This window comes from Cygnus olor, chromosome 7 (assembly GCF_009769625.2).
Source record: "Cygnus olor isolate bCygOlo1 chromosome 7, bCygOlo1.pri.v2, whole genome shotgun sequence".
Taxonomy (NCBI): Eukaryota; Metazoa; Chordata; class Aves; order Anseriformes; family Anatidae; genus Cygnus; species Cygnus olor.
The window spans coordinates 18,411,957-18,523,910 of NC_049175.1; the positions used below are offsets into that span (position 1 = coordinate 18,411,957).

The 111,954-nt window shown below is 42.0% G+C and overlaps 1 protein-coding gene across 8 annotated transcripts; it reads right to left on the bottom strand.

Moving 5' to 3' along the window:
- Positions 1-5,372: 5,372 nt before the first annotated feature.
- On the bottom strand, positions 5,373-100,705 carry MARCHF8 (membrane associated ring-CH-type finger 8). Of its 8 annotated transcripts, XM_040563214.1 has the most exons (9): positions 84,772-84,996; positions 84,567-84,674; positions 78,405-78,583; positions 30,744-30,794; positions 19,813-19,892; positions 18,665-19,510; positions 16,544-16,724; positions 12,473-12,620; positions 5,373-9,975 (listed from the first exon to the last, which is right to left on the bottom strand). In XM_040563214.1, the coding sequence occupies exons 3-9, from the start codon at positions 78,498-78,500 to the stop codon at positions 9,671-9,673; spliced, it is 1,707 nt and encodes a 568-aa protein (XP_040419148.1). In that variant the 5' UTR covers positions 78,501-78,583; positions 84,567-84,674; positions 84,772-84,996; the 3' UTR covers positions 5,373-9,670. The 8 variants fall into 8 exon arrangements, with proteins under 8 accessions (XP_040419148.1, XP_040419146.1, XP_040419147.1 ...); XM_040563212.1 differs by lacking the exons at positions 84,567-84,674; positions 84,772-84,996 and adding an exon at positions 100,488-100,705; XM_040563213.1 differs by lacking the exons at positions 84,567-84,674; positions 84,772-84,996 and adding an exon at positions 99,287-99,899.
- Between the last annotated feature and the right edge of the window lie 11,249 nt (positions 100,706-111,954).

A 111,954-nucleotide genomic window follows, 5' to 3' on the forward strand; every position in this document is an offset into this window, starting at 1 on the left:
CCCAAGCAGCGTTTGAACCCATCCCATTCCCCTGGGTGTTAGGTTTTGTTTTCAGACTGTTCTGGCTTCTTCTGCACAGATATGCCTGGAGAGTCTCCCTACAGTGCTGCAACTTCCCTTATCAACACAGTAAAGAAAATATTTGATAAGCTTGGTCCTGTACCTGAAATCCATATGAGCACGTTGTTCTCTCCCTCCAGCCCCTTCACAACTCTTTTTGGTCTGTTCTTTTAGAACCTTTCAATTTTATCTCGATTTCCACCTGCAATGATTTCTTGATGATAGTGTTTACTATTGGTAGAATTGCACATGCTTCATATCAAGATCCTGCCAAACAAACTAGATCATTATTCTGTGTGCAAAAAGCAAAACCAGCCCTTTTATCAAGAGACTACCTTATTTCACCCCTGAGGAGACCACACCATATGAGACCCCTGCATGGTTCTCTTTTGCGTTTTATCTGATGGTTGCTTGACGTTGGACAAGGAAACCATACTTGGAAAAGGCAGTTGGATCACCTGGCTGCATCCAAGGCGAGTGTCCTAAAGACGAGGACAAGGGACGAGCAAGCCTGCTGCTCAGGCACGCAGACAGAGGCAGCCTGCTTTCCTCTGGCCAGGCCTGGGAAGGATGCGCTGCCTCTGCCTGGTAGCCTTGTTCCTGCAGCAGGGGAAAACACCCAGAATGGTGAAATAAAACTCCCTGCCCCTTTTTGGAAGCAGGGCACGAGCCCGCTGCAGGGACAGGAGGGTTATTCATGGGTCCTGTTCCTCTAAGTACTGCTCAGATTCACTGTGTCAAACTTTCCAGCAGAAGGCAGTTGCTGTCCCTCTCAATCTCCTTGCAATGCCAATGAGAAACAGGGTTGTACTGTGAAGATGTCACATCTCTTATAGCTCCCCTGAGGCTACAGATAATTTGGATCAGCAGATGGCTCCTGAAGTATGCTAATAAAGGACTGGGGATGGGGAGGAATGATGCAACATGGTAATTACCAAATGATGGAGGTTATCAGCAGAGCCTGCAGAAATTTACAAGCTACATAAGTAATCTAGGGGGCATTGGCTTAGTAGCTGAGAACACACGGGTGCTAAATCTGCACTGCTCCACCAGACCAGAAAGCAGCAGCTCCTTGTTCACAGGCCTGCTTCTGTCCCAGCTCAGAGGGGCCAGAGATCAACTCTAAGAGAGCAAGGCTCAGCACAGGGTGTCCTTGCTCTGCTATCCAGGTGGTGGCGACGCTGACACCAGTTGAGCCCATCACAAACCCGAAGCAGGGTTGCTATACCAACGCTTACCACAATATCCTTAAACAGTCTGTGTATCCTTAAACACTTACCCAAAATCTGCAAATCCTCTCGCTGCCCCTGCAGATGTAGCCGTGCTGCTCTGGCATTTTGCAAGAAGAGAGAGGAAAGGAGGCAGACAGACAAGGAATGCAGCAGCATTTGGGGCCACCCTTTTGGGATCTGAGAATCACAAAACTGGAATAGCAGTGGGGGACTGAAGTCTGGTGCAAATGTCCCAAGCCCTGGCGACAGTCCCAATAGAGGCACGTGCAATATCAGCTCTAATTTGAAGGCAGGCAGGTCCAAATTCATCCCTCAAATAATACCTTTGACTTCTGCCTCCACTTACTTTGGCCCAGCGCTACCAGAAAGCTCAACAGTTGGATTTAATTTTCATGAGAAAGTGCTCTGTTGGGATAAAATTAACCATCATCTTGCTGGCAGGAGAATGACTTAGGTAATTCTGTGGTCCTGGAAAAAAAATCAATCCTCCTGTAACAGCACTTTCAAGACGAAGAAGTAAAGCATGAGAACAAGACAAGTGGCAAGACAGACTCCAGAAAGACCTCTGTTCATCCTCAGGAAGGGAGCAATGGTACTTCATGAGTTAATTTAGGATGCAGAGGGGTAAAAAGCCCATATGAAGTACTACATATGTTGCCTAAGACAGCTGTTTTCTTAGTTGGAATCAAGCCTTCAGTCAGAGACATTTCCTATTCTCTCCAAACCACAAGGATAACCATTTCTCTTGACAAAGGAACACGCTGTCCCCAGTACCAGACCCTACAGCTCTGATAGTGATGAATTCTCCTAAGTTTGCATGGTCTGCCCTATTTGCAGGTGGCCTTGGAGGAAGAGAGCATCAGAGCAAACCAGCACGCCAACAGGCTCCCAGCAAAAATGGTTGGGAGGTTAATTTTAGTGAAGTCTTAAAATGTCAGGAATTGCAAGCCAGATTCCTTGAAGTTTGGGGATTTAACAAGCACACCCTCAGTGGTGATCTCCCTCCTCTGCTCTGTGCAGCCTCGGGGTTGTTTTATTCAGTTACTTCAAACCCTCCTCTGATGTTAAAGCCTTTGAGACAACTTCATTCAGCCTCTTAACACTGCCAGCCAAGGTCTCCTCTCTATTTTCAGCTACCAATTCCTCTGTCACCAATCTTGCCTTTTCTCTAGAACACACTTTAAAAGAGTATTCTTAAAGTTTGCCATCACTTGACCCTTTCTGAGCAATATTACTTTTTCAATTATTCTATCCTGAGTAATACACTGAACTTGCTCCCTATTTCCTTTACTCAGGGCTCTATGATTTTATATATATATATATATATATATATATATATATATATATATATATTTTTAATGTTTAAAACCTTCCCTGCCTCCCTTCTGAATTACTTTCTCCTCTCTGTGTGGCCAGGATGATTTTTTTTAAAACCTCTGTTTCTTATTCTATGAGATATTTTTGCCTGATTTTCTGATATCATTCATCCATCCTAAGGCTGTGAAAAAGCATCCTCTTCTCACTGTCTGGATTGTGGTAACACCATACCCCATCAATCCCAAAACATCAGAGAGCATCCTACACATCAGAGAAAGGAGCCAAATACATGATTTACAGGAAAAACTGGGAAGGCAGGCTGACATTGAGCTTTATATGCACAGTGCCAGTTTTGAGTACTTCCACAGTCATCTTTATGAATCACATGCTGATGTAATTTGGCTCTTCCTGACACAACCCTCTCTGCCCTACTTCACCAAGAGGTGAGCTGAATACTGAGAAAATAATGACAGCAGTGAAAGAGGAAGAGCTGGAGGGAAGACAAAGGAAATTTGGGTTGCATGAATAGAATGAATCGGAAGGGCAAACACACTATGATATGGGTAAACAGGCTGAGGATGGGGAAATCTGGACAGTGGCCCACATGGCAGCTGTGTGGAGACATGCTGGAGGACGTACAGCCCCTGCATGTTGGGCAGAACAGCAGTGCATGGCCCTTCTCCTGCTACTGGCTATGTGTGTCCTGTGCCTGCAGCAGGCGTCAGCTCAGCCTCCCAGCCCGCTCTGCTGTGTTATCAGCCTCTCCAAGAGCCCACCTGCTTCCTCCTCAGACATTGTGGGCCCAAAACTCCTGGCCACAGCCACCACAGCTGTTTTCCCTCCCCTAGCTTCCTGACAAAACCCTTGCAGAGAGGTGATCTCCTCTCCAGCCAGGGCGTCCTGTGAACCCCATTTCTGCACCTCATCCCTCTGCTTCCTCCAGCCCTCTTTCCAAGGGGTCCCACCAGAGCAGGTTAGCAGGCACAAGTCCGGCTCTCAAGGCCCTTCGGACTTCTTTTTTTGAGGAGCTGGGAGACAGCAGCTGCAGTCTCCATTTGACACCTCCACAGCCTCCAGAAGACACTCAGGTGGATCTTCCCAACCCCTGCTGCTGCCCTCCTGCCTCACACGGCCTCGCTCTGTCCTGGTGCAAGAGGCAGGTCACACTGATACTGCCCACCAGCTGACAGTAACTACTCACCACATGGCTTCAGCTCCTGAGGTCAGCTGAAAAATTCAGTACCTGGAGTCACAGCTGTGCCACTGTTCTGCTCTGCCTTGGAGATGGGCACGCTTCACACAGTGACAGCAAGAATCTCAGATCAAAGCAAGGTTTGCAAGAGGGAAGAAGTCATTTTGTAATTAATTTGAGGTGTCTGACCCCAAGATGAAGAACACTTTTAAACCAGAGTCCAAACAGCTCTACAGGCTCTGCTCCTTAAAAAAGCCCATCAGCTTTTCAGCCCAGAGACTGTCAATCAAATGGCAGGCCCTGTGTCTTACTTACCATCTCTCCAGCAAGGTATTTTTGCATATAAGACTTGCTGGTGCATTTTAGTAAGCTTTATACAAATAGTTTCATGTACCATAACCCGACTTGCTTCACTAAGGAATACAGGACATAGACACTTTTGCTTCGCATGGAGAAAAAAAAAAAAAAAAAAAAATCCTCTGCAGTATTAAGATGGATGCCCTCCCATTTCTTACCTTAAATAAAATTCAAAACTTATCTTTCTTTTTAAGGGGTAATTAACTAAGAGTCTCTTTGAGACCCCCACATCTGTTACTGACAATTTTCCAGATCTTATTTCCTCTTTGGCATTTACGCTTTTGTTACAAGCTGTCTCACAGTGGCACAGATAGCAGTTTTCCTTGATCTACCGGTGCTAGAAACCTATTCTAGAAAAACTGCTGAAGACTTTGTGTCTGAGGCGTGGTCTTGCAATGAAAGGACATACAGCACTGCAGTTGTGCTTCATGCAATGAAAGGCTATTGCAGTTGTCCACCACTCCATGCTTATGCAAACTTATTTTCTTCTTAGACATGAATCAGTGTAATGAGCATCACCTGTTCAGCACCAATGCACGTGAGAATGCCGACATCAGACATCAAGCACTCATAGCAACACTCAGCGCTGACTCAAGAAGCTCCACAGATTTTACTGCCCACAGGAATCCTCTCTCCACTTCCTGCATGGCACAAGCCAGAAAACTCTTTCCACAATTCCTGCGCCTGACCCCAAAGCACCTATACAAAGTTTTATCTTCTCACTACAATGAAGGGGTCACCCACTTACTCTGACAATTAACCAACCTTTTATGATCCACAACATCATACAGTATATTGTCATGGATCTTACTGCGTGTTGGCCTCCTACGCTGAAGAGCTATGAGGTCCTGGGTTCACTCTGGTGAAATTAACTCACTTTTTTTGATCATCTCATTACTGGGAAGCTCAACTTTTCTCCAGGCTGGGCTGCTAATGCTGTTTGAAACAAAACGGATACTATGCTGATTTTGTTTTGTTCTGTTTCTTTTTTTTTTTTTATAGAAACACTTTATTGTTGCAGTCAATAACCCTGTGTATCACACAACAATAACCAATTACAGTTTAAGAAACTAAAAATAATTCTGCAAGTGTCAATACTGAGAAAATGAACATACATGAAAGGATACAAAACTATACATTTAAGTTACTAGAAATTTACTAACTAAAAAATTCTGCTGAACTGTGAAGTGTCTTGTATAAACTATACAACACATGCCAGTGTAAAGTTGTTTAATGTTATACAATTACCTATCTACAAATGTTTTACCTAAGTACAAGATCAGCTGCAATTTTTAAACAGTTATCTTCTATACAAAGACAAGTGCTTTCAGTACTTCATTGGAATATACAGACACTGCAATATCTCAAAACTAGAAAATAATCACAAAAAAGGTCCTGTTTAGAAGTTTTCTTTGCATATCTAATATAATGCTGTGAAAATCCAGCCAGCAATATCCTTGCTTTTGTATTTGCCCTGTTTCACCCATATTTGAGAGGGACCCAACCAGAAACACAGACCTCCCTTTCATTGCTGGCCACAACCTCCACAGCAGACTACACTGGAAATCTGTATCTTAACACGCCTCAGCTTTAGGTGATCCGAGTCCCAGTTTGTAATAGATACTTACCCAGCCAAACACAGGGCAGAAGGAATCTGCTCCTGATACAGCACCAGCACAAGTAGGCTGGATGCCCTGATCAGTACAGGGGACACAGTAGAAGGGCTGGACAGGGAGTTACTATTGATTCCCAGGACTTCTCAGGCAGTGGGACAGAGGCCCAGCACTTGTCTAGCTCCTTGCAGGCTTGGTGTAACCTTTGTTGAATCCCTCCTGCTGAAGCAAAGCCAACCTCAATGACATTCACCAGGTAATGGTGGCAGGACTGGCCACATCATCAGAGCCCAGGGAAACATTTTAAACATTGACCCCCTCCCCAAAATACTGGATTACGATTGAAGAAACTCCTGAGAAATCATAGGAATGAATTTAACATCTCATGATCTCACAAAGTGAAGCAATCTTCTGCAGCATATGCCTGTATTTCTAACATAATGCATGTTCATGACCTGGCAGATGCACCAAACACGATGTAGCAGGGAGATTTCCTTGGCATAGCCAGTGATTTTTTGGACAGGACTTAAGAGTCAATAGCATGGGAGTCTGGTCAGATGTCTAAGCCATATCAGTAAAGGCTCTGGCAATTTAGTGAAGGGGCTGTGGTAGATGGTATTAAACCTTTATTCCCTCCTATTTAAATCTCATCTCAGGGAAGTCACAGGTAATCTGAACTAATGTTGGCGAAAGGACAAGGACCAGAAAAGACTTTATTTGTCATTTCAAAAGCTGCCAAAAGGAAGTTTTGGAATGCCTGGTGTGATGGGGGTGTGATTGTTTCCCTTACCAACATCCGGGCAGAAAGGACGGTGCTCGCCTGAGCTAGTATCAGTGCCTCACAGCTAGAAGCTGAAAACAAGTCAACAGAATCTCCTTAAGGAGAAAGAAAGAAAAAGCACCATTCAGCCTTCTTATACCACTTGATAGCACCATGCAGAAGCAGAAGACTGCAGCTCCAGAAGCCCCCTGTTAACATCAGGCAAGAATTAGCACAAGTGTGATTGGCATAAACAAAAAATCCTGACAGATGGATCTCTTCTGGTTCAAACCAGCTCAAACCAGCCCCTGCTGGTTTAAGCAATCCTCAGTAGCATAGAGAATTAAATACTATGTCTTTCTTTCAGAAAAAAGCTACTGTGGAAAGGGAACAGTAAGCAGCAACACTGGCTAAAACAATTTTATCTGCAATTATTTTTCTCCAGATGATTTTACTGGGGATGGTTTTTCTTCCCAAGTTGAAGATACATAGGGTTACAGCAAAAACAAACAAACAAAACAAAACAAAACTTCAGCATCCTGAATACACTGAACACCAACTGGCATATGTTGCATGGAGCTTCCAAAACGCCAAATGAGATTTCACAATGCTTCACCAAGAATCATTTATGACAGTGATTGAAACAGGACCAGCATTTTACAGTATGCCATACTGGTGCTTGTCAGAACATCAGTCAGACACTTTTACCTCAGATGTGAGCTGGAGCACACACAGGTTTCATACCAGAACTTGTCCATTTTCATTTCCCCTACTGGCCACAGATCAGATGAGAACACACACAGCATTAGTCTGCATCTGATTCTGTGCATCTTGCAGACATGAAAGCCATGTGCACTTGGGCATTTCAGAAGAAAATGATGAAGGTGTGTAAGACGTTATTAACCCACCTGAGTTTATCCAGTAAACCTTTTCACAGAACAAAAAACAAACCAAACCAAGACTGAATGTTATCTATCTGGGTTCTCAGAGCAGGATCATCCACAGCAGAGTTCGGGAAAGAGTCCAAGTAATTGCACTTTAAAATATGGCAGGTGTAGGCAACAAACTCTACATGCACATGGCCATGAAGATTGCTCCCCAGGTACTGGCAGGGCTTGTCTGCCTTTATCACATAAGCATGGGACATCCTGACACCTTGCACAGTATGCAAACCCATGCCAGTGCAGCTTTGCTAGAACTGTCTAGAAGTCTGTCTATTTTAAAACATCAAGAACAAAGAACCGTGTTGTTCATGAAGATCACAGGCAGTAAGCTTCAAGCATGAGATCATACAGAGGCACACACACACACTTTTCTTCTAACAGCTCTTAGTGTGTGTTCTCTTACCACAGACCCCTCTCAGGCATTATTTTTTTTAAAGATTAATTTAGAAATAAATTAATATTACATTTTAAGAAAAAAAAAATCACTGATCTCTTATTCTTTGGGATATGTTAATGCAACTAATTTTAATATGAAAAGATTATGCCCAATGAAAGTTGTACTTGAAAAGGACAAAGTAAAACCTGAACTGGACCTCAGGATTTAATTCAGTATCTCAATAAGTAAACAGAAGCTTTTACCTAACTGAGAAGTCCAGGCAACTCCTAATAACACCAGTCAGAAAATTATCATTGACTTTACAGAGATTTAGACTGGGCTCTGGTAGAGAAAGCTTTCAGATGTAGAAGCCTCATGTGCTGAGTTTGAGAGGGGCTTCGGGCCTGCCCCAGTCACACTGATGCGAGACTTTGGTTAAATGACTTGAAGATGGACAGTGGTTCAGTGAAGCAGAATGGTCAAGTAAGTGGGTAAGTCTGTCTAAAGCTCTGCAAATAGATTTTAACACTGTCCCTCTTTTCATTAAAGCTGACTGATTAAGAAGAAGTCCCAAATTCAAAGCAATAGCCAAAGCAATTCTCTGACCATGTAATTTATCACATCAGGACTAAAACCATTTTTAAACTCATACACTTAATGCAATATTTACTTCCTCAACTTTGAACTTAGTACCTCCTCTCACAATGCCAAATTCTCGGGTAATTCACACATGACACAGCACTAAAGAAGGAAAACCAATTTCAGCTGTATTGACTAAGTATCTTTTTTCCATAACAGCTCACATTTTTACCAATACACTAACAAAACCTTAACCAATGGTTTGGAATGAAAGTTGCATCAGGTATATAAGTGCAGGTCCGTTGATGACCTGACCTGTTTAAAAAAAAAAAAAAAGCAAAACCAATCCCCAGAGCACTGAAACCATTACGCATTGAAAACAAACACTGTACACATCCACTACTCCCCAAACACAAGTCACAAGTGCAACATCCTTTGAAAAAAAAAATTGTTCCTCAAAGGAAACCCAAAGAGGCAGTTTTTTAGTGTTATGTTTAGTAAGATAATGTGTGCATGTGTTGGAAATCACAGGTTGGAATTTTAATTTTTTTTTTTAAATAAGGCAAGAGGTTTACGTTTCAGTAGAATGAGTGGGGTAGAGAATGAAGAAATGTTCTGAAAATGACACATTCTTTCAAGTTTCATTCTCATTGGACATACATATTACAAAATAAAGATTTTTAAAAGTGCTATATGCTTTATGAGTCTCATCACAATATGCAAAGCATAATTTTACACCTGCTGCCTAAGACAAAATGTTAGTGGCAGTGTTAGCAGTAGATTAGACTCTAGCTTTCTCATTTCCCTCAGTGTCTGGGACAGCCTCCTTCATCCTGCTGAGAAAAAAACCACAAGACAGGAAAAAAAAGACAACAACCAACACTCTACACATCTTCCAGAATCATTTAGAGTCATCTTCTAAAGTAACAGACTCCATGAAGTTGATGACAGTTCACTAGTGGCTTGCTTAATACCACAACCAAGGCTCATTCTACTCAGTAACCTGTGGCTCTTTGATCAGCCCAGTACATGAGACGAAATGTTGAGAGGTATGCAACCATGATAACATTGACGGATACGCCAAAGGGATTTTAAAAAATTCCCACAAAACGCAAATGTAAAAAACTTCATCTGCCAGCCCTCGGCCGTTAGCCAATTTTAAAAAGGTAGAGCAGTTTGCAGTAAACAATGATATTTTAAATCTTCAAGGACATACAGAAACACCCCTCCCACCCAGCAGTCAGACGTGAAGGATTTCTGCAGCACAGTCTTCTGGCTCTGTGTAATGTGAAGAGTTTGTATCTGAATGGTGAACCCCAAGCATTTCTTTACTTTCAAAGTTTGGCTCCATTAGTGCAGGTTTTTCAAAAATATTCTTTTTGCTAGTTTCTGGACAGTTTTGTACATATATTACTCGGTTATAAGCTTTAAGTCTCTTCCATAACTGTACGTACACTTTGCATTGTACATACATGAACAGAAGTCCTCCAGTGAAACCAATAGCCACAACCACCAACTTAGTCCAAAATGGCCATTCTAGAATCCCTGGAAGAAAGGAAAAAAAACAAAAAGGAATAAATAAAAAGGACCAGGTCAATATTGGGTAGACTACATTGCATCTCTCAAAAACATTCCTTAAGGAGACTGTCACAGAGTTCCTATTTTGCCTTTTTTGTTGTTGTTTTGTTTTGCCTTTTTTCTCCCTTTAAGTTAAAGGCATGCAGGCTTCTAAGCTTGTTGAGTTCACATAACATGTTTATTCTCACCCACCAGAGGAAAAAAAGAAAAACAACAACAGAACAATTGATCCTCTGTGACTGAGCTCTTGTACAGCACTATCAGGGCAACAGCCAGTAATAACTTCAGGTCCTTTTACACCTGTTTTTACAAGAAAATTGGAACAGATTATGAAAAGAATTCTATGACATGCTTTCCTCTTGATAGCAAGATACTCAGTGACTTAAGAAGTCTGTTCCACTGTCATCACATAGTATACAGAGTCATAGTTTTTGAACTCAAAATTGAACCACTGATACCATTTAGCTTGACGTGTTCTTTATGCACAGCAGACAATTTTATCCTCATCAGACCCAGTAACTTCTAGTTGAACTAAAGCATCTCTTCTGGTGCAAAATGGGAAGCGTTGAAGATACTGAAGCGTTCTAGCAAGCTTATCTGCCATATTAAGAACAACCACCTGCACTTTTCCTGAATCTGTCTGGCTTGAACACTCAGCCATTGGATCTTGTTACATCTCTATCACCTACTTTTAAATAACAGATTACTTATTTTATACATCATCTGCTTTTACAGGTCCTGCATCCACTCAGTCTCTCTCCTCTTGAAAGATAAGCATCACAAGATGGATATGAAACCATACTGAATCGCACACTTCCAGGTTTCTCACAGAATTAGCAGCAGCACAGCAAAATCACAGCCAAGCCTTCAAAGTTTTTAACTGAAATACAGGCCACTGTTCTTCTGGAAATGCATGGTAGTGTGGGAAGAAAGAAAATATTTTAGTCCCCAAACCCAAAGGGCACTGCAACATGACTACTGATGAAATCCCACCAGTGATTAATATCTGAACCTCTGACTCACAGGTGAGCTATCTGATGCTATCTGTGGGCAGCAATAGCCTACACCTGCCACCGTGCAGACATGAATTCATAAATGTATGCACACTCTCCACACGCACCCCAGCTCCTCTGAGCACTCCCCAGATTTAGAATCCAAATGAAGGGAGCGAAGAAAGCACTGTAACAAGTACTAAATACTCCACTATTCTTCCTAGTCATGTTCATCTAATATATTTTTTTACTAAAATAACCTGGAGACTATAAATCTTTGACAGCATATGCTTTTCATTATTATATGGAAACCTTACATTGAAAGAACAACAATTTTCACCATACACAGAAAAGAGTGTTGGATAGAACAAAATCTACAAGCTTTCATTCAAAGCAGCTTCCTGACTGAAGCTATGAACAATCAAACTACAGCTAAAATGAAAAATTACTGCAAAACAGTTCTGTTTGAAGTGTGATTCTGCTCTGAAGAGAATAACAGCTCTGTGGATTTGCAGGTTTATTGATGCTCAGCTACCTCCACAGGTGATGCTCTTCAACCACAAGCTAAACATTCTCCAGCTGCTTATCAAGTTGGCATCCAATGCTCTGCAAGCCAGTACAGCTTACTTTGAAACAGCCACAATGGCTCCCAGCCTTGTTACACACCCTGTCCCTCCTATCCCCGCCTTCAGGGGGAGCTCAGCTGCCTGAGAAACCGTTCTACAACAGATGGAAATCATAGCCCAGCACACCAAACTAAATAGATTTCAATTTGGTAAGTTTACAGCTGGCATTCTGAAGAAAACCTTCTATTCAAGAAGTTAAGACATCCTTGCAGTGGGGTGGCAACCTCTAGATGAATTGCAGTGTGTCTCATCTCAGTTGCATGAATTGGAGTCCTAAGAATCAACCTGAATTTCTTCTGCTTCACGTACAACCACTAATTACAATTTCTCCAGCTGAACATGTCTCTCACAGGAAACCTGTGCTAACCCACCTCACAGATGGCTGAACAGAAAGAATAATCCTGTTAGTTTGGCTCAAAGATTTGGATTTAGGTTCCTCTTTCTTCTTCTCTTTTTTAAACTGTTCTCATTTTGCTCAGCTAAAGGTAGCCATAGCAGCAAACAAATGTTTACATCCCTATCTGCTCAGTAAGTGTTGCAGTTGAAAACTAAATCAGCTAAGCCAATGCAATTTTGTGTCTGCCACAGTGGATTGGTTCCCTTATCTGTGCATTTCATAAGTGCAAAATAAATTGCTATGAAATAGACTTAAAAGCACCCACAGACAAATTTACACCAATTTAACTAAATCATTTAAAAACTGCTTTTAGCCCAACCCAACCTCAGGCTAAAGCTGCCTGGTCTAAGTAAAAGCAGTACCTGCACACTCATGTTCTGCACCCTCTCTGCATTCAGGATCAATAATTATTCCAAGGGAATAAGTGGGAAGATAATCAGGTAACTTACCAGTAGTCTGTCCCTGTTTAATCTCTTCAGCAGTCCTGTCTATGAGGACATACAGAGACCACACAACGCAGGTGATGGCAATGATATGGAATGTTACAGAGCACATGATCTTCCTCCTCTCGCTGGCTGTCATCTGTAACTTCTCCCACTGTCAAGAAATCCAGAAGCAGAGCAAAAGATTAAGTGTTTATCACAGTTAACAGAGAGTATAAAAACCAAACACTGATAAGAACAAAAACCAGACAGCAGACCAGTTTTAGAAGTCACACAACGACTGCCCTGACCACAACACGCGCGTGATGCCTGGCAGCTTGCTCTGCTGTGACATGAACAATCGGTTCAGTACGGGAACATCAGGGCTCAGCTCTCACCTCGAGCCTCAGCACAAAGTCGTCGCACCCTGCTCACCCACACAGGCTCCAGCACAGAGGGATCCACGAGTAAGGCTGCTTCTTAGTGCGTTCATAACTGAGCAGCTGGCACCCACACTCAGAAATGAACATCTTGAAGGACAAAAGGGCTGCCTTGCTCAGGCAGGCATTCAATAACACACTGCAGTAAGAGTAGTACATGATCCAATCGTCCAGTACGTGTAAGATATCTCACTTTGTGCTGTTAGAGTCCCCCGGTGCGCAGTCAAGGCTGTTTAGCTCTCAGCTCGAGGCTGTTTAGTTCTCACCTCCTACCTCTGGAGGCTTCATTCAATCTTCACATATATTTAACGCTACTTACAGTAGCAACACCCATATTTTATTTTCAGTGTTTCAAGTGCACTTAAACACGTGCCCTAAGAATATACAGCAGAACTGGGACAACAGCTTTAGAAAGTGAGATTATGCATTAAGTTAAACCCCCAGACCTGCATCTTTCAGCAATGTCTTTACAGCCACAATAGAAACCACAAAGTCAGGTCACTGACACTGAGGAAGGATGGAAAGAATGTAGACAATTATTATAGATGCTTCTAACATAAAATATACGGAAATTTTCAAAAACAGCTTTTATTTATTTATTAACCAATGGCACCTGGAAGTTTTTGTTTGTTTGTTTGTTTTTGTTTTTAAATGCATTTTCTCTATATGATGAAAGCTTTTGCAGGTTTATTACGCATCCGTCAGTGTATTTGCTTGGAACAAAGTGTTAAGGTGTTTTGTTTTTTTTTCCCCTCACACTTCCATAAAATATATACCAGGGCACTTAAGCTTCTCATACATACCCATGTGTTATAGAGAGCTGCATTTGATGTCTCCTGAAATAACTCATAGAAAAAGTTGACTTTGAAAAAGAGGGAAAGTGTGGAAGATAATGAGGATGACCTTACTGGTATGACTGAAATCACCCATCATGTTGAATTATTGTTACCACTGCTTCAAATACAAGAATGGTTGAACCACAAAACAGAGACTTTGTGATCCTTTGTCTTACCAATAAATAATGTCTTTGGCCAGTTCAAGCCATATTTCTAAATCAGTGGGCATCCAAGTCTCATCGTGGCACAAGAACTGAAGACTTCTAGCAATGACATTAAAGATTTGGGTCATGCTAGGAAATTATATTCTTTCAACTTCCCTGAAAAAGACTAGAGAAAACATTCCCTTTGGATGCTATGTTTTAAATAAGAACTGGATTTTGTATCTAAACAAAGATGTTTAGTTTCTACAGACTCTTACAGAGTCACAAGGTCTTGCGTTTTGACTAGCTAATGCTCCTCTTTTCGGTTCTGCAGCTAGAGCTCCTCTGCTGGACTATATCTCCTGTGAACTGCTGCCATCAGAGCCACCAAACCAACCCACATCACTTCATCTCTTCCATCGATACAAGTCCACATCAGAGAAGCTGTTCTGCAAATTATTTATTCTGCCCCATCCCCAACTGAAAACTAGAATCTGGAGGCCCCTGGTGCACTGTTCTGATGACAGAGCAAATGGCATTTCACAATTACAACACTCAACATTTCTGACTTTTTTTTTTTTAAGTGTTGCTGGAACAAACAAAATAAAAAAAAAATCCACAGAAAAATCAAGTCTAGTTGTCTTCTTTTTTTTTCATTTAAATTTAAAAATGAAGCTTCCCTCTCTCTCCCCTCACTTTCACTTGTACCATGACGTGGTTTGTTCCTCATTCTCTTCCCTTTGTAACTTGCTGTTTGAACACGTCACAGGTCAATATACAGTGATGCAATACAGCCTTAAGATGGTGAGGATGTTAGATACCATTTCTACCCTACAAATAAGCACAAGCCCTATTATTTGCCCCATCCTGTTCATAATCACCAGTTCCAGACTGTTTTCTCCCCACTGATAGAATACCACAGAGGGTGAGTTGAAGATACAGAGGCAGCTTGTCTTCTGGCTGCAGCTGAACCTCTAAAGGACTCTTTAGACATATTTGAAAGGTAAATTCCTTCTTATCCTTCTACTTATCCTTCTGGCATCTGGTCTCTCTTCCATGGATGACCTGTTCAGATATAACTAATGATGCCAAATGACTCATTTCTGAAGGTGCCCAACAGATTTTTCTCACAAATACGCAGAAAATGCTTCCCCTGCCCACTCCAGGCAGAGTGAGCATAGAAGAATGAGCAGCTAATTGGCACCTATAGCACCTCTTTTTACTTGGGCTTCTCTAGAATAATTTCTTTCACATCCTATGAATGGGCAGCGCAAATAATCGTCTGTTGAAATAACAGAACCTATGGCAGCCAGTACTGGCAGCTCAGAGCTACAATGCTCTGTGCTAAGGGGCTACCAAGGAAAAAGCTACAGTTCTTCAAAGGCAATGATTTGCTGCAGTCATAAGGAGAGGTCGTCCTATCAACAGGAGATGCTATGCTATATATATTGCAAACTGCACATCTCCATTTAAAAAACAACAACAAAAAAGTGTTTGAATTATGCTCCATTTTCTGTTAGGAGTTAGTTGTGGAAACCAGACAAGTTCTCACAGTAGCTTTCAGTTGGCTGCAGTCTAGACTGCAGACCCTACATGATTTAAGATCATCATATTTGATTGTAACGTTTCTCATTTATTTGAGCTCCAGACTAAGGTTATTTCTATTAACCTCTTTCACTTTGGTAGATGTGGCAAGATTTGTCTGTGCTAAGAATACCAGTGACTTCCACCTCAAAATCCCGATGGGAAGGATTAACTGAATTTGAAAGCTTGGCGGATGTGGGAGAACAAAAAGAATTCAAGCACAAAACTGGTCTTACAACACAAGTAGTGTTTAAGTACCTATACTTTAAATCACCGGATTTATTAAAGGTATTCCTATTTTATAAAACAAAAACAGAGGTTCTAGCAACCTGAAGTACTAAAACTTAGTCACACACAAAGAAAAGATAAAACATTTATCAGTGAACCTTCTTCTACTTACACTGAAATAGGTTTTCTTGATAAAAAATGCTACAGATTTCAACCGAATTATATTCGGAACTTATGATTTAAAACAAGTTTAAACTGAGATCTTCATATTTTCAAAAGAATTTAAAAGCCATGTAGACCTCAGTACAGCAAACCAAAGCAGGTAACAGTAATATAAAGCTCAGTCTTTTTTTTAAAAAAAAAAAAAAAAAAAGCCACCAAAACCCAATACGGATAACTGCAAAGCAAATGCCTTTGTGCATTAGCTCAGAAATGCAAATGTGAAGTGAAAAAACAGGTTGCTGCATGCACATATGCATGAGCAAGCATGTATGTATGTACACTTACACAGAGAGAGCTGCAGGGCTATAATAAATCTCAACTATTTTTTCCTGTTAGACATGGGGCAATGCGACGAGAGAAAGGACTGGAACTCATCTTCAGGTTGGGCAGTTGAACAGGATTCCCACCTTGAACTCTCAAAGCAGAATTATTATGACAAAGGTTAAAGCAGAAAAAAGCTGCCTCTCAGAGCTGGATTCCATCGATGTTGAATTTGCGAGGCTGAGTGTTAAGCAATTCAAATTCTTCTGCAACTATACACAACTGACTGGACTTACTAAGGAGCCATAGCCATAAATACGTTGGTTCTGTGAGACTGTGGGCAAGGACAGCTTTCAGCATGGATGCATGTGTAACAAAGCCTACCTTTCGCAAAGGCTTCAGTTTTGTCTCCATGATGAACTCGTACTTGCACAGTTCACAGCATCGCGTATCTGAGCTCTTGATCCATTGCTGCAGGCAGGCTTGGTGCACAAAATGAAGACTTCCCGTGCAGTGACAGGGGGTAATCAAAGGGCTCTCGTCATCTCCTTCACAGTGACATATCCTGAATCAGAAGCAAAGCTGCTCATTAGAAGAGGAACCAGAAAGGATGTGAAAGAGGCATGTAATATCTATGATCACACACGGCTGTCCATTGAGGATCCGAAGACATACATATCAAAGGAATGTCTTTCGTAAAGGAGCTAAAACTAGAGAACTCCCTTGCTGCACAAGCACACACATACACGCAAAATAATTGAGTGCAGACACTGCTAACTAATAGATGAGGTGGACACACAGAGCCTAACAGAAATTTGGTATCCTTAAGAAAAAAAAAAAGTGTACAAAACGACAACCTTTCATCTACTAGAACAATAGCACTTAACTGAAAATAGCATTTAAACAAATCAGACAGCACTGCCCAAGACAAAATATGCAGAGGTACAGCTACTCACGGATTATGATCTAACACAGAGAATAAAACAAAATTTCCAAATGGATTATGAAACAGCCCACGGCAGTAACATGAAGAGTTAATTTAGCCTGGATTTTGCACAAGGGAAATGATTATTTCTGGTGCCAATTGCTAAGAAACAGAACCATGCTGCAAAGCTATAGCATCGATTTTCCTCAAATACACCTACTCTAAAAGGACTAATGGCTTTGCTCTTCAATTCCTACCTTGCAAGAGCTGCTAAGGAACAGCTCTGCAAAATTCCCAGTTTCCCTTACTGCCTAACTGTGCAGACAGAAGGGGCACCTGATACAGTGCTACTGCCAGGTGATGGCATTTGATTTCCAGCTTTAATTTATACACAGCACTTGGGCTGCATCAAACACCACTAACTCCTTCTAGCCATGTGGAAGAGGTCATGAATTGAAAGGGGGATGGTAAGAAGCTCGCTCAGGGAATGAAAATAAGTTACTAGGCATATGCGAAGTACATCCTGGCATGCTGCCATCCCTGTCTATTACTGAAATCTCTTACTGATGCGTAGCATCTTGCCTCTCACGACCTTGCTGATAGCTAGCAAGTGGGACTGAAGGAGTGGGTGGATTACAAGAGCATCTTGTTGATGACAAGCCAGTAAGGAACTAGATATTGCTGGTAACGGGGTGTAGTGGGGGAGAACCAAAAACTGGCAGGTAGTAACACAACCAGCTCCAGAAAGTGGTGTCAGGGAGGAGAAAGATTAGGACAGTAAAATACTAGGTAGAAGGACCTGACAGTTACTCCTGTACTTGGTGTCTCCTGCTCCTCAGACACATCTTGGAACTGAGATGGGGCAGACCTGCAGACAATTCACCATGAAGACAGTCCAGAGCAGCATGCTCCTACCACCTGTGTATATGACTAATCCTTTGTAGCTGGAACAAGGACACCCCATCCTTTTTGGACCCCATATTACAGACACCACATGAACTCATCACTAACACCCAGTGCTTAGGTCTCCCCTTCCACTAAGGCAACCAGAAAGCTCTTCACGAATAAAACAGCATGGTGGGATAACAAACTGGGATGTAAACGTTAAAAAACAATCCTAAGATATATGGACCAGATCTCAGAACCAATGTTCAAGCAGCCTCTTTTCCTCCTTATTCCCCACCCTCTGACACAAACCAGCAGTGGCTGTCAGGAAAACACATCGCTCATTAAAAGCCAACGAATTTTCAGCTTGGCTTTTAGTATGTGTAGCTGATTCTCTCATGATATTCCCAGTTTGGGCACTGATGAGAGAAAAATACAGCCTCAGAACCCTGAACCTGAAACAAATTGAAGACAATTTATTTGACTCCCAAGGAAATTCTTTTGTTTAGTAGACTTGTTAAGTGCATCAGAGGGGTTAAGGGAAGCAGAGAGAAGGTTGCATGCTTCAAAATGCACAAATTAAAGCAAGGTGACAGGGTGAAGGAAGAGACAAACAACACAAAGGCAGGGAAAGCAGAATGGTCACCACCGCACACAGTAGGGCTCGAAGGTAGGCGGTTCTCCAATAAACCAACCTGCAGGTATCCCCCGATGTAGACACAGGGGAGAGAGGGGGGAATTTTTCTGAGAGAGGGGAAGGGCAGTCAAGGTCACTGTCCTTCTCAACCGAACAGAGCGGCGCCCGCTGCTCTTTTGTTTTCAATTTCACTGAGGTGTTGTCCTCAAAGACGTCATCATCTCCCATATCATCAGAGCAGAAGTCCGTGCTTTCCACCAGCATGCTGGAGGATTTCTCAGCTTGAAAGTGACTGGAATAGCTCTCCAGTTCATGGAACTTATGCAGGCTGCTGGTGCTGGAGTTGTGGGAGAAGGAAAAAAGGTAACGCAACAGTTTTTTGCTTCTTGAAGTGTCATGGTCCACTTTGTCCTCCAGCAAGGGGATGTGTACAGTGCTGCGGTTCTCTGCTCCTCCCGATGCACTCGAATAGTTGGAAAGGGAAGGGATGTAGGAGTGCTTATAATTGCTAAAAGAAAGAGGCCTGAGATTCAGCGATTTCCTCTCTTTAAGATGAAATTTGTTAATCCTCAAATACTGCTCTTGAGTCGGGGTCAATTTGCCTTCTGAGCATGTTCGCTCCACATAGTCAAAGCACTCGCTGGTGCTCTGTGCCTTCTGGTCCACGTCATTGAGGGACTTGGAGAATTTCAGAGTGCAGGTGGGCTTTACATTCTTAGCAGACCTGAGTGCCTGGTCCCGATCCTGCCCACGGGAGTTTCTCTTTGCTGCATGTAACGTGTCCTGACAGATTACTGTCACAGTGACCCCTTGTGTCAGAGAGCTCTGGCAGTGAGGATTTTTCAAGACAACAGCAGACTGCACTGGACTGTGATGACAACATTCAGAAAACACTGCACTGGAACTGCATGCAGAACAGTGGAATAAAAGCACAGAAAGTAAAACACAATTACATAAGAGAACATGTAATTAAAAGTGAAGAAATGAGAATTACAGCTAGGGTGGGAATGTCATACACAGCGGGCCAAACAGTCAGTGGGATTCAATGAAGCAGTGTTAGAAAGCAGCTGAGTCAAACAAATGGGACGCTTCAGATCAGAACCCCGTGTTGCTTACTTCCCCATACACATGCTTTTTCAGTTTTGTTTTTTCTCAACTTGAATCTTGCACGAGCCTCGCTGTAGCCATGCAAATATCACACTTTACCTGCAGATGTCCTGATTGGATGGTGTAACAGAAGTCCGAGAGAAGCTATGAGGAGCTGAGATAGAGGTTGGACTTCCAGCCTGCAGTGAAATAAATCAAAGGAAAAAAAAAAAAGTCAGAAGCTGGAAGAGTTTGGTAGGCACAGCAGTCGCCTTCAGGGTTAAACACAGCATATAGAGCCAGATATCACTCTACATCCCATTCAAGGGCGAGCTGCAAGAAAGTGAGGCTTCATTGTCAAGTGCTAAGAAGGGAGGTCACACAGCCTCATCCTTGGGAGAACAGAAATCAGAACAGAAACATTTCTCCCCAAGGTCAAATTCAGCCATCTCTGGAGCAGAACCTGCCAGCTGTCAGACATTGCACAGAACAATAGCTCAGGAAATGAGCAATGCTACAGTAATTAGCATAATTAGACGGAGGTGTGTATATAGACTAGTCGTAATTGAGCTACCACATAATAGCTAATCCTTCCACTCACAATGAATACAAGAGATTAGTGACTTGTTATTTTTTTTTCTCCCCACAAGACGTCACCATCAGTAATTCAACAACCCAGGCACTATTTGGGGACGTATTTTCAGTACTAGCATATGTACACGAGCACCATCTGCCAAAACGGACCATTCCCTGAAGTACTCTTTGTACTTCACGAGGCCTTTCATCCTGCTCCTACTCTGACAGGGTCTTCCACCTACTTGCAGAAAAAAGGTGTGTCAGCAGCCACGCTCAGGGGACCTGACAAGATCACAGTGTGAAACAGAATAAGCAAAGAATTCAGAGTAAGAAGCATCCTGTCTCAGAGTTGGAACTTGATGGCCTCTTATTACAGGCCTTTTTTGCTGCTATATGCTGTGGGTCACTAGCTTCCCAAAGGTTTTGGTGAGAACGAGACCAGTGTTGATAACTGCCTTAATGGGCAGAGAATCTCTGAAGCAGTTTTTCCCATGTTCCACAGCTGCTGGATATGCTGTGCAGCTTACCCACTGCTGCAAAACTGTGCTCTCATATCCCAATTCAAACAACGGTTTATAGCTCTCTTGATCTGCCCAAGCAAAGCCTGAAAACCACGACAGAGGAATGCATTCAGCACAACAAAACTGTTTAGACCACACCACTGCATTGCATCTGTTCTTGGTACACAAGCATACACTATTACCTCTCTCGGGTCTCTTCAATTCTGTATTTAACTCATTAAAAGACCCCATGGTGTATTTAAACAGGACCACTGCGCGCTTCTACAATATACAAAGCTTGTCGAACAATATTTTCTTCTTTCTTTCTGTGAGAAGGTGGGTATGCTGGGAGACTTATGCTACTTTATAAATACAAACACAACCATCATCTTCCGTGTTACATGACTCATCTGTTAAAGTTTTGTTTCTCTAGCCCACAGCAGTGAAGAGAGCAATGTGCCTGGCATCGCATCAGGATGTCTCAGGTGCACAAGGCCTGAAAAAACGGGTATCCATTTACAGCTGGGTCTGCAAGAATCAGGAGCAAGGCTCAAACACACATCTCTTGATCTGTAGCGAGACACCTCAACTTGTTTCCCATCCTACCCAGATAGGTATGTATAGAGAAAAATAATTAAAAAGGGGATAACCTTGTTCTAGAAGGCAAACTGAACAATGTCATGACTTTGACAAAACAAATTAAACATGTAAAGATCAGTCTGCGCTTTAACCTGGAAACTATGGTTCTTATATTTTACACCACTTGCACATGCTAATGATATAGGATGTTGATCATACAGGGAAGTGAATTCAGCTATTATTTGGAATTTTTCTAGTTAGTGTCTAACCTATTCTACAAATAGTCAACTCCTACCTCTTAAAAAGAGTGCAGTAATTACTTTTTTTTTTTTTTTTATGAAAGACGAGTTAGCAAAAGAGCCGACACTCTATAATCTGGTGCGATAATTATGCAAATGAAAATTAATATGACTTAAGTAATGAATTATTTAAAAAGACATATTTAGCAATCTTCTAAAAACAAAATATTGAACCAGTAAAACAGCACATTGCATTCTGCCATGGAAACAGAGTCATATATTGCTGGAACTGCAGTGACAAATCAATTAATAAATTTGTCTGGTTTTTTGTTATGAATGTATCATGGAAGGTAACCTGCTTATAAAGAATCCACTCTCTTTACTCCTTCATTTTAGAAATGAAGCATTAAAAAAACCAACAAACACAACAGGTGTGTATGCAATGTGACAGTCTAATGGCAGATGACTAGACTGAGTGATCCAAAATTTCACTTCTGAACCCATCTTATCAGTTTCTTGATCCAAACGCCTGGTACCAAGATAGAGTGTCAAAGTCACATTGCTTGGGAAATCAAAAGGCTGGGACAAGCAAGAAATTATGAAATTTTGTTTGCATTTCAAGATTATTATTTTGTGTCTACATGCCAGCACTGCTCACAATAGCTTGCAAATAAACAAAAGCTAAAACCACAAATCCACACCAAAACAACAACAAACATACCAGAAAACCACCCATACACACACACACGTGTGAAGCAACTTTCCTTTTCCTCTTATCTTCCTGCTTCTCTTATACAGGAGGTCTTTTACTCCATCTTCAGACAAAATGCAAATGCAACCAAAAAACAAACGTAAGATAACACTCATGGAAAGGCACCACAAATTGGAACAAAATACTGGAGGAAGTTATACCCCACCCTCAGCTGAAGCTGATGTAAGCTGTGGCTACCGCTAACAGCCACGGTTCAGTGCACCTCCAGTCTCTCATACCTCCCACCTTCCTTTCCTCCCATACTTTTTGCTTGTGAAACTATTTACACAGCTGCACTGCAGATCAGATTAGGATACTGAGGTAAGGCCAAACTAACCACTTATTTTGCTGAGCTTGTTTAACATCAGTGACTTCCCCAGCTTCATTTGCCAGAGGAACATTAGTTGGTTACAGCAATGAGTCTCTAACGGTGAGAAGAACACAGAAAAATACAAGCTGCTGCCCAAGAAGTAAGAAAGCCACAGCAAAGAATAAAGGAAGAAATACCAGCAGCCCTGGATCAGAACAGGACAAAGAAGAGGTGATGTTATGGGAGAATGCAGCAGAGGTGGATCCAGCTAGCTTGTAGTACTGACAGTTCTCCCATGCAAGGCTTAGCTCTAAAGAGGTTGAGAAAATAAGCAGTCAAAGCCTTTACCATCATCCTTTATGCATCAGAAGCATCCTCCCAAGTGGTAGCACCTTTGGGTAAACTAGCTACTTATATGTGGACAGCAGTAATAGGTTTTAAAGCACTCCTTATGATAGGGGGTTTCTGCCATGCTCATTATCTGACAGGTATCCTAAGCCTGAATTCCACCCGTCTAACCCCAGAATCACTTGCTGAATCACTGTGGACTTTCATGCCCTTCACTCTGGGTGAATATCACCTCCAACAACAAGCCCTAGGAGCTATGTGCTAGAGAGTTATCCAGTACAGCCAGACTGGTGGCCTAAAATAGCTCAGAAATAAAGGTCAATAGATAGTTAATTGTGTATATTGACATTCCCATCTAATGCAATTCAGTGAGGTCACAGTGTGGTCCTCTGCACTGGTATTTGGATAACCACAATAATTCTGAAGGCAGCAATCCCTGGAAGGCAACAGCTCTCTATACTGTTGCCATCAAGAAGATATATACATACATCTTACGTATCTTATATAAATATTTATATCTTACATGTATAAGATACATAATATATGTGTGTATATACATATATATATATACACATATATATATAAATACATATGCATGTGTGTGTGTGCAGCCATAGCTGGTTGTTCTCATTCTCACCCTATTCCACAAACTGTGATTTCTTGGTGAAATAACTTGGTCTTTTCTGATTACCTGCTTGTGACCCCAAGCAGCACACCAAAAACAAGAAACACACCCCACCCTGCCTCAGAAAAATTGTCATCTTTGAAGTGAGCCACAGTGAACATGTCAAGGGCTTGGGTACATTCCCAAACAACCTGCTTACCTGAGATGCCACTTCTGGGTATAGTTGCTGTCATCTCACTCTGAGCTGCGCTTTTGTACTAGTAGTTATACCTCATTTTAAAGAGCAGGGTCTGACACAATTTAACAACATAATTACATTATTTATTGATGATAGAAAGTTAAAAAACAACTTCAGTCCATTTTTCTCCACTGAGGGGAAATCTGAAGGAAGCAAAGAAAGGGTTTCCCCCATACCTGCAAACCTTATCATTTCTTGCTGCTACATGAATAGGAATAACATTGTGCCCCTAGTATTTGTGCTACAAAATCATCTAGAAGGCTTAGCTAAGGACCTGGCAATTAACATACTAAGCACTACACACATTTTAAAATGGATCATACCTCTCCTGCGGTGTACGGATGATGTTAAGGCAGACAAAGAGTTAGAGAAAAGCAGCACAATCTTAAATCTTTTGCTCACGAGGAACTGCAGCACAAGAAGCTTCAGAAAAATATAAATGTAACAATAGAGCAAGCAGCCCAACACTCCGCAACCCAAATCTCAACCTGGCGTTTTGATTATAGGTTTGCCTTTATTTTACACTGCGATTAACCCATTTCTAAACTACTCTCTTTTGCCGAGTTAAAAAAAAAAAAAGGGAATAAAAAGCTTAAAAAGGTAGCTTGCACCTGCTGTCAAAAAGACTGATGCTACAAGATGTGTCAAGTGCCACCAGACCATTGCAGCTGTTTCTGTCTGCCTCTTCCCTGTAAAAAACCAGGAGCACAGCAATAGTTATCTCCACTGATACAACTCCCATGACCACCAGGTCCTCTGGGGGCTTAAGGAGACACAGATAATCAGGGTAGGCGCTGGCTAAGGGGAGACATGACCACTGCATTGGAGTTGTCAGTGCCCCAGGTACAACAGAGACCTAGCCCCACCATATTACTCCCCACCACACACAGCCTCTGCACTGTGATGCTTTTTCAGCCCGGACATCACAGTGCTGCAGTGAGCCACCAGGACTGTTGTTTGAATCAGATTCATCTCTGCTGGCATTAACACGTCACAGTGATCAATGTGGTAGAAACACACAAGAAAGACAGAATCAGAGGGATGGTCATCATGCGCTGTATTTTAGAAGAACTCATTACCGAAGAGCTGTTTTATCTCTCTTGCACAGATCCCATTTAAACATGTATTAAAAAGGCAAGGCTGCTGCTAGACATGGACATGACAGACATTTATCTCGCATTGTACATATCCAGAGGCAGTGAAAGCCCCAGGCTCTGCTGCCTCCTTAACTTTGACCATGGAAACCAGAAAAAACCACCCCATCTCTGTTCCCTGGCAGGATCTAGGTACAGTCAGTACACAGTGATGGGGACCTTGTGAAAAGAGGCCCCAAGTGCCACTGGAACACACTTCATAGCTAACACTTCATAGCTAACCTGGCTATTCTGCAGGTACTTGAAGGACATCTATGAAAAGACGCAGGGACAAGACTGTTGTTCTTCAGGAAGGGGACGCCAGTTTGTACATTACACAACTGTACCATATGCCAAGAAAGACTGTAGCTACCTATGATCTAGACTCTGCAATACAGCCATTGCTCAAACACCCAGCTCTCACCTCTGCATTAACCTGTCAGCTACGTTTCTTTTGTTTTTTTTTTTTCCTGTGTTAACAGGGAAACAGCAGGAGCAACCAGTCTAACCTTTCCTCCACCACACCCTCCCAACCCTCCATGTTTGTGGGCCACTTCTGTACCATTCTCTGCTTGTTCCTTTGCCCCAGCCCCATCTCAACCAAAGCAGCAAAATTCAGCTTTGCCTGAGAAGTCCTGAGTGTGGGCTGAGGGCAGGCAGGAAGGTCTCAATTAAACCCAAAGGATGCATCTATTGTTACATCAGAGTCACTGCAGAAATAATTGCTTTGCTGGAGCCATTCGCCTTCACAAGGATGCAATACATTTGTGTTTGTACATTTTCAGCAAGTGTTGCATTCCCTGTACACACTGGCTGAGGGCTCCTGCAGAAGTGCACTGCAGCTGTAGTCTCCGACATGTATTTGTGGAACAGATGTGGCAGCTTTGCTGCACATGTGATAAAGGAGGCCTCCAGCTGAACCAGCACACCCATGCAGCAGTGCAACAGGGCAGAGACAACTAGTTGTGCAACCAACTTGGCACTTGAGGTGGCCAGAACAGGCCACCTACATGCAGGCTGGGCATTGTGGAGGGTGGGCAGCCCTAGATGGCATGTTGTTTTTGAAAGCTTTTTCTAAATACCAGCATGTCAGGATCAAACATCAGTAACTTCTGGTCTACACAAGCTAAAATTACATCTAGAAACTAGGAGTAAAGGTGCAGTCAGCTTCTCCTCACATTTCCCCAAGAACTCTAAAGGTGAATTCTGGCAGGAACTTTTCCTAGAGATATCAGAGCTGTAGGAAACACAAAGCAGGCTATTTATCCTTTCAAAATCTCCCCAGGCATAATTCACCCTGCCTATAGCACAGGATTAAAGTTGACTGAAAACAGTAACAACTACACAGATTCTGCAGAGAGAAAAAAAAAATAGCCCATCAATTATAAAATCTTCCTCAAAATACCTTGAATAGACTGGGGAAAGAAATCTCCTGCAGGTTTCTCCTTCACAGGGTTCCCTCCACACCTATATGAAGTAAGAACCCGGATTCAGGACGGGCATCACAGCAGAGGGAGACTGTTACATCCCTACCAACACTACTGCACTGTGCCCCAGCAGAAGCTTACTTCTCTTCTGAGTGGGGAAAAGAGCATACATACCTTTACCTTCACATCAGGCATTTTTTCCTCTCTTATCCTATCTCTAGTAGCTCAGAAGAATCAGGATTTCTTTTGTTTAAGCAACTTCTTTTTTCCCTATTCCTCCTTCCCCCCAAATTGACATACCTGAACAAAACACCTCTGGAGCAGCAGACCTTTCAGCTAGCCCTGGTCATCTGATAGACTACAGGACGGCTAAGCCCAGTTACTGAAAAACCTGGACTGCTTTTCTACGGGCAAACGCTCACTGAATCCATCTACGCTGCAGGCAACGGTGGACGTGTGTATTCATATGCTTTCCTAAATCTGTTCCAAGCTGATGAACAGCCTAAATGGATTTTAAATTTCATAGCAAGCTTAGGCTACCACTTTGCATCTGCACTGGCTGCCATTCAGCCCAAGAATAATTTAATACTTTACAGCATGCTTCTGCTCAAAAGATAAAGCTGTGCAGGCCTTCAGAAAAGACAAAATCATTTACATTTTTTAAGGAGTGTACTTTTGATTCCTTTGCTGTGATCCCAGTATTAGTATTTTCAAAGTTTACCTCTCAGAGGGCTATGAAAATAAGACTACAAAGTGCTTCCCCACTATGCTAAAATCAGCCCTCCACAGCAATCAGGTGACAGGAACAGTACGCAGATGACCTAAAGACATTTCCCTATATCACGTCATCAGTTTCGGGGTCTATCAGACACTTTAAAGGTAAATAATATCACTAATATCAGGATAACTGTTTGCAGACCAGCTTTGTTATTGACCCCAGTTGTGCTCGTTAGCACAGTTTCTTTATTTAAGAGCACAGGATGTGAATTACCAACGCTGTGCAAATCCTTTTTTTAGCTACTCTGTGACTAGCTGTCTTTTACAGTCAATTTTATCTATATTTAGAGGATGAAGCTTCTATTACACTTAATTATTTCTGTGTGGCTTGTGTGATGAAGGTACTTCCTAATGAATGGTGGCTTCTCGACAAAAATGCTGGCTTAGGGTACGCAGCTGAGATTTGAACCTGGCCTGTGTAGTTGCGTGCCAACCAGCAATGTTTCAATCAGTCACTGCTCCTGAACAGGGCAAGTTTGGAATTGCGCCTTGCCTGAGTCCCATGACTGAACCAATTCAACCTCCCTCTAACACTTTTTTTTTTTTTTTAATTTCAAAACAAACATAGAAGAGATTCCACAAATTCAAACATTTCTTGTGGAGCAGATTTAAAAAGAATGTTTGAAATATACACACCAGAAAAGCAAAGAAGGGCCTGGAGGAACGCCACATCCCCCAGCGTGCAACAGACTGCATAAAACCTAATAGCACCATATGAAGATCCTCCTACATCTTATCCCCTACTTCTTTTTCTGCTTCTTCTGGCCTCCATCCCCAGCCAAACGTTCAGGTTCTTCTTTTCTCTTGGCCTGGACACATGTACCAGCGTCTCTTCAGCCTCTCTTTGCATCTGCCCCTTGGAGGACTGCCCTTTGCCCCTTCCTCCCAAGGGAGGGCTCCACCTGGCCCCAACACTAGAGGTCTATCTTCGGAGAGGTCCTGCTACCTTCACCAGCTGATCTTATTTTCAGTGGCACCATCTGTCTGCCTCCCTCCTTGATCACTTTTAGCCCAAGGTCACTGACTCCCTTCCTTGGTCACACTGAGTAACACAGCATCCTCTCTTGGCTAGAGGCTGAGTTCTGACTCAATCCTTTCCACTCAGGTTGTACCGTGCAACTGAGAACAGTGGAAAGACACACAGTAATAATCACAGCAGGTTCATAATGACATAGCAGCACCAGAAAGGGCTTTGAATCAAGTGCCAGCACCAAGCATTTGTAGCAGCTGTGCTATACTGTATGCTAGATTTGGATGGAAGAAATAACAGCTGAAACAGTCATTTGCAGAAAGTGTGATCATTATTTCTGTACACACATAAATACACACACCCCAACATATCTGGTAAAGCAGCATATAATTGATGAAACTCAACTTTAGTTAAATAGCTCTTCTTAAAATAGTGCAGTGTCAGCAAGCTCAGAGGATTCTAGAAAGGGCTATATAGGCAGCCAAGCATTGCCTGACGTTTTCCTCTACATGTATTCAACCTGCATTACTAGCGAGGTTGTTACACTATTCTAAACAAAAATAAAAGGCGCTTTCATATTAAACCTTGGAACTAATGAAAAATGTTTCATGCACTCAAGATTCCCCATAGCATCCCGCTACTATAATCCTTCCTGGTTTGCCCCACAAATTGCTTGTGACAGCCATCCCAGTGGTGAGCTGCAAAATAAATTACTGCAGCTTAGCACTGAATTGTCTGGATGCACAAGGCAGCATTCAGATGAAAGAGGCAAATCAGGTGACTGATTTCAGCAGCGGGACTTCCAACTCTTGCCCTTGCTAGGAGCTACCTCCAGAGTGAAGTGGTTGTGGATCAGACACAGGCAACAGAGGGTCAGTAAGAATGTTTGTACCTCTGGGAAACTCATGTTTGGAAACAAAAATTCTCACAAGTTGAACTGGCAAAGCTGACTTTAGATCCCCTTGAGAACTTTAGCTTTTGCAACACGCAGCAATCACTTTGAACGTTTTAGTGTTCCAAGAAGAATGCAAACATTGGTGTCTCATTCGCCAGGGAGAGCTTTGCCAGAGTGCAAGGTCCTTCCCATCGCACTACCACACCATCAGCTCTTGATGAATTAAGAACGAACTGTGCAGCCAGCTTTGCGTATGCTGCTTCTGCTGGGACTAGCCACCTCTGTGAGAACAACTTAATGGGAATGAAACTGCTGCTGCCAAAAGGCCTCTTGTGCTGAATTTCACACACACCAAGAAAAGTATAGTGATACTTGATAAAAACTGCCATTTCTGATGAAAAATGCCTGGAAAAAAAAAACCAACAGTAAGGATCCCTAAGAAGAGAACAGCAAGGGCAAGGAGGAATAGCAACAGTGCCGTTTCAGAAAAGTACAAATCACAAGTTATACTCACCTGATATTTACTTCAAAATCCTGTGAATACACATTTTCTGAAGCTGAATGCAAAACACAGTCCTACATCACTCCACAATAACAACACCTTCGGCTTGGTCAATGTTATGCACTTGGCCAGTTGCCCTGCTTGTTATTTAAGACATCCAGTAATCCTGCCTTTCTATTCCAAAGTGAAAATTGTCTGTGCCCATATAAACCATAAATTAAGTACAGCCACTGTTTCCTTTGCTGCAGATAGGCAAGAATAGCTTCATATATCCCAAAGTACCCAAAATGGCATAAAGTGACTTGAGTCTGTCATTAGAAGTCACTACTACCAGCAACAACAATGGTGAAACAGAGGGGTTAAGGTTTATGCACCCTGTGAAAAATACTGGTCAGCCAGGACAATGTTGCTTGCATGAAGGCTTTAAACAATTGTATTCACGCAAGCAAAAAGGTAAACTGAAAGCAAATTAGATTTCAGCTAATTAAAAATCCTCTTATTTGTAAAGCAGAAGTGGGAATAGGGTGTGTTATTGCCATAGGTTGTCTTGGACAGAAGATTTTTTTTTTCCTGATGAAAACACAAAACAACTGTGCTTTTGAGGCCTCCATTTGTTATATTGAAGTTTGACTACAAGGGGTAGCGCATCACGTTTCCCTCACAAGACCAAGGTTGTAATAGCAAACAATTTAAAATACTTACATAGCCATGACCTGATAGCAATGCACATCATGACACTAGCAATATAATTCAATGTTGAAGTGACAATAAAATAATTCTTAAGAATGTATCCAATACATATTATGGGGTATATGGCTATATGCATCTTACACTGGACAGCTTATGGCAAAATAGAGAACATACTCGAGTGATGGTTTTGGAGCATTTTTTCCCCAAGATAAAGTCTCAGGCATGTGTCATCTATCTTGCTCCTGCTGAGCTAAGCAGGCTGACAGTGTGAAAGAGAAAACCTACTGTAGCTTCCATTTCATTTGACCTGTAAAGACAATCTGCACAACACCAGAGAATTCTAATGTTTCAAGAGAGTGACTGTCAACTACAGATAGTCATGAGCAACATTTTCTACTGGTCACACTCTAAAATATACCACCCCAATTTTGAAATGAAAGAAAACCCAGTATCCCCAAATTTATCAAAGACAGTTATATCGAGGAACGTACCTTAGAGATGTTACTGGAACGGCTCACAGAATGGCCCAAAGCTTTCTCATTCTGAAAGAGGAAGAAGATGATCATTACAGGAACAAATTACAGTTATGAGGATATTTTAAAACTGGTATTAGAAACCAAGTATCTTGGAGAAAGTCTTACAGCTGTGACTTTTAAGGATGTTGCTTCTATTGACATCAGCCTGATTTGCTGCATTTACTAAGCTGTTTTGTTTGCTTAACAAGCTCCTATGCTGCTGAAAATCAAATAGGCAAGACAAATACAAACTGAGAAACACTAGAACAATGACCTCTTCTATCTGTACTGCAGAGCCCCTTCCCCAGATGCCACCTGATTTGGAAAGGATATTTTTCAGCCCTGCCTCATCGAGATCTAAAGGCAAACATCCAACCACTAAAACTGAAAGCTCTTGCTTAAAGAAAACATTCCAGTGATGTAAACAGAAGTATCCCAGTGGTGCCTGGAAACAATTCTGAATAACCACATGCATGTCATTTCAGGAGACGAAGCAGAATTACTGAGGAACTTCTTATCTACCACAGAACTCAGAATTAAACTGGAAACGTTATACAAGATGGAAATCAAAAGCCGCAATTCTTAAAACTGAAGTCGGTGACGAATGTATCTGTTACTTTTCAGCATGTAAGCCCTGACGGATATGGATGACAAACATCTCCTACCAAAATAAACTGCAGGTTTCACCAAGATATTTCATCCTTTACGGCTTCCTGCTTTCTGACCATCAATTTACCATCAGTGTAAATGGATGTGATTGTTCCACAGGTACGAACCTAGAAACTGATCTGCAAAGGCTTGTTGCTTGATTTTCTGAATAAAATCCAACAACAAAGGCATTCTCCTAAAAATATTACAAACAGAGCCAGTCATAACATTTCATTACTGATCTGTATCAACGCTTCTCTAATTCTGGGAAGCTGGGAGGCAAAGCTGTTTAAGACTTAAACCTCCCAAAACAGGGCATATTTACTACTTTCTCCTATGGGCTCTGTGCTGGCTAAGAGCTTCTAGAAGTGCACCCTTCCATCTGGTATTTCAGGAACCTAAAAGAGATGCTTTGACAGCACCCTCTTCCAGTTCTCTCTGGCACCAACTGATCAGACAGAGACTGAGAACAGAAGTCCTGCATACATAACAAATGGGGGCATTAAAAAAAAAAAAAGCAGCCAACCACACTTGCTTCTAGGTCAGCTCAGATATAATGCACTTGGTTTCAGATCTTATGCCTGTAATTTGTCACAATTCAAGTGACCTTCAGTGACTAAAGCCTGCATCAAGCCCACCTGGGTGGCTGGGCACCCAGATGCTACCCCCACGCTTTGGGATCTTTGCACTCCCAGACATTTCTCCTAACAGCGCACTCCCTGAGCAGCTTGAGAGCTCTGCGCTGAGAAACAAGAAAGCAAAGCAAAAATTTCAGCATATGCTTACAAAAGCAGGAAGGCTCCATCTTACAACACTGGTTGCCTCTCCACACGGTCATGGGCACTGCCTTGGTTGACAGATATAAATTGCACTTCCTCCTTTAAAAATTTGAGGAAGCAGACAAGGTGTTCTGAAATCCTCTATCTGTAGGAGTTTGAGTACCTAAATGGCAGTGAAATGGTCTTTCAGAAGAACAGAGAAGTGACAAATTATGACTGATAGCCAAATCAAAAATCAGCAAGGACCAATGTAAGGTCTGGAGTAGCTGTGGCCTAAATTACCATCAACCTGAATGCCAGATCTGCATCCTGCAAGGCTGAGCTTGATTTGAGAGATGACTATGAGCTTATATTATGTGGATATCAGTATCCCTGGAACAGAAACAAACAGCTAAAGACCCCCAAAGAATACAGACATGATGCTTCTGTGATGACTAACGCTGGACTGGGCTCCTGCCAGAAGAAGCATGGCTAGGAACTGACTCCAACTGTAAGGGAAGGACCCAGCTAATTTCATCAAAGACATTGTAACTATAGCAACAGAAAAAAAGTTCATTGAAGCTACAGAATGCAGGAGAAAGAAAGGGGGCAGGGACATCTTCTCAAGCTATGACGATGAGAGAGCAACGCAAGTTGGCAAGCACGGAGATTTGTCACTGCCTGCGTGTGAGGTGCGGAGGGAAGCAGGCCATGCTTGGCCTTGCAGGGATGTGTGGGAGGTAAACAAAGCTCAGCTATGTGGGACAAGACGAAATGGTAATGAAGAGTGAGACCTGCGGCCAAGAAGTCTCTGCCTGAAGCAACGCACAGAGCCCTACGCAGATGACAGTCTCAAATCCAGCCCTAGACATCAAAGACTTGCAGGTGAAATTCCTGGAGACAAAATCAAACAGAGCCGAGCTCTTCGCATTAACTCAACACTCCCCAAATACTGCTGTCTAGCTGAAGAAAATGCCTGCAAGGGAGCACGGCTGAGCTTACACAGGCACCTGTGTTGAAAAGGATGTGCTAAAACTCAATAACTCTGAAGAGGCTGGAGGACAAGAGCTGTATTTGCACAACACAGTGAGTGATGCAGAGCAAACATACTCTTAGCCGTGCCACAGAAACTAGTCTTTCTGCTCTGCTCCCAGGACTGTGATTTTATCTGATGGATGCCAGCAGCGTGAGAGAGAGATGCTCCTATCATCTTTATTGATCTACTGTTGGAAATGTACCTATCAGAGGTTCCAGTCAGTACATGATTGTGAACAGCTGGTATTGTTATTGCATGCGTAATCATTTCTAAACAAAAAGTGGGCTTATAAAATATTCCTCTATAAAGAGAGTACACATACACATATTTAAGTATCTGTGATATTTCTAAAGGACTCAGCTACATAAATGCTTTTTTATGGTTCTGTTCCTTTACCACATAAAACTGGTATGTCCATAAAGTCAACAGGAAATTCACTGAATCTTAGCCCAGATTGGCCAAATTCTGTCCTCTTAAAGGCTGCTTGTACTGACAAACAGGAGGAGCACCAACTCAGGCATATGCTCAAGGAGTGACAACTGACACGACAGCCACTACCACATCCAACACGGATTTGCAAATACCCACCCGCAATTTTTTCCATTAGGTTGGCCTATCAATGACCAAGCAACTCCCTCACCTGGTTAAAATTGCTTCAGCCTTCGGTCACCAATTAACCCTGCTTTCTCCCACCTTCTAATCAGAGACATTTTTTTGAAACAGCTGCTCCAGCTCTCCCAGTTTACATGCACACAGACTTTAAAATGTGGTGAGCTGAAAACAGATAAATATCTGAGTTTCATTGTGTAACAGCAATTTCCAGTTTACTATGACCACTCAAATAGCATCTCCACTGAATGCACTGTTTTTTTTCCAACTTCTGCAAAGAACCAAAAAGATTATTTTTTAATAAAAAAACAGCAACAGAAACACCTCTAAGTAATATATTTCATGAGGTCTAGCTATACCATTTAATTCTCTTTTACAAATAAAATAATAAAAATCTATCCTTAAGGAAAAAAAATGCTGTGGAAGACATTACATAGACACAGCACTTGATGGTGTTTTTCAGGCTGCAATACATTAAGGATACAGTATACGCTTTCCAGTCATTAAGCTAGAAAAGAGCTGAAAAGCCATGGAAGGAGCTTTTGGAATAGATGGATTTTAATGGCAGGCACAATGCAAACAAACAAAAGCTCACTTTTCACACTATAACCATCACCAGTACATTCATCCTGGGATCTTTTAGATTATTCACAAATTAACATTGACTTAGGAATGGAAAAGGCAAAGCCTCCATGACATTACTCCTCTCACTATCCAACAAATAAAGGTGCTCAGAGGCTATTTCTAGTATGTTCTCATTGCACAGTAAGACACATTCTAGTCCAGTAATTACAGCTCCAAACAGGCTCTCCTTCCCTCTTGCAGAAACACTAGTCTTTGCACTTGAATGGAAAGGTCAGGACCAATGCAACATCTGCCAGCATGGACCACACAATTATCACCACTTAAAGCAAGTGTGGTTCTCCTTTAGCAGATCAGTCTTTCTGCATGGGATAATGGGAAACCTGCCTTTCAAAATTCATCCTACTCAAATAGAATTACCTGGCAGGCACTTAAAAAAATCATCATCCAGATAGTGCAGCAAGGACTTAACTTCTTACAAGTCACTCACTGCCCACTGCTGCGCTGAGGTCCCCATCACAGCCAGGCTTTAGGGAAACAAAGAAGAAGGCAGAAGGGGAGGACAAGACTTAAAAACAGGAAAACTGCTACCAGTTCCTACTGTGGCACATGATTTTCTAAATTCTGGATAGAGTTGCTTGCCATTGCTTGAATTCCCCTCCCAACTTTCCTTTCTTTCTCTCTTCCTTGAATCTGCTCCCTACTGTGGCGGCAGAGCTGTCTCCTTCCTCCCGCAGCTGCTTCAGCTCACATCTGTCCCCCTGTAGGACTCTTCACCTTGCCTTCTCCACCTGGATGGCTCCTTTTCCCTTCTGCCACCACTCCTCAGTTACTCTCGCATAAATGGCTCGCCTCTCTTCAGAGATCTCAAAGCTGCCACTCCCCTCCTATCCACCTGTCTCCCATACTTGTCACTTCAAGTTATTTTACCCTTGCTTCCCAACTATAATGCACCCATTTTCCAATAAGAGCAACAGCTATGTAACTCACACAGCCATGTGAACCCCAAAGCACTCGTTCCTATTGCCTGAGCCAGGAGGGTTGTCCACTCCTTCACAGCAGTTAAGCACCCAGAGGTGCTCTTGTGCACTCACAACACCCACGTTACACCATCCTTTCTCCAAACTCAGCTGTAGACTCAATGCAGCCTTAGCAAGTGGGTACCCTGAAGAAAAATGCTTTGGATGTCCCTTGCCAGGATAGAAGGAGAAAATGCTGAAATGGTTTGGATTTTGTGTTCCAAAACTACTCAGGACTGGGCTGCTGAATGACCCTTCCACAGTCAAGCTGCAAGTCAGCCAGGAGTGAAACTCAGTTCTTCTGTCAAGCCCCGTGACAAGAACATGAATGCTCAGCTGTCCTGGAAGCACGCAGCTATACACACCCAAGTATTGTTTCAGGTTTCATAACTGTGACCAGATTTCTAAGCAACCTCTTCCAGTGTTTATGCAATCTTGCACTGCAATCCTATACCTGGGATATAGGAAGTACAAAGAACATGTGCTTTTAGTTCATGCAGGGGGGTGTTATTGTTGTCGACTGTATCAGCACATGCACTTAATTGTCCGAAGTGCCTATGATGAGAGGAAAGAAATGGGAGACGGCTTTACGAATTACTTTCTTCGTTTGTCAGAGCTGATGGATTGTTAAATGACAAAAGATCTGTCAGCACTAGATCTTGTGACTGACAGAATCTAACATTTAATTATTTCTGCAGGAAATGGTATTTTGCATCATATCAAATGAATGTGGCTTTTATTTCTTTGGCAGTCACCAGGCCAACATGGAAAAGCAATAAACTTAATAACAGTTTATATAAAGCCAGTGCTTGACAAACTTCTTAGGCCTTGCTCCTTTCAATTTTTTTTTATCTATAAAATACAATCAGATATCATCAAGGTTCATCAATGATTTTGCATGCAGCTATTAAAATAATGGCACCTGAGCCTTGCATCTCTGCTCCTGTGTAGTATTTACCTCTGGACATTACCTCTGCTGAGCTGAGGCTGTCTGGCCTGGAAGCACAAATTTTCATTTCTGCACGAGACCATCAGCCTGGTACGTTTCACTAACATCGCATCCATTTGCGCATTCATATGCCATGTGCCCCATTTGTAACAAAAAGTAAACTGCAAAGTGTTTGGCATCCAAGATGTTTATGGATGTTCTTATCTTGCTGTTGCCAGACAACCTGTCTAAAATGGATGCATGTCTATGGGATACAAAGCATAAAAATGAATCCTTCCCTCAGGGAACAAGTTATATGAACTACAAAAGACCTGACCCAAAAATATATACCTTTCGTGGTAATGGAAACAATACGCATTAAACTTACCTGTGTGAAAATGCCATTTCAAACAATTTCATGTATTTAACAGCAGAAAGAGGGATACAAACACAAGAAGCCAGCAATTACAAACAGATTAAAAGGGATAACATACTGTCTTTTGTAGAGTAAATGCACTTAATGCAACTACTGGAATTCTCATGGTACACTAAACATGTCAATATGCCAAAGCAATCGACAATTTTAAACATTCACAAATTAAAAAACCCTCTAGGCAACTGATAATTTGTAATTTCTTAAGCTGCCAACAGACATAGGAAGACTGCAGCCCACATCAACTCTCAGAAGAGCTGGACTTTCTTAGTGTCTATTTAACTTTGCACGTTCAGTTGTTTACGTGTGTGATACCATACGTTCCCCATGCTCAGTTGCACAGTTTGCTAATCCTGTGGAACCTCCCAAATATGACATTGAGAAAGCATTTACGATATTTTTGGTAACATTTAACATGATATGGCCAAAAACATGCAACAAAAAGCTCTTGAAAGAGAACTTGTAGGTATCAGCCCTATTTAGTAATACCTACTCATTACATACCAGCTTGGTTTTGCCTGAAATTTCATCTTCCCATTTTTATCAGTGCAGTTTGCAAAATATTCTGAACCACAGCATTTCAAACTCAGCGTTAAACAACCACACAAATTTAGCTAAATGAGGAACTAGGCCCTACAGAGCCCACTAAAGTTATTTAGCCAAACACTGGTACAGTGAGATCCTTGTAAAAATCTGACCTGTGATGTTTTGGAGAGTTTTAAGCAAATTGTTTTTAACAGTAGTTTGTAAGGTGAAAGAGTACACGTATATCTAAGAGAAAACAAACAAACAAACACATTTAACCATCCTTATATAAATAAATCACAACTAGTTAAGGAAAACGACTCTCTGGAAGGAAAGATGTCTAGACTAAGCTGAGAGAAAAGGTATGCTCATCATTGAAATGGTAGCACATTCAAACTGCAGAACAATAACCTCAAAACAAAATTGTGCTAATAAAAGTTGTATCGAGCGACCAGTTCGGAGCTCCTAGCTAATCACGCCAGAAATTGAGGTGCAACTGATTATTTACCCCCAATCATTTTAAGAACATACACATGCACCTGTGAATGCACACACACATTATGGTTTTCATGTTAAAACTTAATAATAACTAAAAAGACCTACACCAAGCACACACACACAGCCAACTATCCTCTCCCTCCTGAAAGCACAGCCCCTGTATACAAGGAACAAAGCAAAGAACTCTTTAGGTGCAGCAGACTACTTCAGCCAGTAACCCAAGAGCACTTCATACCCATCACATTGTCAGGCAATCACAGTTGGTCTCGCTTGGGACTAGCCTGATGCTTTGGGATGCAGGCAAGCAGTACATGCCCAGAGAAAGCTACACAGCAGCCTCTCCCTAAACCCAGAAGATATAACATGCTGTAAATTTACTTACTCCTTCTGTAGCCTAAAAATCTGTACTCATTTACTTCAGAACAACAGTTAGGGTGCTGCACTTGAAAGATCAACATATTTAGCAACATTAAGGGAATTCAGAGTGCTGAGTTCCCAGGAGTCACAAATAAACAAGCTTCAGAAACTGGTAAACGTGGGTTGCGCTGAGAAATACTTCATTGTTCATCTGCAAGCAGATATTCTGGCATTTTGTCATGCAAAGGATGCTCAGGACCTGTTATTCATAGGAGAAAATCCGGCCGATTCTGGTTACCTTCCAATCATACAGCAGGGATAGGCAAAGTACATCACCACACATCCAAGATATCAAGGGGAAAAATAACAAAAACGAAGGGAAAGAAAAGGACAGAAGCAGAATTTTGATGTGTTCTGTTTTTCTTTCCTATATATAACACTCATTAAACTGGTCCCTGATATAGGAGCAGGACAAGAATTCAGCATCTATCTGCAGATCAGTTAACATCACCTAGATCCGTGCCTACCTAACAGCCGATGCTATCCAGTTTCCTGGTATTGATCACTGGGATATGCATACGTCATGTTCCCACTTTTTCTCCTACGTCTGTCTCAATAGCTTATGCCCGCAAATGAAAATTGATTACAGAAGTCTTTTGGGAGGAAGACGAGCACTCAGGAGATTTGGATTCTCTAAATTCTTGATACTTTGCCTCCGAGTTATGCTTATCATTTCTGAGTAGGAAAACAGGATGAAAAAAATCCTACAGAAGACTTATGTTTGCTTAGGAAGGTCAACTTTTTATTTAAAGGTGTTACTGAAGAAAAAAGAGATGGTATTGCCATACAGAATAAAATGACATTCTTCCATGAAGGCATGGAAAGCAAAATGATCAGCCCCATTCTGTCAGGGACATCTTTTTTTCGTTCTGTATTCAGCAGTAGTGCTTCTTGAAAAAGGAGACCTTACCAGATCATTCCTCTCTTCAAAATGTAGCAGCAGTCAACACAGCCAACAAAATGCCAGCACAGAGAAAGAATGAGTGGAAATGAATATTAAAACCAGTATAAAAAACAAGGCAAGCCAACTTGTGTATGGTCACTAGAGATTAAATCATGGCTTTATGGAAGTTGATGGAAATTCCACCAATAATGCGATCAGGTCTGGAGATCAGCCTCTGTTGATATGAGCAGATATCAACAGAGATACATTATGGCAGAAACGCAGAATTCATAGCAACAAACAATTGGGGTGAACAACAATATAGACAAGCCTTTATATGAGGACAACTGAAGCAATATATTATTGAAAGCGAAAATAAATAAATAAGATGAAGAAAATACATGCCGCTAAGTAACTAGACATCACAGCTGTGTCCCACACCTTCAGAAGAACACGAGAAAGCAGGTGATGCAAGCCAGTTATTGCAGACTAAGACACATACACTTGTTGTGGCTTATCAAGCACTATTTCCTGGAAGACGCAACAAACCAACTCTCCATGTAGATGTAGTGGTCCCACTGAAGCCAGCAAGAAATCCCGCTGGTTTCAGGGAGACTTGGACTGAGCCATGACCAACATCCTGATCCGAAACAAAGTATTTCAGAAACTGCAACTGGCCTCAGGCACACCCTAGCACATAGGGACCTAGAGTACTTTATAAATACTGACTTGCCTTACAGCATGAGAAACAAAGAAAGAAACTGCAGCGGGAGCTAGCTAGAAAAACATGTGTTTACCTTGCACATGGAAATCTACATTTGCTTGACGTTCAGCTGGTAGAAACAGGAACCCCACACAGGAACGTACGCCTGTGCACTGCTAACACTGAGTAGTGCTGCAGCCAACGGAGCTAAATAAAGCAGGGACAAGCCCAGTGACCCAGCACAGCAGAGCAGATAACCTAAAGGCCAGCAAACAGGAAGCAAAGGAATGAAGTTTTATGAGCAGGTGGTGTGAACAGGCAGCATGGTGCTCAGAGCATCTCTAAGTACCACTCCTGTGCAGGGCTGTCGTAACTGAGAAAGGGACGCTCCGTGTAGGCGTCCTCGTTTCCCATCACTGTCATCCTAAAATCATCGTGTCAGATTACAGCGGAAGACTGTCTGAGGCAATCAGACGAGAGATGAACAAAACTTGCCGGCTGCAGAGGAAGCCCTCCAAAAGAGCACTGCTCTTCACCCAGTTGGGAAACTTCAGAGCCGTCACAGACTAATGAGGAGGGCTGAGGTTTTTGTGTGCCTGCTGAATGAGCTGAATGCCAGCAGCTGCGTAAGAACTAAATTTATCACCGCAGTCCCAGGAACGCCTGCATTTTCTGCTAAAATAAAATCTCAGGGCCATTAGCCTATTGAAATAGAAGCTTTTCCACTTAACTGAAGACATTTACTCATTCTTATTCCTCAGCTCTCATGCTCCAGTTCCAGTAAAATCCTGCTTGGTTTCAAAATTTATTTTATGGAAACACATGTGCATCAGCTCAAAAATCCTGATGTTATGTGAGCAGTATTAAACAATTCACTTCACTGGGCTCCTCTGCCTCTCGCATTTATTCACATGAAACAGAAAATGAGCTGCAGCTGTCAGAGTGCTGCCTGACCTATCGGGGACCGTACTGCATTCTTGCACACACGCTGACAGAGCGTTTTCTAAAGTTTATTTCCTAAGGGGAAAGGGTTATAAATAAGTCTCATATTCATAGTAAATCTCCTGTCCTTCATTCCCGAGAGCTTTGAGCTAGGGCAGTTTTTGTCACAGGAAATTGCAGCAAAGTTTTCAGAAAAAGCGTATTAGCTTATATGATTTGCTTTTGTCAAGCTGCCTTTAAATTTACCCCCACCAAAGCTAGGTTTTAAAAACTAGTTTCAATCTCTCTTTGTTCACTGCTGTACACATTCGTTATCTGTGGAAATCATATTGTACATCTATGAAATCTGCAGTTGCTGTAGAAGATAATAGATTTTATTAAAATACATTTTGTAGTTTTTAGAAGTAACTTCTTTGTAAGGGTACAAAGGACTGCTAAATGGCTAAAGGCATTTCTGTATGCCTTCTGAAAATACATGAAGTCCAACTGCTAAGGATGTAAAGTTTTCTGTTAGGCTCTACACTTGTAATTGAGCTAATGAGAAACTGAAACAATAAAAGAAGGGGCTCACCATGGGCTCTAGAATCCAACAGAGAGGATTCACACTTGGGGTAGGATCCTCAGATTGTAAGCTTTTATGCCCCAGGGATCACATTGACAGTGTTTGCTCATTCCATTACAACAAAGTTTTGATTGAAAACTTTTATATATATATATATATATAAAAAACATCTCTTTTTGATTCCTCTTACTTTTAAAGATACAAAAGATAAAATCCCAGAATGAGAATACTATCCTTCCAGTTTGCAATGAAGTATTTTCCAGGAGGTCGAAGAATAAGTAACTGCTGATTTGGAAATTTATGTTCCTTAAAGGCCAAAACACAGACAAACAATATTGCCTATCTAGACATCAACAAGATGTCAAAATTCTTCCCGAGATTTTAGTTTTAAATGGGTCTTTCAGCAGACACACAGTGAAAAAGAGAAATTAGATCATGTACAGTCATTCTTTAAAAGATGAAATAGACGATTTGGCCAGATTACCACCTCAGGGAGAGGCGAAAGAGCAGGGGGAAGTATTAGATGCTGCTGAGCTGCATCTTGCAGTGCAGGCAGTAAGACTGATGAAACAGCAGCATGGGGATGTGGATGCAACCTGCAAGAACAACTGGACTTTGTTCCAAAATACAAAGACCTAAAAGCATGAAGACTCAAGAACATCCTGATCCAAATTCAGGCTTCCATACTGGAGATTCCCAGTTCTGTGTTTCCAAACACAGACAGTTAGAAAAGGTGAACAAGACTGATCTAAATTTACATGGAAAGACTAAGGGTTAGATATTGTTTATGCTGGGTCCTTTGCATTTTAACCCTCTACTTCTCTATCACAATCCTATATATAAGCATTTGTTTTGAAGAAATTGTTTTCTCACAGGCATCCAGGAGGAAATTCATTAATTAAATTAAATTATTTGTTAGGTCAGGCAAGGCCTGAGACTAGCGAGCAGGGATTCCAGGAACAAAACAAGCAGCACAAACAACTGAAACCTACTCTGAGACAAAGGCAGGAAGGATGGGCACCTTGAAAGGGAACCCACTGAAAAACATATCAGAGGAAGGTCACAAGGTACAGCTTAGCCTTGTAGTTATGACATCTATCTGCAAAACTTAACCGATTAATTTTTAATAAGCCTCAAATTAGGGAGATGGGGATATATAAATACAAGGTCTGGAAAAAGCCTGTGGCTCCTTTGAAATGCTCCCTGTAGGCTCTAAATAAGCCTCCCGTGTGAGCTCTCATTCAGCACATGGAAGGGAAGAAAACAGCTGGACAAAACTCAAAGCTCCTAAAAGCAGCGAAACAGGCAGTGTTGTCCTTCAGCTAAGAACGAAGTAGTAGAGCAGAACGGTAAATTACAAAAGCAAGAGTTCAAAGGGACAAATGGCTTTTCCTTTAAGAACAGGATCAGGAAAAAACAAACAACTTAATACTTTTCTTGTGGGGTTTGTCAATAACAGCTGCTGCTAGCACCATGGAGGACAAAATGGATGATACCAAGAAGAGGATGTAAAATTGGAAGAACCTCTCATAATACAAGTATGCATTGAAGTAACACACCCAAATCCTCAACAAAAATCAGGCTGGACCACCGGGCTGAAACTTCAGCACAGAATGAATGTGCTTCTTGTTTACAGAATCACAGAATCATCTAGGTTGGAAGAGACCTCCAAGATCACCTAGTCCAACCTCTGACCTAACACTAACAACTCCTCCACTAAACTGTATGTTTAACACCTTTCTTACGAAATACTATTGTCCAAAGTGAAATACTGCAGTTGGTTAGTGCTGAACAGCAGTAGGGAGCAGCTCAAAATAAGAACTGAACAACTTGATAAACTGTAAGAGGGAAATTGAAGCCAGTTTGCAATTTACAGCCCCTTGCACTCTACACAACTATCTTGAAGAAGGCAAATGTGATGGTCACTTGGCAGATGAGAAACCTGAGACACAGGGAAATTTTGCTGCCCTCTGAAATTTGCCCTTCCTTGTCCTATACCCCCACACAATGATTCTTAGTATCACAGGCAGCAGCTGTATCCTGTCATAGGTGTGGGGCTCAACACTGCATGTATTTTGCATAGTACTTTTGCACGGGGTGAGTTTTACATATACTGAAACTGTGCCAAAGCAAGAAGACTGTCACTGAGACCTCTCTTTCATTTTTCTCAGTAGCAGAACACAAGTCTCCAACCTGGAACTCGTCAGGGCATTGATTTTCACATGGAGTATCAGACTTCGGGATTTACCCAAAGAGCTGCCACCTGGTAAAGAACAACTACACTTTACTAAGCTCTTCCTTGAAGTCAGAAGAATGGTCTCAATCATCCCACCAGTCTTCCTCCATGAAACTTTACACTGCTTGTCCCATTCACTTGTAAATGTGATCCCAAATTCTCCTTGCACTTCCCTTGCCGAACAATGGCCTTCGGATCTCTAAGCATGGTAGCTCTTGAGAATGCAGGTGGTGGTACTCCATGCCCTCATTCCCATGCATAGAAGCAAGCAAACTGAGGTTAATACAGATAGATAAAAAACTAACATTCAAAAGATGCCTTCTTTTTGTTAAAGGTGTAAAACTATCATGGCACCACAACACAAGGTATCTACAGGCTTTTCCAAAAAAAGATGGAATTTGGGATCTTGGGATTCAAGACAGTACGTTGGACAACAGCTCTATTGGAAATCCTCATCTAGGTGTACTGTTTTTTTGTTTTTTTTCAGCCTTTGGCAAACAGAAGCCTTGCTGCCCACACTCCCACGCACGCATATATAACCAGTGTAACTGTGGAACTGAAGTAAGAGGATTACATTCCAGGGGGGACATGTTTTGGTGAGAGCCTAGAGGCTTAAGGGGATTAAAAGATAGGAGCTGCTTCTGAGAGTGACAGCAAAGCCCACACAAACACTGCCTGAAAGTAAGCATTGCTTTGTATTCTTCAGCAGCAATGAGATATACCAAGCAGAAAAGCAAATGAACCTGTGACCACATCAGTTGCATCTTCAGCCACCTCCACTGGCCCCAGCACCATCTTAGCTCATATCACACTTGAATTTTCTCTGTTTCTTTGTGCCTTTTATTACCCTTATTTCTGCTTAGCTGCAGCTCCAACCACATGAACCAGACATTTTCTCCTATCTCTGTATTACCTACATTGGTTTATCCTGCGTCATTTCCTGTCACCACTGGTAAACAAATTGGAAATACTTTTCAATCCCACGCAAGAAAAGGGTATAGGAATACTATATAAAGGAGTGCAACTTTTATAACAAGTAATGGACAGAAATGTAGCTGTCTTCATAAGATCTAATCCTGGGTACAAGGGAACTCCTGTAAGCTTTAGCAAAAAGGACTATAATCATTTTTAAATCCAAGAGGATTTTATTTTTATGCTAGCTAACACTCCTCAGAGGTGAAGCATTAGAATTGGCTTCCAGTTAAATATGCTTTTCTAACAAATACTTACAGAAGCAGGAGTTTTGCTCTCTGAATGATATGGAATTAAAATCACTAACAAGAGTTACAAATGCCAGAGGGCCTAGCAGGACTGGAACACCCTATCTGAATGCAATTTAGAAATCAGAAGACAGTGCCAAATTCAACTGATGCTTTCAAGAAAGAACAGAATTCAAGAGCAGAACTCTGTGGTGCTAGGTATTATAAAACATGGCAAAAGGTTCAATTGCTTCAGAAAGCTTATAAGCCAATACAAGAAAATATAAAGATGACTACAACACCCAGACAACAAACATTAAGAGGGATGGACACTGGTGTATTAGGTATGAGGAAAAGCAGCCAGGCATATTTAATGTCAAGTACATTAAAATAAATACATATATATGAATATACACATGTACATGTATTTGTTTATATGTATATTGCATGTATAAACTTACAAACTACATTTTTGTTTCATTTAATGGAAAAAAATGCTCTAAACCAGGCCAAATCCCAATGGATACAGTAAAATATAAGTCAAAGAAACTATCTCAAAAGAGAAGTTCTGAATTGTCTGCTGATTTACAATGACAGGGCAGTTGATCTCATTTGATCGCATCCCAGACAGCATCCTAGAATAAGAGCAAGGCTTAGGATGACCACTGAGCAAGCCACAGGCTTTGGAACCAGGAGATGCACTTTCTGTGGTCAGACCTTTATGACCTTGGATACTAAACCTTCCTGAATCTCAGTTTTGCCATTTGAAAAGAATGGCACAGAACATTCGGACCTCACCTCAGAAAAGTGCTGACAGTAAAACTAGTTATTGCCTATAAATGGTAAAGAAGCCTCTCTTATGGAGGACAACCTGCAAAAATGCTAGCGTTACAATAAGTGTACTTAAATTCTCTTTCCACTGCTGTTCATGACCTCACAATTTCCTCCTTGTTAAATTCACACTTCTTGATATTGCAGATGTTCTGTTTTCATTTCAAATAATCTGTGTTCACCTTTCTTTTCCTCTCAGTGAAAAGTATGTTAACATCCTCCCTGCAGTCAGACATGTGAGAAGGTTTCCGCTTGTGCTTCCACAAATCAAAAGCAGCTGCTACATGGCACGGCATGGCAGAAGTGAAATCTCTTAAATAAAAAAAAGAAAAGCAAAAGGTGAAAGGAGGATGCAGCAAGCAATATAGCCTACAATACAATTGAGGAGTAGTAAAACAAACAAAATCTCCTTCTCTCTTTTTTTTTTTTTAAATGGCAAGGTAACTCTTACATTTATTTGTTGAATTCAGGATGAGAAATGGACATCTTCTGATGAAAGTCAAGTTGCAGAAACTTAATGGTTTGAAGCATCAAGAAAAAGTAGACTGAAGAGCATGCTTCATACTATTCTTCATGGCATAGGGGGAAATATCTAATAAAGATCAATGAGGATTTCCCTTTCCAGCTGTTCCCATCCAAGAAATGGCCTTATCCCTGTTGTACCTTGCCTACTTTCAAGTTAATGGGCTACAGAAATGAGAACATTAACATCCATCCTACAGCTGCTGCTTCTCAGGAATACTTTGGGAAACCAACACCAGCTCCCACCACTCTTCCAGGTTGAGTTTGCAGAATACGCAAAGTTCCTCAAAATGCCTTTAAAATGCCTTTTGGGGAAGGATGGACAGAGGGAGAGAAAGAGGCAGGTCTGCTTTTGGGTTAGAATATCACTGCATGTACTTAGCTTGATTTTTCTATGGCATTATATGAACTTGGTCTTTGTTCTATTTGTTTTGTATAAATGCAGGTATGCCAGGAAAAAAACGTGGTGCAACAGGAACTTACACCCACACAAAACTCCCTGTCCTGTGCAGCCAGTGTTAGTTCTCCAATCAAAATAAGGTTTATGGACAGACTTTTTATTTCTTGCCATTTTTCTTGTGTATTTGCCACTTGTCTGCAGGTATTGTGCTAAATTGTGAACCTTAGAAGTACAAATTTTTATCTGTTACCCTTGCAGCTATAAGAAAAAATTGATAATAAGCCTTTTCATTGCAAAAATGCTTCCAGTTGAAATACACAGGCAGCCTGAACCAGCTAGTCAAATGGGAGCAAGCCCCCTTTTGCTAAATGCTTATGTAGCAAGGACAGGGTATAGTAACAATTGCACATCACCAAAAGTTCATACTTCAGGGTTGATGAATATCAACAGGCACAGTTGCAAACTGTTTCACCATTGAGGCCAGTGGCTTCCAAGCTTTTCCATTCAATAAGTCATTTCAGGGATGATGACTGCAGTTAGGCTCACCATTTCTATATTTAAGAGCTTCTGTCCAACTGTGATACCTACATCAGGCTACAAGACAGACAATCAGCTAGTCAACTCCTACTATGGACTCTGACCATAACCCTGGAAACGGGGATTCAACAGAAGTCAGGATATTAACTTGACTTCAAACAGATGATATTTTTAGGGAGAACAATGCATAGTCAGTGCTCTCATGGAGACTAGAGCGGGTGCAGGGCCACAATTACATGAGGAGAAAGTATTACAAAAAAAAATTAGCAGAAACATTAGTTCCTTGACAAAGCAGACAGAGAAAATACATGGATTATTACCCTAACCACAACGGCCCAGCCTGGATTTGAAAGCAGAGCTGGTGCCTCAAATAGCCTAAGGTATTACATCTGGTTCTTCAAACTAGTCTGACCCCTCTGAGACAGACAAACGCTTCCTTGGGGAAGAGCATCGTTCTTTCAAAGTCATAATGCTAACTAACCAGTGAATGGCAATCAAGATAAAACAAGCACCCCAATGAGTCATAAAACATTAATTTTCCATTAGACAGCAAGAGAGAATCTGATGACAAGAAACAACAACAAAATTAGCTATTAACAGAAACCAGATGGAATGGCAAAAAACTATTCAAAGAAAACTATTAACCTAATATCAAGAGAAAGAAGTAACAGGGTGTAGTAACCACAAAACGTCTCAATACAAAGACCAACCAACCATCAAGGTCAACACAAGGGAGCTTAAATTGGTTGGTTCTGAGATAGCTTCCTGTTACGCTAGGTTAAGCTGACATTAAATTATCCAGAGGGAAAACAAAGAAAACACTCAAACAAGAGAAACGCAAAACACCATGTTGACAGCAACCTAGCTGCCCAACAGAAAGTACAGGAATCAGGCCCTGGAAGAACATTTTAATGACATTTCTTCCTCTTCCCAGCAATTCCCTGCTACCTCAGTGCCTTCTCTTTTGAACTACAAATCTATCACTGACAAGCTTCAGATTCACTAAAATAAAGTGAAAGCATCTTCACTTCATTATGGCATCTTCACCGTCCAGACTAGGACCTAGGATAAGGTTGGTCTAGTAATATGCCAATTCAAGCCACCCAAGTGCCATTGAAGCACTACTGGATATATTACTCAGAAGCTAAACTGTTCCCCACTTTTTTTTTAAACAACTACAATTCAACGTTGTCAACCTCTGATACACACAAAACATGACTCAAGTTTCAAAATGATGAGATTAGCTCTAAACTCATAAAAACCAAGTATGAGTGTGCACATCCCCAATTACAGAGACCGAGTACACCAAAATACACATGATAAAAATAAGTCTGCAACACTGCCTAGTAACTGCAAAAGACATGAAAAAATGCAAGTTTTAAGCATCTGATGGAAAAAAAAAAAAGAATTTGAATAAGGTTAAAAAAAATGTACTTTTAGCTTCAGCGCCTTTCTTTCAGTTACATGCAGGACAGATGCATAGCTATGGTGTTTCCATGCTCCTGAAATATTTTATTTTTTTAATATTTCAGTAACCCTGTTTAGGCTATACTTTCAAAAGTGTTGAATCTCAGAAGCAAGAATATATATGGTTTTTGGTTTTAGGCAAATATCACCATTTTCTTTTCTAGGACTCAAATTCTGGATTTTTTTTTTTTTTTTTTTTTTGCCAAATAAGGCTGCCATTCACAGAGGCAAGGCTGTCTGTTTAAAGTTACTACATAGCAAATGGGTTCAAGTCATTATGTCCTTTGCATGCAGTCCCTCAACAATGGAATATGGAGACATGAGGGATAAGACAGAGGAAAAAAAAATGAACAAACCTGTGTAGTCTTTCAGTCCTGAACTGCTTAACTGAAGAAATGGAAAAATCACCCTCTTGGAAAACTCTTCTTCATTATCTCACCTTCACTGAGACAATAAGCTCATTGGAGTGCATCCTATGTCTTTAGGCCCATCTGTACAGCACCCTTCTGCTGTCTGCAGACAATAACAAAAAAGAAAACTTGGAAGAAACATCTGGGGATATGCATGTCTGGCTGTATGACAAAAGGCTTGAGCTGGGCTCTTCCGATTTCCTCACAGGTATCCTCACAAAAAAAGCACCGTGAAGCCATACTGGGAGAGACAAGTGCTACTTCTTTCAAGCCCATTGTGGAACCGGTCTTGTATGAAACTAAATGACTAAAACGAGAGTAAAAGGTGATATGAATCTCACAGGTTTTGCTCCTAAGGGCAGTAGAGGAACTTCAGAACAAATGTCTTTAGACTGCTACTTGAGCTCCTCTGACTCATTAAATCCTAGTTTCTAAGAACACTGGCGAGACGTTGATGGCTTCGCTGTTCTTGATTATCCGTGCTTCAGGCGTGTAAGGTTTCTACGCACCCGTAAGTCACCAAGCATATTTATCTAGCAACATTAGTTAACTGGTGAGATTGTAATCAAGGTAATAAAGCAGAAGCAGAAAAGCCCCTAATCATAATCTTTGTCCTTCATCCATATATAGCAGACAGATGAGAAAGGGATGTTGCTAACTAAGAAATGCATGGATTCTAAGAAACATTACAAAAGACTAGTTTTAGCAAATGCAACTGTAGGAAAGAAGTGTATAGTTTAGCAACAAGTGAAAAAAATCCATAAGTGAAAACAACAAATCTAGAAGAAGTGATGCTTAACAAAAATTCAATGCTGATGTCAAAAGCATATCAATAAAAGACATGAAAGGGAAGGAGAGCAAGCCACAAAAAGACATCAAAAAGGAGAGGTGGCAGCAAGAACAACATAATCTGAAATTCTCTGTTCCTTACAGATTTATGATTGTTAAAGACCAGAAAGAAGTTGTTTTTCTTTCCCCTGGTCTTGTTTTTCTCAGCAAATCAACACTATAGTAACTTTGCAAAGTTTAGGCCTGTTCTGTAGCTTCAACTGAATAGTTTTGACTATCTTTGTTCTTCTCCAAATGCTCTTCTAACTTTGTCAAGTAGGGTTTCCCCACTGGGGCTGACTGATTTCTATTGTAGTTGATAGGATTTCTACTCTTCTAAAACCTCTGTAGTCCTTTTGATACATCTCAGAAGGAAAGATTCAATGTGGCCCTCAAAGCATTATCAACAAGCACAAAAGATATGGCTTGGTAGTTACAAAACTTATGGTCATGATGTGTATGAGAGAGAAAGACAACTCTGTCACACCACACATATCGCAAAAGCTCTATTATCTTTAAAAAAGGATACTGCTAGACACCCTTCTTTCAAACCAGGGAGACAAATCTAACTCTTGAAAAAAAAGTGTTGCCAGAAGGCAGTATAGCTGAGTAATCGTCATGAAGAGACGACAATTTACACTGATCGGAATCACCAATACTAGTTAGTGCCAGGCTGCCTTTACCAGGTGCAGTTAAAATCCACTGATGCCACTAAGAAATCAACATACTGCCTGTACGTAAGCTTTGAGAATTATAGTAATCACATATGACCATTTAACAGAAAGCTTTTAACAGAAGAACAAAAACAAACCCGGAGATAAGCCTTTCCCTCCATTTCCAGGTACTCCTAGCATCTCCTCTGCTGAAAGAGTTTAGGCCTCAGAAGGAAATGGCCCAACTGAAAACATTCTGAAGTTTCCGTGAAAGAAGCAGTCACAGATATATTGCTGATTTTTGAGTCGGGAGGTGCACTTTCACTTCATGGTTTCGTCACTGTTTTTGTATGCTCCTTGGGTAAGCCATTTCAACTTATAATTTAGTTCCTTAAATGTAAAACGGAGCAAGCAAAACTTTCTTCTCTTGCCCTGTGGACTCACTTTTTTAGATTGAACATTTTGAGAACAAAGGTGGTCTTTACCTACATATCTACAATACCTAGTAAAACAAGACATGTGAGTGATCTTCAGTGCCAATATCACACCACAGTACCAAAAAATAATGCTTTAAGAGTGAAAGTACATGTTCCCAAAAGCTACTTTAACTGAAGTCTTGCTGTAAACACCATAGAGACTCTAAATGCCACCAGAAACTGGAGGTGACACGAGCAAGGACCATACTGACAGCCAAGTTCAGCTCTCAGAAGTCCAAAGGAATATCTGGAAAAGTTAAAAACATATAGGGTAAAAAAAATATTTCTTGATAAATCAACAGCAATATGAATTACCTTGCCACGACTGATGCCAAGGTTTAATATTTATAAAGAAGCACAGTGTTAGGTAGCTCTACAGTGATACCCCAACAAAAACAACCTTAGTATAAGAAGGAAAGGCACTTGTACAGAAAAGACAAGTTTTGTACCAAGTCAGAATATTCCTCAAGCCTCCTGACTAAAACTGTTTTAGCCACACTAGTTTCTAACAAAGGTCCCAGGAGGTACTGGAGTACAGAGTAGGAAAGCCAACCTCTATACTGCACAAGATCAGTGAATAAAGCACCAGCAACCTAGCGAATAAATCTTATACATTACTGCTTTTGTAAAAGAAAGTTATTTTCACAGATTAAATAGTTTGGGATCCTTCCCCACTTCCTTTGAAAGCACCTCAATAAACACATAGACTTCAAGATATTTAGGGTTGAAATTTTGTCAAATTCTTTCTATAATCCAGGTAACGTAGGTTGACTAGTTCTGGGTTTTCTATGCTACCACAGGCAAGAGGAAAGGCTTTTACATGGCAAATAATGGACTAAAGTAAAAGGAGAGGTGTTGGTTGTTGTGGTTGTTGTTGTTTTACTACAAATAAAGAAAACAAAGTTTTCACAGCAAAAGGGGGTCACCAAGTAGAGTGTCACAGGTATCCATGCCAGGGCCCGTGCTACCTAATACAAAACAGTCTGAAAAGCAAGATACTGGGGTTGCAAAGTTGTCTTCCTGTAGAGCTTCCCGTCTTTAACAAAGACAAGGTGCAGAAAAAAACAATTTTACCAGTTGCTAAAACAGCAGATGAAATGCAGGATGGATAAATGTGAAGTGACAATTTGAATTTTACATATTCAAGGCTGGGGTCCAGGAACTTAGGAATACAATTTTCAGGTTCTAGAATAAATTTTAGAGAAACATCAGCTGAGTGCTTAGTAGTGGACAAATCAACAACAACAAAAAAAACCAATAACCAAAAAAAAAACTCCGCAAGTATTTGAAATTATTAAGGAAAGGATGGAAAATAAAACAGGGAATCCCCATGTTCTTCAGAAATATCACCTTAAATACCACGTGCCGTTCTAATCCCACAGAAATCAAACAAGAGTTAGTAAGACTGAAAAGGATACAAAATGGGTAATGGGGTGACTAAATGTCTGCGTGACTGTTTTCCACTGAAGAAATGACTAGAGAGACTGGGGCTCTTCAACATGGAAAAGTGATAACTGAAAGGCTGTATGTGATAGAGCACACAGAGAATCATGACAGTCATGGAGAAAACAACTAGGAAACTACCACGCCTTTCTCCCATAAAAGAACCAGGAGGCAGCCAATGAAATGAGCTATTCAGAACAAAAGAGAGAATTTTTTGCACAATCCATATTTAATGGTGGGACCCTTTGCCCCATGTGGCTGTGGATGCTCAGCATTTTATTTGGGTTCAAAAACCTGTTGGAGAGATTAGTGGAAGAGGAATCTAGTAAGAACTATTAAATACGAATACAGAAAAGTCCTTGAGCTATAAATCAGTGGAGGCCGGGAGAACTTTCTGGGGAAAAGCATATGCTTTATGATATAACTACTTTTAGACATATTACATAATTATATGCCTGTTTTTATTCTAGTCCCCAAGCACCTACTTTGCATACTGACAAAAAGTGCTTTGGTCCAACCCGGTACAGCAGTTATGTTCTCAATTCTATCTGTGATTTCAACTTTGTTGACAACTTCAGGATTCCTGATATTGTGAACGTAAGGCACAATTTTGTTCTTTGTGTCGGTTCTCTGGAATAATCATCATTCATGAGATATGCATTGAGTCCTGAAGGATTCAAGAGAACACTACTCTCTACTCCCATATGGGAGACAAATCTGACCAGCAATGGAATTTAGGACCTTAGGAGAAAAAACAAAACAAACAAACAAAAAAAAACAATACAGAAATCAGAAAACCAACAATGCATAACAGGAAGCAAGTAGGAAAATAAATGCCACCAGCAGTGACTTAGATACATGTGGTCCAGGTACCCCCTTAGATAAAAATACCCTGGGACAATCCTATAAAGAGGACTGTGCTCTCCACTGCAGGAAGATAAAACAAAAATGGATTCCCCAAATCCCAAACCTCAATAGCTGCTGTCAGTTCCTTCCTGACCTCCATTTTCTCAGCGCCTTTCAAGCCAGCGTTCACTAGCTTCACACAAACTCCTCCAGAAACACAGGAAAGGCACAATGGCCAAAGCTCCCAAAGTTCGACATGGAGGTGGTCCAATTTGGAGAGGTTTGCAGCTCCAACTGGCCTGCCTTCATGATTTTGGATCTAAACCCAAGGTCGTAAACATCCCTATACCAACATTTGCCAACCGTGTTGCAACGTCTTTCTGTTAGCTTTCAGCATAGATGCTGTGCTGGTATACAGTCACCTCACCACAAGATTGGTCTCCTAACTTCACTGAGAGGCATATGCAAGACTGGGGAGCTCCAAAGCACAACTGCAATGCCACATTACCATTTATTGTACACAAAACCTTGCAAAGCATCAAAACGCTACTTTACCTCCAACCTCTTAATTCTGCCTTACTTTAATAGGAATGCACAAATATGTCAGACCAAACCAGAGCTGTGCAGCCAAGATAGCATATCACTGTGCACTGTGCCCAGGACTTGCTCAGAGAGACTACGTGGCTAGGCAAAGCTCTGCACTGATATGCTTCCACAGCTTTTGGATTGGAGTTTGCTTGCATCAGCAGTCAAGCCCTGACTTGCCTGACTTGCAGTCAGTCCACAGAGGTGCACATGGTTGTCTCACCACACCTTACACATGGTCAGTATCCTACTGTAACCTCTGTATTTGTGCCCACATTGCAGTCATTCCCATCCTGCTGTGGCAATCAATGACATCTTGCTCTACTGTTCATCAAGTTCTTCTACCACTGTATACTACCATTAGATCACAAGCAAGTGGTGTATTTACTATAAAAATCTTCTCCACCCAGGACCTCTAGTCCCATCACTGTCATGCCACGTGCCCACCTTTCCCTCAGCTGATATCGATTCTTCCTGAGAACACTGAGTAATATTTTGCTGTTATTGAAACCACTCCTCACAACAGTAACCATATTAAGACATCAGCATCCTTCTACTGATGTCTTAGACTAAATCCATTGCACCAGTAACAAGAGGAGAGCTGGTCTGGGTTGAGTATGATTTATTTTCCTAGCGGTCATGGGGATGGCCAGAACACAACACCCTTTGGCCTTAGGACAAAACCTGCTACTCTGAACCAGAAACATACACTCATGTCGTTCACAAACGAGAAACACAGATTCACAGTTCCTAACAAATCTCCAAGGCTTTCAGGGTTGGAAAGGAGTAAAAGGATTGACAACATGGTTTCATTCCTTACTGCTCTGTTTTCATGGTATCAGCACATCCTGTGGTTGTAGTAAGCATTTAGGACAATGAGACACAGAGGTCTGGGGAAGTGTTGTTTGGGACAAACAGCCTCTGTCCCTACTCTTACTAACCCTCTGCAAATGAGCCTCCCTTCTGCAGCCCCCCTGAGGAGCAGCTCCAGCACTTCAGAGGGAAGAAGCTGTTATATTCTGCGCTACTGAAAACTTGATTTTCAATCTAAGCTTATTCTTCATGTCTTTTAAAATTAAGAAACAATGAAACAACAACAAAACAAATGTACATCTGTTCATCTACCTTTAAGATTCCTTGTCAGCTGAGAAATATAAAACCAAAGTTTCTCCACTGCTTGATAGGTCCAACAAAGAGGCCACTCCACACTTGTCCTCATCTTTTTTCCCTCTTTTCCCAAGGACATCATAGTTGCAACTGTTTCATTTAGGTGCTGTTACAATAAGATGTTGCCCTTGTATGACAGAATTGGTTAATAACACCTCTTACAGTCACTACTTTACTACCGACATAAGCATACTGTTCATTTTAGTTTGTGTTGTTTCTTGCTGCTGCCAAATTTTGTATATTTTCACTGTATTTCTTACTGTAGCATTAGGAATTGTTATATTCTATTACAGAGATAGTGCTGAGGTTGGAGATAAAACTGGTAAGGAATTTTATCAAGTAAGTATTAGTCTCCTCACCTCAGTCTGAACACAGAGTATCATGTTTCCCTTTCTGGTTTGATTCCAACTCTTTACTCTGATCCATGAAAGAATTAGCAAAAACTGGAGTCGTACCCTTTTTCCCCCTTATTAGTTAACTTTTTTGTTCAGTGCAAGCTCTCACTTTCCTGGATTGTAAGTAATGCCTGAAGTACTCTTCCTCAGTCTGAATATTTTCCTCATTCTTAGATGATGGAGCAAATCTTTGTGAACTTTTGCAGATATTTTGATCCAGACATGGGAAAATTCCTTTTTTTTTTTTTTTTTTTGTTATTACTGATAACAAGTGAATTACAAGCACCTAAATAAAGCAACCTCCTCTCCCCAGGAGTGAGATTTTATGATCTGCAGTGTCATAGTCCGCCCAGATTCCTTATGCCTCAGCTGCACAAGGATTTTGAGAAATTTCTGCAGCACAGGCATAAGCCTGAGCACCTTCAGATGGCATGTCAAAGACGACTCTCCTGTCTGGGCCCAAACTGGTTTACACCAGAAATGGGCATGCTTGACTCCTCTCTGTACTGGTAAGTCTGTAATTGCCGTTTTGTTCTACAGTGACGGTATTAAATCAGTATCTGATTATTAAAAAAATAAAAAATATGCAAAACCTGGATGTTGATAGTTGAAAAAGAACAACACAGAGATGCTTTTAGAAACTATCAACAAACACATCAACACAGTGCATTAAATATGAAAGTGCAGAAATAACTTCCTTCTCTATCCCCTGATGACAGACAACAGGGCTCTAGACTACAGGTGTAACCAAGTAGTGCAGCAGAAAAATATGCTAGTAACGTAAAAACAAAACAAAACCTTAAAGTTTAAATAACAGAATCCCAAACCTACCTCTTCATTCCACTGACTTCAATCAAGTAATTGAATGCCTGGAACCTCCTAAGTCTCAGGAAATCAGAGAAAGAGCCCTGGTAGTGAGTTTCCATGAAACAAGGACCTTACACATTGAAAGTTTTCACAGTCTATTTTCAAAAGAGCATTAGACTGTCCTCTCCTTACCTTACAAAAATAATGAAACATCTGCATAATTCAAGTGACAGATCAATTCTTACTGTATGTACAGCATATAATTTAAGGAACTTTAACATACTAAGTGCAAAGGAGCTGAAAGTTTTTAAAAAGTAAAGATTTCAAGTTATTTAGGACTCCCAAAAGTACTGATGTGCCCCACCCCACAAAACCACAGGTGGTAGTGTGTGACAAAATACAGTCACTCCTAGTTGCTAGCAAAAGGAAAACAGAAAAATCACTAAATATCATGCTCTTGTGTACATGCAAGCTCTATTTAGGTGATCAAGTAATCTTGAAAGAAAACATACTGCCAGGCAGTGTACATTTAAGCTTCACCAAAAGCATGTGATCATTAATCTCCTCCTGGGGGATTTCACTTAAAGCTGACAATTTCTGCTTCCACTAGTAATGCTTATTTACTAAACACTGAATCAGACTTAAAGCTACCATTTTTAAAAGAAAGCAACTTGTCTGCACTGCACAGCACAGCACACCGTTTCACTCTAGTTGTCCAGCAAGGACTCAATCTTTGCACTCTCAAGTTTGGACTTTTCAGCAGCCCACCCCTCTCTCTCTCAAAAAACAAAACAAAACAAAAACCAAAACAACATGAACAACAAAAACAATGAAAAGCCCCTCCGCAAAGCAAACCACCTCCCCTAAACAGGGAAGGCAGGCAGGCAGGACACACACATGCACCCGTGCAGTTAGCAGCCAGAAGCAGCATCCATACTTAAGACACACAAAACAAAAAACATTTGAACATTCTTGCCAAATGACATTACGCGTTTGCATTCTTCCCTTTCTCACACATGCACAAACCCACACGTTACAGAGCAAATAATGCTCACAGAACCGAACAAAGACCCTTTGTTATTGTTCCATAAGGTTTTGCAAAATCCCCCTCTTTGTCTAAACTGAACTAGTGGTGTTGCTTGAGCCATGATGATCTAAATACACAAAGCATGTACGGAAAAGGAATACAGACTACTTTTAGAACTGATATCATTAGAAAATATAGACAAGCTTTTGAGAACGCAAGCCCAAATCTCCGAGCATCTTTATTCAGGAAAATTAAAAAAAAAATAGTAGTAAATACTGCAGCCATTCAAATGCACACACACTGAAAGGACACAATTGAAGCTTAAGGCTTATCACACCCAGCTGTGTTTTAGCAGAACCTCTTATGTTTACCTCTCCCCAAATAAAAGTGCTAATACCAGTACAATTAAAAAGCGAGTTTAAAAGAAAATTAAAAAAAAAAAAAAAAGACCAAAACCAGCAAGAGAAAAAAAACAACAAAACCCAGCAAGCTACCTCTCTACTTTTAATAACCAGCACCTTCAAAAGAATGTTAGTGTGCATGAAAGAAAGGTGCTTAATAACAACAACAAAATGCAGCTTTACAATTAGGACTGAACAAAGTACCACACAACAAGGGATCGCTCATGTAGCACCCTAATGAGGAGCCTCTACAGCAGTCTCTCCACCGGCTGCCCTAACATACATATTTATTCTGCAAGGTTTAACAGCATCCCTACAACAAACTGCAAGCCACAATACTCTGCTGACAAGGCATTCGCCTACCTGAAGCTTCATTTTGCAGCACGAATGCATGTGTGCATCCTCAGTGTTGCATCCCCTGATTGCATGACTCCTGTTAGGCAGACTAAAGAGATGGAGCTGTGTAAGCAAAGCTGCTGACTGCCCTACATTTGCCTGCAGATGAAGAGAAAGAGTTGGTACTGTACTTGCCCGGGCTTGTTTAAGCCCCCTAAATATAATACTAGTGGAGCTCAAACTAGACTAACTACATCCTCCAGCTGATCAAGTGAAAGGAGCTTGTGATGAATAATGCATGAGAGCTCCCATGAACACGCTCCATTCCTTGCCGCAGCTGATGTCCACCTCTTCCCCCTTCCCAAAAGCAATCCCTAACATTTTTGTGCTATGAAGCACAGCAGTTTTCCCTGTGTTCAAAGAGCAAGGAGGACGCCCCTCCCAGCTCCAGTTTCTTTCCTTTACTTAGTGAAACCAATAAATCTGGTGATTTCTTTTCTTTTTAAATATTACATGTCCATGCAGGTAGAAGTGAAAGGAAGATTGATAAGCACAGGGCCATATCTCTGGACTGTACAATATCAGCAAGTTCAGCCAGTTCCTTTGAAATTATTTTTTTCTTATTCCTAAGGGAATAAGAGAAGCCATATAAAGATGAACATTGAAGACAGAAAAAGTGGGACAAGTCAGAAAACAATACAACAAAAAGAAGGTGGAAAATAAATACTTGCTCTAGCTGGCGAGTTCAGTTGACTGTTTACAGAGAAGAGAGATTAGGGGAATTTAGTGGGTGGAAGAATATGGGGTATAAATTCACATGGTTCTTCTCTTGAGCAATCAATTCCACTATCTACTACAACTTTGCAAACTGACTACAAAAATAACTTACTTTTGGATATTCTTCCAAAGAGTGAACAAATACAGGACTAATTTGCAAGTACTTTATTCGCGAGTGCAGTTACTGCAACAGACAAATATCAATAAATGCCACTTGCAGGTTCTGTACTATTTCTCAGAACTGTTTTGTTTTGATTTCTGTTAGATACACAATTTATCTGGCATCTGTTTATCAGTTACCTGCTGCAATCCAAACGACAGAGCCATCCAAACACAACCGTCAAGGCTCTCACAAATGTTTAGCTTCCTGGAAAGGAAATGCAGCTTTAATGCATTATTTACAGCGAGAGAGTACTTGCAACTTCCTAACCCCTGCACCATGGCTCTTCATTTGGGACGTAACTCACAGGTCACAGACATCTCTCAGGTCATACTAAAACTCAAGGCAGTCCTTGCTTTCTCTCAGCGCCCCAGGAACAAGTTAGGCAGAAAGTGAGAGACCAAAGTTGAAGACAACTGAGAAGGACCAAAGAGAAAATGATACTCAACGCATTCAAGAGTCACCCAGTGCTCAGTTGTGACTGGTTATTCACTTTAAAGGGACTCTTCTTTCACCTCCTCTAACAGCGAGGTGAGGATTTTTCCCTTTAACTCTCTCTTTCTTCCTCCCCCCAGGTAGAGGAAGCTGAAGCATCTCTTCAGCTTTTCCTTTTTAAAAAGGAAAAGTCCAATGCAAAATCAAACCCACGTAAAAATTTACCAAATCCATAACAAAGGTTATGAAAATACTTATCAAAATTCTACACATAAACCTCAAGGAGGCTAAGGTTTTAAACACTTAAAAACTGGGGCCATAACTGTCTCCTCCAGGTCCTCCGTCACTATTTTAAAAAAGGGAACCAAGAAGCTTCCAGAGAATTAGCAGGGCTGCCCAAGCCAGAAGGCAGTGTCTGTGCATGAGTCCAGACCTGTACATTATGTCCTACCAGGTAAGCAATTGTGCTGAATATGACAGGTACAGGAAAAGTACTTTATAGAGAGATCTTCTGTTCCTGCAAAGGAAGCCAAAAAGAATACACCTTGCTAGGGAAAACACAATCATATGGCATTCTCAGAGCCCGCACTACAAACAAACAGTGAAATTAATCAAGACAAACAAACAGTGAAACAAACAACTGAAATTAATCATTCTGAGTGCAATACGCTTCCTAGTTTTGAAACAGGGTATGTTATGTTTGTTTCTATATATCTGACTTGATTTCATATACTTCAGCAAGCAGTAAACATAAACGGCAAGACTGCTCTATCAATGGCAGGGTTCAAAACCCATCTATTTTCATACCACGTTTCAGTTAAACAACAGAAACCTCCTCCCACTCAGGGCCAGCCTTGCAGACTCCTGCGTGCATGCAGAGCAATACCTGGATTTGGTCCTTGCAGCACCAGTGCTAACAAGAACTTTGCAAACAAAATTTCTGCCTTGGCTAAGCCTGGACATCTGCACTGTCATCATTTCACTCTCTAGATGTTTTCTTTAATATCTGTGCTTACGATATGGAAACTAGAGTTGAGCTCTGAGATTGTTTTCCATTGAGTTCTGAGATTGTTTTTCAGAGGCTCTGACTTACTGGGGCTAATGGGATTACTGGAGGGGAGGGAAAAAAATCTGTCATAAACATACAGTTGTCAGGCTTTGTATAGAGGGAAGTATACATCATCCAGGCTTAGTTAAGAATTTGCCATTTTTTTTTCCACATAATCCATTGGATATTTGCCCTCTTCCTCTAAGTACTCCAGGAGGTAAGGTCAAAGGTTGTGAAGGTCAGTTTCTAAACTTAATTGGTATCTTACTACCATTACGAAGAATTGTGCAAACATGGCAAGCTGGAAGAGAAATGCAGTTTAATCACCCAATGCACCAGCGTTATGCCAAAGGACTATCCCAGAGCTGTCTGCACGTGTCCCACAGGGCTGCTCCCACGGCACTGGCTGCTAGGAGTACAATTCTGGGAGAGATAAACCAGAACGCAGACAGATGAACGTAAGAGTAATTAAATGCTGTTTATTATTCCAGACAGTTCTCTCAGTTGGGTATTTCAATTTAAAATGTAGCATGAGAGAATTCTACCCTATCTTCCTGCTCAAAAGGGTACTTCATCACAGAGATTTAAATTAAAAAAATATAATTTTCCTAACCTTCTAAAGAATAATGAACACTTTTTTTTTTTCCTGAACCCATCATTTCATTTAACTAAAAATCTCATCTTCCATTTAAGAACACACACCCATACACAAACCCCCTAATTTCTATATGTCACCCATGTACCACAGCACTGGGGGGAGAATAAAAAAAACTGGAAACATGAACACTGAAAGTCTAAGGCCACATGGCAAGCAACTTCAAAGTGACGGGAGCTCATGGATTTTTGAAGTGACTTGTGATTTCCGACTGGTTAGAGTTCACATATTCTTGAGTCATGCCCCCAAAATAAAGCAATTTATTTTTTAATCAGGTATTACTAGGCTTCAAATTGGAACTTAACCAGTATATTCATTCTTATGTTTATGAGGCTAGAAAGGGCAGTTTAAAAAGTAAATGGGTTCAGTTGAGCAGTTTTACATTTCATTTAAACTGAGGAGCATTTCGTAGCATTCTCCTGCATGCCTGAACAGTGATGTTGCCACCGTGAGAAGAAGAGATGCAGGAGAGGCCTCACCCCAACAAGAGCTGTGCAGAGCACAATCATCCCTCATTCATGTGCACTTAGTAGGTGAAACTTGAAATAACGTGTGCAGTGTCAGCTCAGAGACACATCACTTCATTATATGCTTATGCTAGGGGCCAAGTTGAATCATTTCGGTTAAGTACTTAGCTACTGGCTGGACAGTTAATTTTACAGTCAAATTTTGTACAGTCTATTTAGTTTCTCCCATTTTTAAATAACTGCAACCTCCTGGGGAAATTCTCTCGTAGACCATCTGCTCGTTTCCTATAAATCTCCTTTTCAGACCTTACGCAAATTTCCAAGCTGCCAATCAGAACTTCTTTGATGTTTCGGTGGTAGTGAGGAAATAAGAAAAAAATTAAAAAGTACTGTGAACTGAAGCCTGCAGTACAAAAAGTTATCACCTGATCAGTAAAATAACGACAGCAGGTCCGGTCATTTCTCTGCAGCAGATATGTCCTCAGTAAGACAAACATTTCTGGTCCTTCCCGGCCACAGGCTAGGAGAGGACAGTCATGATCCAGGGGAAACATACCTTGCATCTTTATCTGAGTATATTTTAACCTGAGAGTCTGCACAGCCTTGCAGGGCAGTGCAGGGGTTGCCCACAAGCATCTATTCAGCTTTTTGGCTGCTGCCACACATGATCTGACCCCAGACTACCCCAGTGCAGTGGGAGAGGGGCTTACAGCTGATGGATGTAATGTTACCTACATCCAAACCCAAAGCGGGGTAGAGGGAAGGAAGAAACGATTTGGATGGCACAAGGGTAAGGAAGGAAAGAGGAGAAAAGGAGATGGCAAATATCACAGTTTCTTATCTGTGAATTTGCATGACCATGCTTGTGCAAGGCCGCCTGCTTCCCTGCTTCGTGCGGCGCTGCAGGCCAGGGCAGGGGCCATGCTACCTGAGACCATTTCCAAACAAACACGGCAGGAGGGAGCTGCAGCAGCCACTGAAGGAGCTAATACACTTTGATCCAGCAGATGTTTCTCCCAGTCTGTGTGTGTTTCACAGTGTTAAAAAGTGAGGGGTTTGTATCTATTTTTAATGAAATTAGCACCAGTGTTCAAACTCTCTACCGAGCATTAACAAACACCACATAAAACCCCACACTTCCATGCAGCAGGCAGAAAGATAGCAGCACCTGCGGGTAGGAGCTAACTTTTGGCTGCTGCCTGTGCCCAGTTCAAGTGCTTGTCACTGCCACAGTAAAATTACACTTCTGCAGAGCAATTTAATGCTGCTTTCCAAGGGCTGTGGGTGTCACTAATGCACCTACCAAACAAGAGTGGGATGCAACAATACAGTCTGCAGATTTTTTTTTCCCCAAAAAGTGTTAGAAGATTGAAGGAAAAAAAAATACACACACAAAAAGCACTTCACACTAGAGAAAAGCTGGTGATTGAACATGAAATGAAAAGGCCAAACAACTAAAGGGCATATTGAGCTTCCTGAATGGTTTTATTTCCCCTCACATCTACAGTTTTGGCTCCTTGTTCTGCTTCTTGGCCTCAGAAAACTGTGCTGAGTTCAGAATAACGGATTGCACACAAGTTCTGCCCAACGTAACTACACATGCAGGAACTAGTTAAAACACTTTCACAAACATTTGAGAAATCTAAGGAAAAAGTAAAAAACAGAACTTTATTATAAAGAGGAACTGTAAGAGCTTCCTCAGAACTTCTTCCAAAAATAAATAAATAAATGAGATCAGATTGAAACCTAGCAACAGCTGAAACCCACCTAAATGTTGCACAAGATTTTAATGGAGAAGATGCAACAGACTTGGGGTCAGGGCTCTGCACTGAACACCTCCTAAAAGTTCTGGTTATAAACCAGAACTTCAGACTTCAAGTTATTTGTCTTAATAACTGAACTGAAAAACAGCAGGGCGGTGAAATCAGTTGATCTCATCTGCTTTCCTTCACCCTGTAATCCATGGAGACTTGTGTGCATGCCTCAGCCAGGTTTACTGCAGGCAGCAAGACTGAAGCAAGTCTTCAGGCCCTTCAGCGATCGACTTTTTGTGTTCCAGTTGGTTACCCCACACCATCGTGGTGGGCTTTGCAGGGTCACCAGAGCCTGCAGCCGACTCATCGGTGGTGGACACGAGTAGAAAGGCATGGCAAGACCTTTGCTGGAAGAAGATGAACAGTAAGAGTGCATTTCAGAGGCAGGCACAGAAAACACATCTGGGTTTGGCTGGGTTAGGGCTTGGGGAACGGCACTTTTAAAGCAATTCCTTTAAAGTAGCAGCTGTAGCACTAGAGTTAGGGAGAGGTCAAAGGGAAGTCTTTAAGGGCTTTTCCTAATGGATAGCTATCTTCTATCTGTTTTTACAGATGGGCTTATATTGCAAGGGTCACACCGAAACCAACAAAGTTGCCAAAACACTCAGACCCAGATATCGGAGCTCTTGAAAGCAAATATTTGGATCTGGAGAGCATGCCTAGCACATTCAATACATACTTCTGCTCTCTCCACATTAGTCAGTGACCCAAAACAGATCAGACCAGAGCCAAGCAAAAACACCGGGCGCTTTGATGATGGCACAGCACGCTTTGAGCCCCTTCCCCAGCAGCTGACTGCATCTGTGCTGCTCCCAGAGGGTGCTGGGGCCACGGTTTGGTCCTCATCTTGCAATGCCAGACAACTTGCCTGAGCATTTCACTCTCACCAGTTCTACTCACCTCACAGCAGGACAAGCTTCCAGCGGCTTCACTACATTTTTATTTTATTTATTTAAGTATTTAACGTCATGGTAGCCTTAGGGTCTCAGTGAACTCAGGGTTACACCACGCAAACACAAGCAAGAGTTATAGTCATGCAGTAACTTGGAGACACATATGAGGAAAGCTTCCCTGGCATCCTGAAAGCCTGAATAATGCCAGAGACCTAAATACAGCTCTGGCAGGAGGGTGGGGACAGCAGGAGGACTGCTGGCAGTTCAGGGGCAGAACTGAGGACTACAACAAGGAATGCCTTCTGCCAATAAACAGCCGATACCAATCCTGACACAGAGGGGGCTGTGAAAATGTTCACAGGCCCAGGAGCAACAGCACTGATTCATGATCTTTGCTGTATCTGCATTCAGAAGGAAACAGGTTTATAGATAAAGGGTTAAAAAAAAGAACAAAACAGCAGGGCATGGACATTAAAGAGTGGGAACCAAAACCTGGAGTGGGACAACACAGCCCAACCACACAGGACATGTAGCAATTTCCCATGGAAACTCCGTGGACACTTTAAGGGAGGGAGGGCTGTCTTGATGGAAACGTGCTCTCCCCATCTGTTTTTTTTGCTAACCTATCATCTCCTATTAATATTTCCCTGGTAGCATACTTTAGTCCACCGAAACTCCCACCTTTACTATGCCTGCAACGATAGAGTGCTCCCTCTCCATCACACTCCACAAGTTACAGCAGTCTAAGATCAGATGCTGCCCAGTGTACAGCAAAGCATCATTTTTTTGCAGTCTTTGCATTAACGAGTTGCTATCCCTAGAAACATGCAAATATTAGGAGATAGGAACAGAACAGTGCCTTTTCCAATTACCAGCATGAACTAACAAGATTCCATTTGACAAAAGCTGTAAGGAAGCCATATGTTATTAGAAGTATTTTCCATGGTAGATTAATAGAAACAATGAGGATTTGATTTGCTGTGTTCAACAGAAAAAATATCTCCTTAAGAAGAGGAGCAATTCTGTCCAAGGTGTTTATGAAACTATTAACTTACCTGTAAGTCTGCCTGGATTTGTATTCATTAAAACTGTTCAGTCCAGATCAGGATTTTGTGAGAGACTTTGACTTGATTTCCTAGAAGCCTTCTGTGGTGCCCGATGACCCTTTGTAAAGGGCACAAGACAGCAAAGCTCTGACTTAGCATAAGATGTCATTCTGCATCCGAGTGACAGAAAGGGACACTCGCTATTCACAGGCTTATCTGTTGTCAGAGAAGGAACGTGAGGGGAAATATGCTAAATGGTTAAGAGATGGCTGCTGGCAAATCTGAAGTTGGCCTTGGTAATATACAATAATAAAGATATTCCTACTGGCTCCACAAGATCAGTGCCAAGCCAGACATCAGTCAATATTTTCAATAATCATGTGGAAATTAAGAAAAAATGTAGAAAAGTCACTGCCAACTACATTTACAGGTGACACAAACCTTCGCAGGATGGTAAAAATGATGAGGATGAGTCTACCTCCCACTTCAGAGACACTGACCAACTGAAATTGATTTGGGGAGGGAAGAAAAGGACTCAAAACTGTGTTTTACTTTCAGCAAGTCAGTGACACCAAACTGCAACTGCAACTACACAGGCTTCAACCCATAAAGCTCCTGTACAGTGAAGGATTTAGGAAGTTGCAGTGAAGTAAGAACTGGAGATGAGAACCGGAATTGAGTTTAAGGACAATGCGATTCGCCACTGCGTTAGAGCAAGGAGGGATCAGTTTTCCCTCTGAAACACAGCACTGCCAAAGAAAGGTGCTCAAGAACAAAGGGAGGACAGCACCAGCAACAAAGCACTAACAGCAAAGAAGTGTGGCTTGCCTTGTAGTTGAGACTCTTGCATATACAACTCCAGCATCCCAATCTTTCCTTTCAAATAGGAGAGGGGACAAGAAAAGGATTTCTTTTCCTGCCCCCAAGCATTTTCAAGGCTGTAGGAAACACCCAACTATGAGAGATTTAAGAACTTTATCTGTAAGTTTCTCTAAAAAGAGGATGACCTAACTTGTTTGCAACAACCAATAGGTCCAAGAGCACAATTTAAAGCCTGTTTCAATTAATGGAGAAAGAGGCACCAACAACTAGCTAGAGCTAGAGACAGATAAAACCAGAATTAAAAACATAGAAAATACAAGTCAAGTATGGTTTCTGTAAACTGTGATGGTGGCTGGCATGGAAACAAACTACCAACTAAACTAGATCTACCACTTGTCTTCAACTCAAGGCTGGAGGCTTGGCTAAAGTGCATCTTCTCACCAAGAGTTAATGGCTTAATGTACATTGCATCTGGTTAGTGCTGTAACAGAGGTCATTGCAAGTCAGATGTGACCACCCCTGCTGGCCTTCAACATCAAAAACTTCAAAGAAGTCATTAAAATAAAACAAGGCATTCTCAACCTGACTATGGGAAAGGGTTTGGTGGTGGAAGGTGCTGCTTCTGTGCTGCAGACTTCAGTTTAGAGGACAATCAGTCCTTTATTACCAATGCCTAGAAGGACATAAATATATTTTTATATTCTACTTTACATCATAAAAAATTCACCTAAAATAGATTTTAAAATAAAAATCTGTACTCCAGCATGCCTCTCTCTTCTGTGTAAGTCAGCATCTATTATTATTGTATGATAATAAAGATTTTTTACTTGGTGACTTGACACAATGTAAGCCCAATAAACAAGGTTTTCATATTAATCACAGAAGAGAACCGGTTCTGTTCTGTTCCCAACTGTAATGGGAGAGGGTACCTTGTATTAGTTTAAGCACAACATAACACTGCAAGTACCCAGTGGCCCTAATTTGCAAATGTTTCTGTGATGTACCCTAATGCTCCCCTTTTAAGTGCTTAACTTAAAACAGCTTTGGTTTAAAGCTTACAGGTACTCGGTAGCTGTGCTTCTCTTTTCCCAAGTATCCTAACCTGGGTATCTGAAAACAGAGCATCCTATTTAGGGGGTCACTTCAACATTTCTGCCTGTGGATGTTTCAGTAACTCCAGTGGCTCTACAGTACCTGATGCTCATCTGCAGCCAAAAGGGAAGTTGCACAGGATTTCATGTGTTATGATGTCTCAGGATTTCATGTGTTATTTCATGTGTTATCTATTTAACTGCTGTTATATTCATCAGCTCACAGAAATTAAGATGCAAAAATTAGTGAACATTTCACTTGGTTGACTACAAGCCTGCCTTGCAATCTTTACCCAAATAATGTGCTTTCTGCCATCCATATTACAGTAAACACAGCTAAAGAGGACTGGAAACTGGGAGGGAGGGGGGAGCTCCCGTATTTCCTATTCTCTGGAGTCAGTCAAAAGTTTCCACTGTTGTGCATAAAAACTGAAACCAAAAACCATCAATGTAGCTACTTGCTGAGGAAAAATGTAGTGATTTTTCAAACTGATCAATCCAGAAACCTATTGCTCTGGCATCTACTGGTTGGGAATAGTTATCAGAAATAGGCAGGCAGACAATTGCCAGTAAAAAACTTTACAACTGGTGTGGGTTTTGTGCATCCAGTCAGAACTGACTAATAAGTTTCCTGCTCTGAAACTTTCCATTATGGAAAAGCTATCAATGTTAAAAGGCTGCTCCCTTGAGCACTTTAAAGGTAAAAATAATAATAATAATCAATTGACTTTTTGGGGGGCTCCTGTCTCCAATTCCTAGGAAAAGGATGATCTTGTATTTCCTTTAAGAATTCAGTGCCAATCCCTAATTCTGAACAACAAGGTTGTGGGATTTAAACTATAATTTAGGAAGAAGAAAGAAAAGCTAAACAAAACATTGCAGACTGATAATTTCCATGGGCTGTATAGTCAAATCTGATATCAACATTCCCGTGGGGCCTCAGAGGACTTACAGACATGCCTGCTTACATCTGCCCTGGAAAGACAGCACTGAACTGTGGGAATTACAACTTTTTATTCTATACAACCTCTCCTCAAATGCTAGAAGATACACTTAAGATATGTATCTGCCTCTGGTTTCTGGTAAGCATCTTTGTCTCTCTTTAAGAGAGGTCAACATCCCCCACAGGGAAGCGAAAGTCAAACTTGGTGGCCACCTCTGAAAGGAGTCCTGGTACTGGCTGAAAAGCTATCCTGAAATAGCATGAAAATAAAAAGGGACAGCATGGCACGTCATTCATTTAAGTCACTTCTTATTTTCCTAGTAACTAAGTACAGAAGAAACTGAGGCCTAGTGCTCAAGGCCAGGCTGGATGGGGCTTGGAGCAGCCTGACCTGGTGGGAGGTGTCCCTGCCCATGGCAGGGGGTTGGAACCAGATGGTCTTTAAGGTCCCTTCCAGCCCAAACCATTCTGTGATTCTATGAAAGACTAATACGTTGGCTCAGAAAACTGCTGTTCAAAAAAATAACCAGCTTCTACACAGATTTGTGGTATAATGTGGGGCAAGCTCTTAACGTCCACATTTGCCAGCTCTACAGAAACTTATCTATTAATATAATAGCTCATATAAAACTCCACCAGCAGAAAGGTCAATTACTTCGTTGCAAAAAGATTTCCATGACTAACAGAAGGTCAAGGAAAAAACATCCACACCTGCCTGCCAGTGAGCGTACATCGTTCTACCGCACACGACCTCTCCTTCCCAGACTCGTTTCCTCACCCGCCTCATGAATCAGGTCAGCTTTAACCATGCTCACGGGGATCAGCATCCCCAGAAGCCGTGATCTCAAGTATGCGGAGGTGTTTCTAATGTTCATCCTGCATTCTCACTTCCCCTTATGATCAAGCCTGCTACTTCTGTTGCTGAAATGCCTCCTGGACTGGCCTTGCCACTTGAGATCACCTCTCTCCTGAGCTAGCCTTGAGGCTGTGCGGCACTCAGAACTCAGCCCTCAGCATCTGCTCAGTTCAATACTGTGACTCCAAAACTATACAATAAAAAGTGCACCTAAGCTAAGAATAGCATCTCAAGGATTTTTTCCCAATATCACCCGTTCTGCAAGCTTCCTGTCTACTGGCTGTCACCCACCTCTGTTTGCATCCTCAGGCAGGCCAGAAATCTGGTACATCCCAGAGCAGCAGAAAATCCTGGGGATAAATTAAGTGCGTGTGTGAGGGGGAGGTATTTAATTATGTGTTGCCTGGCTTCCTGGCTGTACAGAAGCTTATCCAAGAAGGTTGCAATGAAGGATAAACACAGCACTGCTACAAACAAACCCAGAGAAATATGGTTAAGATAACTGTAATTAGCTAACATGCCAAGTGATGCACATTTTCCTTCCGGGTAGCTGGGCACACTGGAAATCTGCATCTCCAAACCCACCTTTGATATATACTCAAGTAAGTTATACAAAAATTAAGATGTATGTCACATTTCTTTGCTACAAGCTCCCTGAAAAACCTGAAACGTAAGATAGAAACTTAATACTGAAAATGTTCTAATGTTAACGCTATACCCAAACCTGCTTCCAGATGCTCTCAGAATCTAAGGACGTGAATATCTAAGCTAAATGCACACACTTGTGGTTACACTGACAGGTGCATAACGTGTTTGCAGTGTGTTTAGTCACACAGTCTCCAACTATTGCCTCCAGGAACACCACGCACATGCTGCACCCTTGAAGAACGTGCCAGGAGCACACAGCATGCACGTAGCACAAAGGCTACGCCAAATTCTGCAGGCATGAGGACAATCCCCTCCCTGATCCACAAAGCCACCTGTCGTCAGGTCCATGAGGAAACTGATACATCCTACATTCAAGAAGATGAAAAAAAATATAAAAAGGCTACTTCCACTCATTTGCATTAACATCAAAGTAGTGCTCATTTCCAAAAAGAGAGAACTGGATTGTAAATTAATTTAAACCTCCACAAGTACATGATCCCATTCTTCCCTTGTCTCTAAAGAAATCAGAATTCAGTTCTCAACTGACAGAGAATGAAATTCTGAATTTCAGCCACTAACCTCATAAAAATACATTTGGGATTGCTCAGTAATAATAATAAAAAAATTCCATTGACTTGTGGCTGTCATGAAAAATCTCCTTAGGTGACTTCCTAAAACAGCAGCAAGGTAAACTAGCAAAGAGAAACGTGGTTTTAGTGGCAGATGAGAGACCATCACTTCTGGGACATGAGAAGCTGAATGGATCCCAAAGGTGGATTTTGTTTCCAGGTGTGAGGACTACTGACTCAGAAGACTGTAGTCCTCACAGGTTAGATTTCTGCAAAGAGCAGAGCAGCAATTTCTATAGAATGAAATGGATTTTTTTGTCCCTCTCTCCCCTGCCAGCAAGAATTCTTCATAAATAGCATAAAGGCTATGCAGAATTACTTAAATTCAGAAGTGCAAATCTAAGGCCACATATAACTTTTCAGAAAACTGGGGTGGGGAGTTTAAAGGAAAATCAGCAACTTGAATGCCAAATGCAGCTTTGAAAACTCCGAAGTACAAATACTTTAAGGATACTCTACCACTTTATGCCTCCCTGGCACAATTTTTAGGCTTTGTTCTCTCTCAAAAAAAGCTTAAAACACAAAACACAACCTGCTTTAAGTACTTCACCAAGTAAAGAAACAGACCTGTCTGAAAAAGCAAAACCAAAGACACTCATTACCTATCAATGCATGAGGCAAAACATGTTACAGGGAAAAAAAGAAGTCCCTGCATTTCTGGTTCTCTCATTTACAGAAATCACCTATAATAAACAAAGAGCTTTAAAAATCATTTTGCAGGAAGCTTGCTTGACAGCATCGCTTTCAATAAACAGTATAGCCCCTGGATAATACAAAATCACTGTAAAGTATGTTTAGGGCCTTGACCCATGCCTTTGTGGAACTGCAATGTTTCCAGTAGTACTCTGCCTCGACACAGACATTTATATGCAGATACAGCTCAGTGTGGCATCATGGCTGACACACATTTCATGGAAAGCGAAAACGCAAGCATGCTTTTTTGCCAGGGAAGAAGAAAAACTCCAGGATCATGAAACAGCAACACCAACAAACCACCGACAAAATGCACCAGACTATCGCACAATTAAACATCCCTTCTATCAAATTTTCTTCTTCTAAAATGACGCTCAGCTTGTTGACATGATCTGCTAATGAAAACTAGACAGAGATTGTGTTAATATCAGAGAGCTGGTTTAAGGATTCAGGTTAATGCAACAGCTACAGATGATAACAATTAACTATAAGTTTCTGGTCCTGAGACACCAAAGCAAGGAGTTCATCTGCAACAAGCAGACAAAAAATCAAAACTGAAGCTGTGGATAAATGAATCTAATTACAAGCAAACAGTGAAACCTGAAACTTCGAGTTTCTTCTCTGAAGTATCACTACATAAAACTCTGCTGTATCAACTGCTTCTAGTTTCTGTAATGTCTACTGAATTTTTAAAATAGTTTTCTCCTCTTCTCCCAAATCCCTTTCAGAAACCACTTCCCACAGTTCGCCTTTCATAATTCAGCTCCACTCAGAAGCCATCTGCTCCTTTCCTCACACACACGCTACGCACACTCCAAGACGAACACAATACAGAATCAAACTGCGTGATCTCACTTTTTTTTGTTACGACTGCTCGAGTGAGAGCAGCTCCCTCCCACTTCCCGCTTCCTCTCTTCCTCCTCTGCTGTCAAGTTTTCTGGGAAGCTGCGTGCTCCTGCATTGGGTTCCTGAGGGCAGGCCTGCAAAGACAAGCTGCTCATCCTGCACTCAGCACAACGAGAGCAGAGGGCACTTACAGGGATTTCAGAAGGTCACAGTCAACCAACTGCAAAGTGTCTCTCTTGCAACACAGCCATCTCAGAGGACAATTACTTCTGGCTCCTCAGCTTTTATCTGTAAACCTGACGCCCTTTCCTAGGCTTCAGTCAGCAGCGCCAGCCCTCTTTCACAGATGGCAGGAAGGATAGCGTCAGCACCAAAGGGACTTGCCCAGTTCCACCTAGCAGGGTGGGAAGAGACTAATTAAATCCCAAATTCCAGAACAGTGGTTTAATCCAGGCCTGGCTGCACTCGGTGCACTTCCTGCCAGCTTTCCAGGTACCACGCTGAAGGGGGAGGTCAGCAGTGCTCCTGCCAGCAACACAGGGGTGAGAAGGAAGCCCTGAAGCTGGCAAAGGATAGGAACAGTGGCAAGCGCCCATGGGGAGAAGGAAGGCAGGCGAGGGCAGAAGCACCACCTCCAGACACCAAGATGCTTGTAGCAGTAAAGAAATACCCTACGGCCCAACGTCTTCAGGTTTAATGCAAAAACGGGTTTGATGCAAGCAATGGCTCAGCTGTCGTGATGAGCACAAGGACTCTCCTAACGGCTGAAGAGAGATCTCAGGCAGTGGGGTGCTGAAGTATTTACCAGTGCTCCCATGGAGAAAAGAGACGTGTTTGGTGTCAAGCAGTCTCTCAAACAATTTTTCTACAGTGCTCCTCAGTAGAGTGTTTACCTGCTGAGTGGGAGTACATTCAGCACGTGCTTCTATGCAAACAGGTACTAAGATGTCAGAAGAAGTCAGTCTGTGTTAGCACAGAAATCAGCCATGGAAATCCCACTCTTGGCACGACAGCATCACTGCAGGGGTACAATTCAGACGGCTGCCTGAACAACTGCCTCCGTCATCTGATGTGCTCTCAAAGCACGAGATCTGGAAAGTGTTCCTACCTGCTCGCAGACTGCAGGAAAAAAAAAGTATTTTCACTGCAGCTCCTCAGGTATGCTTCCGTCACAGGTTGACTGTTATGCCAGCTAAAATGTGTTTAACTGCAACTTTTTAAAAAGGAAGTGTGATAGGAAGTGTGATATTAGCTTTTTCCAAGAAAAGCTTTATGATCCACTGAAAAACATGCTAAGTAAGAGCCAAGGTTTGTATTGCCAGGAAAGGATTTTGCAATTCCCCCTTTGAGGCTAAGTTTATAAGCCTGTCTACAGCAAGAGAGGCGTTTTGCTTCCCACAGAAGAGTTAAAAGATACTTGAACAAAAAAATCTTCTGTAGTTAACTGGTTTCTACACAAAGTGAATTTAATAAAAGAAAAATGCCAGAGACAATGTTAATATAGTACACAGCTATACATAAACACACAGATCTCGGTATAAGAATAATGAGGGGGGAAATTCTCAAAGGATTCACAGCCTGGCTGCTTAATAACTGGTTTGATTCAATGGAGAAGCAAAACTAAACACACACTGCCTTACAAATGGAGAAGTATTTGAATTAAGTTCAAGCAGTCAGAGCCCACATACACAAAGTCCAAAGAGTGCCTTTGTACCTTGAGAACAATGTAAGAGCTCACAAAGCATCACACTAGACTCAACAACACAAAGCATTCACCTTTTATTACACTACTGATCTACAACTAAAAATTCTTGCAAATGCATCTATTGCCTTTTTTTTTTTTTTTTAAAGTCCTTCTTTTCCAGTAAGACATGGCTTATGTGAGTTATTAGGCTATAGTGCTTTTCCTGTTATAGGATGCAAGAGATCATTAAGAAGACAGAACAAATTTAGCAAGACACAGCACAATGCACTTCTTTCATTATAATTTCAGCCAGACAAATTGGGTAGTCATAGTACCTGCAAAACAGCAGCTTTGAGAAGCACCTGGAGATATTTGAGATTGTCAGAAAATCTCTGCTGAGCACATAGCAGCCAATAATTATTTCACAGCACTCAAAGACAAGAAGGTAGCTCCTCTAAGAACAGAGGACAGAAGGGAGTTTCAGTCATTCAACTGGAATTAGTAAGTTTAAATTTGACTAGAATATTTATCCACTTTTGTGCTCTATCTTTGCTACATGACCTTTGAGAGCAATTCAGTATTGCTTCACAAGTCCAGGCCATTGTGCACCCAAAGTGATTTGCACCAGCATCTCCCACTTGGACACCGACCCAGTCCACCCCAATCTGCTTATGAGATCTGTGGAGATCACAGCACACAAGGTCACTGTTGTGAAGTTACTCACACATTTTTAGAAGAGCCATATAAAAGCTATTGCTCAAGGAGCTTCATTCACCACAGTAACTTTTACCAACAACTTGTGTTGTACAAAACTCTCAAACAGACAATGCTCCATCACAAGACAATACAAGAGCAACACCTTAATCACATGCCAGCATCAGTGCCTCGTTTTCATTCCAAATGCTGAGGGCTGCTGGCTTTGGGTTAGGCAAATCGATGCCAGCACAATACTCACCAAATGGGCAGGGTCTGTTGCACCTCACAAACAATAGAGCAACTCTCCCTTAAATCAGGTAGGTATGAAGCTATTCCCAGTGAAGGATAAGTAAGAAGCTAATGGTTGTTATTAATAGCTCTTAAAGCAAACAGTTCATCTGAGTTAAATGCAAGAATAATAATCCCCTAATGACCTTCTCCATTTTTACTACAAAAATGGACAAAGTTTCATCCAAGATTGTTGTTAACCACAGTTTTCAACTATTCTAAACCTTGAAAATTACACTAATTGGAATAAGATTCTACGAGGCTCCACTATTAATAAATATCCCTGACTTCTGAGGTCTTAACGCAGAAATAGTAGGCAGGTGCTTTGCATTTTACCACATCTCCAAATACAATAGGATTTTTGCCACAGACTTTCACAGGTATTGAACATATAGGAGACATGCCCAGCGACTGTAGATTATCCAGTTTAAAAACTGTTGTGTAATAACGGTGGTGAGGATTTCTTGGTTTTCTTCACTGTTAGTCCCAAATCATTAGTCCAGAAAACTTGTCCTCGTAGCAAGGAAAACTATTACTAAAACCAGTCAAGCCTTAACCTGAAATATCAAAGCTATATCTTGACCAGAAGCAAGAGAGAGCGAAGAAACACTAAAAGATCTGAACTATTCAGCTTGAGAAAATTTCCTCTGCACTTCTGTTACAAATGTAATATGGAAAATTAAACATCCATATTCACAAAAAATAGAAGAATAGGATATAAAGCATCTTCCTTCTGGGGAATAAGTCTAACACTGATTTTTCTAATACCGGCAAATTTTCCTCTCTAGACACATTGGTGCTTCATTTTCTGCTGTTGTACTTCTTCAGCCTTTTTTCTGACAGGCTCACTACAATGCAGGTACAGACAAGCTAATGGTCTGGTTTGATATATCAAGTTCCCAAAGGAAAAGTAAACCAAAACAAGAATAAAAGCAAGAAAAACTTTGATCTGCTACCTGACATTATACCTTTATACACTTCGGTTTTAGCCAGAGCTTGGTAATAGACAAGGCAGATATGTACAGAGTCTGCTCAGACTACAGAGCACATTACCTGGAAATGCACTTGGTCTAAGAACCTGGTATAATAAAGCAAACCTCCATATTATCTGTGAAAAAGTAATATTGGTTTTGATTGTGATTTGAGGTTTGTTTGATTTTGCTCAGATTGGCAAGTGGCTTTGTACAACTCACAACTTCTTAAGACCACAGTGTACACAATGTGTACACAATGGTTTGAGGTGCTCACTGCTATTCCTACATCGAGAGGTATTTCTATTACACAGAAAAGGTAAGATAAGAAAGTTATGGTACCGGAAAACAAACTGTTAAATGTTTTACTCACTCCCCAAAAAAACATGATATATTTTCATAGAAATTCATGTGAAAACTGTGTCTAGGCCAGCCACAACATGGAGAAATAGTTGTAAGTTGTGTTACATAATAAAAAGTTGCAAAACTGAAGTCGGAGAGTATTGATGTTACACTGCATTTGCACTAAACTTACAAAACTGAAGTGAAAATGCCTTCTTTCTCAGTTTTACCTAGTGTCTTTTCTCTTGCATCAACTCTCTGCATCAACTGCAGATGTTATCCAGGGCACAAAAAATCATCTACAACTGCTCAGTACAGTTTGCTCAGTACAGGATCACGCTCTTTATCTTGCAGTGGTTTCTACCTCAAACGCAGGCATTTTGAAGTGCTTTTTAAAAAATATGTCAGCAATGATCTACAATTTCTTTTTCTTGCACCCTATCTCCCCTTTACCTTAAATATAAGCAAAACTCACAGTCATGGCCAGCAGGTCCTGATAGCATCCAAGAGTTGACAGCGACTCTGCCTAGCAAGTGGCCTTGGATGTGCTAACTGATGCAATATCAAAATTTAACTGGATTGGTCAAAGTCAACACATTAACAACCTGACTGCCCTCCAGCTCATTCATTAGATCCAATGTTAAAGGTTAACACCAGAAGCAAGGCAGTTTTGCAGGAGAGAGGAAGAATGGAGAGGGGACATAGCATGTTGCCTGCAGTGCCTGTTGCACGCCGAGGGTGGTGGGCTGCTCACCCCCAGCTCCTGCAGTGGGTCTGGCAGAAGAATGGACACTTGGGGGATGAACGAATACGCTGATGGAGACAGGAAGGACAAGATTTGGGAAACACAAAGTGTTTCCAGGTTAGTCTCATTTATTGCTTGTATAGTCTCAATCCCTATTATCTTCTCCACAATATTTCACATATTTAAAGCAGCAGCTTTTTCCAGTCCTGACTGTAATACTCTGTTCTGTTTTAGATGTCACAGGTGAAAGTACAACGGTGGCCTGGTGAGGAAAACAACAATCAACCCTTCAATGAGTTACCTCCAAGAAAACATATGGAAGGTTTATTAACACTGAGGTTGCTGTGTCAGAAACGAACGGGTTTAGAAAGAGACTTGGGACTCTCAATTCTGGGCTCGGGGCATGGTGAAATAGTCAACACGAGTTGTTCTCATCCGATTGGCCTCTCAGTTCGCATGACCCTGCTGGAGGGAAGCCAGTTCACAGAACTGCTGTGTATTTGCAGAGGGCCTGTTTCACGCTCTCTCAGCACGCAGCGTTTCCATATGGGAGGGAACAAAAACGAACAAACAAAAAAACCCCTCTTACCCAGAGAGCTTCCCGGCACAGTCACAGACTGCCATTAGTGCTCTAAGTTGGAAGTGAGAGATCCAGCAGACACCTGAGAAAAGATGCCTCACTGAGTTAAAGCACCTCTGCTGTGAAGACAACTTCTTCAAAAGCAGCACTGCACCAGCCTACCTGGATTCAGGAGTCCAGGTAATTAATTACTCGTCTAAGAATCTGAAGGGCTAGAATCCATTTTAAGTTGTTACTAAAATGACAACTCCAAAAAACAACCATGCAATAATTTATTTTTTTACTGACCCACCACAGACTTTGGTAGGTGAAATTTGGACAACTGACATGTGAAGGTGGTAGTCAGAATAGATGACCATAACACATCAGAAAGCAACTTTTTAAAAAATTCCATCTGAAGTTAGTCTTCATTAATCCCTTTCTGTAACGTGACTTTCCAGTCCCTTATACTTCAGCTATGCCAAATCTGTACCAGTGTTGGTCTAGGTCTCCTCAGAATCTGACCACTGCTGAAACGTGTTCCTGCACCACAGAATGAGTCCAGTCCCCGCAGTTCTTCCATAACATGAATATTCTCTTGGCCTGTTTTTATGCTAGAATAGAGCTATAAAAACATTAAAAAGTTTATATGGAACTGACAGATAATGTAAAATTCAATGTATCTTCAGTGTAAACTAAAGCATGATGCACACCAAGATCTTTGGGCTTGACCAAAGACACAGCCCAGGGGTAAAATAAGGTTAACACAGAAAGATCAGACACAATATGCCATCATTATTTTTTTAAGTAGCCTATTAATTAAATTCTAGTAGGCTTCAGATATTCTTGCATTCAGTTTCTCTCTAGCACCACAAGACCTCAAAATGATTTCACTCACATATGCTCCCAAGTTAAGAATACAAATCATATCTTCAGGAAACAGCACAGCAAATATACATAGAGGTGTATATTTCCTTCCTTGTAATAGTCTAGTCAATACAAACCACGACATGGCTACTACATACTGCAAAGAAAAACAGAATGCATGGCTGCATGTAGGGGCTCATACCCCATACTATTTTTCTCTTTGAAAGGTAAAATACACCTGTTACAGCTTTCATGACAACCTTACTAGACCTGTTATACAGAATTCCTGTGTGCCTTGAACTGTTATGCAAAACCAAAAGTCAGTTTCTGTTTTGCTGAAGTTATTCAGCAATGAGTTCTAGTTTTTTGCAGCCAGCTGCTTTGAAATGGCAAATATTAGAATGAAGAGATAATTAGGTAACATTCGTTTTCACTAAGAGCAGTAACCATGCAAGGAGTTGGATCTTTGGATCAGAATCAGGTCTGATTTCCTAACTCCTAGCATTTTATGTTCAGATGTATACAACTTTTACAGGAAGTTATCTGACATTACCTGTTCTTCTTTTTCTTTGGTCTTGCTCCTGGAGACTCTGGAAGAGGTAACATCCTGAGCTGGAATGACAGAGATTTGATGCAGTGGCATGCTCATCACACCGCCTTGTTTGGTCCAATCATTTACAGGAAGGAGGCTTGAAGTCAGCACTCATTCAGTGCCATTGTCAGGCATGGCACCTAAAACAACAACCAAAAAACATGATGTTAAAGTAGCTTGAAATGCAATTATTTCTAAACCAAAGCTAACCCATCAATTAAACCGGGGTGCACCTCTTTCCCTCTGGTTTCTGAACAGGAAATAGTTCGGTGCACTGGCTGGGTGAGAAAAGACACAGGACTTTTCAGGAGCCAGTACCTGACAGGTCAGAGCACGGTTTATGCAAATAAGTAAGTAAGTTATCAACAGTTCTGGAAGCGGTCCTAGAGCAGGACAGAGGGCAAGACTCAAGCTTGAGCATGCGTAGATAGAGAGGAGGAGAACGAGCAGCTCTCCCTGCTGAGCAGCCGGAGCATGCTACCTGGAGGTACAGAAAGCAAAGCTGGCGTGGGCAGTTTCTTGGGCTGCCAGCTTCACCACACCAGATCAAAGTCCCTCAGAAACAGTCCTGAATGAGGCTGAGTGCCATGGTTTTATTTAAAAACACTCTGGTCTGCATTTGGCTCCTGACATTCATTCAAATATGTACCAACAACAGGAAGACACATTATGTGAGCTTGTGCTTTCTTAGGGTCATTGGAGAATATTATAATCCAAATCCCTTGCTAGGAATCAGAATCCACTGGATTACACATTTTTCCTTCCCTCACTAATACAACTGTACACAGACGAGCATTACACACAGGAAAGACAGTAATAGACATAAATTAGCCAAATTTGGCAGCTGTAATCTGAAAGGCATGCATAATTAGCCATACCTTTTATTAAATTAGCAAAGTTGCATTAAATAAAAAGCCTTCTGAAACATGTAGGATCATAGGGTGTTTAATTGGAACCTAACCTGTTGCAAATTAGAAACAATCAATTGTGTTTAAGGAAAGGATTAGAGAGGAATTAACGCAGCAGGGACTATATAAGTGGGACAAAAGGATGATGCATTGTTCTTCTGCTTCCATAACATATCAACTTTTTGTTTGTTCATGAATCTGTCCCAGCAGAAAACAAGGACTAGATAGATAGTCTATATATTACGCTGCTAAACAATTTGGAAGAGGTATAACTCAGCACTTAATGTATACCCTTAGCATATAGTGCACACATTTCTTATTGAATATTTACTTAGCTTAAGTTTTAAAGATAGGCCAAACTTCCTAGGTTTTTGATTCTGTGAAAGATGCTGGTCTGGTCCAGTCCTAGTACCATTAGGCTCCACAGGAGTCCTGTAGGATCTTTGACTGCTTTTGATTAAATAGGGGAAAAAAAACAAAACTACATGTCGCAAGACACTTTATGCAGAGAATGATAGTTCAGCATCCTCTTTCCACTGAGGGGGAAAAGAGTAACCAGAGTTCATACAGGACGTCACCAGCAAAAACAAAGGCAATGCCTGCTGCTTCCCAATCACACACTCCATTTGCCCATTAGAGCGCTCAGCCAAATTCAAGAGCATTCCTGACACCTGGTCAGAATTTTTATTACTTTCAATGCCAAGACAGCACATCATAACGCATTCATGGAAGCTTTGAAGGCAATGCCTCCATAACTTCTAGACACCACTGATCTTAACAATAAAACACATCTATATGCATGAATAGGCAACAGCAAGGACACTTCCTTATTGGAGGACAGAGGGAAACATGGGACTTATCAGCACTGCTGTAAATCAGCTCTAGAAAAAGGAGAAAAACCCTGAACCTCACTGGGTCCTCCACAACTGTTTAGTTTCATCCTCTAAAGGAGCCAATCCATAAGTGCCAGGAAGAGAGATAATCATGGGCTGAATCAGGAATAGCAAACTGCAGTAAACAAAGCAGGAATGGAAGGTATTTTCCCAAGAAAACATAAGGAAATGAAATCCAGAGAGCGTCATGCTCCAACGAAAATATGTCAGGTAATGTGTTCTGTACTACTGCCAGCAACGGCTGAACCAAGGGGGAGGAGGGCAAGGAGACAGACCCTGCTCTGTGCCCCCCCAAGAAGGGTTCTGGGCTTGCAGGCAAGGGCATTTTATTACCATAAAAAGAATAAGGAAAATTATTAGAAAACACAGCTAAACCCCTCTGATTACGACAAACACATCAGACCAGTTTTTCTGCAGGTACTTCGAGGATGGCGCATGTTAGAATTCTTTGCCAGAACCCAACCAGCAGATATAATCCAATTAGATATTCAAAGACGATGTGAAACAGCCCTCCTCTGGTAAAGTAGCCTGGCAGACACTCAATAAAGCCTGCCTTTGTTCAAGTGCAGCTTAGAAAAAGCTCTAAACTTACCCCAGATGCCACACAGTAACATCTCCAGCCAGGAAGGTCTCTAACACCACACACACTCAAAGCCTGTCGGTCTCAACCCGAAGCACCTTAGCTCCGCGGTGCTAATTAAAGGATAAAGTTACACGAGTCAAGAGACCATCTGCAGTAACCAAGTGCAAACAGACCAGGTACCAGAAAAGCAATGCCACTCAAAAAACACAACCAACTGAGGCAAGCTCCGCGGGACCTTTACCCCTGGCTAAATTAACACCATGGGCTCCCTGACCCAGGGGGGCGAGGAGCTGGGCACCTGGGAACAAGGATTTAAGCTTCAGGCACGTCAAATGGGGGACCTGCCAGAAAGGTTCCCCAAGCAGGCAATGCTAAGGCTAGGGGACTGCTCCTAGTTGCTCCCTTCTATTCACGATTTGCAGCTGTAAGTAGTAGTGTGCAGATAGCTGTGTAAGCCCTCCCTCGTACAGCCTGAGCAATCCTTTATTGCTGCAGCACCTCTCCCCAGCTACTGAACAGCTAAGCACACGCACCCAGGGGGTGGCAGATAATGGCTCCACTTCCTCCTCCTTGTGCAGGATCCAGCTCACAAACCCCACACACGAGGGAAGCCCCATGACCACTGGTGTAGGTGTTGTCCTGTTTGTGGCAGAAGCTCTGTCACAGCTCCGTCTTGCCTGGAAAGCTGAATTAATCATGGAATGGCAGGAAAGGGAGAGAGAGGGCACACGCACGAGCCAGGTCCTGTAACCAGCGCAGTCATTTGCCTACAAAGGATGAGGGATCCTGTTCTCCTGCCCCCAGGGCTGATAACATATCATTCACTCTACGAAAATACTTAAAGAATACCTCTAAGGAGTTTGGGCATTCAGCAAACAATAATGAGCTAATCCTGTTTTCACAGCTGTAGCCACGAGAGATTTCCTTACTGATGCTGCCAACAGCCTATAAGCCACAGACCGCTGCTCGTGCCCCAGGCTTCCCACCAACCTGTCCGGGACACATGGGAAGCCCTACTGTCCCCCCATCTACAGCCACACTGGTTCCTGCAAAATGGATTCCAGCAATGCTGCCAACTGCAGACAGCCTTCAGAAACCAGAATCATTTCGACAGAGAAAATCCTGGCCTCAGAGCCCACAGGAGAGCCCTCAATGGAGCAAAGATTTCACTCAGGTAGCCCAGTTCTGCTCTCTGCAGGGCACGCAGACAATAACTAAAAATGCCAGCAAACACCTGGAACCACTTCAGTTGTAACGCTCGGACCCTCCTTACCTTGCTAGAACCATGGCAAGATCAGTAAGATGCAAAGGGAATGAGACAAAGTCTTTTAAGGTACTCAAGAAGAAGAAAGGAAGGAAAGGCATGCGTGTGAGGAGGGCCTGGTGGCTGGGCACACCCCGGGGCAGTTCAGTCTCCTGATAGCAACAGAACATTACATTCCCTTGGGTCATCAGCATTAAGTACATGAGAGGGGACAACTGACAGCAACAGGTAACTTCACCATGGCAAAAGCAGCTGGGAGACCATTTAAAACCCCACTTCCATTATCCACCCCATCAGGACCTTGCTGACAAGACAAGAACACATCGGCCATGAGGTGAGCCTAATGCTCTGCAAATTGTTGGCCTCCTATGGCCAGAAGTGCCATTGGAAGAACCAAGGCAGAGGAAGATGCTCTGCTGTCCCCCACCCACCAACAACTGCAGGTTTTCTGTCCATTACATGTTCTGAAATAAAGGCTCAACAGCTCCTTGCCAAAGATCCCCAGCTAGACTGGGGCAAGTGAACACAAATGCTGGTTTCCTGTTTGTGGTTTAGTATCTAGCAGAATCTAAAAATCTGCAGTATGAACTGCAGGTTTTATTAGGTCATTTAAACTTCAAAGCCCACCACGTTCCCTTGTTACACAGCCTATGTTGGAGAACTCCAAAAGAAACTCTAGAGCCACAGGCCGTACCAAAATGAAAGCATCCTGTGGATGTATGTAGGTGTGCGCACGTGCTTTACATTGACCACAGGAGAAAAAGACCCTCACATTTCTGTTGTTTTACTATTTAAAGTATAATAGACGCTCAGCATTACAAAAAAAAAATACACCTACTTCCTGTGCACGAAAGAAAAACCCTGTAATCTGCAGTATAAGCAAGATAATAGTTGCTAAAAGAGGGAACTAGAAGGAATTTCACCTGTGAGTTGTTCCTAGCTGTCTGCTCCAAGGCTTCTGACACTTTTCTTCAATTCCCTTAGCCCCTGTTGATGGTTGTGAGTTGTATCACATAGGTCAGTGGTCTGATAATCTTTGGGAGGATGGGCAAGTTAAAAATAAAGAAACAGATCACTGCTGTCCAGATAATCCAGACACTGCGCAGCACTGTGCAATGCCACGAATACCCTGCCTCAAAGCTGCTGAAGTCCATAGAGTTCAAGGGATGCACTGACTGCAGGGTGGAAAGTGCTGCCCTGAGGCTTGGTGGAACACCAATGTGAACTGTGATCTTCTAAAACTTCCCCTCTACACAGCACGAAAACCAACCAACTCAAACAGGAATGGAAACCCTCTGAAAAACACCCTCTGACTATTGCGAGACAGTATAACTCTTACTTTAAGTGAGACTGGAAATAATCTATTAATGCAGCTTTGGAATCTGTTTTTCTACTGAAGGTCTTGATGAAGTCCCATAAGCATAAAATTTTATTTTTTTCCCCCCAGAAGTTAGCAGAAGCACTCATCCAGTGAATTTAATAAATTCCTGTGTGCATTTTACTTTGCTTACCTACCTTGACATTTGAACTGGATATGGCTTATATCTACCTTCTGTACACTGTATATTCCATATTTACAAATACTTCCAATCCTATTAGCTTCTGTTGGCTCTAGTTTGAAGCTTTTATTTATTTTATTTTGAGCTTGTCAGGACTCCTCCCCTACTAATGTGGCTTACATAATTCTTTTCCAGAGATGACAGATGTGCATTTTCAAAAAGAGGATCCTGCATCTGCATTTCATTTTGTTTTACTGTAGTTCAATCAGTACTTTGTTAACAGCATCATTTAAGAGATGTCATCATGGTTTATGCACTTCACATGCTTTTGTTAACTTGACAAACAAATCTAATGAAGAGAGCTTAAGCTGAGAGGGAAGAAAAACTGGCACTTCTTCCCTACAGTACCTTTCACATTCTAGGGTTCATTCAATGCTGTACATGAAAAGAGCTGCCAGAGTCAGACCTTGCTCTATGCAGAGATAATTCTGAATTATTGCTATTTACAGCTATGCCTCTATACACATTATCTTGCATTGTTTACTAACTCAGCTGCAACTTCTCACTTTGTTATCTCAGTTCCTCCTTTCCTCCACCTGCAAGTGTACTAAAAATAATCAACTTCAAGACTTAAAAATATTTTTCTTTTAATATTTTTGAATTACATTATGTAGTTGAAATGAAAGTTAGAAAGGGGACAAGAGATCCTTCTGCACATTCTCCATGTTCCCTTTAAAAGCTTCCCAGGATACAGGAACATACAGCTGCAGACTACACACGCCTCATAGAAAAACAGAGGTATCTGCCAGCTCTGGCTGACTCCTCTCTAAATACAAAAATGATTGGTTTTACAAACATTTCTACATAATGGAACTAGACAAGCAAGCTGCTAAACTACAGGGTCAGTAAATTATGGTCCCAGAGCTCTTAGAAATCCCTTCCCTTGACTTCAATGGAAGCCGAGCATGGTCTGCACCTCATAAACAGATTCCTTCAGCTGTCCCCTTCAAATCCAATCAGTTGCTACGTGCAATTACGAACTAGTTTGGCAGCACTGAGACGAAAACATCACTTCTCTCTGTTCCTGTAACAAAATAACATAGCCGTTATGTTCCCTTGAGAAAAAAAAAAAAAAAACAAACACAAATTACTATTTTCCGCTTATCCTAGTAGTGACTTACCTGCATCACAAGCATCATCACACCCTGCGGAACCATCCAAGCACCCAGTGCACGTGCAGGGAGCAGCTCCTGCTACAGAGGCCCAACTTCACTGACTACATCCATGGTCTGCTAGGTAGAACATATTTTTAAGAATTCCCCTTGCATATGTGTTGATGAAACTGCCTGTAACATCACCAATAATCCCTGGGACAGTCTCTAACTATCACAAGCAAAAAGAAACAGAGGCAAAGCCTCAGTTTCATTCTCCACACTGGGAACCCCTAAGGATGGAGGGGGGAGAGGTCAAGAGCCAGAGGGATGCTGTTTTCTAAGCCAGCATGCAGAGGTCTCTAACCGCACCACTGAATTTCCACACCCATTTGCATTAGGGAGTACCACCCATTTTTGTGCCTAGACCATCACCATTTCACTTCATCCCTTCACATCAAACACCTTCCTGCTCCAACGTGCTTTCGAATAGAGCAAGTCTAGCACACAGATCGTGCAGCAACCTCTCTTCATGGCTTTGCTCTGAGCAGGATGTAATATCGCAGCATTCGTGGGGTGTGCCTTGTTATCACTCTTAGCCACGATCCCATCAACTCCCACAATAAGTAGAGGTCAGCTTTCTGAGAAATTAATGCCCTCCTCCAGGGAAGACATTCCTCCCTCTGATCTGGCACTGAATGCACACTTGAGAGCAAGAATTCGCCTGTTTTGATCACATGGCTCAAATTAATATTTTCTTAAAGACAGGGATGATGACTTGCTTCTTTACCATATTCAGTCAGATAACAACATGCAACAGCACCACAACTGTTCCTGCAGTTTTTAAGAAAAGCTTTTACATCTTCATTGTGGGTCCAAAATCACTGCACAGCGTTAATCTACACCATGCCACATGGGTGGCTGCTTGCTCTTGCTGGTGATGGCCAATGCATCTTTTCCTTACTAACCCATAGGAATGGCTAGAGAGTGCACTGGTGAGGTTTCATACCATTTGAACTTCTTAAATGAAGTGGGGGGAAAAAAAAAAAAGATTACTGCAAACATAGTTTGGGAATGGCAAAGAGCACCACAGTCAGTCCTCTGCAATCGTCCATCACCCTGCGACCAGCACAGAAGGGTCCACAGCACATCTGTTGGATACAACAAATGCATCCTTTCCCCTACTACTGGGCAAAAGCTAAAGCCCACAGAACTATGACATGCAGGCAAAGACAGCAAGTGATATCAAGTGCAGCGCAGTAACGCAGGCCCCTAGAGTAACAGGCAATCTCTTAGGCAAAACATCCACATTATCTGCATGATTAGGCAAAGCATTCCCTATGATGATTGATGATTTTTGAAAGAAAATTTTGTTGAAGGTTGCAGTCAAATGGAAAGAGGGACACACTAACACATGTACAGACCAGTGAGAGAAGTCTGCATCAAAATATATTTGTAGGCAAGCTTCTAGTCTAGGATAGAAGTCCATGTGATATAAAGCAACCCCTATAATTTATGATCACCTCCCATTCTCTGCCGCAATCATTTTGAGGTTCATGAAACTTAATCAGTTCTGAAATCCAAAGAAAAATTGCTTTATATTTTTATCTTCAAAATTAATAAAGACTATTAAAAATAAATACATAAATTTATATCGAAGATAATGAAAGTCTGTTTTTCTCAAACAATGTAAATATTTACAGCACAAGATAGCGAAGAAACAAAACAATCTCATTATTGTTCGGTGAGGACATTGCTCACATTCTGTATTATGCATGGATAACAATGATGCATTTTTAGGGTAATCCTGTACTACATCACTTATTTTCCAGTACATCAGAAGATAACGTTTGTGAAAGCTATTTAAGAACAACAGGCGCCTAAGCAACGTTTTTCACCATTGTTTAATTGCTACCAGGCAAACTGTTCATCCTAAGCCAGAGTAAAAAGAATATAGTATTGACTAAACGATTCTGCATTTTGAAGAAGTATGAAATCGTTGTTTCTTTGTTGCTGGGTGAATAAGAAGCTTCCAAACTGGTGCACATCAGAATGCATTTCTTTTGAATGATTCATGAGTTAAATCTCAGATCACTATTTATAGGCTTAAGTTACAACATATCTTTTCTCTGGAAATCTTTAAAACAAACAAGCAAACAAATCTAGATTTCTGCATCATTATGCCTAACCATTAGGCTCTTTCCAAGGAAACAGCTATAAAAGTTCCTTAGAACCTGCACTGTGCAGGAATTGGAGAGCCCCAAACCAGTTTCTTCAAAAGCTCAAGCATGAAACAAGACTGTCAATGTACCTAGCATTTTGTACCTGATTATTCCACAAACTTGCATGGCATAGCATCATTTTCAACCATACTTCCCCATGCTTTAGAATAAAATGACCTTCTGATACAAAACTAGCTACATGAAGTCATTTGCTATGCCCTGAAGTTAAGAGTGTTAAATTTTAAATACATTTTAAATCTAAGGGAATGCTACAGGTCACTACTTTTTATTACAGATATATTCAGGGATAGCATGTCTACTTTATGGCTGGATAATGATACTTCCAACTTCCCTACCCCGTGGCTGCTTCATCCACACAAAAAACTTATAGGACTGGCACTGCTCCTTACTGTGGCAATACACAGTATCTGGCATAACCAAATCCCAGACGCTATGGTAAGACCCGCATTAACAGCAGGATGTGTGTTAATCACTCCTGCAAGGTTCACACCTGCCCAGTCACAATTGCGATTCTTGATTTGACACAGTTGCTATCGAGGCAAATATGGTATTTCTCATCAATTTCAACATGGAAATTGCGCTATGAAGAGTTTAAGAACCTCTGTGTAACAGCATTATCATTAAATAGCAAAACTGCATAAAGCCTACAGACAGGGTCCAGGTCTGGACAGAATTAATTCCCCTCCAGTGCCAGAACAAGACGGTCTCTCCCAGCTGCAAGCTCGTCACAGTGCACGCAGCGAGATTAAAACCCTGCACCTTCTCTTCTTATCTCAAGCATCCATACTGTAGCTTAAAGCCCAGGCAAGTGATTTCAGAGGGCTGACAGACAGCCGGGCTCCCCGCATCCCAGCTCCCCACACGACACATTGCTGACACCAACGAGCACTGGCAGCAGAGAAGTGTCAGCAAAAACAATTTCCTTTCACTAGTGAGCTGGTTCATGCAAGCGTGCTGGAAGGCGTATGTCAGGTCTGCGTGTCCTCCCCCCTCAACCGTGCTCTGTGCCACCAGAAAAGAAGGAACTGGCGTTACTGAGCCCCCCAGACAAGGCACTCCTCACCACGGTCTATAAAAGGCCATTCATCCCCACTGTACCTAAAATAGCCGCTAGATGCGGTCACAAGATGAATACACGACTGTGGATTCCTTTCTTACATTTACAAGAAACCTAGTGTCCACTGCTTACTTCCTCACCCTCTATCCTTGTTCTTTGTTCTGCAACTGAGCGTTCACCCTTTCTGTCCCATTCCGAATTTGTCCCTTCATTTCTACAAATATTTAGATGCTTGGAGAAACGGTTTACAAGAAGTTTAGAGAAACACTACAAAACTCCATCAATCCATTCCTATGCACATACAAGCTCTATATAAAATCTTACGAAAAAATCTATTGCAGCTATCTACCAGGACTAAAACAGGATTTCTAAGCCCATCTGTCAACCACGGGAAGATGTAGAAGGCTGCTAAGACAGCAAGCGTGCAGGTCAATGGAAACTGTGCCTGTTCATGAGAAACCATGAGAATTGCACAGGTCTGTTTCTTGCTGCTTGGGAAGAGGCTGACTCACAGTGCCAAAATGACTTCTGTTTTTTCACCCAGGAGATGCTCCAACCAATCTTCAGGTATCTAGTAAATGTAGGGAGAAACCCAGGCTGTTAGAGAGCAAAAAATTGTCAGACAAAACATGTTTTAGATGAAGCTGGTAGTAGCCAGGGCAATGCAGTGGAATGGATTCTGGGATGCAGTTGCATATCCGCAGGGCAAGCAAAGGAAGTCAATATGGGAAGCTGTCCATACAGGGAAAGGCTTAAAATAAAATTCAGGATCATGACCACAGCACTGATACCATTTGGTCACACTTTTCAACTCTATCACATTTATAAGTGGTTTTTCTGACTTCTTCCCTAATAGATGTGCTTTCCTTTAAATTAGTTTAGACAGGAGCCATCGAGATAAGCCAAGTGCGCTGAATAGAGCCCATGCAATTCTGGTGCACGTGCGCACTATTACAAAACCCAAAACATTTATGAGGACAAAAACTGTAATGAACAGCAGTTTCCATCAGGCATCTACCGAAATTGAAGGCAAGAAGAAAAAGGTCCTTTTTTTTTTTTTTAACTGAAATTTCATCAGTCCTGGAAGAAAACATCCTGTTGGAAAGAGGGAAGCATTGAACCTGTTGAGGTTACATCAGAATTTTATATCAGCTGCATCCAAAGCTGCAGCTAAGAAGAAAAAGAGCCCATCCTGCTTTCCTTCAGATTTTCCAGGACCTACACCTGGTGCTCATGTGGTTTCCTTCTCTAAGTAGTCAGAATTAAAACAGTATCCAGGCATATCCGCTCTTCCAAAAATTAGATAAAAAATTACTACCAACAAATAACATGAACGTCTGCTGAACTGGCCTAATAGAGCAATAAGGACATATTTCTTTATTAAGCAGCTTTAAATGACAAATGTAAGATTCTTTTTTTTTTTGTAATTGAAAAAAAAGAAAACTACTCTCTATTCCAAGTGCAACAGATGATGTCAGAGAACCAAGACAAAATCCCCTCAGTTTTCTGCTCACTCAGGCCAGCTGGCTTGTTCCACCCCAGAGACAGCCCCAGCTTCGGTACAGGCTCACATCGGCACCAAGGCAGCCATAAAGTACTTCATGCTGAAGGGTATGGATTCTGTTAGTTCTCAAGTGGCAGGAGCCCGCAAGTGACCAAAACACTTCCGATTTCTCCTCGGAAAACCCAATCATTTTCCTTCAGCGCCTGGGTGCAGGAGGAAACACCTCCGGCATTGAGGCCTCAGTGTCACAAGCCACCCAGCGCCTCACACACTTCTGCATTGGCTGTGCTCTCTGAACAAGGCACTAAACCTTGGTCCCACGGGAAGTCACACTCCTGTTTCACAGGGACACAAGGTATTTGCTGAAGAGTATCAGCTGACAATGGCAAAAGCTCCTCTTTTGCAAGCTCCCTTTACCATCCTCTGTCGAAGAAGTAACTTGGCGCAATCCCACATTCCCTGCATTTTCTGCAAAGTTAACAGAAGTTTCACAATTTGGTGAGGTCAGCTCAACTCTCACAGCACCCTTATAGAGGACAGGGACTACCTAACTTCGAAACTAAACAAAAAAGAGGCTATCAAGCATTCAAAGCCCAATCTTATGAGATGTTAAATAACCCAGTGGAAAAGGCTCCTTTTTCCCTTGTTGCCAAAACATGCTGGTTCTGCAGCAAAACCAGGCAGCTTTCTTGTTAACGCTAAACCAATGTTATGTAACAGTTTGAAGCGGGAAACAAAAAGGATACCATGGACACACAACGTGGAAAGGTTTGTTTGCGTGCTCAGTGTTTTGGGGGAAACAAAGAATTTTCTCCAGAACAGCACACCAAGGAGGGCATCTCCTCTGCCTGAAAAAAGGCACTGCTGACAAAACAGCACCCTACAGCATCTAGCTGGGGACAAGATTCAGCAGGAGCTCAGTGCAAAATCAGCACCATCACCCTTAGCTGGTGTCCCCTCAAAATTCCCTCTCCGTGCACTGATTCTGCCCTGACTTTCTTCCTGACTGACAAATGCGAGATTTCACTTCAGTCTCCGATCTTGTTCCATCTGCAGGCTGTAAATTAGAATACCTCTTCAATTAGAGATCAATGATGGGATTAGAAGGTGGATTATTTTTAGCAGCCCTCTGATTGAGCCAGTATCACAGTCAGTTATGAGTCACTGCCCTTCCTAGAACTACGTTTTATGCCCCAACTTCCAATGCAACATTTAGTAGCTCTTCAAAAGCCATCATCTATCAGTCGTCTTTGCTGGGAACAGAGAAAAGAGAAAGCAGCTATCATTCAGCCCAGAAGAGACTTCTTAAGATCCTCAGGATTCTCGTTCAAAACCTAGAAAGAAGCGCAAGGGGAGATAAAGAGCTCTGAAAAGGCACAGCCGTCTTCACAGCTGTGCTGAAGACAGTTACAAGCTCGAGTAACCTATCCCTGACAGCTGTCGTGCTGGAGTGGCCTCTTCTACACAAGGGGTCTTATGAGGCCCAGTGACAGCACACTGCACTGTGTTCTTGTTCGTTGGGTTAAAGCATGACTTGGTTTGCCAGTGATTTTCTCTCCCCACACCACCACCTTTTTTTTGGCGCATTCCAGCAGAGGAAAGGCTCAGCACAGAAACTTGCCAGCTCTCCCTTGACTCACGGGGGTTGCTGGAGACTGAGGACGAACAGCACCCAGGAAAAGCAGGCCTGTGCTCTAGCACGTCCATGCCACTGGCCTTGGCGGGACGTGCTACGCGCGGCCATGCTGCCTTCCACCCCATCCTCTGCTGGCAAGAGCTGCTTCCAGACTTGAAACCCAACAGTTTCTTCATCTCACTAAATTCCCTATTCTGGCTAAGATGTCTCTCATACGCATTAGTTAGATTACATCAGTCACAAAGAGCTGTCCATGAGGCTCATATGACACAGCTCAAAGGAGGCCAGTCAGAGTCCGGACAATCAACCTGCAGTTTCTCCTTCCCTTACTCACACAAGAAATAATACCAGTTACAACTGTGTGACAAGGGATGAGTATATGGTTTGTGGGGTCTCATGGAAAGCACAGCAATACTGAAGTATGAGGGTACAACCCATAAGCACACCTTCCCCAAGCTAGGCATGCACCCTGGAGCAGAGCCATCCCTGCAGCTTCCTCCCACAACCCCCGCACAGGCTCAGCTGGTTAAGACAGGCTCAGCCAAACCCATGCAGGATTTGCAAAGCTGAGAGCCTAAATACAGCAGCTAGGGAGGACCTGAAAAGAGATCTGACAGCAGCCAGCCAGCAGCCTAACCAGCAGGATGCCCTGATGGCAGCACGGGCTCATTGCCAAGTCTGAGCACAGCACCTGTAATACCGCACAGGTATACTGCCCAGGGGGCATTCAGAAACGGAGCACATGTCCCAGCTGACAAGCAGAGCTCAAGTACACAGAGAAAGCAAGCAACCATAACGAATGTCTAATGCACACACAATGGAAGATCACAGCCAAGAGTCAAATGCATGATGTATTTAATTCCCTTTCTATGTAAGGAACTGATCCTGACTCAGCTTCCTTGCGCTCAGGATCTCTGTCAGCTGAACCACACAATTCTGCGCTTGCTTCTTGCCAGGGTATCATTGAATGAAGGAAAACGAGTGAGAAAACTGATATCAACACCAGCAGTGAATAAAAGCCTGGGCTTGGTGCAGATATGAGTGTCTCAGGGCTCCCCACATACCAGATGTTGACCAGGGGAGACTCAGATCCTGGGAAGAATAAAACCACCAAGAGACTGCAAAGCATACATCAGATTAACCAACTGCATGTGGCATGTAGGTAAGTAGAGGAGATGCTTCCACTCTTCACTACAAGCATCTGCGGTGAGGAGACACAAAATGCAAGAAGCACTTAGACAATGCTGGTACAAGCCACAGGGCTCTGGCAGGGCTGTCTCCTGCTGCTTTGAACACAGAACCTTGAAGCTGAAGTTCTCATCTTTCACTTGCACAATGTCCAGCTAGAAATAAAGCCATACACTTCGTTTAAAAAAAAAAAAGTAATTAGATCAGGAAAGCTCAAAGAGGAATAATTTTGAAACCCTAGATATTTAGAAAATACAACAGGACCTTGCAAACCTCACCTTCTCAGCAATTCACCTGGAAAACACCACGCTGCAGTTTTCCTACACTCCCAGGAAGGTATATAAAAAGAACCTCATCTCTAAAATGCCTTGGAGCTGCAGAGCTCTTCAGGTGTACCCGAGTATGGCTCTTTCTCACCCACCTGCCAAAACATGTAGCAGCTTGTATAGAACAACACAGAGACCTTTCAAGCCTTGCAATTTTACAACAAAAACAACTCAGTGAATATTTTCTACAACATTTGAAAGATTTAACTCCAGGGGTCTCACTTGGAGGTTATCATCTCCTTTCAGGTCTGACCCCAGGGCAAAGGGTACAAAATAGCTGAACACTACTGTCACTGGAATCACAGAAACAAAGTACACTTCTCATGCAAAGTAACTGCTAAACAGCAATTATAGAGTTTTCATACCTAAAAGCAGAGATATTTCAACAATACAGTGTTAACACGCTGCATAAGAACACAAACACTTTTAGAAGGCTGAAATCTTATCTCATTTTTACTGGCTTCTGCTTTGTCATGCCAAGTGCTAAGTTAAAATCCCCTTCTATCTTTTAATCAAACGTGCTTTTTTTTTTTTTTAAACTCCCCAGATCAAGCCAGTCTGACAAGACTCCTGTAATTTTACAACTAAATCTCTCCTCCCTCCACCCCCTTATGTTATCAAACATTAATTTTGTGAAGAGTCTGATGCACAGTGCCAATTCTAATTTAGTAACAATTCTTAACCTTTTCCCTCCCTTACACTCTCAAAGCATCTTGCAAAGCAAGAAGGGCATCCAATGGACAAAAGGACCAGCACAACAAGAGCATACATTTTGGTATCTTGTGGTTGCAGTGTTCCTAAGTGTCATCCACCCATGTGAAATATCTTGTGTCTAAAAAAGTGCTATCTCCATGAGCTTCAGCGCAGGGTGAGGCTACAGCTCTAGGTCATGACATTGCAGTTTACATTCCCTTCCTCCTGTTACATCTACAGTTTCAGCAAATATCTGACATTTGGCCGACAGGTTCAGAAGTTACTTGCAGTGCAATTGCATAAGCACACTTCCTATTGGAAAGCAGACTAAAAACCAATCCAAGAACATTACAAAACACATGGGACAGATGACAAATGAGCTGCAGAAAGTGAACGTATGCATAGGTGAGGTAGCTTACACCAGAAAAATACAGGGCAGAAGCAGAACAAGACTCAGATTTCCTGTCTTTCACAACAAACCATTAGCTGCAAATGAACTTCCTCTTTTTTATAGAGCTAAGCAGACTTTTTTTTTCTATGCAACAAAACAGTATTTATTTCTTTACACATTTATGCTGTGTGGAATAAGAAAACTCTCTCACCTAGAGATCATTTTCAATGTCAAAGAGCTGCAGCTCCTCTGGAAGCTTTCACTCTCCTTGGTTTTTATCTATTATGTGTACATATTTATGAATATACACATTCACTTTACAGAAGCAGCTGCAATGTAAATGACTTGTTATGGACTGAGCTAGAGAAAAAACACTGATGATAACTGTCCTTCATTGTTCTGGCACCTCCAGTTCAGATCTGACAGGCAGATTGTATATGAAAATGACCCTGAAAGCTACGATGATGATAATCGCATTTAAAAGGACAACTTTTTGGATGCAAAACTAAAAGGGAAATTCTCTTCATTTACCAGAAAGGAAGGAAAAACTGAATTCTACTGATAACCCCCCAGACTGTTCCCATGTGTATTTTGCACTCTGTTGTCACTTACGGTAAACTATTACCTAGTGCTCTTCACATTGCTCTGATACGTCAGACTTTACCGGGCTCATTAAGAACAGCAAAGCCACCGCGAACTTTCACTTTCTCTCTGTTGTAGCAGAGTTTGTCCGGCCGTTCAGCGCAAGTCCCTTAAGAACAGCCTGCTGAAGGCAGCCACGGGAAACAGGCAAGGAGGAGACAAAACCACAAACAGGGCAAGATGAGGCATCTGCAGGAATTTTATGCTGTAACATGGCCCATGGTATGAAAGCATGGCAGAGCCTGCATCGCATGACTCTGAGTTTCAAACCATCCATCTTCCCACACACAAATATAGTCTACACAGAAGTATGCCACATTTTTCCATTAGCCTTCCTGTTCTGACTGATGCGTTCATAGTTACAATAGATTATAACAAGGATTGGCTTAGTAGTGAATCACCCTCAACAGCACACTGCACTTTTACAACTAGAAATAGAGGGATCAGAGAGATTAATCCTCTGTCCCGGCTGACATGAGGTGCAGGGACAGGGAAAGCAAATAGAAATAGTCAAAGAAGGTTCTTCGCCTTGCTACAGCCCCCCCCAGTTGGTTCTGAAGGAGGCTCTGTCAGCATGACATGCTTTAAGAGGCCATTAAGAATTAAAATAAATAAAGGAATCCCTGCAGTAATCGGGAGAGGAGGCACTCCCATTAATAACCTGCATAACATCTCCTTCCTCCTCACAGGAAGGTAGAGGCCCATGTGCGCTGCCATGTGAAGCACTTACCATAGTAAGATTTGCCTGAACACTTCCTCAATGTTTAATTGGTGCTGCAGGGTGGATCATACACAAGGAGGCTGCTGCTTCCTCTTCAGCTGACATTACTCAAACGACCCTCTACAGGCAAAAATCACCTATCGAAAAATTCACCTGTGAAGAAGGAACAGCCTTCGGTACTAGGAGTCATGACAATGCCTGGACCCCCACAGTTGCACCCCCAAAAATTCTTGGATAACAAGAGACTAGAAGTTATAAGCAAACTGCTGATAAGAACAGAAGCACGTTTCCCATCCTCAAGCTACACCCATGGCACAGAGTTATTAGCAGTAAGTCAGAGTGACAGATTATTCTGGTCATCGGAACCAGCTGATCAGACCCAAGGGAAGCCTGACTGTTTATTAAGAAATGCCTTCCCCTCCCACCCCACCCCCTCCAGATATTCTTCCTTGCAGGAGCAGCACACACGATAGAGAGGAACCAAAAGGCTTTTTAAAAATAAAGTATGTTTGAGAGGAAGGGATTGGTTTGCTTTTCTAAAAAGTAGCAACCGTGTGTGTGAGCTTCTATCCATATATAGGTATTTTTGGCCTGGCACCCTAGTTCCTTCTTTTGTTCTCCTCTGTTCGATTCAGCTGCCCCTCCTGGTTCAGAGGGTCAGTTTCTCATTGCACGTCCAGAGTATGACAGAAGTCAAGATACCTGCTCAGGTAGGGAAGAACAGATGGGAATATTTTTGGTTCTTTGTAATGAATCTCTTACCCTTCATGGTGTGTAAAAGCGGGATCTTGCTGAAGCTGGGGCCAAAGTAGGGGCCAAAGTTGCCCTTGAATACACTGAAATATATTCTGTAGTCCTTAAGGACAGAAACTTTTAGGGGCAGGTATCAATGTATGCCTAACTAAAACATAGGATTTACCCACCCTTACGTATATGATATTCGTATTCTGTATTGATTCTGGCCACTTGCTCTGCAAGGTTTAAAACTGGGACCCTTACATGAGCCTCAAGGAGCAAAGTGCTCACCTACTGGTTGACTAAGCATCTCATTTCATCCAACACTGGAAGATCTCAACCACAGTTTCCAGGATCTGTTAATATTTTGTAACCTATGAGAGATATACCTGGCGTCAAAAATCCCAGCACTGTTTTCAGTTGAGTTCAATCAACTATGACTTTCTGTCAGGTCTCTGGTTAAACGCGAGATGTGCTGCCAAGATCCCCTACTCGCCTGGAGGTCTCCCAGGTGAACTCCAGACAGGCACCTACTTTAAATGACATAGAAACTGAACAGTCATTTACATGCACCTTTTATTTACACCAGCCCAAACCTGATAACCAGCTGGGCACAGAATAAAGGCTGGTTTTCCCCCCCTGGTCCCTGGGGAAAGAAATTGCAAGCACTAGAAACCGTTGATGGTTGAGATAGACCTCTGCTGCTGTTTGTGAGCTGTCTGGTGATGAGTTACATTTAAGAATAACAGTTTTTAAAGCGTACTGTTAATTGCATTGAACAGGTGAAAAAAAAAAAACAAACAGTGCTTACAAAGACTGCGCAAAGGCATCTTGTCCATTTACCTAACCCAGAATCAATAAACACAATGTAATCTGTTAAATGCTTGTTTAGTGCTTCGCAGCAATGTGGTTAGATTCCTTGATAAAAGACCCACAAAAACACTGTGGTAAGCAGTGAAAGAGAATCTGCTTTGGAAATTACAAGTTCTTTAACCAGCTGGTGTTTTCAGGAAAGGCCACACAACAGAAATAGTAAAACTGGCCCCAGCTTTGTGAAGATGGTTTCAAGGACCTGGAGCTGTAGAACTTCACTACTAACAAAACCCATCCAGCAAGCTGAATGCAGCTCTGCAATGCCGAAATAAGCTGCCACCAGATCTTTACAGCCAATGCACAAGTTAGCGAAACAGAAGTCACAGCAAACGCTGCACAAGTTCCATGAATACTGCTATTTCCGTATCTTGCTGTAAGAATTCATACAGTGAATTAGACGTGTGGTTTATGTGGTTCCCTGGTGCTGTTCCTGCAGCAGCCAGCCTAGATCCTTCAGAGAAGGAAGCACTAGAGTAGGCAGTAACAACATTGCTTGTTCTCTAGGAAAATTGCCCCTTTAATCTGTCCTAGATTTGAAGTTTTCCCAGACTTTTAATTTTCCGTTCTTTAGAGCCTTCTACAGCTTTGCTATTCACTATTTGTATGCATAAATAAGATGTATTAAATTAATTCAGCATATTCTAAAGCGAATAAAATGCCATTTCCATAGAAGTGACAGTCTTTGACCTCTCAAGCTCAATGCACATTGTTTCTAAAAATTTTGCATGACCAAGTCTTACTCAGAAAAACCTTATGTTGCTCAGCCCATGCTACCCAAAGTGACAAACGAGCCTCCCATTGGTTTTAGAAACAGGGGAGGAAGCAGTGGATGCAAAACCTAGACAAGAGCAACTGCTTAGAATTACAAGTGTTCTTATTCTCCGGTATGCAAACCCACGAGAGCACCCAGGAAAGGCAGCTATCCATGAACAACAAACATCTTTGGGTCCTATGAACCAATCAAATCAAATGCAAGACCAGAGATGACCTATTTTCCTAAGCAGTGTTTCAAAAGAGGATGAGCAGTTCAAGGGTCTCAGAGGCCAGAACAATCATAATTAAGAAAACAGGACAGCATTCCCACAAGGGGATTTGACTGGATTGCTGAACGTCTTAAATTCTGCTTTGCTGCTTACACAAGTTCTGGATATCCAAACCTTTATACATAAACAGATAATGCAATTAAAGTTTTGGGGTAGATTTCCAGGGACATGGATGACATTAACTTGCCTTGACATCTAATGGAAGTCAGGCACTTGAACTATTTCCTATGCATTTCTTCAGAACACACTGTATAAACATACTGTTCATTTGAGAACGTACAGTAAAATTCAGACAAAAAAAAAAGGCAGAAAAGACTTTTTCCAAAAAGTGCCATGATGAAAATACAGTGCCATTGAAACAATAGCTCTCTGGTTACAAATAAAAAGTGAAAGTTCTGCCTCTACTCCACCTCTTTCTACAGCAAACAGAGTGGAAGCACCTCCCCATCTTTCCAACCGCATCCAAAGCACTGCAGAGCTTTGAGCTCTTACACAATACTCATTAGACACTTCCAAGGCTCAAGAGTTCCTTATATCTAACTGGGGACAAGGAGGGTACAGACACAATAGCAAAAGAAAATACAAAGCAAAATTTAAAAAGAATAAAGAAGAGGACACTTAATTCCTGTTTGCATTTTTCCTGGCAAATGACCCTTCTCACTCTAGTCTTCAGTAATTATTTATGAGGTTGGCTATCACTCTGTCACCTTAGGGCTGACTGCTTCTGACAGGTCCGACGGGAAAGACCCAGAGCAGGAAACTCTTTTTTTCTCAGGATGCGGAATCAATTTAGGACTTGTTACAAGAACCTACCGCTCCTTCCTCAAGCGGCATTGCTACTAGGAGCCGCAGTGATCTGCTTCCTCCACTAATAACAGTGCTTGGAAGAGCAATAAGGAAACCAGGCTGGCAGAGAAGAGACTTTGGCATGTGTTGACAGCTCCAGCAGCTGGGAAGATTGAGTCCTTTCACCCTTGAACATGGGAGGGTTGTTTGTCCAAAGGGTTAGGGCTATAAGAGCAGAAAAACTTTCTGAAAATATAGGAAGTTCAGCCAGCCTGCTGAATTAATACATCCTCGTGACACTTAAGACTAGGCAAAACCAGCCGGAGAAGAGGTGGATTTCCTGGTGCTAGAATAATAACTGCTTCATTTGGACACCTCCACCAGCTCTGACTATATATCCCTACACCAAGTTATGAAAAAGGTTATAGCTTTTCTTCCAACCTGACACCCCAAGACAGAAAATGGCTTCTTTTCAACTAGTTTACCTCTGTAAGCAAGACTGCTGACTAGTGCTAGCAGAAAGCCAAATCAAAGAAAAATCCACAAACATCACCACAACATCAAATAGTCAGTGAATTCTGGATTTGTCAGGTTCACATCAGACAGTAACCAAAGTTACACAAAGCCCCCAGCAAAGAGACAGTTGTTGGGTCTCCAGCAGCAGTGTCAGCAGTTGCAGCAGCACGAAATGCTGTGGAAGGTCTCACCCTTGCAGTGCGGCTACACGGTTGCTCCAGGGAGTCTTGCACCAACAGCGTGGGTCACAGCAGCTTGCAGCACCCCTCAGCAGGTATTGTTATCCTGGGCACATCTCTGAGCCAGGACACTTGACGCTTCCAGCAATCCTGGTCCAGATACGAACTTAGCTGAACTCTACGTCAGCAGAAATTCATCGGCATTGACAGGTTTCAAAAAAAAATATCTTGGGCTTGATAAACAAGCATTTTCCAAAGAAAACTTCTTTCCTCTGAAAATTTTCTGGCTATTTTAGGGCTCTTACTGGTTCAAGCCCAGCCTGACCTGACACTGCTCCAGAACTGAAGTCAGCAGCCAAAGCTCTTAAAGAGTGCTGCTGCTTCGAGTGAAGTGCTACTGTCAGACCAGGGCTCCTCTGCCAGCCCCACCTTCCTTCCACGATCTCTTTGCACACCCACTGGGCCCTACCCTGAGTGTCCCTGGCCGTTTACGCCACCGGTAACTCCGCAGGTTTGCTTTGCTCAGGACCACGCACAGACTGTGCCAGTTCCAGAGCCAGAGGTGTGCTCTCTCACACTGCTGCGTGGAAGATGGGCATCTTACACGTCTGGCTTTGCTCGCGCTTCCAGCACGCTGGAGTTAGCGTTACACTTGGGAGACAACCGGAGGATGACACCCACCAGCCAGCTCCTGCAGCCGCCAGAGAATCCCATTTCTCTGCCTGCCGGCTCGTTACGGTCACGCCACGACCAGCGCACCTCGCACAAAGTTTTCTCCCCGACCGCCTCCGTTCCCCACCGCCAGCCGGATGGCAACTGGGGTCCTCCTCGGAACCAAGCACGCAGCCCAAAGCCAGCGCCTCTCCCCCTCGGCTGCCGGGCTCCCAGCTCCCCCTGAGCAGCGCTAACACCCCCGGCGCCCTCCCTCGCCGCAGGACGAGGTCAGGCTGCGCAGACAAAGCCGGCGGCAGCGGGCAAAGCCTCTTAGCGCTGCACCTGGCGCCCGCTCCCCGGACTCGGCGCAGCCCCCGGCCCGGCCGCCTGTTGCTCGCCGCCTCCCCGGGGCCGGCAGGGACGAGCGGCGGCCGCGGGGCAGCCCCACAGAGCCCGGCCCGGCCTCCCCGAGCCCTAAGGGGGCGGCGGGGCTCGCTGGGCCCCCGCGGAGGAAGCGGCGGCGGTGGCTCCCCACGGCCGGGGCGGCGGCCGAGCCTACCTCGGTGCCCCGCGCAGGGCCCGGCCCGGCGGCTCCTCCTCCGCTCCTCCGGCTGCGGCTGCTGCCCGTGCCCGCGCCCATGCCCCTGGGAGGCGGCCGAGCCGCGGCGTTGCCGACGGGCCGGGGGGGCTGCGAGGCTCCGGCTGGGCTGGGCTGGGCTGGGGCAGCCCCAGCTCCCTCGCCCGGCTGCTGTTTACGGCGGGCGGCCGGGCTGCCTGTCAGCGCGCCGCCCCGCCCCGCCCCGCCCCCGCCGCCATGGCCCGGGGGAGGACGGGGAAGCGAGGCCGGGCAGGGGCGGCGGGGAGCCCTCCCGGGGGAGGAGCCCTCGGTATTCGGCTTCCCTCTGCTCCCTCGCCCCGGCCCGCAGAAAGCTTCACCGCCGGGCGCGGGGCGGAGCAGGAGCGGCGGGGAGGCCGAGGGCAGGCGGGGGAAGCCTCACCTGGAGCCGCGAGGTGGGCGCGGGGGGCCTCGCCTGCCCCGGCCACCAACGGAGGTGCTGAGGGCGTTTCCTCAGGGCAGCGCGGCTCGGCCGGGGCTCCGGCAGGGCTCCAAGTCGTCACGCCAGCTTCACGAGCTGCCGTATAACTTTATTTTTTATTTTTCGTATGCTATAAGCCTGACGACGGCTTATAGCCACCTTGACGGCGTTGCTAATTATTAACAGGGACTTACTAATTTATCTTGTAAATTTATCGTTTACAAGATTATGTAAATGAAAAGGTTCAAGTACTAATGAAACTTGCCCCAGAGCTCTTTCTGGGTGCCAGACGCTGTAGCTATTTTACACTTCCATGCTGCAAGTTTAGTCGTTTCCTCCCAAAGACAGAAACTGGGTATAAACATCTGCTTGTTATATGCAGGAGCAGGTGAACTGTATATGCTACAGAGGTGAGCTATGCAGAGAAAAAAAAATGAGAGTTTTATGAGAAAATGCCAAGGGAGAGACTTCCTCTGTCCAGGCATAGTACGTATCACACTCGGGAATAAGTGAAAAAGAACAGGAATAGGGGCAGCGCTGCTAAACTGTTCCCGTCAGTGCAGCCCAGACAGGAAAGCAGGCGGTAAGAGACAAACCAGACAGAAAACAAGAACTCTTGACTTGACGTGCAAGTTCATTCACTGAATCTGGTCAAAGTTTTTCATCTCCCGAGTCTGCACTTTTTCACGTCAATAATTTACAGGGCTCCTGGGAGATTACATTTACCCTTAGAGTACAGTGAGAAAGAATAAGCTGAGTAAGGCAACCCCGTTTGATGCAGAGCACAACCACCCCCTACATAAAAATGTGCCACGATAGGTTTTCAGAGACCAATGATGCCAGGCTGAAATTCTGTCATTACGCTTCAGAGCTAGGACCCAGCACACCCATGTAGTGAAGGAGTGAGAAGCACCACCTATAAGTACACAGTGCATCTTCGTGGGAGGAGGAGAGCGTGTCTACAGCTCCCATTTAGTCCTACATAGACTGAAATCAAAAAAACAGACTTAGTTTATATCCCTTTAGGAGATAGGGGTAATGATGTCTGTGTGATGATAACCATGTCCTGTTAGTAGACAGTGTAGTATGACACCGGCTTGTAAAGAGAACCAGTTTCTGTTCTCAGATGTGCTGCTGGCTTACCTTGAGGCCACAGGGAAATCTCAAAGGAGGCTGTTTTCTTCCTTCATACTTTCAGTCCTTTTGTTTTTTAATTACTTTTCAGGGTAGGATTGTATCTCACTATGGGTTCAGCACAGCTCACCACCCAGTACTCAGTGTGCCAGACTAGGAAGGGTGAGCGTTGACACAGCTAAATAGAAATTACACAGAAACCCAGTGCATAGAGGGCAGATTTTCCAGATAACTGGATAAAGAAAAACAAAAGTTAAGGCCTGAATTGAAAGAAGCCACCATAAACCACCAGTACAACACCCTTAATTCCAAAGAAGAGCAAGGTGCCTAAATTCCTTTGCGGATCTAAGCCTTCCTAGTGTTTTGCAACTATTATACCATAGTCTTTTTGTTTCCCCAGAATGCTTGTCTAGTATTTTAAATGCGTTGTTGTTCTGGAGTTAAAAGTCCCTGCAGCACCCCGCGTGCAGTACTGCAAAGCCAGGACCAAAGCCTTGGTGCTGAGGAGCACTATTTGGAACATCCTCCCTCAATGCCTGACGGACCCCTAGTAGAAAATGCAAACCCGAGCCCTTGCAAATGTTTTCCCTCAAAATTTGCAACTAATTTAAAAAATAAGGAAGAAACTATAAACTTAAGGCCATTAGTCAAGTGGAAAACTTAAATTCTTCCAGCTAGCATTGCTGTTGACGATCCCACATTTTAAACAGCACCGCACAACAAAAGACGGAAACAGAACATCTCCACCTGGCTCAAAGTTTAGGGGAAACTGTAGCTGGGCAACATATTCCTAGAAATGCATGTCAGGCTTAGCTGAAGATTGTGATGGGTCTGGAGAAAAGGGCTGTCCCGATGCCCTGCAGATGGGATGTGGACTGTGAGCATACTGATGTGGCCTTTATATACTTGCCATTAACAATAAATACAATTTGTTTAAAGTCACAATAACAGAATTATCCCTGTGCCCGAGACTCCAATTCTCTGCAGGTGCAGCACAGACTTAACATAGTTGTTAAGACTATGCTTTCCAGAAATACTTTTGTTCCTTTCAGTGGGAAGGCCTGATAAGTCTTGTGGGGCACAAACACTGAATTCTAAAAAATATGCATTGGAGAACTGTGCACTCCTCTTTGTCTTCAGTTATGACAACACATACAGTAGTTCTTATGTGGAAAAGAATCATTCTTCCCAGATAATTATAACTGATCATTTTATTCCACAAACTCAGCATGAGCACCTGCAGGTTTCCATAGCAACTGCACAAGACTTTAGGGGATTACTTCAGAATTCCACTGTGGTTTGGGTCTCCAAAGTTATTCAGATTTTCCGGGTAAAATCTGTTTCCTGATATAAATTGAAATCATTGCTACCACATATTTAATGAGCTATACCAGTCTATGTTATCTTAAGAAACTGAAACATTTTCTTGCAGCTTTCTACACAAAAACATGCAATATGGTAATACTGTAATTAATTAGTGTTACAGCCATTAGGAGCTCAGGACTGGAAGCAGCCCCAGACGTCTTGGAGGGGATCACACAAATGCAAGGGGCAGATGGGGGACTAATTCCCATAAATCCTTCTGGTCACCTCATCCCCAAAAGACCCCTTGGAAAAGAATAGGCAGGTGTAAGTACTTTCATGCACTCCAGTACACACATGCTCATTCATTTCACATGCATGTGCATCACCTCTCCCGTCTGTGGGTATTAACGAAAAATGTAAAGCAGCAGATCTATTAGACTGGATAATAACAACTAAACGAAAAGAATGTGTGCCCTGGAAGCCTTAAATTTAGACAGTGCCCTGTCAGGCTGCTAGAAACATGCAAGCCTCCCTCTGTGTATGTGCTTCTATGTACAAATGCAAGCATGCAGATGAGACAGGATGTCCTCCCAAACCTTCTTTGCTAGCTTTTCTCCAAGTCAGCTCAGTTCCTCTACTTCCTTCCACCTGCATATCCTGTGCTGTGTTCCCCCATTTGTTTGCTCTCGCCTATGTACACTACTCACAGAGAAAAGAGGAATTTCTTCAGTTCTCTGAAGGCCCTTGGTGCAGATGAACCCAGGATTGACTCCTTCCTGCACTGCTGTCTCTGCATTATCTGCCTGTGCTAGGTGAATAAAACAGATTCTAGTACAAGAAGGAAAAAGTATGAAGGTGAGAAGAATGACAAATTTAAGTGGAAGGATGGAAGCAAATAAAAATAACATTTATGTCCTTTCTGACCATCTTTTTATCCACGCAAAGATGATTTCAGGTTCTGAAAGAAAAAGGAGGAAAAACAAAAAATGAAACACCACCTTACTTACCTCTCTAACATCTAGAATTCCTTAACGCCTGTTACCCGTGTGCTTCACACAGCAACATTTCAGTCTGCTCTGTGGGATAAATAGGAATGCTTTTTGCCATTCTCTCCCCTAGAACATCACGAAAGCTAGATGCACCTTTCTTGACAATTTTAAGATGAATATTATTTGCTGACATTTTTTAAAGAATATAGGAAGTTGGTGTTTTCCTAATTCCTTCAAGAATAGGAAAGGAACAAGTACCATTCCCCTTCTTCACCAGCCCAGAACATCAATGTTACAACCAGCAGTGCTCAGACACACGATGACTGAAAGACGCTCACTGTCTGAAAACTGTTCTGCTCCAGTAACAGCTTAGAAATGAAAGAAGAATTTAGATGATGCATGAGAATTGCATGGCAGGCACGTGAAAGATAGTGCATACTGAACCACACAGTGTTAAAGCACTGACTCTGTTTGTAAGAAAAGAGGGAAGAAAGGAAGTCCAGAAGTGAGGTTACTCATCAAATAGATAAAAGCAACATATCCAGAGCTGCAGTCACTGTAAAGTAAACCACTTTTCTTTCTTAGATTGTCTGGGAGCAACATTTGTCTATGTGACTTGCACCCAGCAGAATGCACCAAAGCCTGTTTAAAGACTGCTTTACAGCTTTAGCCAGTGAGGCACAAGATTTCAAAGCTTGTGTCACCTTTAATAAAAACACTGCCAGAGCTCCAACTAGGTGATTTGCAGACATCTTAATCAGTGTATTCCTAAGTGCCTGAAATTTATCAGATTTTCTTCTGTCTTGGATGCCAGATATAAATTAGCAGTACAGTAATACATTTCAGTAAAATCCGGCCTTGGAAAATCACTAGGATGAGATCATTTGACATCCATCTCTGAGACTGAGTGGCATCTGCCCTTAAAGTTTCACTTGGAAAGCAACCAGAAGAAAAAGCGTTCCTGCCTGCAAACCAAATCGTAACCTTTCTCCCAGTACAGGGATGAAAGACCCTGGTACGTTGTGCATTCAGCAGACAATGACTGCAGCCAGCCCTACATGCAGCAGGTTTAATCTGGCGTGGCGCGTGACGAACAGGCGTACAGCTACACACTCCAGCAGGCTTCAGCAAGGCCTTACAGTCATGTGAGGGTGCCTTTGAAGACTGGCGAGATTGGATACAGCTTTGAATCTGTCTCAGAGCAGATAAGCTTCTGCAGTCATAAAGCCTAACCCAGGCCTCATAAATGCTAACCTCTGTAAAAGTATTAACAAGGATTTTCTCATTACTGAACCTCAAAACTAAGGAAAAGGTTGGCAAATGCAACAAATTGACCTTTAAGGCAATTTCTCTAGATAAAGTCTAGGTAGGGGTGAACCGGCTCTAGGGCAATCCAAACCACAACATTAAGGCATCACACTTGATTAAGGCTTATAGCACTACAAGCCATCTGGTATCTGGAAAAAAAAGAAAGGAAAAAGTCTGCTCCTTGGTCCCTTCTTTGCACCCCAATAAATTTAATGCTTGTTCAAGGTAGAATACACACCACTTAGGGGAGAGGAAAAAAAAAAAAAAAAGGAAGCTCAGTGGGAACTGATGCATCTCCAGAGGTCAGATGGTGCTGCAGCTAGGCCTACGGCTCACCATTCTTCTCCTTTACTTTGCAACAAGCAAAAAAAGTTCCATGCTCTGCTGATCGGAACTTGGAAAAGGATCTGACTGGTCTGCTGCACTTCCAGGTTTGTTACTCAGACTCCTGACGAGTGTACAAAGTTATGCAAACTCACCCCTCCCAACCTCAAACATGAAGAGGAGAGACATTTGTCCTTGCTAAGCCTCTCTTGGCAATCCGTATTTCAAATTCAGCTCTCCTACTGTAACGAACAGCTTGCATACATCCAACACATGCATGCGGTGAAGACATAAAAATAGACAGCCTGTTTCTGTGTAACAAAACCCAGACATCATCTTCCTCTTAGGCACAGCTATTGTGCTGAGCTTTTCAGCTAGATGTTCCCCTTACATTTTCTCCTCATACTGTATTGCTATTTATATCCTGTCCAGAGAGGACAGATTAATACTAAGCATTTCTATAGGACCTCCCTTTGAAGAACCCTGGGTATATTTTACCATTTGAATCATGTTTTTAAAGGTTTCCATTGTACCTAGTAGCTGACAGTCACTACCTTGAGCAACTTGAAGCTTAATATACAAGACAGGAAAATTGGAAACAGGGAACTGAAGAAGACAGAAGGATCTCTGAAGGTGTACTCCAAAATTAGAGGAGATTCAGCAGACAGCAAGCACAATTAAGGCCCTGGAAAAGCAAAGACAGTGAATTGGTACCACAAAAAAAAAAAAGAGTAAGAAGAGATGCTATATAAAAATAGAACAAATTGAATTGTTTAGGAGACACTGTTCATGCTTTCTCACAGCAATAGCTTTCTCACAGCAATAGACCAAATTAATTTCAATTAAAAAAATGTAGGAAAGTAAAAACTGCAGTGAAAGAAAATGCTTTTCACAGTACACACAATTAGTACCAAGATTCAAAGATAGTTTTGGATTTTTATAGACCTCCAAATTAATATCATGCTGCAGATATAGACAGTAAATTCTTCACCAGTCACTAGCACAGGAGATTAAGATCCAGTGTTGAAAACAGGTTCCTGCACATTAGTTACTGAAGAATTTTTGCACCTTCTTCTGAAGGTGGCTGTTACCTCCTACTCCCGGAGACACGTGCTGGACTGATCTCAAGCCGATCCTGCCTATTTTGATGAGTCCTACATTTCCACTGAAGCAAACTACCTAGGATGATTGGCAAAACCAGCAATGCTAGGAAGAAATCCTGTCACTCAACTCTCAATCACATCTAAAATCAAAGATATTTCATTACAAATGCCTGTATTGTAATGTTGCACTGGCCAGCACAGGAGTTTAAGCAAACCATTGTGGCCCATTACAGGCAACAGTTCTAGCATTTGACATTAAGTATAAAATAGGTTCATGCAAAATAAATCTAAAATCTGGTGGTGTTCAAACAACTTATTTTTAAGTAAAAAAAAAAAAAAAAAAAAAGACTGTCTGCACAAAGTTTATGGAGAGGAAAAAATACTTTTTTTTTAAAAGTTGTAATTAAAAAAACACAGGGGAGAAAGAAAAGGGTGTTTTGAAACCCTTGATTTTTCTTTTTTGAAAACCTTTTTGGTTTTATTTCCAACTCATTAACCCTCTTAACGATATACCATGTAAATCATACTATTTTAGTGATTAGGTATTGTTTTAAATTTCTGATGCCGGCTAGAATGCCTAATTTCAGTAACAATTCACCATCTAGTTGCGATCAGAATGCATAATCCTTATCTAAAGATACATAGTCATCAACCCTACAGAAGACCAGCTTAAAAAGGATTGAAAACAACCTGAAAGTGTGGATTAGGAATGAATTCTTGTTGCTGAAGACCTGTAAAACTTCTTGAATTGCAAGGGCAGAAATGACAAGTAGAAAGGGGCAGTCAGAGCTTGTTTGAACTGTTATTGGTGTACACTCCTCACATACCACTGAATTTATTCTTTCATATTCTCATTCTGTATCCATAAGACAACAATATTTGTCTCCTTACAGGATGAAATTATGGGCACAGGTAATATTTTTTACTATGCATACAGCATCCTGTATAACTTAGCTAGCAGACACTGCTGAAATACACATTTGCACGGTTAGTGGGGAGAAACAGAAGAAACCTCTCTATTCTGCAGTATACTAAAATTAGGTAATAGTTTTTGTCATAAGAAAAAAACAACAGTGTTCAAGCACATTTTTGTGTCATTCTGTTCTTTTTAAAGCTTTTTGAAACGCTTCAGAATTAGGCAAAGGCAAGGTACCCTCCTCAAATCTGTTCAGAGTGGGCTGAATAAAGGTCATAAAGAAATGCTTTCTTATCTATGGTTTTCTTTTGTAAAACTCATTGGATAAAACCAAAAATTTCCCCCATTCTTAAATCCTCCGCTGCCCCCTGGTGTCTCCTTTCTGCAGCTTCATACAGAATGTTACCTCACGTAGTTCTTTGCCAGAAAGGCTGTATTCCAGAGGAAAATTATGCTGCAAAACAGTTGACCACACTTTTAGACACTTTAAGGTTTTTTTGCATGCTTATAATCACTTCTGAAAAAGAACAAATTACTAAGCAAGCTTCATTCTAATAAGATACTGAAGAACAAACAAAACCAGTGTCCTATGCTGAACGTTTCCAGACCAAATTACTCCAAATTAGCCAGAGTTCCAATAGACTAACCTGGACTGCACTGAAGATGACTTAAGAGTAAGCAGGGAAATAGCTTGTTTCCTCTTTTCTGAAAACTTCTGCAGATATGCTATTAAATTGCTGCTGATGCAAGCATATTTTTTTCTTTGCTAAAGAACTGTTCAATGGGAAACTTTAAGCAATAACCTATTTTCCGTAATATATGCACAAAATAGCCCTAAAAATAGAGAAAAAATACAAGGTTGCATTGACAAGAGTGATGAAGAAACCCAAACATACTGGCTTATTTATGGACTTGATATGATTTAAAAGATTAAGATGACCAAGTTTGAAATACAGAAGAGCTGAAAACACAAAACTTCCATGTCACCAAGAGTTTTATGGCTGGGAGAAGGAATGGCTGGAATAGACAGAACCTACCTAAGCTACAGAGTTTCACATACGGGTATAGCATGATACACATTGTATTCTGCACTTTTCTTAAATGGTGCATTCTTTTTTTTTGACATATTTGATGGCTTTGAAACTATCACCTTGATTCACTCTAATAAGATGTATCTAGTGGTCCCAAGATAAACTGGTTACAACTGGGTTTCTTATTCATGGAATTAGCTGCAGGAAAGGACTTGGCCCAAGGAGCCAATCCACACATGAGATTACATGGCTACATCTTTTGAGAGAAATACACAAAATCTGGCACGTCAATCTTGAAAAACTGGAAAGGCTTTAAGTGTAGCTTGTTCTTTAACCACACAACTTCCTTAGTGGAACTCTTATTGGATGGCAGGATTCATCAGGAATAACCCTACAGGATCTCAGCAGGTCCCCAGAGCTAACAAGAACAACTACAGTAGAGGACCTGCTTCTTTAACCCACGGCTGTAAACTCTGACAAAAAGGGAGTGGTGGACTTCCCTCAAGAGGAAAAAATAAGGCAAGCATCCACCCTACTGTAAACAGAGCAAGGAGAGGACAAAAAACAGCTTGCTGAAATACTTGGCCCAAGAAGGTCAGCTGACAAATAAAAGAATCTAAGCTTCACTGATGACGAAATAAAGATAGGCTATGAATATAAAATAGGTCAAAATAGCAAACACCTACGCATTATTAGAAATACCTGATTCTGTCCAATTTTGAAGGCATGTTTGAATAGTTTATCCTGAATCTGCTCAAACTGGCATCTCCACTGACACCTAGGGGCTTTGCCTGACATTCCTTACTAGAAACACAACCCTTGTTATCTTTTCAAGCAATTGCTCTTTTTTTTGGCTAAATGAGTGGAAAAGCATTTCTGACTAGCTGTTAAGTTTTGCATGCAAAACTGTTCATTTCTATATTTGCTCAGCATGCGTAGGGAAAAGTGGAATTGAAACCAATACTGCAAAAAGGAATATCCCTTTACTCATGTACAGATATGCTTGTAATACTCAATGGTACTCAAGTAGCCTTAGGAACATACAATACAAAACAGGAATTGAAAACGGCTAAACAGGAGACTGTTTTGGGAAACTTCATTGAAGAAAATTTAAAAAATTACAGTTCTATGTATTAAAAAGCAAGCATTGCTACCCAAAAAAATCGCAATGGCCCTGAACACACTTGCTTCACAAGAAAATCCTAGAGTTCATCTTTCTATTGAGCACATCTTGTGACTTTAATAGGCAAGAATCTTAAACACGACAATAACCACACAAAGGAAATTGCTTTCTTTCATTGTTTTCTCTCCAACACTCCATCCACTGCAAACATTGCAAGCTCACCCCAAACTAAAATCAGGTTAAGAACTACAGTATTCAGAAGCAGCGGAAGCTCACACAACTATTCCATAGCTGCAAATGTCTGTCTTAGTCACAAGAATGTTCTCACATGAGTAACTGTGACTCAGCGCTAACAAATATGCCAGAGAAAACAAGAAATGCATTTCAAGATGAATCTGAGTTACATAAAAATTAGAAAAACTTGACCAACACAAAGACTGTAGGTGAAAGCAAATTCCTAGAGGTAGAAGCAACTCCAAACCCACAGTTTACACCCAGGAGATAGTGCCCCATTACAAAAGTTGAAAGCGTTTGAGAATTCTAATTCCTCATGTGTAAAAAAGCTAGAAAGACTTCATTTGGATAATATAAAGCATTAACAATTCCAGCCTTGTCTATGACAAGATTGTTAGTGCAAGGCATCAGTGCAATTACATCTCAAGGGAATGCCAGCTGAGTAGAGATGGGATGACTTTTATCGCCACAGGAGATTTCACAGAAAGGAAATCTTTCATTCAAGATTCAGAAACACTTCTGACACCTCTGTAGAATGTAATAATTTGACACAAGAATTCTGAAGGTCACAAGAATTCTGTTTCATTCACAAGGTCACAAGAATTCTGAAGGTCATTCAACAAGAGACCAGCCTGGTTATGCCTCAAAGGTCCTCACATTAAAAGAAAAAAACAATACAAAAAGAAAGTAGAGGAGCTCACAAAGTCATTGTTAAACTCCCACTGTGTAAAAGCCTTATGATACAATCTAGTTACATGAACAAGTACACAAAAACCAAATGGTTGTGTACAGCGGATGCACAGCACCACAGAGCACTGACTAATGTTCAGAAAACCAAACCATTCAGGCAAGTTTACACAGTAAACAGTAATTAATCGAAAGCACAGTCCAATACAGGATTTGGTAAAACCTGATATCATACATTAGCAAGTAAAACAATTAATTATAAATGTTAGTGCTCTTAGGGCTGTACTACTGGTTGGAAATAAGGACTGCCTATAACATAGTATTGTTGACCAGGCTCAAGAAAAGCCTTTATCAGGTATAATTAAAATGAGGTATAATAAAAATGATAAGAGGCTACAAATACAGAATTTACATATTATTACTACACTGTATTTTCTGAAAAGAATGGTTATGCACTTCAGAATGTCATTATGCATATGTAGAAAGTGAGAGTCACAACCAAGATTTTATTCAAACTTCCTGATCCAACTTTCAGTTGTACACTCTTTGTAAAATTTGAGTATGGCCATTCTAATGCACTGCAAAAAAATATCCTGCCACTATACTTGAACAAGATCAGATTACGTTTAAGTTATAACAGCCTACATTATTTTAATTCCACTTCCTACCAGAGCTCTACTTTATCTACAAGAGAACAATACCACTGTCTTAAAGATGCTGAGCCACAAATAACAAATTGCTAGGAAAACACTGTATTTGCCCAGTTTCTTATTCTTTTCCTTCAGGGTGAAATATTATCCTGTGTTGGAAAGAAGGAAAAACTACATGCAGTTTT

What these genes read in the sequence shown, in the direction of transcription:
- MARCHF8 (XM_040563212.1), bottom strand. Translation starts at nt 78,500, where the DNA reads ATGAGCATGCCACTGCATCAAATCTCTGTCATTCCAGCTCAGGATGTT. An exon ending in GTTCCAGTAACATCTCTAAG is followed by an intron (nt 19,893 to 30,743) that starts GTACGTTCCTCG and finishes ATTTCACTGCAG; the next exon opens with GCTGGAAGTCCAACCTCTAT. An exon ending in AACTGAAGCCTTTGCGAAAG is followed by an intron (nt 12,621 to 16,543) that starts GTAGGCTTTGTT and finishes ATTTCTTGACAG; the next exon opens with TGGGAGAAGTTACAGATGAC.